At 44.0% G+C, this 144179-nt stretch overlaps 3 protein-coding genes across 4 annotated transcripts; all 3 read right to left on the bottom strand.

Annotated features, from left to right (window-relative positions):
- Positions 1 to 44130: 44130 nt before the first annotated feature.
- On the bottom strand, positions 44131 to 48406 carry RPS15A (ribosomal protein S15a). The gene is made up of 5 exons (XM_041462118.1): positions 48270 to 48406; positions 47143 to 47280; positions 46933 to 47012; positions 45407 to 45492; positions 44131 to 44266 (listed from the first exon to the last, which is right to left on the bottom strand). Exons 2-5 carry the CDS (start codon positions 47273 to 47275, stop codon positions 44173 to 44175), a joined length of 393 nt encoding a protein of 130 aa, XP_041318052.1. The 5' UTR covers positions 47276 to 47280; positions 48270 to 48406; the 3' UTR covers positions 44131 to 44172.
- Positions 48407 to 48878: 472 nt separating this feature from the next.
- ARL6IP1 (ADP ribosylation factor like GTPase 6 interacting protein 1) lies at positions 48879 to 55410 on the bottom strand. 2 transcript variants are annotated; one of them, XM_041462117.1, is made up of 6 exons: positions 55320 to 55410; positions 53602 to 53735; positions 51822 to 51938; positions 50905 to 51022; positions 50174 to 50258; positions 48879 to 49948 (listed from the first exon to the last, which is right to left on the bottom strand). In XM_041462117.1, exons 1-6 carry the CDS (start codon positions 55353 to 55355, stop codon positions 49830 to 49832), a joined length of 609 nt encoding a protein of 202 aa, XP_041318051.1. In that variant the 5' UTR covers positions 55356 to 55410; the 3' UTR covers positions 48879 to 49829. The 2 variants fall into 2 exon arrangements, with proteins under 2 accessions (XP_041318051.1, XP_041318050.1); XM_041462116.1 differs by having other exon boundaries at positions 51819 to 51938; positions 55320 to 55409.
- A 3296-nt stretch (positions 55411 to 58706) lies between these two features.
- SMG1 (SMG1 nonsense mediated mRNA decay associated PI3K related kinase) lies at positions 58707 to 117780 on the bottom strand. Its single transcript, XM_041462185.1, has 61 exons — positions 117476 to 117780; positions 108387 to 108550; positions 105118 to 105273; positions 102437 to 102573; positions 100173 to 100231; positions 99257 to 99470; positions 98376 to 98501; positions 98219 to 98291; positions 97434 to 97531; positions 95773 to 95946; positions 94579 to 94803; positions 94366 to 94467; positions 93661 to 93930; positions 92980 to 93110; positions 92236 to 92397; positions 91661 to 91779; positions 91148 to 91235; positions 90964 to 91065; positions 90304 to 90444; positions 89818 to 90017; positions 89378 to 89574; positions 88554 to 88721; positions 87622 to 87776; positions 87007 to 87152; positions 86135 to 86336; positions 85100 to 85209; positions 84563 to 84710; positions 84033 to 84192; positions 83279 to 83399; positions 82388 to 82636; positions 81821 to 82105; positions 80696 to 80840; positions 80285 to 80423; positions 79763 to 79993; positions 79487 to 79664; positions 78969 to 79155; positions 77833 to 78055; positions 76655 to 76901; positions 75851 to 76080; positions 75059 to 75307; positions 74565 to 74703; positions 74368 to 74477; positions 73552 to 73770; positions 72935 to 73125; positions 72160 to 72332; positions 71504 to 71783; positions 70520 to 70792; positions 70168 to 70402; positions 68463 to 68689; positions 67644 to 67794; positions 67362 to 67551; positions 66663 to 67132; positions 65535 to 65672; positions 64525 to 64677; positions 64016 to 64195; positions 63601 to 63828; positions 62961 to 63172; positions 62658 to 62764; positions 62151 to 62330; positions 61930 to 62036; positions 58707 to 61274 (listed from the first exon to the last, which is right to left on the bottom strand). Exons 1-61 carry the CDS (start codon positions 117562 to 117564, stop codon positions 61197 to 61199), a joined length of 10641 nt encoding a protein of 3546 aa, XP_041318119.1. The 5' UTR covers positions 117565 to 117780; the 3' UTR covers positions 58707 to 61196.
- Positions 117781 to 144179: the final 26399 nt, after the last annotated feature.

Genomic DNA, 144179 nt, shown 5'->3' with positions numbered 1-144179 from the left:
GAGAGCTGGAGCATGGGAAGATGAGCTGCTCAAACTTTGCTTGTCAAAAAATTCATATGAATTCAGACAGATTTTAGTTTGAGAGAGTTTTACATTTCCAGATTTTCCCTTTTATATTTATAGGTTCAACAATCCCAAAATGAAAAGAAAAAGAAGTCTTAGTTTAAATGAATGGGGGCTAGTAACCAAGAGAAGTGATGTTTCATTCACCTTTCATCATCCTCTGAGATTTGGGCTTTTTGGGAAAGACCAAAATGGGGAAAGAGTTGGAAAAATCAGCACTGATGAGTTCTGATTCACTTTGCTTGATCTACAAAAAAGAAAGCCAATGGGACAGCTTGATAGTCTTTCTATACATTAAACATCATTATTAAAGGATGATGAATTCTAGGTTATATCCTGCCCTAGTGGCTGAGGAAGCAGGAAGAAAGGATAAGAAATAAAAAGGGCTTTATTAGCAGCAAAGGCTCTTTTTGAATAGCAAGAAAAATATTTTCTTAAGGTAGTAGGGATTGAGATACACTGCCTTTGGATGTGCAAAAAATCCCCTCACTGCAGCTGTGGAGAGCAGTTAAACTGTGATATGTCATGGGAGCTGTGTGGGCTGACTTGATCCTTCCTCAGAGCAGCACCTTGGGCTAGAAAGTCTCTGGAGGCTCCTTCCAGCCTTTCACTCTCAGCTTCCTATGGGATACCCTGATGCAACATCAAGAGGAAACATTAATTCTGTCTTCCTGTGGCCAGAGTTACAGTGGTAAATATCTGACCAGGGAATTGAGAGGAAAACATCTTCATGCCAAATGAGACTGTGGATGACAAAGATGGCCTTTGGGCCAGGGCCTGGAAATGAGGGAACAATCACAGAAATGCTCACAGCAAATCCAGCTGTAACAGGCAGCCCACAGTCTGAGCAGAGGCAATATAGCTGTGAGGGACAGGATTTCAAGGGGAATTAGCACTGCCATGGAGAAAGGCACAGCATCTGCTTTGTGAAATGAAATCATCTCAAATGAGGTCACGGTTTCCACAGCCAGATTTTGGTGGTTACACAGATGCTTGCTTCCACTACTAGGAAAATGCTGGCTGAGAGGTAGACTGAGTGTTTCTAAAGCTAGGTCTCACTGTGCTGTCAATAAAATCAAAGTACTTCCAAGGGAGGAGAGCTAGCCCGGTGCAGCAGAGCAGTTCTGCTGCAAACAGGTTGATTTTGCTCTCCTGAGGCAGCAGGAGTTCCAGGCACTCGCTCCACTGTCCCTGCAGCAGCCCCTTCAGTGTGCCAGCACCTGGAAGCCCGGTGTCTCTCTCAGCACCCTGGTCACCCCAGGAGCTGCTGGCATTCTGTCCTGCTTCTCCCTCAGAAAAGGAGGGTGGATGTCTCTGCTTCTGTGCCTGATTGCTGAGAGCTGGCTGGATCTCACTGCTCCTCCTCATCACTGAGCTCCTCTTCCCTGCCCAAACCTGTCAGCTCTTGTAGGCTACTCCAGCTCTGATAAAGCAAACAGGAAGCAATCCCTCCCTCATACCAGGCAGCACAGTCACAGTCCTCCTAAACTAATTGCATCTTCTTTCAAAACTTCGGGATGAAAGAAATACTAATTAGTTCTTTTAGCATGACTACAGGGAGAGCTGGATGAGAGCCTGTGTTCTCCAAGGTGACTTGTGTGCTTAGATGTCCCCAGGTTGGGAAACACTACCAGCTCCAGTTCCAGGGAGCCAGGGGACCACATCCTTTGGGGTTAAATACAATAGGATGTGGGTCTGAATATCAGAGGCCATCTCAAAAGTGAGCACCCAAATGCAGAGTCGTGCTCAAGTCTGAGCAATCTAAGAACAAGTTGAGGAAGCCCTGGAAGTTGAGGCAGCCCTGCTGACAGGGCACAGTGCATCATCTGTGTGCAGAGGTACTAATCATGGCAGAGATCCAGCTTTGAAATGCTCACCTCAATGGAGCAGTAGAATGCAATTCCTCCTGAATGCACTCTATTCCCATTCAAAATGATGGCTAGGGCATATTTGCAGTGAAAGAGCACTTGTCCTTAGAGCACATGCTTTCAAAATGCTGAGAAGACTTAAATTCTGTGTCAGATGGCAGGTCTCAGGATGGGTGATCTGGCCCCAGGCCAGCACTGGGCACAGGATGGATCCCTCAGAGCCCACAGCAGAGCTCCCATGGCAGGGCAGCTGTGAACATTCCTGCCCTTTCTCCCTCACTGCATTTCTGCCCCTGCCACAGCCCAGCCCCTCGTCCTGGGCACAGCTGAGCCTCACTTGGCTGCCAGTGCCACACACAAAACCAACCAGCCCTTATCCAGCACTGATTTATGCCCAGTGTTCCCAGCTGGGGAGACCACACAAGGATATAACAGTACAGTGTCAGCTTGGTAGGATGCCCAGGAGTACTTGAGCATGGATTACACAAACCATGGCAAAAGAGAAACACACCCCCTTGCCAGGAAAGCACAGAAAATCAATAAAATAGGTCAGTTATGGCCAGTGCAGGGAAAAAAATTCTCAATTTTGCCCCATAGGCAGCTGCCTGGTGACATGACCACATCTCTTCCTCTCCATTCCCTGAGATCCCCAGGTACAAATACATCCTCTCAGCACCTTCAGTGCTCTGTTCCTCTCTGCCTTTCCATGCCATTCCTCTCTTGCCAGCTTTCAGGCTGACCCCACATCTCTTCAGTCTGGGGACAGTCCTGCTGTCACAGGGTCCAGCCAGCCTCACCTTCACTCCTGTGCCCAAACTGATGGGGCCACTCTGGACAGTCACTCCGGCCACAAAGAGAAGAGAATTGCATGCAGTGTTCCTTGCAATTCCTTTTCTTCTAATACCTGCCCGACTGCTCTGGCTTCCTTCAGACCATTCCCAACTCCCTGAGTCTGCTCAGACCACACTCTGGCTCCCTTCTCCTGCTGCCACCTCCACAATTTCTTCTGCCGCCTCACCTTTCCCCCTCTGCTGCAGCTGAGCAGCACAAGGGACACATAGCCCACCCAAGGGGTGTGCTGGTTTGGGAGAGAATAACCACAAAAAAATCCACCCAACCAGAACTGCAGAGGCAAGGTGGGCATACACAATGAGGAAAAGTGCAAAAAAAATGGCAGGAATGTTCAAATACTTCTTTGATGCAAAATGTGTGTGGAAAGGAAAGCATCTAGATTGAGCATTTGTGCATTGAGGAGGTGGTGGCTGTGGTTGAGGGAGGGTTACTTGCTCCAGAGGCCTCTCTGTAAGAGTTCCCACAGCTAAGATATAAATTCTCACAGCCTAATTTCCAGCAGTGCTCATCGCCTGTCACTGATTGAACAGCTTCAGGAAGAGCCCAGTCATACCCAGCAAACACCTGACTTTCAGAGAGCCTTTCCATCAGTTGTTTTGCAGACTGTGATTTGGATCCTTTTGAAGACTCAGAGAGCTAAAATTTGCACTGTCAGACAGGTGCAATTAGCCCCATCTGTTCCTGCAACTCATTTACTGGTTTGTGTAATTTCTAGTGCAAAACTGAGCTTGAGGGGGGAAAAGAAAAAGTTATTTCAGAAAATCATTGTTAGGAAATAGGATTTGCTGTTTCCACAGTCTTGAGTGATGGGACAGGGAAATCAAACATCACTGTGGAGTCAAACCTTACCCAGCAAGCAGCTTGGACAGTCCTTGCATGCATTGCCAGACCTTTGTTGAACATAAACCTGCATAAAACCCCAGGGCTGAGATTAAACCTGATGCACAGGATGCTGTTACTGCCCAGTAAGCTCTGCAGGGGCCAGGCTCGCTCTGCATTCTGTCCCCACAGCCCAGGACCAGCCCCAGACTCTTCCTGACCTCCCTGTCTGCTGGCAGCAAGCACTGAACTCTTACCTGTAATTCAGTAATTCAGTGCTGTAAGCTGGGCTAAAGAAAACTGAATTAATAGCAAACTCACGCTTTGGAAATTTGGATTGAATTCAGCCAGCACTTAATCAAAGAAGGAGAAGCACTGAAAGCCTGCTGGCCTTACTTTGTATTTTCAAGATTCATTACTGATATTGCATTGCACAGAAATTTTGTTCTTTTCTTTTTTGCAGCAAAAGCAAAAGGCTTAGATCATTTGAAAATAAAATTACTTATTCATTTCAAGCTGAATAAAACATCTGGGTTGGAATGATGTTGGGTTTCCTTTTACCTGCATTTCCCCCAGAATTAATTTTTTAAATGTTGTCCTTGTAAGAGGCAATAGCATGGTTTTGGCACCCACTGTCTTTCAAGGAACCTCAGGCTGTATTTAGGGTTTGAAGCCAGGAACAAAAATTTGTTTTACATTTACAAATGGATGCACAAAAGGCTGTTTGTGTACTACAGAAAATGACAGCTACCTCTGCTCTGCTACTGTGAGGAGTGAAAGGGGAGCTGCAGATCCATGAACAGCTTAGATCTACAAATATCTCAATTTGTTTTGGGAACCAAGTCATTTCCACAGATCCTTTCATCAACCTGCAAAGAATGGATCCTTCCACATCATCTTACTGGTATTAAAAACAATGGGCTATATTTCCATTATGACAAAAAACATTCCCAGCAAGTTTCACAGCTGTTCTAGGAAGGTTTTTATTCTCCTGCATCAAAGCACTTGGAGTATTATTTGAATTGTTATGATTAGGCCTGTCTTGGATACAGGTGCCCACACCTTTCTAAGATGGTGCAGTGATTGCAATGTTATGAAGAGGAATGGGATTATATTAGTCATCTCTATGATACACAATATTTTTGGAGGAATTGTGCCTAAAAAGGACAACCAATCCCTTCTTTGCAGGTGTATAAGGACACGAAGGAGTGGAGATGGAGCAGTACAGGATGAGTGTGGGGAGTGAAAAGCACAGAGACACCTCACACCTTCATTGTAACACCACACAGTTGATTTCTGGGTGGCCCAGGGGTGGGAGAGGTTCACACACCTTCCTAGCACTGATTCACATCAATTTTAGTGTTAAAGGGGACTAGAATGATTACTGATTTCTCCACCTTGCATGTGACAACATTTCCCCCAGGAAATCCTTCACCAGACACCATCTCAGCAAAGATGATCTTATTTTCAGGAAAAGCACCCAGTTTTAAGGACTACACATGAAAATAAATCCAGCACAATCCAATGTAAATTGCTCTGATAACTAATTCCCCTGGCACCACAAATGTGCACACATTTCTAGGCCTGACACATCCCTTCCTTCTCCACTGGTTTTGCAGTAACCGGGAGATGCTTGCACACCCTGCTCCGGTTCTGTGGCTGGCCAGGAGCAGAGTCACACACAAACACGAACGATGGAGGGTTCTCAGAGGGCTGGACACCCCCAGGCTCACCCCTGACAGAGGGCAAACCCAGCCCGTGGTTCTGTGCAGACACAAAAGCTGCAGTCCAGGAGTCTGTGCCTCTCCCTGCCAGGATCCTGCAGCCTCGCACTGCCGGGCAGGAAAGCTCAAAACTTTTCCATCTTGACAACAGCAGTGATTTACAGCAGCACGAAAGCTCTGTAGAGCAACTTAAAGCAAGGCCCCATTAGTTATCAGACAGAAGATAGGAATAATCAATTTTGCGCAGTCTGGACTGAAGTTCTGGAACTTTCCTTGGGTTCAGAAGAAACACAAAGGTGTTTGAGCATCATTTTTTAACCTATTGAAGAGAAGATTATCAAAAAAAAAAAAAACCTCATAGGAAAAAAAACCCACAGCTTGCCCTTCTGCTTGGCTTTCAGCATGCATAAACAAAATTTAAACAAATAGTGGTTGAGATAAGTGAAGATTGAGTTAAGAGTTTTGTGTTTCTCATGGGGCTACTTTTTGCCATGCTTCCTGCCATTAAGTAGGACCTTGCTCCTGAAACAATTCATGGTGAACAGCAAGATTATTCAGAGAAAAACTCTTTACACAAGAGGCTGTATCAGACTATAGGAAAAGTCAGGATTTGAATAAGAGGGTGCTTTAGGCAACTGGACTTCAGCTGTGCTGAACTATATCCTTGGACTCAGTGTGTCAGCTGCATATTGTCTCATTCTATCTTCAGTAGGTGAGCCAGAAACCATGGGAAGAAGCAGAATAAAGAAAACAATGAGAAGGAGACGAAAGAAAACAATGAGTGATGATGAGGGCTTTGAACAGGAAGAAGTTTGTTGTGGTTCTTAAATAAAATACTTTCACAGAAAGGTTTAACAAAATTTACCTATGTTGTAATACACTGCTAGATTAAAGGCTTAAGCACATTTGCAAAATGAAAATGAATCCTGTGTTTAATCATTCTATTATAAAATTCATTAATATTGCAACAGCTTTGAATTACACAATTACACAAATATTTTGCATTCTATGATTTGATTCAGTAATCTCATTTATTTCAGATTTTATTAGCTATTTACTTCAAATTGTTCAGTGAGATGCTCATTTGCTTTGCTTCATAATGGGAAGGATGATTTCTTCACCCTAACAGGAAGATCAGAACCAGCCCTGGTATCTCAGGGCTGCTCTGGAGACCAAGTCTCTTCTCCCTGGAGCATTGCTCCTCTCAGGGAAGTAAGTTAATCTCGTACCTTTTCCTAATTTTCTTGAAGTAGAGGAAATGGACTGAATAAACAACTGGTACTTTTTGCTGGTGGGACTCTCCCAGCTCCTCAAGGGCGTTGCTGCTCCTGTTCCCCACTGCTGCACCCACTGCTGTCCCACAGGTGACAATCCCTACCCTCTCCCCTGAGCATCTCCCCCACTTTTGATGATTTCTCCTCCCTGCACAGCACAGATGAGGAGCAGGGGACTGATGCAGGGATCTGCTGCTGAGAGCACAGAGCAGCACAGAACTGCTTGGACTGTTCTGCTGCTTGTGTGCAGGGTGGAGGAGGAGGATACCTCAAAGTTGGGGATTTCTTCAAAGCCTCAGAGGACTTTGGACTAACTGTGCAAAACTTAAAGACCATTTCCCTCCCCATCCTCCCCCAATACACAGGGATTAAACAATTTAGCTGATGATTTTAGGTTAACAGAACAGGTAAAAAAAAATACCAAAATGTAAGTCCCCATGGGCAGACCCCCGCAAACACAAGTACTCTTCCTGAGTACCTGACCTGGAAAGCAATTTGTTTTAACAATGAATTAAGTGGAAAGTATCATTTTATTATTTTATTTTATTATGTGGAAAGTATCATTTTAATTGTATTTGCAAAATGGTTCAATTCCCTTGTCACTGCTGAGGCATCTCCACTTTGGAGATGACTTCAGCATCTGGAGCCAAAGATCACAGGGTATAATCCTTCTCTGGCCTTAGTGAATCTGTAAACAGATAAGAAATGATCCCTGCAGCAGGTCAGCCTACACAGACAAGCACACACACACCCTCTTTCTCTGTTCTAAAGGTTCAGAGTATTTTGTTAGCTACAGGTAGGATTAAAGAAGAATTTAAGTCCCCCAAAGCCTTTCCCTAAATGTGAACATGTGATAAGACTTTGAGTTGAATCATCAAAAGCAGTGAAATTTGGGACTGAGAACAATAACAAAATCAGTACTGCAGATTCACATGAGCAATGATTCACATTATCAGCTCTTTCTAGGGGTTAAAAAATAGATATAGAAGGATTATTGCAGCCAGCCTTAGGCTTTGAAGGCCCACACAGACACATTTCCAAGGTAGAGGGCTTCATTCCAACTTGAAAGGCAGAGGGAGGAAAGTAAGAAAATAACAGGTGTGATGTTCTACTGCATTGAGAACTGAAAATCTGCTTTCCATATTCATTACAGAAGAATAAACCTGGAGTCACAACATTATATACCCACACAAAATTAATAAGATCTGCAATTTATACAAGAGTTTAAACCAAATTTTCAAGCCCCTGTAGGTATTTCTAATTCATAGTACTGATGTATTTCCCTAAAATAGTTGGGATGTGTACCTCATCCTCACACACACACACAGGCAGGTGGCATAGATGTGAACCAGAGTGTAAAGCTCCCTGTAGACTGCCCTGTCCTGTGAGCTGGGTGAGGGCTGACCCTGTTCTGGGTGCTGCAAACAGCCTGCAGGGCTCCCTCAGCTCAGCCTCCCACCCTGCAGGGAGCCCCTGCATCACCTGCCTGCTGCACAGCAATTCCAGGAGCTGCTGGGGGACAGGTGACCCAACCTGGGCTGCCTGGTGCCTGCAGACACAGCACCTTGCAGCAAAACCAGCAGCAAATGGACTCAGCTCAATCCCCCTCCCAAGGGAAATTAAAATCTCAGGGAAGGCTTGGAGAGACAGCAGTGCCTGTCAGTGATGTCTCAATTGTCATTAGTGGAAGGCTAAAGCACTGTGGAACTTCCCACCTCCCTTTTCCCTCGTTGGGGTGGTGTCCAAACCTGCTCCAGCACAGGCTTGTGGTGCACAAAGACGTGGTTCAGACACCAGCAGAGGACTCAACATTTCCTCACACCGAGAAAGCTTCAGCTGCCTGGGGGGCAGTTTTGTCTCTCCCCAGGAAGAAGGCTTACTTGGCCAGCTTGGCAGTCCACAAGAGCCTCTCTCAGGTTCAGAGTGAGGCACTGATGGGAAGGAAAAATTCCCAGTTGCAGATTTTCCCTGCTGCTGCCCATCTATGCTGATATTCTCCAAACAAAGGGCAGAACAGCCAGGGTGTGGACACCTCTGCTGCTTAAAATCTCCACTGACCTTGGGAGGTTCTTCCCTTCTCCCTGGTTCTCAGAACTGCAGGATGGATCAGGTGTGCTGCTTCAAGTGTCATCCCCTGTGAGCAAGCCCTGTCCCTTCAAATGACAATAATTTATAAATATGTAAGTGTGCAGCATTTATCTGGAACACTGGCAAACACAAACAATTGCTACAAGGTCACTCAGACAAGAATTTATAATACTTTACATCACCTCTTCTCTACTGGGTATCAGTAAAGAATGGCTCTTACTGCCTTTGCAGACCACTTTTAAATTGTTCAATTCTATAGTGTTTGTACACAGAGAATGGCATTTTGACTTATAAATTACACCAAGATCAGTAAGCCTCTATTTCTTGAAGTTAAAGTTTCATTTTTTCACTTGAAAAAACACAAAGTCACTTCAAGGCAGGGAACATCTTCATATTGTGTATATGGGAGCCCCAGTCCCTGTTTCAAGGGAGGGAAAAAGACCCAAATACATCCCTGGGCAGCTTCTCTGACAGTGATGCAGGGCCTTGCATTGGGTCTTTACATACACAAGAAGTGCTGGCTGTGGCTGAATGAGAATCGGGACAATTTTTTTCTCTCACTGAAACAAAGATGCAAAGTTGATGATGAATTGAAGCCTGCAAATTTGGTATCACTGCATCCCCAGCACACATCTGCTGGGTGTTTCCTCTGCCCTAACCCCTTTCCAGGCCCTGGTGCCATAGTGCCTGGGAAAGGGCGTGCAGGGAGACTAAATGGTCTGTTGAAAGTCATGCAGGACAGGTTTGAGCTCCAGACTCAGCCTGGTCAATCTCCCCTTCACTTAGCTGGGCTTTATTTAGCACCAGCCAGCCACTCTCAGCCAAAGGAGGCTCACAAAGACACAGAGCCAGGCATGCATGACAAGGAAATGACTGTGCAATGCAGGCAGGGGCTGGCACTGACAGACATTTCAACTACAAAACCAAAGCTAAATTAAAATTAAATCTCCTTTATTAAACTTCTAATTGTCGTGTGATGCTGTGTAATCATTTTTAAACCACTGGCACCTTTTTTTCATGTGACAAAAGTAGAGAAAAATATGGGCTGAATCCAAACCTTTGCTTGGCTTCATTATGTGCAATTCCTTTTTTAGCATTCTGAGCATTTAACCTTGAAAAATAGTGTTGTTTTGCTGCTGTGTTTTCTGATTGTTAGTCTCAAGGCATCTCGGTGGCATCTTTATAAATCTGCTGTAGCTGGTAAATATTTCTTGTGGTCCAGAGCTGAGGACTGAAAAACCCAGATCACTTTTAGCTGTCAGGCAATTAATGTAATCCAAAGGAAATGAAAGGTATGTGCAAGTGGGACTGCTTTTAATAACAAGGGTTCCTGACTCATGCTTCTAGGGGAACAAGGAAAAACATCAATAAAATAAAGCATAGACAGGGTGCTGGAAAAGATCTTGAGAGTCTGAATGCCATTTCATTGCAGATTATGTGACAACTAATATTGTGAGAGAAAAGACTATAAATGTATTTATTGATATCCTGTTGCAAGAAACAGCCATATTGTAGTTACACAGGGCTGCATCATCTCCCACCATCAGTTTCTAACTTTTCCTCTTTGGGCCATTCCTTTTTTTTTTAAGTAAAGCCAAGCACAGGAAAGAAGTATTTGTGTTTATAGATGCAATGCCAGTTCTGATGGCTGCTCTTAGCCAAAAGACAAGGGACAGAGGGGGCTGAGCTGGTGAGATACAGAGGTGGTAAGGCACAGGATCAATACACTTTGTGTATGAGCCAGGATCTGAAACAAGCTGCAGGCTCCTTGTGGGCACAGAGCTGCTGCTGCAATCTGGAGTGCAGTAGCAGGGATTTCAGCCTTCACCAAGTGGTGTGGCCACCAACAACCCCCCTGCAGGCACCAAGGCAGGAGGCAAGTGCTTGGCACTTCAAAACTCAAACCAAAGTTTAGGGATTTGGCAATCTAACAGCAATTCAGGGATTTGGCAATCTAACTAGCAGCCTTTTTTATTTGGTCAATAAACACTGCCAGTGCCACAGAGGACATGCAGAAGGAGTGAGTTCAAAAGCCTGGCTGGGGCAGGGTTGGAGGTGAGTAAAGCAAGGGACAGGTTTTGTGAGCTTCTCCAAGGTCCCCTGGCCCAGCTGGGGATGTTCCTGCTTTAGCAAAACAGGGACAAAACCTGGTGGGACGCAGGAGAGAATCTTCTAACCTCAACAGTCCTGAGCAGAGCTGGGAGAGCATCAGGACCTGTGGCTACCAGGACACAGCACCTCTTCTGTGGATTTTGCATGCACCTTCACCCCCCAGAGCCTGGACAATGTTTCCCTGCCCAGTTCTGCCCTAACCACTGTATAAGAAACCTCTGGAGCATCCCTGCAAGCCCAGAGCCACAGCATTCCCAGCTGCATCTCCTGAGTAGTTCAGCTTGTATCTAATCCTCCTTTCCTCCTCTGGAGTCAGAAAGAGCACTGTCTGTATTAAGATGGCAGGATCAGGCCCTTTTATGGTACTGCCAATGTAGAATAATTAAAGCCAGCTAAAAGAATAATTCCAGCAGATGAAAATTAACTCAGCCACATACGCAGATAAAAGCATCTCCTGTTATTTGAAGTGTCTGTGGAGCTGCACCTTTAAACACCATGGCAACCAATACCATTGCTGGGTTCTTTTTTAGATCTCATTTAAAATGTAGGAAAATTGATGCTTTATTCACTCTGGGTTTTCTTTTTTTTTTTTTTAATGAAAAAAAATTTATTCGGGTATGGTCCTGCTTTTAACAGCTAAATCTCTATTTCTTGTAACAGCTGTCCTCTCCCTTCTGCATGCAGCTTTTCCTTCTCTAGCTCCCTGCAGGCTGACCATTTAACCAGCACCAAACATTCCTCCCCAAGAACCCCTTATTGATCTGTTTTCTGCTCTTTACCATTTCCTTTCCCAGTTCCAAGGGCTGCACTAAAAGCACGTTTGTACATTTTCATCTTGGCACCTGATTCTCTCACAGCCCACAAATGCTTCGTGGTTTTAATCAACAAAACAATCACTCATTAGTGCTGTGTACTGGCTTGGAGCAGGCATTCCCAGGGCTGTGCCCCTGCACACACTGCAGACTGAGGGGGTGCCTTCCTTGGCACGATCCCACACAGCTCGTTTGGGGATTTGCTCTGCCTGGTTTGTGTGTGTGAGCTATGGTCAGCCATTCCCTTTGAAACACCACTGCAGGCAACAGCAAATAGACAGAAATCTGAATTTTTCTCCCAGAAGATCAAGCTTTAAGCACAGGAAGGCTGAAAAGAGGAATTGCTGTACGGGATTCACCAGCCAAGTCAAGCATTTGCTGACCAGTCCCAGACACCTTGGGAAAAGCTAATTATTAACAACCTGTCATGAGAGCAGACAAACTGCTTCTCCATCATACTCTGCTATCCCTGTCTGCACCACGGCTGCTCTGGAAGTGTCTACAAGGAGCAAAAGGTGCATGAGAACAGCCAAAAAACAGACCAAGCCTCTGGCTTGCGCAGACCCAGCCACAGGACAGCAGCAGCTCCAGCTGCCTCCAGGAGAGCCTGCAGAGGACACAGGAGCTCTCATTGGAAAGTTCTCATTCCAAAAAAGCTTCACCTGAGCCACCAGTAAAGTTTCCTTTACAGCCTGAAGGTCCCTTCCATCAGCCTTCAGGATGTTTTTGATACTGCAAGTTCCATCCCCTTTTTATCCTTCTGTATGTTGGCTGCAGTGCTGCTGCTCCAGAAGTTAACCCCGCTGTTTCCACTCCGCTTGCTGTCATTACCTAACTCTTCACATCCTGCTGAAAAGGCCAGAAGGCTGCTGCAGCACTAAAATATACCGGAGAGCAGTTTATACCAGAGAAAAATTTAAAAAAAAACCCTTAGGTCCAGCTACAAGCTACAACAGAGGCATCATACTTTTGAGTCAAACTGTTCATTAAATAAATTACTTATTCAAGAAATTTAGCCCTTCTTCAGCTCATTAACTGTCCCTCCAAAAAAAACAGACTAATTTTTACATGTTTTTCATTACTAACAGCTGCTTAATGTATTCAAGAGTGCAGACAACTCCCAAGGTGGATATAGAGAACCTAAATTTTTGGTGGCTGTTTGCTGCTCTGAGTTTACCTCTCTGTGTCAGTGGCTATTGGGTGTCAATTCTCCCAGCTGAATTGAATATTTCTGATCCATCCTAAAATCATTTTTGATTTTGATATTCTGATTCATCAGACCCACAGAAAGAGTTTGTCTTTTCTTGAAAAATTATCTGAATTAAACTTGGCAACAGAGGCGTCCATGAACAGTAAAATACCCAGCTGAATTGAATATTTCTGATCCATCCTAAAATCATTTTTGATTGTTCTTTATACATATTCTGATTCATCAGACCCACAGAAAGAGTTTGTCTTTTCTTGAAAAATTACCTAAATTAAACTTTGGCAACAGAGGTGTCCATGAACAGTAAAATGGAAGATGAACAAGAAAATAAGTTACAGCAGAGCTTATACAGACCTATTTTTTCCTCAAGAGAGTTTAAAAACTGCTGCATGCTCTGTTATTTGCACTTTTCTACTCACTTAACATAAAAGTAATGACATTTGCTGCTCAATTCTGCACACTCTGAGTTAAAGCAGCAATGGTCAGCTCTGAGCTTTCAGCTCAGGAGAATAAAGTCACTCTTTGCCACCCCAGGCAGAGTGACAGGAATTTTCAGGGATGCAGTTTGCACTTGCTGGGTTGTCTGTCCTGCTGCCTGCTAGCAGAGAATGCACCATTCCCACCCAGCTGGGAGTGTTGACACAGGTGCTGCTGCTGAGCTCAGGTACTGATAGAATATTTTCCCACCACTGCAAATATTTTCCAGGAAACACCACATTGGTGCAGTGGATACTTGTTCAGCCAGGATCAGAATATTGGGAAGAAAATTCAAATCAACACCACTTGGGAATTTCTCCTGCCTTCAGCTTCCAGGAAATCTGGTTCTGCTGCATGGCTGGAACAGGAGCCCAGCACCTCACACAGCTCCATTCTAAGACCAAGAAAGAGATCTGGGTGAGAGCTAAGGATTTGCTTTGAATGGTTGAATTGTTGAGATTTATTGCCAGTTATCAACAGGCTATTGGATTGGAGTGGGCCATGCTAAACACAGGGGCAGGAAAAACAACTTTATCTTTGCTGTTGGAGCAGACATGGCCAGTCAGACTGGGCTCACCTGGAAGCCCTCTGCCTCCTGATGGCACTGACATGGAGCTGAACCAACATTTTCCATTGCCATAACTCTCATCCACAGCACCAGCAGCATTTTTGCACTAACAGCTGGTTCCCCAGATGAGCTATTGCACCCATCTACCAGCAACATTTTAGATTTGTTTTTAGCAATTTTTTTTAATGCTGCTTGACTGAGTGACCTAAAACATGTCTGTGACTACGAAGTGTACACATGGATGCATTACTAGAAAAGATTCCAAGGAATTGAGGAAAATGAAATATTGTACTATAAGCCAAAATGCAATCTTCACAGAGCTTCTTATTAAAATCTGAGAAGCAGCCTTTGTGGTACTTTTCCTTCTACTGTTACAAGGAGAAGTGCCCAGGATAGCAAATTAACTCCCAGAGTCCTCCCCTTGGTTGTTTTTATCAAAAAAGATACATTGCATTTACATCTGTGGTGTTGTGTGCACTTATGAACACTTGGCCAAATTTAGCCCTGAAATAAATATGTCATTGCAACTAAAAATCATCAAGCCTGCCTGTCCAGAAAGGAATTTGTCCTTTTGTCCTTAAGGATACATTTTGTTAGAAGTTTTTGCCTTCGTGGAGCTGTCTTTGACCCCTACATGGGGGAAATAGGAAAAAAACCCCAAATCTTGCTGACCTCTGTATACAGCTGGCCAAACACTAAGATGTCTGATAGATCAATACCTGTTTACATTTAAACAAACCATGATATCCCCTGGATTTTCCTTCCTGAAGAGAAAATATTTTTTTACTAAAATAAACTTTTTCCTCCAAATTTATTTTTATTTTGTGGAAGCAGGAGCAAGGAGTTGCTTGGGCATTTAGTTTGAGGATTTCGCATTTGCAATTTACAGGAAAGTTCTACCCAATTAATTCCCATTACAAAAGCAGCACAAATGAATAAACAAAAGCCACAAAATTCGGTAAAACAGCCCTCACTTTGCTGATCCAATGTAACTTCCTATAAAACCCACACACTGTCTTGCATAGGTGAAAAAGATCAGCTTAAGTAAAGTCAGCTTCATTACAACTTGCTGACAGCTCTAATGTGCTGTACATATGCTTTGTAGCACAGAAACTCAAACACTGCTGGTGTGTCCACACTTCCATGGGCCACAGTAACACAAAGTCAATCATCCAGAACCACTTTTGCCACCATGAAAAAATCACATGAAGTTTCATTACAAAGATGTTTCCATGATAAATAATTGACAGCCACAGAACACAAAATATTCCATCCTTTGTGTACAGACTTAAGCCCTGCAGGTGCTCCAATGAATTTCACAACTGCACTTAAACTGAGTAGAAAAGTTCTCAGAGCCAATGAAGATTTGCATGCCCACAAAATATACATCAAGTGAGGTAAGACAGTGCTGAGATTTTACAGGGGCACAGTGGGATACATAAAATGCTCTCTGCTTTCCCCAGTCCCTGCTAATATCTACTTCCACAGTAACTCCTCTCTCTCAATGTTTCACAACATAAATGTGGTTTAAGGAATTTCCAAGATCTAAACGGCAAGAGGAAGTCTTGGACATGCCATCTAGGTCCCGTTTTGCCCTGCTGGCTCCATTATTTCTCCAGAAGAAGCTTATTCATCAATAAAAGACTTCATTATTGCCAAGGTGCCTCACCCAGGAGGTCCTTCCTAGGATGCTGGTGACACAGACTTGATGGCATCAGCAACAACAGAAAAAAGACATTTACTAATTTCTTTCTGGGCTCCAAAACAAGCAGCTTTGGCTGTCAGGAGTTCTGCATTAGACAGCTCCCAGCCTTCACATTCACACTGGGAAACAAGCCACCAGCACCTCCCAGGCTGGGCAGAGAGGGAAGGGGCAGCTCTGGGCAACCTCTGGAGACAAATCAGCTCCTGTGAAGAGCAGGATGAGGGCTGAGACATCCTCCTCACCCCCTGGAAGGGATGGCCTGGGTCTGATCCTGCCCAGCTCTTTGCACCAGGGTGGTCCGGTGCCTTGGTGCCCCCAGCATGTCAGGTAATTCACCTGCCTATTTCCCCATCTCCTGTTCTTTTTTCCTCCCCTTTTAAATCATTCTCTCAGCTTTCTGCTGCAGCATCCTCACAAACAGCCCTGAGGAAAGGATCTCTTTGCAATGGGATTTTCTGCCCTGACAGCTCACTATAAAGTTCCTCATCAGCCTGGCTCCATCGTGCCTGTGCCACTTCACATCACAGCTTAAACAATAGGAATAAATCAAGTAAATGAAAATATGCATCCTGAAGGCCTAATGCAAGCGATTTCATCCATTTTAAGAGTCACCAGCTATGATTTACCTTAGAACCTTGCTTCTACCTTGAGGGTGCCTCTGAAGTACCCTGTGACTAATGCCCCTATTTTTAGTTTTGTAGCAGAAGCCAAGGAGAAATTAAAGAAATAAAATGGAAAAAATAATGAGAGCTCATTTCAGCTTATAATGGTATTTTCTCAGGTGACTAAACATTCATTTGACTTTTGGTAGTGTTGAATTTGTTCTCCATTAGGGCAAATATGATTTGGAGGCAAGCTTGACCTCTGAAGTGTAGAGCTTTCCTTTATCTTTATTGCTGGCTCCAGTTATTTATCAGGTCAGTGTGCCTGCCCAGATTCCAGGAAAACAGAGCAAAGAAATGAAATTAGCACCAAAGACAAACACAGTTGGAGGAGCTGGCTGTTGACTCAATGAGCAATTTCTTTCAGACTGTCACTAGTCCCAATACAAGATGAGATTCCTGTCAGAGTCCAGTATCTGTCATCTAAAGATTCATTTCACTGAATGATGGGAATAAGGAAAAGCTTTTTTTTTTTTTTTTTTTTAAATAAAGTACTCTAATCTGGAAGCATTTACTATATGCTTCACATACACTTTCTCCTTTTTGCATGATCCTACAGCATTCAACTTCCACAGAAGTCTTTAGAAAAATCTAACAAACCCTAGGATACATATTTTTAGGAACTAAGATTGCTGTGAAAACCACATTTATTAATAAATTTCATGTAGAAGAAACAAATGTTCTTCTTGAAACACAAAGTCAGCTCATACTCTGAAGGTGGACAGCTTATTCTGTCTGTTCATCTGTGAAAAGAGGGACCTGTTTCAGATTCTCTGCGAGAAAATGTCAGATTTTTCTGATTCAGATCAAAATATTTCTGTATCTCCCCAGCAGAGAGGGGAGGGTTGGGAATTGGCTGCATTAAGGTTTAAATGTGCCACAGCTTTTCTCTCAGCCCTGCTCACACTCCCTTTGTCCCAGCCCTGCTCCAGGCTCCCAGGAAGCCTGAACCATCCACGGGGGATAAGAGATTTTTTCTAAGTAGAGCATTGCTAACTTATTTAGCAGAAAGTCATCCAGGACAAAGACCTTGCTCGAGCCTGTTTTGCTGAGAGTTTGTGTTATGAAGGGAGAGACTAAAGTGGGCTGGGAAGCTGTTAGTAATCCTGCCCTGTCCCTTGAGAAACACTGAGCCAGATTCAACAGGGCTGAGGAGCTCTGTGGTACAAGCAAAAATGGTTTCCAGTTGCAAGGAAAAGGGAAAAAAGAGCAGAGCCCAAGCTGGCTCTGTCAGTGGGAAGTGCTCCGTTTAGCAAATTCAGTTCTTAGAAATGCAAAATGCAAACTATAATGCTCCCTGTTGAATAAACAGCACAACTGGCTACGATTAGCCAGCCTATATGAAAAGTGACATTTTTTCCCAGGAATACCTCTTGTAAAATTAAGGATTTTTGGTGGTTATTTTTGCACAGACCACAACAGGAATTTCTGCACTAGTGAAAAGTGCCAAAAGCAGCTGCAGATAGTCAAATCCAATTTATTCCTCAGCATGAACAGAGCAGCAATGCAAGCCTCTGCAAACATGCTTGGAAAGCATCCTTGAAAGAGCCATTTCCAGAGGTGGCCAGGGAGTTGTGAGTCCCAGCTCCACGAACATCTGCCCCTCACTGGGTTCTGCCCACAAGGGTGTCAAGTGCAGCCTCTGCAGGGCACAGATGTGCTCACCAGGGAACAGGGGGAGGTTACTGCAGCTTTCACCTAAAATCTGGGAACAAATAAAGGGGGTTTTCCAGGCTCTATCCAAATCTGCATGAGGTGGTCTCATGCAAGGCAGGCACTGCTGGTGGACCAAGGACCCCAGCTGCCACCAGGGCAGCAGGGTGACAAGCTGCTCCTCACTCCCTGCCACCCTCACTCACCCAGGGGGAAGAAAAAGAGGGGCTTTGAGTGTGAAAGGGAGAAAATGAAGAATCATCTTCATTAACTGAGAGTAAACTGTGTAAGGAATGATTTCTGGGTAGCTGTGCTTCTCTCAGTACACATTTCTTACCTGCTGTTCAGGCTCACTGCTTCATTTAGATGTAGTGTTTTCCTCTTTTTTTTTTTTTTTTTTTGAGAAGATTCTTCCCTATCAAACTTCTAACTCCACTCTGCTCCATCCTCAGCAAATCCCAGACCTGACTTTTGAGCAGCAAAGGAAGGATGGCAGTGACTCTGTGGTGTGTCCCTGTGCATCAAACACAGCCAGCTGTGCTGCTGCTGAAAGGGTAACACAGAGCTGCCTGGGCAAAGGGCTGCCCACAGGAGCACAGGGGCTTTGTAATTAGTGCTGGAAGGATAAGGGGGATCAACCTGACTGCTGCACCAAGGGCCAATGCATGACAGATCTCTGCTTGAGTTTCCCAGTTAGATAGAAGAGAAATTAATTTTCTCAGAAACATCCTCTTTGGGATGACAGGAATGACCATAATGGCTGTTCCAGCCTCTTGTTCCAAAGCAGCGCAGCAGTCCACAGAGCAGTAAATGAGAAGCAGAGGGTGAGATACTCTGCTCCAAGGGCAGACTGTAAGAGATCAGGGCCTCAGCAAATCCTGCAACTGCAGTATTCACTTTTTTAATCCCTTTCACAGAACTGAGGATTCCTCCCATCAAGAATTCCTTTCTATGAAAACACTAATTTCTTGTCTTTTAAAAAAAATTACTCTGTGAAGGCAGCTATGCTGCTTTGGGTAGGATTTCAGCTTTTGATAGCTGCTCCTTCCACTTATTTAACAATGTAAATTATAGTCACAGTGCCATGTCTTCATTCCACCAGTCAAAGGATTTTGCCTCCCACAATGAATTAGAAAATGCACATTAGGAAAAAGCTGGCAGACAGATTATTGTGATTATCTTAACAGCAGGTATTTAAAGCTCATTGTCACTAAAGCTCCTTGCCAATGCCCAGATTCTTTGCCACAGTGGTAAGGTCTGTGCTGCTGGGACGTTGCCCTGACAGACATCACCTCCACTGGTGCTGCTCCTTGTTTGGACTCAGTGAGTGCAGCTCAGCAAGGCTGAAGCAGTGCCACGGTGACAGGGGCTGCTCACGGGGGGAGATGTGACCTGCCATCTGCTCATCCTCCACTTTATGGTCTTTAAATTGCACTGTAATAATTTCCTGGCTGTCATCCTGGAAGGAGATGCAAGCAGTGTGAGTTCAGTCAGCCAGCAAGGCGAGGTGAGCAGAGCTTTCAGGCATTAAAGAGGAGAATTATTCAAGCATCAGGTGCTGAAAGATTCTCTCATGCTATACATGGCTAAAATGAGAGGAAAGGAATTATCTTCTGGCCTCCAGCTTTCTCCTCAACATTTGCTCCCTTTGTACCACGTGAGGTGTTTCTGAAGAGGACACTCAGTGGACAGGGACTGCTCTGGATCCAGCTCAGGAAAAGCGCAATGACAGAGTGAAATTACTTGAAAAGGGTTGAAACAAACAACTTCCCATCACTCAGATATCTGGAGCTTTAAAACTCTGAAGTTGTAAAGGATATAACAAAGTACAAGGCAGTTAAGGGCCAGCTTTGCTCACAGGAATATCATCTTGCATCTGGGGTTTTGAATAAGAAAGCTGCACCCCAGGCACAGCCCCAGGTGTGACACAGTGGTCCCTGGGGCTGGGGAGGTTGAGCTGGACAGTGGCTGTGGCTGCTGAGTACAAACCCCAGGTCAGAAAGGCAGAGGGAAGGGCAGGACATGAAGGACCAGTGCAAAGCAAGAGGCAGAGGGTTTGCCTCCACAGAGGCTGCAGGGGATGCAGACAGGAGGAGCTCCCAGCAGGGCTCAGCATTCCCAGGGTGGGGGAATATGTCTGAAAGAGAAAACAGTGGTCAAAGACTGAACACAGAGAGACCAGGGTATGATTTTTGCCTTCTCTATTATTCTTCCTTATTGAACAGATTAACAGCAATTATGAAAGCTCAAATGCTAAAGGTCAAAATTTTAAAAAGAGGCAAGAATAAAAATTTAGCCAACTTCCAGGGAAACACAGTGTTAGTGTTATTAACAGTACAGACAAAGCAAACACTGGAGCAAAGCCCAAGGAAGCACAGGATGCTGGCATGAGAGTCAAATAATTTAGGTTTCCTTTAATTTTTTTAATTTCCTCTCCTCTCTGTGAAGGCAAACTGTCATATGTAAGGATGAGAACGTATTTTTGTTTGCTTTTTCAGAGAGAACAAGGTTTTTACAAGGTGTCTGTGCAGCAGAGGCTCAGCACAACTCCCTGCAGGCCCAGGAGCTGCTCCCAGGTGTGTATGTCCCCCAGGAAGCCTTGTCCTGGTGCATCCAGCACAGCTCTGTGTGTGCATCTGCCCCTGCAGCCACGGGCAGGGCTCAGCCCGAGCTCCCCTGGGGCTGCAGCACCTCACAGCAGCTCTGTGCTGTGCCCAGAGGCAGCCAGGTGACAGCAAAGTTGGGTTTTAGGGGGGAGGAAAGGAAGGTGAGAGCTGTGAGGCCACTGGTGTGCAGTTCTGGTCTGGGACTGGGTGTCCCCAGGTGCCATCTCCCACAGCATCCCCTCGTGCAGCTCCCCCAGCCAAGCAGGCACGAGGGCAGATGCTGGCACTTGATTCACTCCTGCCCAGGGAGACTTTCATCCCAGTCAAATTAAGAGAAATGCACAGGGAGAGCTCACAGGTTATTGCAGCTGGGATAGCTCTTTACCTTTCCTTGCCAGAAATGTCAACACAAACAGGGTGAGCTATGAACTCAGGAGAGTTGCTGGTATTTGCCAGCTGGCTCCATCAAACTTCATATGAGATGAGATAACAGACATGCCACACTGCCTCCCATCAGCCAGCTCCTGTCAGCCTCATCACAAGCAAAAATTATTGCTGTTTTTAAAAATTTATGTATTTATCTATTTGTTTCTTCCTCTTTGGGAATCTGTCCAAAGAAACTGAAAGCAATTCTCCCTTTTCCCAAGCTCCAGATTAAAAGAGATCAGAAGCACTTAAGAATCCAGTATGAGAGGGATTCAGACACTACAGCACAGGAATCACTTGTCTTGTGCCTGATGCACATTAAAAGTGTGAGGGGAAGGGAGGGTATCCTGCGAGAGATGCAAGTTAGTCTTTTCTGGAAGACGCAGAAGTGAGAGAGGATGGTCTGCAGCACAGAAACAAGGCAAGGTGGTTGTCTCCAAGTGCCTCAGGACTAAGTCCCTCTGGCAGGCTCAAGGGCATCAGGCCATGCCCTCAGGGACATGCTGCTTTGTTCCATGTCACCATCCTCTGGAGTCCTTGTCAGGACAGTTGAGCGTGCTCCCATGTTAATGGCCAAGTAGCTTGTGACAGAACCTGTTGTTTGAAATAATCCATTATTCCTGCATTCATTAATTTAGACACTTTAGCAGTAAAGGAAATTTACAGTGGGATGGAGCACGATATGTTTGTGCTTATATTTACAGAACATGCCATGGTGCGTTTTTGTCTACCCAATAAATCACACAAACTGCTGCTGTGTCTCATGTACTCCAATATAGTAAATGCAAAAGTCTCTTTTATATTCCTCAGCACAGAGGAGGATCTCACACTGGCTATGGAGATTGCTCCTAATGTCATTGAAAGTCAGCAGCCAAAAATCCCTGAAGTACTGAATGTCACTGGCAATATTATGGTACATGGGCAGATGAACAGGATGTCAAGCTCCATGTCTGCTCCAGAAGCTGGAAGAAAAGCACAGTGTGGAGAACAGAAGCCTGTGCAGGATGGTGGCTGTGCTGCAGAGGGATTCCTGGAGCTGCTCTCATGATAACTATTACACCACAAATCCTCATTTCACAGCAATGCTAGATAGCCTCATTTCCTAAGGGGTGATTCCTGGAAAACTGTCTCGTCAGCAGTGCAGAACTGGCTGCCCTGTAAAGCCACATTGCAGTTCTGAAGTCCTGCAGAGCCACTGGCACTCAGGACACGCCAGGCTCACCCAGAGAAGCCAGTGCAGCTCTCCACTCTACACGGCCTCCAGCTGTCCCCTGTCCCCTGGAAACACCTGTGACCTCCCCAGAAACCACAACTGAGAGGTCAGCTCTCCCTGCACAGAGCACTCCGGGGCACTGCCAGCCCGGGGAACGGGGGGCACTGCCAGCCCAGGACCCGGGGGCTCCCTCTCTGCCTGGGGAGCTGCCTGCAGCCCGCAGCATCCTCTCTGCCCGGGCAGAGGTGACAGCTCCCCGGGACCGGAGCCCTCCCCCGGGATCCCTGTCAAACACGGGCACACACCGGACGAAGGCGACAAAAGGCGCAGCTGTCACTTACGGCAGATTTGCCCGGAGAGAAGGCAGCTCCGAGCGCGGAGCCGCGTCCCCGCGCTGTCCCGGCACCAGCGGTGACAGTGCCATCTGCCGACACCCCGGGCAGAGGGACACGGCTCCCGGCTCGGCCTTCACGGCACAGGCACGGCTCGGGAGCAGGAATCTTTGGGGCTTCACCCATCGTTGCCCCTGTGTCACTGCAGGTTTAGCAGCGCAAGATGCGGCACGAATCAGTCAGCGAGGCTCTGCTGCGGGGACAGGCTGACAGACACAGCTGTGACCCCACGCCTTTGGAAGCATGATAATGTGAATACTCCTAGCTTATTTTAACAAACTAATTGTTGATGCCAGTGCAGCTGGTCCGGGAGCCGCACTAATCGAGCACAGCCAAGGTTTTGACAAAGCGAGCCCTGGGACACAAGCTACCGAGCGGGGTTGAAGGGGGGCAGAGCAGCAGAGAGGAGGAAAGCAGCAGCAGTGTGACTGCCAGCACTTCCATCCTCATCAGCACTGCTGAACGGCCCATCCTGAGCCAGGCAGGCTGTACTGGGGCCACATGCAACTCTGTGTGAGAAGAAGAGTGCTTTGTGAAAACAAAATTTAGAGTACAGCAGAGAAAATGGTCACACAAGCCTTCATACCAAGTTAGGCAACAAAACCTCCACAGGCAGAAAGCAACACAGTGCAATAAAGGAAAAAGTGGTGTCTCCTTTTTAAGATCCTGTGGTGTTTCCAAATCCCAGGAGTGAAGGAATGCAGATGGAGCTATGTGACAGCTGCCTGCAGGGAGCACGGAGGAGCTGGGGCTGCAGCAGTGGCAGAAAGGGCTGCCAGCACCACAGCACCGAGCCCAGCCCTTTCCAGCTGCTGGCTCAGCCGGTGACATTTGCTGTTAGGCTCCCATTCATTTTTTCAGCCCGTCTAATATTTACTATCTGGACAGGCTGGGTGGTGGCTTGGCATTCGAGCGCTCTGCCACACCAGCAGCGCCGGGCTGTGGCCAGGCTGTCCCGGCCTCCCAGCCCAAAGCTGCCTTGCTCCTCAGCTCCCAGCCACACAGCACCTCTCACTGGCTCTTTTCCCCTCCCTCACCAAAGAACATGTCCATATTTTTTTTCTTTCCACTGGTAATATTTGGGAGTTTTTAAATCATCTGTCACCAGAGACTAACCCCACCCTGCTAAAACCCCAGTGCATGAGCCCTCTCCACAGGCAGCACCTGCCCTCTGCAAATATCCACCTGAGGCAGGTTCTAAACACCACACCCTTCTCTTCTTTGGGCTCAGTCCCTCAAGTTAATCAAAACTCAGGTCACAACACAACATCTCAGTTTTAAAGCACAGATTAAAAGCAAGTTTTGTGCTACCTGCAGTTCATACTCATGGGGAACCCCAGTCCATATATTAGCCACTCAAGAAACTAAGAAATTATGAATTCCACTTGCACATCACGAACTGTTTGTGCTAGTCAGACTAGGAATTATTTAGGGAAGAAACTCACAATTTGTTGCAATGAATTTTTTGAGAATTTAGCAATCTACTCACAGGCCATTTACAGATAGAACAAAGGAGGAATTCATCCAACAACATAATTAATTGCAAATTAACTTCTCATGTGTAACAGAAGAACTTTCCACTGAGCTTCACCTCCTATGCAAAAGTTTCAGAACATTTTGCACACAGCAATGGAGCAGCACAATTACACTGTCAGAAAGGAGAAACTTGCTCTGTTATGGAAACTGAAAACAATAAACCAAAGCTAGGCACTAAAAAGTAGCCAAAATACCCAAGGTAAAGAGAAACTGGAAATTGTGACTTTCAGATAATGACAGCTCAAAAGATTTGTGGGGAAACATTTCTCATCCTGCAAGGGGAAGAAAAAAGAAAAAGAAGGCAAAAAAAAGACATTTCCCCTTCCATAGTTAATCACAAAAGTCAGGTCAAGACTTCAGGTTTTCACAGACAAACAAACAAACACGAACAAGCTTGAGGAGTGTCATCGACTGTCCTGAATGCTCTATTGCAGAATCAAGCAGATTTGCCAAACATGTTTTAAAAACAGAACTTTGAATCCTGTTTCTGCAGTTTCAGACAGTCCCCAGCAAAATCTGGTTTGGGAGACTTGCAGAAACCAGCACTTCTCTGTGACCTCCCTTTCTGAAAAACACTGAGCTCCTACTCCAATTCCAGAGAATTAGAACAGAACCACCCAGATGATAAAACTGAGCTGGGCTATGAGGGGGTGAGCATGGGCACAGCTCTCTGACCCTCTTGGGACAGGTGGGGACAGCAGCCCAGGTGGGGACAGCAGCCCAGGGAGCCCTGAATGGCAGGAGAGCCCCAGCTGTGCCCAGAGAGCAGCCAGCCCAGCCCTGCCCTGCCCAGCCCAACCAGCCCAGCCGAGCCGAGCCCAGCCCAGCCCAGCCCTGCCCTGCCCAGCCCAGCCCAGCCCTGCTGCCCACCCTGCAGAAGGTGCCAAGGCACCCTCAGGTCCCCTGCAGCCCCCCTGCTCAGCTCACCATGGCCAGGACAGCCCTGCACAGGCAGCATCCAGCCCAAGACACTTCTGCTGAGAAGTTAACCCCGGGAAAGGCTTTGCTTCTTGCAGAAGAGTGAGGTTAAGCATGAGTAGCTGTGTCTGTTCCTGGACTAGCCCAGACTGATGGCTGCATGTCACCAAGATCCAGAGCTCTGTCACAGAGTGTAGGTGACAGCAGCTGCTGGTTACAGCCACCAAAAATAGCCTTTACAACTCCAGCAAAGTCTCACACAAAGTGAGGGCTTAGAAACAGAGCTGAATCCCCTTTCCAAGAAATTCAGGTACAGCAACAGCTGTGCTCCCTATTACTGAAAACTGATTTCTCAGCTCTGTGCTGAGCACTCTGCCACTGGTAGTGACAGAACCCTGCCTCAGTGCATTCTGGTTTTTAGTTCTGATGGACACTTGGACGTGTCTGTTTTGCTTCCTTGAGGAAAGAGGTTTGTTTTCCTCTGGGTCACCAAGGTCTCCTCACCTTCTAATGTGAGAATGCCAGGGTGGTGCTGAGTAGCTCCACACAGAGAGGTGACAACACAGCACACGAGGAGCACAGCCAGAGGGGTTTCAGCCTTTGAAGTAACACCACCAGACAGCTCAACTTCATTCAGGCAACTGGCAGCAGTAAGGCCCAAAATGTGTATCAGTATCCTCTGCTTACACCAATCAAAATCTGAGACTTCTAGTGTCAGGCACAAGAGAGCTTGCATGGTAATGTACTTATCTAAGATGCATCCTTATATTTTACTTAACTTTCAAAAAGCTCAACTAGAATATCCTGTCAAAGGACAAAGCTAAGCTGGAATTTCAGAAGAGGCTGTTGAGTTGTTTTAATCATCTACTCCAGTTCTAAGTTCCTATTGTATAAATAACATGTATTTTAATCGTGTCACATAAATTAACTCCACATACAAAAGTGAAATCAAATACTTAATTAGGGTTTGTGTGATAGAAATATCCTCATCTAAATGAGCTCAAAGGGAAGCACTCTCAAGACTTGAAAATCATTTTCATTCTTTATCTCAGCACAGAGAGAACAGATTTGAGTTGAGGGAGGTTGGGGATGTGCTGCTCCAGCAGCTCAGGGTGTCCCCAGTGCTTTGCAGAAGCACTGAACCTTCTGGCCCTGGCTGCCCTGGGCTCATCTGCACCCACACTGCTCCTCTCCTGCTCCTCTCCTGCTCCTTGGCTGTGGCCAGCCTTCCCCAGCTCCTGCTGTGCTGAAACTGCTGCATCAGGCTCTGCTCCCACCACTGAGGTGCCCAAAGCCCTGCTGAGAAAGTTCTTTAATTTCCCCTCTCTCCTTGGCGGGTCGGGCATGCAGGGTTTGGGCTGTGGCCCCTGGGACACCCTGCAGCTTTGCCCCCAGGTGCAGCTGCCTGCATTCACAGCCATTCCTCCCCTCCCTGCCACAGTGTCAGGGCACATCACCTGAGAGACCCCAAGCCACCTGGTCATTAATAACACATCCTTTAGTCCTGGTCCCAGCAAAAGTCCCACACCATCTGCAGCCCTGAAAATACCCTGCAAAAGCTTTATCATCATCACCTGAATATTCCCAGCTCAGTGAGAAACCCAGTGTTCTTCCAAAAAGCCAGCACAGGATTTTCTTGGAAGAAAATAGGTGACATCAGTAGCCCAAGAACTTCCACAGATTTTTTTTTTTTAAACCCTTAGATTTCAGGACACTTCTGGCTCTCAAAACATCTGCCTTAGAAAGATGGTTTTGGAGGCTACTTAAAAGCAAAGCAAACTTCAATTGTCACACAATCAGCACAGCCAATTGAATTAGAGAAGCATATTTATGCACCTAACAAGTCTGAATCTGAATCTGCACCTAACAAGTTTGAACCTGCTGGGAGCAATTTGAAAAGACTAATGAGACTTTTCCCATCAGCAGACGGGTATATTCTCCTTTAAAGGTTTATGAGCATGTCATTTAGTTTCACTACAGCTTTTGCAAAATCATTAATGAACTTGTGAAAACAATTAGAGAGATAAAAGGCCAAGAAATTTATGTGTTAGCCTGAAACCTCTGATAATTCAGAGTAGGCTAAGCAGAGGAGAATGCACTTCTTTGAAGGCATCACACAGAAGATCCTGGTGGTTTATTCCTTTTAAAATTATCATTCCTAGTTTTGCTCTTGATAATATTTAAGTGGAAAAATATCTTTTTAGAAATTGATCCTGGAGACTCTGTTGCTTATTAAAACAAGAGGGACAGCAGAACAATCTCATTAGGGTGAACAGAAAGACATGACTGTCAGGCCATATAAAACACACCTCATTAATATCTGCATGAGCTGAATGGCAGAGCCATGAATGCTATAAAGACTGCATCTGCCTTTGATCTTTTGAAGCTACCTTTGAATAAGTCCCAACCAACTACAGATTGCAGAAGAAAAGCAAATGTTCAAAGGGAGAAAGGACCTAGAATCACAGACTCAGTGCCACAGCAGTCTTTTACTCTGAGCATGCATGGACTACTTCAGCAAATGAGCCCACCAAACGCTGCGACCAGTGAATACACTGAGCACTTTCCCTTGCTAAGGCATTTTCTTTTCTTTGCCAGGCTACAGGAACAGACATGGAGAAAGCCCTGTTCTGCTTGAGAACACCCCACTCTCCCTGTGAGCCACTCCAGCTCCCCAGGGATGTCTGTGCCCACCAGAGCCCTGGGCACCAGCACATCCCAGGCTGCCACCTGGGCCAGGGCTGGGGCTGGACAGCCCAGGGAGCTGTCACCAGCACAGCCCAGGACTGAGCTGCAGACCGGTGTCCAGCCCCCTCCAGCTGTCAAACTGCTCCCCTCCTTCCCCAGTGACTCCCAGCCCTCAGCCCATCTCCTGCAGCCCAGGCAGGACCTGCTCTTCAGCTCAGTGCCCGTGCTCCACCTGACAGCATAAACCTCTTATCTGTCTCCATTATTAAGGAATACCAATTAATTGTAGAGAGACTGCTCTGGGAACCAAAAAGAAAGTAATGACCAGCTTTCTAAAGTGACAAGCAAGCTACAATTTTTCTCTTCTGTGCATAAAAACTGTTGTATTCTCAGCCCTGTGCAACTGAGCCTGTGCCTTGGCATTCACCATCATTCCTGCAAGTGGTTTCTCTTCTTCACTAGCTCCTCTCAGATGTATAATTGCTAATTTAGAAAATGGAGGCTGCAAGCTTCACTCCTTCCCCTTTCCCTTGGAAACACCACAAGTTTGGCCAGTTATGTGGCAAAAAATATACCTAAATATAGGTCAAAAAACAACATCGATTCTGGGTGATTTACTGGTTAAGCTTGAAGATAAACTCCAGTAGAAACTTGCTGTCTCTGGGAAAGTCTGAAAATTGAATCCCTTCTCCTGTGCACATTAATGACCTGGAGCTGGGATCCCATAGTCTGTCTGTCTGAAAATTGAATCCCTTCTCCTGTGCACATTAATGACCTGGAGCTGGCAAATGGGATCCCATAGTCTGTCCCATCACAGCCTCAGGGCTTAGGTAATGTCTGAAAAGCCTCTGCTCCACAGGAAGGGGAGCGTTTCCATGTGGTTTCAGTGCTTAGGTGACTATGTCACTTGCAGAAATAGAGCTTGGCTGCCTCTGTTATGCCATCATTTATAAGTGGTTTAACCTACGTGCTGGGCTCTCTTTCCCAGTAGCCATGGACAATTCTGGTTTGGGTCCAGAGTCCCAAAGCTGGAGACAAGGACACGGAGCTCCTGGCTGGGAGTCATCTTGGAGCGAGAGAACGAGTACAAATGGCTCAGAGTCAACACACAGTGATAGAAAAAAGTAGATTTTACCATCCCCTCCACTCACACAAACTGGACTGCACTAAGCAGGATTGGTCCACAGCCCAGAAAAAGTACTGGAAATCTTGGCAATGACTCCAGGGATTTTAAATCACTTTAGTGGTGAGTGAGAAACTCTAGCTAGGATCTTCAGCCCCTAGGATCCACCTCTAGGAAGAGCTGCATTATATCTTCTGCTGCAACAATCAGCATCTTGCACAGACCACCCCTGTGCACCCCAGGTGACACTGCAGCCCCTGCTGCCACTCTGTAAATCTGCATGCTCCAATACTTGCTCCACTGCATCAGGATCCGGCCCAACCTCTATGTCTGGCGGGGAAATTTGCATTCAAAGGTTCTCCACACCAGTCATTTCTTCCTCTCTCAACATGCTCCAGTCTTCTAATTGCCTTGTTTGGATTCTCCTCTCATGCCTCAAATCTTCCTGATGGGAATAAAATACACAGTAGATGACAACTTTCAAGTAATTTTCATGTCACGTCTGATAGCTGTGGTAGGAAGGTTATCGATACTGTTATTAATTCTTTCATTTCAATTTCCCCTATACATTTCTGCCCCCAGCAAACCCTCAGTATAAAATGATTTCCTGAACTGTTTCCAGCCTGTTCCTGATGTTGCTCTTGGAATGATCTGGAGACAGATAATACAGCTGTCATTTCTCAAGGCTCCACTGCCATGCTTTGATAAAACCCAAATTGTGGTTTTGTATGGTGCCAGACTTTACAAGCCTATTAAGCTGTCTCTGCCAAGAGATGGTTTTCCCTTTACAAGTTCTGGGCTGACACAGGGTTTCCATGCTCTCCACAACATTTAACATCCCATCTCCACCCAATTGTCTGCCATTTTTTAACTTTTTTTTTAATTTGACTGCCACAATAGCAGCAGACTCAAATGAGAAGATCAGCACAGCCACAAGGAGTAATCACTTTGTTTGACCTCAAGCAGGGTGTCAAGGACAAATATTTGCATTTAAATGGGAAAATATAAGCTGTGTTAGGAAAAAAAAAAAAAAAGATACCCTGCCTTCTGGTTTGGATTTCTGTACCTTTACTTCCTGCTGAAAGGTCTCACATTCCCTCCTAAATCTCCCAAGTCCCTCCTAAATCTGAGAAATCAGAAGCTCTGCACATGGCCTGCACATCCAGACTGACTTTGTGCCCTGGTCCCATCCCACTTGGCCTGACTCAGGGCTGAGGGCCTTGGGCTTACCTGGGTCCTGCTGTGAAACAGCAATCTGAAGCCAAGGAGCATCCAGCAGGGCTGAGCTCCCACTGCCCTGGCTGAGCCAGTGGGAGCCTGGGCACCTCCAGGCCTGGAGCTCCTGAGCTTTTACACCCAGAGACAGATCCTGTCTGGGATTTTTAAGACTATGGACTGTGCTGTATAAAAAGCTATATGCAAGCACTAATGAGTGAAGCACATGACAGATTGCAGGTCCCTCCAGCCACGCCACCACCCTCGCCTTCCTTAGGACTCCCTCAGTGGGTGCGCTCTCTGGAAAAGGCTATGGTCCCAGACATGCTGGGCTTTGCTGTCTTTCCTCACAAAAGAGTCGTCTCCCAAAGGTCATATTCCAGCCAAAAGCCCCCCAAAATGACAGCCCAGCACAGAGAGGTGATGTCCTCTGCCAGCAGCACACAGCCTGTGAGCTGAGCACACCTGCAAGTCCGCCCCAGCTCTGCAGTGGAAGCAAAAGGCTGGCACAAGGGGAGGACAGACAGATACAGCCATCTGTGCCATCTGTTGCTAGACCACTTAGATCATCCCCAAAATGTGCACTGTGCATCAGGAACTGGCTCATTTTCCCAAGCACGTGGCAGTGTGGCTCTGGGGATGTGCTTCCCAAGTGGATTGCTGGGGCACCCGAGCAAAGTTTGTACTCAATAGCAAGACCATAACTGCCTTCAATGCAAGGGTCAGGCAACGCAGTTCACTTCAAATTCTTTGCCTCCAAGCTTTTTAAACACCTGGAAGAGCTAGCAAAAAGGAGGGACAATATTGCTTGTTCAACTGTGTTTCCATTCATTACACACACTTAAATCCAAGAGATTGCTCCAACCAGATAAGCAGCTGAGCCACATTCACACTTGCTCCTAAACCACTGACTTCCCGCTAACTGCTTTAGGATGGCAAGAACATCAGGTTAAGAAGCAGTAATTTTCCATCCTGAAGAGATGAGGTCATATCTGCCTGTTCTGCTTTAGATTTTCCAGAGCAGGAGCGAGCCGTTGCTTTTTATGCATTGCAGGCGCCTTTCAAGCGTACTGTAAGTTGTTTTCTAACGAGCTGGAACATCTTGCTTGATGACATCTCTGTTTAAATTGTTATTTTCCTCCAGCTGGGTCAGGGCTTTCTGACTGACACAATGAGAAAAGCACACACATTTTCCATGATTTATATATTGCAAAGGTTCGAGTGTCCACGCTGGCAGAGGCAGCGCTCTGGCATCCACCTTTCTTCCAACCAGTTGCTTCCCCTTTCTCCCTTCAGCTTCAGGAGAGCAGAGCCAGTCATGGTCCTTGCCCATGTGTCATTTTCCTGCCTGGCCCAGCAGGCAGCGTGGCAGGAGCAGCCCAGGCTGGCTCTGGGCAGCAGCAGCACGTGCACAGGTGCCCTGCACAAACGCGTCCCTGCGAGCAGCCACCAGCGTGTGACACAGCCAGGCTGCTGCCAGCTGCGCTCACCTGTCACCACTCTCAGATCCTCATCCAGCACTTGGCCAATTTGCAGTTATTTGCTTTTACAGTGTCTCTGGCTTGACAACAAACCCAGCCCTGCTGCAGCGTTTCACAAATAGCCATGCAGGGCTTTACCTCCAAAGGAAATTCCCACTGAGGCCGCTGCTTCCACTCCATTGCTCCTCCTGCACTGACACCAGGTGTCCACCCTCCCCAGCAGGCACAGAGCAGCAGATGTGTGCCAGAGCACATGGCACAGTTTGTTAGATCAAGGTTAGGAAAAGCAGTAATAAGCCTGTCTCATGGATAAACAGACCTGTTTAATTACAGGTATGCTCTGACAGGAAGAATTTGCCATTCAAGCTCTTCATGGCGCTCTCCCAAAAATAGATGAGGACCCCAAAAACATCAACAAACATATCCTCACATCACCCCTGCTGGGTGAAGCAAAATCCATTTTACAGAGAGGAACATGAATGGGGTGTGTGCCCACAGAAATCCATGTCACACAGAAACTACAGCCCCTCTGCTGCCACAGCAGCACAGCCCCTTGTTGGAAAGTGAGGCCCCCATCACAGCTGGGCAACTCATTTAAGCCATGTGTAACATTCTACCTAAAATGTCACACTGTCTTATTAAGTTCTTGCTGTTATGCTTGATTTATCAGCAGGAAAAAAAAAAACAGAATAGAGGTGATTCCTGCCTTCTTTCCACCTCCCTGGCCTGCCTTCAGGTTATTCAGTAATTTTTGCAGAATGCTAAATCCTATCTTTCTCAGCCATTCTCCTTAGAGAGATGGGTTCTTGCTTTACACTGGTTACACCAAAGATGGCAAAAAATATCAACTGCATGGTAAAGATGTCTCTGTCAAGTTGCACCAAGGGATCTTTAGGTTCAACATTAGGAAAAATCTCTTCAGTGAAAGTGAAGCATTGGAACAGGATGCCCACAAAAACGGTGCAGTCACCACCCCTGGAGTGATTTAAAAGATGTGTGGGAGATATGGTTTAGTGGTGGGCTTGGCAGTGCTGGGTTAATGATTGGACTCAATTATCTTAAAGATTCTGTCCAGCCTAAAAGATTCTCTTGCTCTAAAATTCTGTCCCAGCAAACTGCAGGAAAGTTCTGCCCCTTCAGGCACAAAGACTTGGGAGAAGACAGTGGAGCCACCATCACTCAAGCAATGTAAATTTTATCTGCTCTGCAATTCCCACTGTCCATCCCAGGCAGCCCAGAGCAAAATGTCACCCAGAAATGGAATATCTTGGAAAAGGGATAGCAACACAATTACATTAAACACCAAAAAAATCCTGCAGGGAATGTGCAGCCTGAGCAGGAGCAAGCCCTCCAGGAGCAGCAAGGCTCTGAAGGATGCACACAGAACAGCAAGGCACAGGTCAGTAAGAATTTGGTCTCCTCTCACCCTGACTTTGATGAGGTGCTCGAAAAAAAAAGGCAGAATTGGAATTTGAGTCTACTTGAAAGTCAAAGGACAGCTATAAGGTAGAGCAGTGCTTCAGCTGGTATTTAGGGGCTGGATTGTGCTCCCATTCTTAAATCATAGAGCAAAGAGCTGAACAAATGCACTGCCCGGACATCCTGCTCCTGGCCAGGATTATTTGGTGGCCACTGCCACCTCGTGGCACTGTCACCTGCAGAGGGGCCCCAGCCCAAGTAAAGCTCCTCCGCCCTGTCACTCAGCCATCGACAACAAGCTTCAAACAAAGGAGCTCTCTGCACTGCACCGTGGCATAGAAGCAAGAAGAGACCAGACTGTGTGGTTTCCCCAGCTGGAACACCCTTGCAAAACATCCTCTGCCTAATTCCAGGCCACGACTGTGTGGTTTTCCCCAGCTGGAACACCCTTGCAAAACATCCTCTGCCAGTTTATTCAATGCCTGTCCCTGTCAAGACATTTTTTACCAGCAGAACTGAGCAAAGCAGGTTCTGCTGCATTCAAAGCACACTTGTAACTAAGATTTTTTTACATGTGGTACAGTTGCCCTTTAAAAAAGGAAAATGTAACATTTACAAGAAGAATAAGGCCTGGAGAGGTGTGAAGTTTTCTGTCCTGATGCATGGCTGAGAAAACACCCCTCCTGTACCACTAGAGAATTTGTTCAGGGTGTACTGGGCAGCATCTCCTGCAGAGAAGGGGCTGCTGGCATCATCCCAGCTGTCCCTGCTGTCTCAGAAGTTCACTCAGCACATATTTGGTAGGAGCTGATGCAGAGCCCTGTTTTCATGGTCTACACACAGTCCTTTGGGCAAGAGTCACCACGGGTCAATCCAGGCAGCACCACAGCACAAAACATTTCCTCTAGGGGCAAATAAAACCTTTTCCAACCTTCCCCTCCACAACTCAACAACACAGTGAAGTTTTTGTGAAAATGGGGATGAAACATGCAAGTTACATCCTCGAGGATGTAACACCCACCTTCAGAGCCCCAGCAGAAGCCAGGCTGACCATGCCTTGGTTTTCCCTGCCAGGTTTATGGGAGGGTACACACAGAGCAGGCACCCCTGTGTGTGTGATAATGGAAATTATCACTTCCATCTGCCCAACCCCAGCTTTCCTGGGGAAATGGAAGCAGAAAAACCTTCTCTTGCTGCTGTGTGACCCCTGCCTACTGCCTGCAGTGACATTTACTCCTGTGGTCCCCTCTCACTGTAGGCTGATTCCCAAAGTCTTTTCATTTTGGTATGGAAACACTGGGAGAGTAATTTAAGCATCCAGAATCCAAACTCCCATTAAAACCCTGGCACACACAGGAGCACATACTGATATCCTAAGGAACTAGAGCCAATCTGAAGAACAATAGGCAATTTTCCTCTGTCTCCTGCTCCTTTTATGGCTCATAGTACCTGTCATAAGTAGCTACTAAAGAGCCCATACCACAGCATGGCAGAGAGGAGGGGGAAACCCAAAGTATACTACAAAACATTCTCCCTCAAATTCTGCCCATCAAAGGGAATTTAATCTCCAGCTGTCTAACATTTTAAAAATATCAAGTAAAATTGTGAGAGTAGACTGCAAAATGCTGGGCTTTGCCATTGTGCTCACTGCTGAGGGAAACATTTTTGATGGGGTGACCTTTGCATGGAGCTGTGCTCGTACTGAAATGCATTCTGCAGACCACGAAGAAAAGCTGCTCCTTTTGGCAGCTGAACTCAATACATAAGAACTATTTAAGAGAAGCTGCTTTACAAGCAGTGGGTGGCAGATGACAATTAGGTTTTTTCTTCTGTTATGGTACTGGGGGGTATGGGAAATTATCACCATTAGTCACAGTGTGCTTGATGCAACAACAAAGAAGGACCAGGCTCTCTCTGTTGCCTTTCCCATGTTTTATTTTCCCTGTGTATCTGCACACATTGCCTTTATTCCTCCCTACATGCACACACACACTCATTCTTCAGTCTGCTCCCAATTTCATCCCCCTTTGCTTTAATTCAACCCTAAATATGTTCCATATTTAACTAAGCTAAATGCAAATCTGACCAGCTTCCTGAGATGTTTGGAGCATTTTGCTTTGGTCCTTGAAGATCAGGATAAAAAAAGTTGAATCCGAGCAAGACAGGGATTAAAAGAGGATGAGGGGGGAAAGAGAAGTGCAGGGAAGAGAGGGGGCACAGCACAGATCCTCCAGCAGGACTCAGTTACAGGGACAGCAGGAGCTGGGACAGGGTACGGGGAGCTGGGAGAGTGGGAATGGGGGAGCAGGGACAGAGGGAATGGGGGAGCTCCAGCTGGGCAGGGCTGGGGGGTCCTGCCTGCAGCCCCTCAAAGCCTGGGTGGGCCAGGAGCTGTGCTGGGCCATCAGCCCATCCTCCTCAGGAGCAGTGAGGGCCCCAGATGTGCCTGGTCCTTCTGAGCCCACAGCTGGGCTCAGCTCCAGAACAGCCTGGGAAGGGCAAAGATCCCAAAGTCCCTGGGAGAGGGGCCCAGTGTCCCCTCAGCCATGGGCAGAAGTGGCCCAGGAGGGAACAGCAAACCCAAGAGCTTCTTGGCCACAGAAAGGCCATTTTCAAGGTTTTGGAAGCACCATCCCATGTGGGGATCCCCAGAGCATCACCTGCCTCTGTGAAGAGCTGCTCGTGCCTCTCCCCTGCCCCACCAGCTGAGCCTGGAAGCGCCAGTAAACAAGATTATCCTCCTGCAGCATCGTTTTCTCCACCCCGGGGGTTTATTGAGGTGCCACATGGATCTCCAACTCTGACTAAGCATCTTCCTCCTCCCTTCAGTCAGAGATGCCCTCCCCACCTCGCCAGCAGCACTCTGTGTTAGCCTTGCCCACCCTCCTTTCCCAGCACCACTGCTGGGTGCCCGTGCTCCAGAGCACTCAGACACCTTTGACAGTGAAAGCTGCTTCCCCAGCCACCTTTTACAGGTGAGAGCTGCTCCCAGCCACCTTTTACAGGTGAGAGCTGCTCCCCAGCCCCTTCCCCAGGTGAGAGCTGCTCCCCAGCCCCTTCCCCAGGTGAGAGCTGCTCCCCAGGCACCTCTCAGAGCCCCAGCAGTGGCAGTCCCTCCCTGCTCTGACCCCTTGCCCAGCCTGGCAGTGCCAGGAGCTCTCTCATATCCCTGCCCTGGCAGCCACAGCTGGGAGAGCAGACAGCCCTGCAGGGGAAAGCAGAGCAGGAAAGCAGTGTCCCCACGTTGTCACAGGTGAGCAGAGGCCCAGCAAGGTTCCCTGAGCTGCTCAGGCTGCCCGTGCTCTGCAGGGCACGCTGTCACTCAGCACAGAGCTCTCCCTCCCTGCCACCCTGCCAGCCCCTCTATGCCTCCCACACACCAAAGCCAACAGGACTGAGCCCTAGCAGACCCTCACAGCATCCCCAGGCTTGGGAAATAATCTCTGTCAGGGCAGTGCAACAGAGCAAGTGCTACTGAAAGTTGCTGCTGCCTCAGCGTTTTTATTTTCAATCAAAGAAGCTTTTTTTTTTTTTTTTTTTTTTTTTGTTAAATTTTTTTCCCCCTTTGGCATTTTCATTAAAAGACCAACAGGAAAAAAATCCTCAACAATCCCAGAGTGGAAGTTATAAGCAGCCTGACACCTGGTAATGTGATATTTCAAGCTCTGGTCTGGCACTTTTATGGTATTTCTGATCCAAGCACTCAATCAAGTGGTCTTAAAACAGAAAGTTTGTTACTCCCAGGTTTTTCATCTTACATTTCAGCAATGGAAGAATACAGTACAATAAGGCAGGGAAATACCTAGCAAGTAAATACTTTTACCACAGTATAATTATTCCCCTCCACAAAAAAGGCTTGTGAGATGGATCCTGAGACAGTGCTCAGCACTCACAGCCCACCTGAGAACACCTTGGCTGCTTCTTTGAAATGCCTCATGGCTTTTTTCAAGGGAAGGGGCTCTAGCAGTCCCTTTGTCTGTCCACCCTGCTGTCTTCCCTCCCCCAGGCAGCTGTGCAATCCACCAGACACCTTCATCAAAGCTGAAGCAGGACAGTAGAGGTCCAAGACTGTCCATATCCACACATTCTGACATTAAAATGTGTGCAGAAGAGAGGAGAAATTGCAACAAGACAAAGAGGATGAGCCACTGAACCCCTCACGTGCCAGATGTGTCTGGAAGCTCTCACGAGGAGCCTCGGGAGCTCTTCAAGCTCCTCTCCCTGTGCTGGCTGCAGTGTCTGCCCAGCAAAGCTTTCCCTCCCTCCTTGTTCCAGGGCCTTGGGAGGACACGGCAGCATGGTGTCTGGTGCCCTCACTGAGCTGCTCAGTGCTTTTCAAACCACTGCAGACCCTCCCTGCCTGGGGGTGAGAAATGCCAAACCCGGGGAAGGAGAAGGGGCAGGGCGCCAGCACCATCCCTGCAGAGCTGGCACAGACCAGCAGGACAAGGCTGAGGTGGGCAGGTCCCAGGAGCAGGAGGGAAGGAAACCTGCACATCCCAGCAGCCAGCCTGATCTCCATCCACCTGGCTCCTCAGGAGAAAGCCTTCACCCAGACCCCTCACACCTCAGCTCCTGGGAGATAAGCAGGAGGTTTCCACCCCAAGCCAGGCACAGTTCCAGAAAGGCTCCCTGCCAGGAGCCCAGGGGAGGCTGCAGGGGCTGCTCTGCCCTTGTGGGAGCCCTGCAGCACCCAAGGGAGCAGAGCACCACGGCCTGGGGGCACTGAGGGGGCACAGGAGCCAGCTGTGCTGCTCTGCTCTCTGTCCTGGTGCCACAGGCAGGGAAGGTTTCCCAAAGCTCAGGAAGGGAAGGTTTGCCCAAAGCCCAGGAAAGGAAAGGTTTGCCCAAAGCACAGGGAAGGAAGGTTTCCCAAAGCACAGGGAAGGAAGGTTTGCCCAAAGCACAGGGAAGGAAGGTTTCCCAAAGCACAGCCGTGCCTGGGCCCCTCTCCCACTGCCACAGCAGCTGGCACCACCCCAACACCAGTGCTAATTGCAGAGACAGCAGAATCATCTGCATTCTGCCCAAAACAAGCCATTGTTGTTTTTATGCACGCACACACAGACACAAGTAAAGAACCCTTCTCATTTCAAGCTGTGCTATTATGCTAACTACAGAGAAATAAATATGCCACACTGTAGCTAATAAGTGTCATTCACATCAGTATTTATTCCAAACATGTTTCCCCCATCACGTCTGTTCTGCCTGGAACTGCTCATCACTAAGGAGGAGACCTTTATTTCTAGTGATTTAAGCAGACAGGAGAGAGTTGGCAATTAAAGCACACTTTTGTACAGTTTAATTCTTTTTATTTCAGCTATCAGGGAGTGTTATGTGCTATCTCTGCATCTGTTTCTGGAGCCACCACCTACCAGCACTGGCTTTGCAATTCAGCAAATTTCAAGATGGGCTCTCTGGCCTGGGCCTGGGCATGGGGCTGACTCCTGCTGTGCCACGGGCTTGTGGCTCTGAGCCCCACGTCCTGCTCAACAGGACAGGGTCTCTTTCAGGAAAATGGGCTCAGAATCATTTTTGTCATGCTCAGATACCTTCCTGCACTCCAGCACTTCACTCTCATCCTGTGCCTGCATTGGGTGGTGGCTGCATGTGGCTGCTGTCCCAAGAACTGCCCCAGGAGCTGGCCCAGGAACTGCCCCAGGAGCTGTCCCAGCCCTCCCACAGCCACACTGGGAGCTGCCAGCAGCCCAGCACAGCTCCAGGCACCTCTGGCTCTTCCCTTCAGGGATTATTTCTCTGCTCATCAAAGGCTGGCGAGGACTCAATGTCATTCAATAAAAGTATTTCAGAGCTATAAATAGTCTCCTGATTTTTGCTTCCCTCCCAGAGCAAACACCTGCCTGCAGATGAACCCAGAGGTGCTGTGCACACATCTCCTCTTTCCCCTGATGTAACACTCACTGCACAAGGCTTCACATAAAACTCAACTCCTGCTACCTGGGCTGGACTAGGGTGTTAAACTGGAAATAGAACCCAGCCAGAAATCACCACCACTCATGGAAAACAAGCAAGGCTTTGGCTTTTGCCCAAGAGGGAGCGACCCATGAGCCCATCCTGAACAGACACAGGTCCCAGCACGAGCACCACGAGGTGTGCAGGCAGCTCTGACCCCACAGCCTGCCCCAGTGAGGTAAAAATGGTTTCAAACTTGAGCAGTGCAGATGCTTAACTGAGGGGCTAATGCTGGTGCCCTGAGGAAGGAATCCCAAGGACTGAAGGAGGGCCAGAGCTAATTACCTGCCCACACAGACACGGGGATCACGTGCTGAGGATCCTGTTATGCAAGAATATAGCTGGGCATGTCACTGCAGGTGAGGAGACAAGCATCCATGTGAATTGCAGAGGGGTAGGGAGAAAAAGAAAAAATAACCTTCAATTTCTCCTCTTTTTTTCATTCTTGTGGTTAAAGGCCTGATTTGTAAAGATACTGAAAACCTAAAGATGTTCCTGGACTTTGCTTTTTAAACTGGCACAAACAGCAGAGGACCCAACACAAAGTGAGCTCCATCCATGGAGCCAACAAGACTAAGACAGTGCCCAGAGGTGGGCTCAGCTGCAGCTTCTCTTTAACCTCATCCATCACCTACTTTTCCCCTACTCCACATATATTCCTTGCCCCTTCCTGGGGGCAGCTTTTCAGCTGGACCTTGCCTGGTCCAGCTGAAAGCAGAGTTAACTTGCATCAGTGGAAGACAACAAGAATGGTTGTGCCATGTTTCTTCCCCACAAATGAAGGGGCCAATCCCACTCTAATCTAATGGGGAGGTGAAGATGGAGGGGAGCTGCACATACACATTTCTATCCAGGATCACGTATCAAGCATTTCAGTACTTTTGTCTTTTTCATATTTTCTTACATTGAGGGAAGAGAGACATCTAGAGATGACAGGCAGGGGATTGCAAGCTCCTGGAGAAACAGTTTTCTGGAGAATGTGTAGCATGATTTGTTCACAGAGTGGGAACAATACATCAAGTGAATTAAATATGAAAAAAACCCAACCCTCAGTCATAAATTATAGAAGTCCAAGAAGAAACAGCAATGGATTACAGAGTGGCAGGAATGCTCTCCACTTCCATGGCCCTCACACAGAATTATCCCCAAGCTGTCCTGTCTGCCACTCTAATCTAATGGGGAGGTGAAGATGGAGGGGAGCTGCACATACACATTTCTATCCAGGATCACGTATCAAGCATTTCAGTACTTTTGTCTTTTTCATATTTTCTTACATTGAGGGAAGAGAGACATCTAGAGATGACAGGCAGGGGATTGCAAGCTCCTGGAGAAACAGTTTTCTGGAGAATGTGTAGCATGATTTGTTCACAGAGTGACAACAATACATCAAGTGAATTAAATATGAAAAAAACCCAACCCTCAGTCATAAATTATAGAAGTCCAAGAAGAAACAGCAATGGATTACAGAGTGGCAGGAATGCTCTCCACTTCCATGGCCTTCACACAGAATTATCCCAAATCTGTTAAAAAAGCAGTCTGAAAGCTGGGGAGGGAGGGGGTCACATACCTAGAGCACCTTGTCCAAAACCAAACAATGCCACAGGAATGCACACACAACAAAGTGCAGCACAGCAGATAAAAGCCTCAATAAAATGTAACCAAACTAGACTAGGAACTTGAATCCTGCCCCAGCACGAATGTACCAACAGCATCACTGTTCCCAACTCCATCACATGCTTGATCAGATGGGCTGTCCTGAGCACCAGGAAAATTACAGCCCATTACTGCATTAATAATACAAGAGCAGCACCTGAGCAGAGAAAACATCAGAGGCATGAACAAGAATGGAGGCCACCAGCCTCTGAAACCCCTGGACTTCACTAGAACAGTTCTCCAGACTAAACTGTGGTTAAATCCACCCAGATATTTTCTGAGAGATGGATACTTACATTAACTGGCAGTAAGACATAGCTTTGTCTTACATCTAAATTAGCTAAACAGCATTAGACAAAAGGATGAGGAGGAAAAGGTGCATTTCCAGTTAAGCCATTGTCACACACCAGGCTCCTTACCCTGCTGCTGTGTTTTGAAGATCTGCACTTATTCTCACCTCCAATATTACCTCCAATATTACCAGGCTCAAAGCATCAAAGACAGTAAAAACTCCCATTGTGGACCAGGGCACAGACATCAGGAAACTCCTCTCCTCACAGGGTCTCCCCCGTCTCCAGTGACTGCAGGTGGGATGCTGCCCTCTGCTGACACCTTCTCAGGCACCAGTAGAGACGTGCTTGGATCCACAGCAGGCACTTGGTTTGAACATCCTCATCCCCTTCTTTAGCCACGGCATAAGGAGCGATGGCACCCCAAACACTGATCTGACTGCAGAGGTGAGACTCGGCTGTACCTCACAGGGGCATCACCAACTCTCCCCCACCTACTTCATTTACTCATTTTCACAACTAAATTCAGCTCTGACCCACGCTGCCCCCGGGGCTGGACGGTGATGCTGACACGTGGCTGTGAGCAGCGAAGGGGCTGCAGGCAGGGCAGGGTGAGCTCCGGGCTGCTCCAGGGCAGCAGGCATGGAGAGGGCTCAGGACGGGAGTGCAGGGCACAGAGGTGACACCATCACCTTCAGTGTTAGACCACAGGGGACCCAGGACAGCCCCAGGGCAAAGCTGGTAACTCAGGGGCTTCCTCAGCGCACAGCCACCCCGCCAGCTTTCCCCCCAGGAAGGTCAGTCCCCTGTCCCTCAGGGGACCCCATCTCTGCTGCTCCCTCTGCCCCACAGGTACCAAACCCTTCTCTGAACTAACAGCTGCCCCTGGTACCTGTTGTAACCCACACTGCACTTCAGCTTTGTGCCATCTCCCCTCCCACCTCTATCCATCCTTTTCTTATCCAAAATGCTTTTATCTACAAACTGCTTGCCCAAGGCATATACATGCCCTCAGCCCACTAAACACCACTGAGGTTAAAAAAATTACACCACTTTCAGATTTTAAACATATCTGGGAGCAAAAATTCCTGAAAATTAATTTAAAGCTGTCATGTTGTCATGATCTCTCCTGTCAGCTCCCAAGCCCACCTTCCAAAGTTCATGGCTCTCAGCCAGCAGCAAAGCTCTCACCAGCGAGGTGCAAGCTCAGAGATCATGCCATGAACCCAAATCAGCCACATCAGCTTCCACATGTGGTAAGCCTGGATGCAGTTACTTTTGTAGATATCCTGTGGTAAAGGTGCTTCTTCTGCTGCTTCCTTTCCTCCAAGTCATTCTTGTTACATCAGAGCTCTAATTTCTATTTAATAAGTCTATAAAAGTTGCTGGGCTGGCTTGTGGAATAAATTTACAGTTCATTCCCAACTGATCTGTCAACTGAGAACATCAGAAATTATTACCTCAGGAGTCTCTGTGGGAGTAAAGGACACACAGCTAAGGTGGGTCAGAAAAACTACCATGTATGCCCTGCGTAAAACATTTAAAACACAACTGTCAAACTAGCAGGAAACTTGCCATAGTAAATTCATCTAAAGGAAGCTTTGAAACTGTCATTAGCCTTCTTCCACTAGGTATGAGAAACATGTTCTATTCTAGACTTGATAAAAATCAAGATTTTATGAAAAAGAATAGTGAATCTTGATACAAGCTTCAGGGTTACTCTGAGCAAGAAGTACAAAATCTCAGGTGTCAGTGCCTGGTACTGCAGAATGAAAACCACCAAGGATAGGGAAAACCCCAGCTGTCACTGAAGAGCTCCATTTGACAGCACAGGAGTTGAAACAGACTCTTGACTTTGTAAATACTCTAATTCAGTGTAGAGACCTGCAGCTAAGCAGATTTGTCTCCAGTCAAACTGAGAACCAGTGATGCCATCTGAACGATCTGAAGCTGTGTCCAATCCATCACAGCTGTGACCCAGCAGCTGGACCAGCTTTAGCCTGCGCCCCTGCTCTTCTCAGCCAGGCTCAAGCCAGGATGCTGGTGCCACCACATCTCCTGTAAGCACCTCCAGAGCTCTGCTGGCTCTCATGTTCCTTGGCAAGCACCTCATCAGTGACACTGCAGCATCTGTCCAGAGTAAAGACCTTTTGCTTAACAATATCACCTTCTCCTTTTCTCCACAAAGAGTAACAGTCTGAACCAAGTGAGGTTAGTTATACTGACCTCAGGCTGTGCCTGAAGAGCCCTTCCATGACAAGGTTTGTGGTAAGTATCACCTTCAAGGCAGGACACCTCCAGCCCAAGCAACGGTACATGGTGGGCATGGGAATGTATCACCAAGCAGGAAAACCTGGTTCCCAACTGTTTGTATCAGAATCACAAATTTCACCAGCTGGTTTAGAGCGTGTTGAAGCACTTGCTACATCTCCAAAGGCTCCCTCCTGGTAAGACTCCAAACCAAGTGAAACAAGGCAGGGCAGGTGTTGCTGGACAATGCAATCAGCCCAGCTTGCTGCCCATCCTCTGCCAAGCTGTACTGCTCCAGGTACTGCCTTGAAACACATCTGATTTCTCTGCATCAAGGACACTGTGCTGTCACGTGCCTGAAGAAAACACCAACTCATTCAATACTAAATATTCCCCACGTGTAGGCTCAGACAACCTTATTTCCTCACTCTGAAAATGTAAAGAAATCCCAAACAGCTGTTTCTTTGTGCCAACACATACGAGCTGCCTAGCAACTACTCTACCCAAAATTCTGGGGTTTCAAAACACTTTCAAAGTAGAAATTTGAAGGAAAAGAATTATTCACCTCCCAACCTCAGTTACTCCTTTCACTGTATGATGTGGAGCAAGTTTGTGACCTGAAATCAAAACTTCAACCCCTTTAATTATTCCAGAATCCCACATCCCACAACTTTTTTAACCATGAACAGGAAATACCTTCTGGCACGGCATCTTCTATTACTGAGGCAAAAGGTGAAACTCTAGAATCACACACAGGTAACTAACTGCAGACACATGTATTGAACACTGTGAGGTGAGCCCAAGCAGGAGAGCTGGGATTAGCATGAGTTTAGCATTAGAGCTCCCCTGCTGAGGCTCTCCTGCACAGTGACCCCAAAATGCCACTCCAGTGGTAATTTTTAGAAGCACATTATATCATTAAAGAAATAGAATTGTGACCAGGGATGGTGTGGAACCCAAACATCATTTGAAGTGAAGCTGGACCTCGAGCACTACTGAAGAGCTGTTACAAACACTGCCACAGGCAGTGTTCAAATTAAAATACCCACTGGAAACACCAGAGTCCATTTGAACAATTTATTAGTATCCTCTTTTTTTACAAGTTTTAGAAAAAGAATCCCAGGATTTTGCCTCCTGTGTGTTTTCGTCTCGCCTCCTCATGGTCCATGATGCCAGCTGAGGTTGTCAGTACAATATACCTGCCAAGAGAGAGCAAAAGTTCAGTTTATCTCCCTGTTCCTGGCTGCTGCAGAGCTGACAGCACCAACTTCCTCTGTGTCACAACAGCAAGGCCTGCTCCTGTAACAGGCCCAACGCAGTGGGACTGATTATCAACAGTGCAAAAGCAGCTCCTCTCACGAGCACAGCTCTGCAGCACACACAGGACACTGACACACTTCTGTTCCCCAACTATTTGCCTCTTTCCCTGCATGCTCCCACTGGGCAGTCCCTGTCCAGCTGCTGGACAGGTCTCTAGCAAGTCCACTTCTATCCTGCACAGATGCTGCTCCCCAGTGCAGGCAGAGGTGCCACAGCTGGGATGTGCCTCAGTGCTGAACGCTGCCTGGGGCAGGGCAGGATCTGCACCTGCAGCAGCTGCCACTGCCAACACCTGCACTACTAACACACCTCACCCAACAGCTCCCTGCCTGAGAACCTCCTGTCCCACCATTCTAAATACTCTTAAAACTCCCAATGACAACACAGAGTAGCTACACACCAGCTGAAGCAGGAGTTACTGCTGGAGCTTTAAGCACAGAAACAGCACAGAACTGTTAATCAATCCTTCCTTTGATGGGACAGACTGGCTGAGGCCCTGGAGACCCCTCCTGCTCTGCCATCCTGGTGCACTGGGAATTACAGCTCTCAATTCCACACACTTTGTGAAGACAAACTGAATATTATTAAGATTTCCTGTGTTGTGGAGGTTTGTTCAACAGAGGCTACAAGTCCCTCATCACTTAATATCTGATTAATTTGCACACAGTCTGGACATGTGAATTCAAGTGAATTCCACTGACCTGCTAACTTATATAACTTCTTCCCCATTTAAGAATGGTCATTCATAAAACCAAAACAAGTATGAGAAAAGTCCTATTCCACTAAACTGTGAAATGGTAAAACAAGGATTTTACCAAAGCCAAGCAGAAACAGATCCTTGCTTAGCAGTGCCCCTGTAAAACTGGTTTAAAAGGGCATTTATATGGAGGATGGATTTTTATACTGGAATTTAACTCCAGGCTGATCAGAGGAGAAGGTGCCAGGTGAGTCTAACTCAGGCAGTTTGTGAGTGTAACATTTTTACACACAACACTCATTTGACCCTCCCTCATACTCACCCAAACTGACGGGAAGGCAGCAGGTTGTTCTGCCACTTTTCCAAATCCTTCAGCTGCACATCAAATCTGGGACTGATTACACCACACTGTAAGAGAAGATTCCATTACAAACTGAAGAACTTTATGGATTTGCACATGTGTGATCCCAGCTCCCTGCCTGAAGGGTTTACCCAGTGCTGTCACACACACTCTGTTACCCACAGCACGAGTGGTGCTTCCTCCCTTGCTCCCACTGGGACCTCCACCCCCGTTCCTGCCTCAGCCTCAGCCTCATCCCTGCTCCTCACCTGAACAGCCCTGAACTGCTGCTGAGGCTACACCACCCACTGATGCCCACACCTGGGGAAGCACAACAGCAGGCTGTAACATCAGCAACATTCCTGGGATTGCTCAGGGATAGTCCACCTCTAACCATCACACACAGTTAGCACAAAAAAAAACCCCATGTAGATTTTAACCAGGAAGAAATTAACATGTAACTGGAATTTTCAAGGTAATTGTGTTACTGACCAAGACCCCAGCACCACCACCAGTCACCTCACTGGCTCCAATTATCTTAACAACTATCCAACACCAAACCAGAAGCACACCTTCCTGCACTGTGCACATTTTCCTGAAATAAACAACTGCTCTCTTATTGCAATGACTGAGAGAAACATTACATCTATTAGCCTGGAAGATCCACATCATCCTGGAGAGTTCAAGGAACACTACCCTCAAACCTGACCTTTTATTACACACACATAACACTGTAATTACTGTAACTACTACAGCAATTTGGGGGTGTCAGCATTATCTGCCTTACACACTCTGCAATTTTCAGATGGCACATTTATTCATGAGAACAGCCCCTAACATATTCTGACCAAGACATGTTTTTTATTTCTTTACTGAAGAGCCAACTCTCACTGGAAGAGCTTAGCTGTAAACAATGATGCACAGCAAATCCCACAGAACTACACAGCTCAGTAGTTTGAGACATAAGCATTGAAGAATTTCCAAAACACACACGAATGCCTCATATGCCCCAGGAACTTCACAGGCACCAATTAATGTAACATTCCACTTTTCCTCACTGCAAACAAAGCCCACCTGGCAGCAGGAGGAAGGTTTGTCTCCTCCACATCTGCAGCTACCAAACATCAACTGGAAACCAACCCAGCCCCTATCTCTTAAGACAAGTCTTCCAGACAGCTTAAATCAAGAAACTGGGAAAGCACTAGGTAGCCAGAAGGCCTTTGAACAGAGAGAAATACACAGCACGTGCAAGCAGACTTCCCTGAAAGCACATCTCACATAATCAGTTTAAAATAAATAATTAGTGATCCATACCACTTTGAATGCAGACAAATTAACCATCCTTTTAACTGATAACATCCCTGCTACTCTTATTTACATGGATTCAACAAATACCACCTCCTTTACAAGCAGTTCTTTTAGAAATGGAGCAGACAAACATAAAAAATTTTAAGAAGTCTTATTTAAACAGTTCCTTAGAGAAGAGAATTCAGGAAGACAAATCCTACCTTGTTGAGTCTGCCTGTGAGGTTGACAACAATCTTCCCAGCTCTGTGATCATCAATTATCTCGAATTCACCAATGTAACCTGCAGGAGACCAGCAGACAGAGACACGCTTAGCTACAATAACACAACTAATTAACTGTTGCACCAAACTACTTCAAGCACCTCGACTTCCATCTCTTACCCCACCGCGGGGAGCAGGGCCGGGACTTACCGTGCTTCATCATCACGGTGAGGAAGCGGACGATCACCTTGGAGCACGGCCGGATGAGCACCTGGCGCTTGCCTCGCTTCTCTGCATTGTTGATGCTTTTGAGAGCATCGGCCAGAACGTTCATCCGCACCATGGTGCCTGCAGGGAGGGCACAGTCACTGCACCGCCTCCTCGGCACAGAAACACCGAGCAGCGCTGCCGTCAGGGCTCCTTTTACATCTAAAAGAGCCAACACTGCCCGAAAGTTGCATTAAACCTTAAAAAGCACTCTCAAGCTAAAGCAGCGAACCGAGTCACACGCTCAGCTGTGATCAAGAGTCACCACTACCACAACACGTCAGGAAACCTGACACAGTTAAAAAACGTGGTTTTATCAAAGCACACACACGATTTCAAAGCCACCACCCAGACACCATGTCAGCAGTGTGACAGCTCCTCAGGTAAATCAGTTTGGCCTTAAAACCCAACTAACACCCAACTGCACAGCACCAATCCTGGGCAATAACTAGATCCTACGCGATATTAAATCAACAGGTGCTGCTCGGCTCACTGATCTGCAAAAAACCTGCAGGATGCACAGACACAACACTTCGCAAAGGAAAGCCGGCAGCAGCTCTCAGAGGCTCGCGGAAAGGAGCCCCGGAGCAGCCCCGGCACGGCAGGGATGACTTGGCACCGCCACCGCTCCGACAGAGCCCGGGCGCTGCCGGCACCGTCCCAGCGCTGTCCCTGTCCCTGGGCACATCCCGAGGCACACGAGGACTTTCACCACTGGGACACCAACACCGCGCCAGCCAACTCCCGCCCCGGCGAGCGCCGCCAGCCCCCGCGCCGGGGCCGCCTCCTCCCGGGCCCGACCGCGCCCGCTCCCCGCGCTCCGCTCCCTCCTCCCGGCCTCGCCGCACGATCCGCACGCCGCACAGTGCACCGGCTCCGCGGCTGCCCCGCGCCCTGCCCCGGCCCAGCCCCCCACAGCTCCGGCCCGGGCCCGGCCGCCGCCCCGGCTTCCCGCCGCGCACCGCTGAGGAGCGCGGGGCCACGGCCGGGCGCGGGCGGGGCGGGCGCGGGGCGCGGATGGCGCCGGGACGGGGCGGATGCTGCGCGCCCGCGGCTCCGGCCCCACTCACCGAGAGCGCGATGGCGGAAAAGGAAGAGCCCGGGCCGCGCGGGGTGATGGGAGGGCCATCGGCGGGAGGAGATATCGCGAGACTTCGCCCCTCAAGCCTGGCGCTCCCCATTGGCCGAGGCCGCGCGCCGCACTTCCGGAGCGACACCGCCGCCCGGCTACCATGGGAACGGGGACGCTTTGCTCGCGTAGGGCGAGCCACGAGGGACAAAAAGCTGCGCTCCGCCGGGCAGCGTGCGCAGCTGAGCCCCCGGCCCGGGACAGCGGAGCGGGGACACGGGGACAGCGCGACACGGGGACAGCGCGACACGGGGCTGCGGTGAGCACAGCCCCCGCTGATGCATGGGCTGTGTCTGCAGTGAGCTCGCACTCCGAAGGGACACAGGGCAGCGTGCTGTGACAGCAGACGGGCAGCACCTCAGCCGGTGTCAGCGCATGTTCCACTCTCGGGCACACAGCTGGGGACACCGCGCCGTGTCACCGCTCGGCTGCACACAGCCAGCATCTCCCCCACCGACAGGCTCTTCCTCAACCCTTCCCAGAGCCCCTGCTCCACTGAAAAATGCATTGACACCCTTCGCTGTACATTGACGAGGAGCAAGTCTTCAAGTAGTTTCTCTTTAGTCTGTATTTACCTACCCAACAGTTACAATAGACACTGAAGAGAGTTCATTTAAAACAGTAAACTTTTAAAACATTAACACAGGTTTTAGCTTTTTAAAGAAAAACAGTTCAGTTTTAAAAAAGGAGGGAGAGATCATAGAAAAGCACAAACAATTCAGGCTTATTTACAGAGTCAAACTCAGCATATTCAGAGTGATTTTGTATACAGACAAACATTCATAAAACCAAACGTGCTACAAGGCTCCATGACAACAGCAGTTTCCAGAACAATCAGCTCTTAAGGTTACACACACCTTCACTCATTTTCTACAGTCTCAGTGCAATGAGTTTACACTACAGCTAAATAACTGAACACAGATTTATATATTCCAGACCCCCACTGCACACATTCTCAGGTACATGCAGCCCAAAGAAGCAAACAGGTTCAGTGAGACAATGGAACCACCTTCTGCCCCCATTTTGGATGTGCACCCCCAGCCACGGCCATTCTCACTCTGCTAATTGTCCTCCTGCCACAAGGATCAGTAGTAACAAGCCTCCAAGAAGTATCAGCCTTCAGAACTGCCTCTCACACTTGCTGCAGCCACAATTAATGATCAGCAAATCTAACACAGTCACAGAAATACTATCAGGCATTACAGCTCTGCTGTTGGGGTAGTTATGCCCAGGGTCTGTTTGATGAAGACACTTAACAAGCTCCACACATCAAAGAAGAGGATGTCTCAGACAGGATCAGCTCCAGGCTGCAGAACCCTACTCAGCACAGCAAGAGACAAACCCACAGCAGCTGCTGGAATGACTTTTTCACTTCATCAGGGAGCCAATTAAAAAAAAAAAATGTCAGTGAGCAATACAACTTCTATTGTCTTAATTATACATTAATTCTCAAAACTGTTCCCAAGAAAACCTTCTACTAGAGTGAACAGCAGTTAAGCCTTCATTCATTTTTCTTTTCCTTGTGCTTGAGAAGTTTGTTGATCTCCCTTTTTGCCATTCCAATGTACTTTGTGATGATCCCATGTTGGTTTAGTCCAGGAAACAGTAACAAGAAGCTTACTAAAGAGGAGAAGGAGAAAAAAAATAATTAATACTCCCTTAAGAAGCTTCTGTCACCCTGCAATTCTTTGCTTCCCTTAAGCCCCATTAATTGCTTGAAAAGAGAAAAATATAACCCTGCAACAAAAACACCCCACCAACACTTAAACTCTACTTCTACCAGTCTCAATCCATTGCAGGCAGCTAACAAGAGAGTTCCTTGTGTTTTGCATATCCACAACTTACCAATAAGGTAGGTCAGAAAGAGGTTGTGAACTTGCTGTCCAATCCAGGCAACCACAGCAAGAGTGAAGACCATGGTCATGAAGTACTAGAAGTGAAAAGGGAAGAGTTAGCACAGACCTGCTGGAGATTCTCCCTTCCCTGCAGGGTTTGGCAGCACTTCAACATTTCAAACTCACGTGAAGCTTTCTGGCTCTTCCACACGTGATACCTACGCACAGGCATGTTAAAATTTAAATTACAGGATCTGTAATTGCCTATTCTCACTTATTTTCAGACCATCAGGTGGCCAGGGTGCATGTTCCTTTTTGCCCAGAATCCCTTAGTGCCAGACTGTGCCCCCCCAGTGCTGCACCCACAGCTGTTTTGGGACAGTGGCTCAGTAGCTCATGTACCAGCTGACACACTACTACAGACCCAGGTTTTTGGACAGTTTGTGTACATTGGAAACAGCTTGTTTCCAAAAATTTACCTATGCAGAGAAATCCAGTCTTCCTTGATCTAATTATCAAGGGTATGCTCCTAAACTACACAGAACTGCAAGTTTTTAAGTTTTGTATCTTCCACTCCAGGTCCGAATAAATGTGTAACCAGTATCAAGTCACAGCCTGAAGTGCCAGTTGTTGGTTTGGAATACCAGTTCATTCAGGCACATGCTTTGCCAAAATACTTCAGACAAAGCTCAATCACACAAAATCTTAAGACAACAGAGATTAATCCCTAGCACTCAGTACCATTTTAGGCTTTTCCTCCTTCAGAGTGAAGAGGCGCTTCCACCAGCCGACAATCCGGCGGCGAGCTTTCACCAAATTGCTGCAAATCTCATGAAATCTTTGCTGCTGTTCCGTGGTCCTTTAATAAAAGGGAGGGGAAAAAAAAAGCCAGAAATAAAAATTCAGTATTTGATTTAAACTTTTTAAAAATTCCCCATGGCATTTTTCCAGCAGTAAAAACGTACCCAGTGTTTATCCCAGCATTTGCTTTGCTTGGAAGCACTGCAAGGAAGTGCCCAGGTAATTTTCCTGTATGCTGACTGTTAATTAAATTGACTCCCTGACCTTAATCTGGGCAGTGTGATACACACAAATAATGCTTATCTACATAAGAACACTTATCCATTAGTCATCCTAAAGTAGATACACTAAAATTCACCTTTAATGCTGTTCAAATCAGGCTCTTCTTCAAGTTGCTGCTTCTATACAAGACTTGCCTTTTTCAAATCTGTTTCAATCACACTCATACTCTCTGCATTACTCTCTTTTCTATCACATTTACTACTGCTTTTTTCCAAACATACAATCAGTACTCTTCCACATAATTTTACTTTTCAGTATACATTATCCATTCATTACTAAAAACTAGTCTAGCAGGACTAATTAGCATGCTTAATGGAAAGTACAGAATGTGCCTACTTCTTAAAAAACAATCCGATTTTTCCAGAGGAAAAGGAACAATAAAGGTATGTTGTAGTAGTAGTTATCTTCCAGAAAAAGAAGAACATGTTGCTGCTGTCCTCACTTCATGTATTACAGAGATTGCTAACTTCTCACTACAATGACTCTACAAAGTAACTATTTGATATCCACAAATCCATTTTGATAAAGATCATAAATACACTCAATAAACTTTCAATTGAAGCTTTCCTCACCACTTATTAGAGCCAAAGATTCGAGGAGCAAGAGCAGGAACCAGGTAGTCAGCCAAACAGAGGAACATAACCAAACAGGAGACACCTGAGAGAACTGATGGGTCCAAATAGTAGATCATCCTGCAGAAAGAAAAGAAATTATTTCTGAGTGCTCCAATTGCTCAACACTAGACATGCTTGGTCACTCCTTCAGACTGGCTCAGAGCTTCCAGACATACTCTCCTGCCTAACCTCAAACAAAATTACAAAAAATGCCTTTTTTTCTTAATATACTAGATAAGAATATGCTACAAGCAAATAAGGCATAAAGTTCAGTAGAAGTAAAGCTTCATCATTATTATTCTCTCAGAAATAGAACAACAGTGAACTTAACACTGACTGAGGGATGAGGATGAGTGAGTGAACATATGAAATAACCAGGTAGAGTAAAAGCTCTTAATTTTGTTGCTCAAGTCACAGAACCCAGATCCACTAGAGGCTGTCATTTGCTCACTCTCTCCTGGCAGAGCCAGCCAAACCTGTTCTGGACAAGAGGCTGTCAATCTCCACTTCAAGCAGTGCTGCATTCTCCATATTCAGTCTGCCATCACTCAAACACAGCAGAAGGGCAACTGGATAAGAACCAGCTGATCTCCTAAGTGTCTGATAACACCAGCTGGGCCCTCTGCTATCCACCTGTACTTCACAGAACTTCCTGAAAACTGAAACAGTGGAAGCAAAGAAATGACCCAGTCCATGGTGGGGCTGTTCTGTGCATCTGCAGAGTGCTCCTGCAGGGCTATGTGTTCTGTTCATCTGCACAGTCACACTGTGCTGGGTGTTCAAGGTCATTCTGGTGAGTTCAGAACCTGAAGTAGTTCTGCATTTCCATAAAGTATTACTCAGCACAAGATCTTCCCTGCTGTAATCACAGAATTTATAACAGAATAACCTCAACTTCACAATTACTTCTTTTAAAAGTTACTTTTCAATTTCCATTTGATTTCCACCTTTGTCATCTCCCCTAAAAGCAAAAAATTTTATATTAACCAAAACACCAACCATCCCTGCCTCACCTGGTTCAACATTTTTTTTTGTAATTTCTCTCCTCACTGCAGGAACAGATACAGCTGGCAAACTGCAGAGCTGGCACAAACAGCTGTCTGTGCAAGGCAGTCAGGTCATCTTTACTACCACGTTACATAAAGGCACAACCAAATGCCTCCACCACCTCCAATCACACAGGCAACATCCTTCCACCTTGCTGACTGAAGTTACCTGCAATCTTCCCTTTTCTCCTTTCTCAAAAGACATGACAGAGAATATTAAAAACCCTAGTTGTGCAAAAAAGCCCCTGAACTTATCCTAAACCCACAGTAAAGAGGCAGAATAGGATACTGTGCCCTAGGGAAACAAGCTTTCTGTAAGGATACTGCTGGTGGGGGGGGGGGTTGACCAAAGGAGATCATGAGATCTGAGTAAGAAGCAGGGGACAAAGAATGAGGGCAGAACATGAATGCACCACTGAAGAACATTCAGCTGAGCACAGTAAACACCCCAGCAGTTACTGCTGGCAAACAGCTTTTGCAGAAACCATTCTGAGCAGGATGTGAATCATGTTACTTCCTGCTTTCGTTACTTCTGGTTTTAATTTCCAACAAAGTTCACACATTTTAAGAAAAAGAATCTAGAGTAAAAACCTTTCCATTAGACCTCTCCAGATGTCCTACTAATTTTCTTAATAGGTTTGGTACCAGCCATGAAGATGCAGTGATGTTGCAGGCTCCCTCCAGAAGGTACTCACAGGAAGGAAAAGGAAACAACACTCATCAGGGCCAGAGGAAACCAGGCTCGCTCCCAGCGAAGGACTTTATCCGTCATCAGAATCACTTCTCCCCATCCTTGCAACTGCTCTTCCAAGCTTGCAGTTTCAGCTGCCTACACAAAAAGAGAAGAAAACTCCTTTAACTAACCAGAGCATCAAATTAATTCCCACACTGAAGTAGCTAAAAAAAACCCCCTAGTGTAATAATTAAAGATCCCAGCCACAAATCTGAGTAATTAAATTAATAATAATATTGTGAGTTTTGTACTAACTTACGACATTGTAGCTGTGATGCCTTTAAATAGTCAAGATCCTAGCAGCATGTGTAGGCCAAACAATACCTCCTCCCAGATTTTGCCAAGGTGTTTTCCCCTAATCTCCCATTTACCATACCCTATCCCCCCAGAGTAGTAGAAAGTCAGGTTTTAAAAGCTCTCAAGTTTTCAGTGTCAATGACTGGAAAACTGTAATATGAGAACTGTTTAAAAATACATGTATTTTCCAAGACAAGCCTACCACATTAAATTGAAGCATTCTAGCTGCTGTCCAATGTCAGTTTATTATAAGGAACATGGATAAAGACTCAGAATCCACAGTAAGGTTATCCAACTGATCACATCTGGACAGCAAGTTTTCCCACAAGCTGCCCAAGACAGCCTTTCAACTCCACTTCCTTTGTGATTCCTGCATTCCTCCCTACACCTCTCCTGCAAGGAGGTCCCACCTGTGCTGCCATCAGCTTGCTAAGCAGTTCACCCGAGGTGTTCCACACTTAACAGAGCTTAACAGTCTCCCCTCAGTGGGAGACGGCATCTCAGAGATTACAAAACTCAGTAAACCATGAACAGAACCGACTGCTGCCCGAGCAGTAAGAGGTGAAAAGCCATGAAGACACGCACGTCTGCCGTGCAGAGGTAACAGAACAGGTTTCACTCTCAGCTATGCGCTACACTTAATTCCAATGAGAACTCCGACGCCACTAGAACAACACAGCTCGTGGGCTTTCTACAAACTCCGGAGCCTCCCTGGAAGCTCTGAGCAGCCGGAGCTGTTCCCTGTGCCCAGCCGGGGTGCGCAGCCCCGCAGCGCTCAAACGCCTCTGCCCCCTCACGGGATTTTACAGCGATTTTCCCATTCCCCACAGCAGCCGCTTACCAACTGAGGCATAACTATATATATATATATATGTATATATATATAGCCTTATGTTTATTTAACTACTCAAGCGTATCTCGGCACGTTCAGTTAAGCCGAATCACCCAACGCCTGCCGCTCCCCGGGATCGCTGCGGCGCTCGGTGCCGCAGCGGGAGGCTGCACACACACAAACAGACACGCACGGACACGAGCGCTCGGACAGACAGACTGACACAGACACAGTCCGGCTGACCGCCGCAGATCGCGTAACGCCAAGCGCTGCCGGGGGCTCCGGCCCGCGAGCAGCAGCGCAGCCGCCGCTCCCGCGCCCCGGGCCTGCACCCGCGGCAGCCGCGGCAGCCGCCCCACGCGCGGCCCCGAGCCCATCCCACACCGAACCCCCAGCGCCGAACCGCGTCACACAGCGCGGGGCCGAGCGGCCCCCGCCAGCCACCGCTGCGGGTAGGGTAGGGCAGAGCAGGGCAGAGCGGGCCTGGCTCCGCCGCCGCCCCCAGCAGGCCCGAGCGGCCGCCAGCCCTCGCCCGGCGCCGCCGCCCTCACCAGCTGGTAGACGCTGTTGTTGTCCCCCTCCGCCATCTTGCGCCGCTCCCCCAACGCCGGCCACGCCCTCCCTCTCCACGCCGCTCCGCCGCCTTTTATAGCCTCCGCTGGTCGCCTGAGCGCTGTGATTGGTCAGTCCCGGCTCCCCGCCGGCAGCCGGTTGGCTGCTGGGATTCGAACCGCGCGGGGCGTGCGCGCGCCCCCCTCGGCGCCGCAGTGCGGCTGAGGCGGCGCCGGGCCCGCGCGGGGAGCGGCGCTCGGCTCTGGGGAGGGCGGCACCCCCACCGAAAAGTCACGTTGGAAAAGAGTTCTGAGTCCAGCCTGCGAGCGAGCACCACTTTGTCAGCTGCGCCACGGCACTGAGTGACGCACATCGGATCTTTCCTTAAAACACCTCCAGGGATGGTGACTCTACCGTCACCTCTACCCTGTGCCGCCCGTTCCAATATCTAATCGCTCTGAACAAATTCTTCCTAATGTCCGACCTAAACCTCTCCAGGCTCAGCTTAAGACTGTGTCCCCTTGTCCTGTCCCTTGTTTCCTGGGAGTACAGCCGGCTCCAGCCCCCTTTGACCAGGTTCCTGAGGTGACCCTGAGCCTCCCTGTGTCCGCAGTGAACACCCCCGGCTCCCTCAGCTGCTGCTCCTCACGCCGCTGCCCTTCCCCAACTCGCTGCCCTGCTCTGAGCTCCCTGTGTCCCAAATAAAACCCCGGTTCCCTCAGCTGCTGCTCCTCACGCCGCGGCCCTTCCCCAGCTCCCTGCCCTGCCCTGAGCTCCCTGTGTCCCGGTTCCCTCGGCCGCTGCTCCTCACGCCGCGGCCCTTCCCCAGCCCCGTGCCCTGCTCTGAGCCCGCAGCAAAGCTCACACAAAAATTGATTTCATAAGTAAGTGATGATGCCAGCAATAATTTTGTTAGTCTTTTAAAAGAGCATGGAGCCATATGACCTCACAGCAACCTTCCAGTGTCTGAGGGGGCCTGCAAGGAGAGGGATTCTTCATCAGGAACTGTAGTGACAGGACAAGGAGTAAAGGGTACAAACTGAAGAGGGGGAATTTGGGTTAGATATTAGGAGGGAATTCTTTACTGAGAGTGGTGAGAACAGGCTTGCCCAGGGAGATTCAATGCTGGGAGATGCCCCTGCCCATGGTAGGAGTGTTGGGACTAGATGGTATTTAATGTCCATTCCAACCCCTCACCATCGTGTGGTTCTGTGATAGATTACAGTTTCCACAGATATTTGCAGTGCCCTGCAGCAACACTGCTCTGGCTATGAGATACCATCAGCCAGCTCCGGGTTTCATCCATTTATGTGATTCTCACCACAAAAAAACCCAAGCACTTACCAATGGAAAAGCAGGCACTGCCATCATCTCCAGCCAGTTTTTCAAACACCAGCTCTCCAGCCAGGTGCCCTTGCAGCTTTTCTCCATCCCAGAGGGCCCGTGGAGGTGCCTTTCCCTCCTGTTACGTGTTGCTCTGTACCTCAGAGGGGCAGAGGGCCAGGAGAGCGTTGCTGGGTGCCCTCAAGCCCAGAAATGCCAGAGAGGCCGTGGAGCACAGCACAGGGCAGGGCCCTCCACCTGCCCGCGCCTCCCTCGCTGAGCAGCCAGGCCAAGTGAGGCACCACGGCAAATTAAAAAATGTCTATTAAAAAAGGCATTCAGATTCCACTGTTAAATCTCAGCCACGGTGTAGGAGGCAGAGGGTCAGCAGCAGCTCAGTACCTCCTGCACCTTACCTGAGCTACACCCAGCCGTTCTGCTCGCCTCAATACCGGCACAGACCACGCTGCAGCGGCATCAATTCTGCCTGCACCAAGATTCTCTCTTAGCAGATGCACAGAAAATTAAATCCCCAAGCAGGCTTCAAAGCACCTTTGAAAGGGGCAATGCAACTGATCTGTGCACTTAGAACAGGCACACAAAGTTTACACGTCAAGCCTCCACCCTTCCAGCATACCTAATACACATTCATTATGCTATTAATAAAAAATTAGCCTGATGAATGGCAGAATTGCTCTAATCAGCTATGCATTTATGTACACAGCAGTAGTTTGTAGCTAATATCTGTAATTTCTGTGAAATTCTTTAGCTAAAGTGTTAACAGTATGCTCACAACTTCACTAAAGAAAAAATGCATTTTATAATTTGGGACTACATTAACAAACACACAGATGGCAGGTGTTTTTCAAATACTTTTCCTAGTCAAATTCTTTAATGCATAAAGTATGTGTGCTAATTTTAGGAAAAGCTTGAAAAAAAAAAAAAAAAAAAAAAAAAAAAAGAAAGCAAAGAAACCTTTGAAGTACTTGAGAGCACTAAAACAGAATGGCTAATGTACCAGGCACAGAACATATTGATGAATAATTGAAGTAAATTAACCTTAAAGACTACAGCACTTAGAAAGAGCTTCGATTTGGGGGACTTGGGTCTTTTGCAAACATTTGAAAAATTAGAAAAAACATTATTCTATTTAAATAGGATAATCCTTGAGGTCAAAACCAATTGTTGCAAAGCAAAACCAGACCACGAAGTCCCTAAAAAGTACAAAACTAAATTCTGTTAACTGTATAGATCTGCTGCATTTTCCATTTGTTGTATTGACTGTGCCATTATCCTACCAAAATAATCTAGGACACCACTAATGACTCCAGTTTAACACATCCCAGCAACCCATTTGGCAGAGCCATGCTCACATCCTGGCTTTCCAAAACGGGAGAGGAAGAGAGGCAAACAAGCAACTCGATTTTCAAAGGGCATCTCAACCATGAGCCTACAGAACTGTGAGGAGGTAACAAAACTGCTGAACATAGGTGAAATTTGGCTTTGAGAAATCATTTTATAGCATGAACCCTTTGTTAATATTTACTGTGGATAAGCAGCAGGCAAAAAATAGCCCTCAGCTGAACTGCTTGACTTCTATAGCTTCAGCTGGTTTGTATGTGTTTAGAGAGGTGATTCCAGACTGCATTATTCTAGGTGTGCCTCACTGCAGGGAAAATAAACACCAGTTCTACTGAAAATAAAGGAAGTGCCCTTATGTCTTTGTAAGAAGCATCTTTTAAGAGAATATAACAGTCTTATTTACTATGCAGAATGTGTGAGCAGAACCTGAATTTTAGGTTTCATCAAGACTGTACCAACCTCCCATACTGTCAACTTTTCCAAGAAAAATGTGTCAGCACACAAGCCAGCAGTGACAGTCCCACTAACTCCTGCATATCTGAGCTGTCTCCTTTGCATTAATTATGCAAATTTAAGTCTCTGGAGAATCCTGCTCTAATTTGGGGTTTGGTTTGTATTTGTTTGTATCAGGCACTTTATTCCTCCCTGTAATTTTCACAACCACACAGTGTTGCACAGAAGGAAATTAAAAACACATATTCTTTTTTTATTTTTTAAAACTTTATTAAATTACGCAGTAAGAACCCATCTCCACACAAGTGTTTCATTTCTGGATGGCAGAGGTATAATACATGAGCCACAGGTGAGTGCATTACCCCTCCCTTCCCCCCAGCTTCCAAGAAACAAAACAGCAGGTACAACACACTCCTGTCACTACACTTCTCCAACAGATTGTTCATAAGGTTATTTTTAACCGGAGAAAAAATGAAAAGGACCAACAGTGTCAAGTGTCCTGTTCTGCATGTGAATGTTCTTCACTGCAACATTCCAACAGCTTTTCCTGGACGTGCCGGCAGAGGGTCAGGAAGCAGAGGCAGTGGAATGCGTTTGCACGGGTACTGTTAGATGCAAAGCCTGTGACTTCCCTAGAGGTAATCAGGCAATCAGAGTGCAAGGAAGGCCATATGACTGTTGAAAACTGTTACACTTCAAAGTGCATGTCCACAAAAAGTTGGCAACAGAGGAGAAAGTGAATTCTAAGACCTACTGCGGAGGCAGAGCAGTCAGCATAGTGCAAATACTGAAAGGAACAGAAGTTTGCTGGCATTATCCAAAAATCACCAGCCAAGCTTCCTACTCAGATGAACTGCTGCAAACCCTTTCAATTAAATTAATTTTACACCAGTAGTGGGCTTGGCTCAAATATTTTAATACTTGGATTTTGACTGAAAAAATGCTGTATTGAAAGTGTGGTTTTACTCTGAAAAGTGACTAAAATGGCATTAAGGACCTTCCCACATTTTTCAGCAACTGTCCATAATGAATTCACCAAGTTTACAAAAGAGAAACTCTCTATACAGAGCTACAATGAATTTATCTGGGTTCAGAATGCCAGGGTGCATTAGCTATCAGCACCTTTACAGTTCTGCAGTTGTAGCTGAATTCTGTGGGATTTGTTTCTCTAAGAAAAGGAAGTTGCCTTTTCCTAAAGGTGTCCTGCTTAAATAATAAAACAAGAAGTCTTTCAGACAACCAGCAGACAAGCAGGACCTTGATCCAAGGAAGATGCCATTTTTAGTGAGACTTTTCTGACCATAATCACACTTTGAGAACTGATTAAAAAAAAAAAAAACCTTGGTGGAAGATTCCCTATGGATACATTACTGAACAGCCATCTATAGAAGAAATATGGCAAAGGAAAACTACTTTGCAGAAATCTTTACAGATCTAGTTGAACAAAAATTTGAGAGTCCTTCATTTCTTGGATTATATGTATACCCCTGCGAAGTGAAGCACTAGAATTTACAAGTGTGAACTAAAAGGATTAGGAAAATGAAGTAAAAAGCATATCACTCTACCTCCACCAGAACATCACTTTATTGTTATCTGTCATCAACAATGTAAAACTCTACTAGATACTCTATCCTGGTTTTTAAAAAGGTAAAGATTACATTGGATTAGCTACGTCGTACGAAAGAAACTACAGCAATCACAGTAGAATGAGATTGGAGGGACAATTTGAATTACAAAAAAGTGTACACTGCAAGCAGAGGGAAGTGCACATTAAATCAAATGCCTGTAGGAATCATTACTTTTAAATGCACAGTGACAATTTTGAGAAACTGTACATAATAGAATCACAAAAATGACTTTAAAATAACCAAAATTACATTTTGCATTTGACCATCCAACTCATAAGTAATCGTTGATGTTCTATATTTTCAGTGCTTTTGGAGAAATTGTTTACCAAACAGAATTTAAGTTGTTAATTTGACTAAACTGTGAAGTAGAAGGATTGAAATAAAAAGTATATTGGAAGTACGCCTAACCTACAAGAATAAGCCAAGAGGGGTGTATGCAAGGAGAGGCTGGGAGGGAGGAGTGAAAGGAAAGAGGAAAGGGAGAAGAGAACAAAGGCTTTTTCTTCTATCTCAGAAGTTCTTCCAATGCAGCGTGTATCTGATGTACAGCTCTTTGCTTTCAGTCCATTTCTGAAGTTTACATTTTGTAGCCTTTTCCCGTACTAACTGGTCAACTCAACCAGCACTGCTGCCACAGAACAAGAGGAACAAGGATCTGAATGCATCAAATCTGCCCTTGCTGTGATTTCTTCATGGCCCCATTTTTCTGTTTTTCTTTGAACAGGGTTCGGTGTTTCCTGAATTGTTCACAGGGTCAGGTGGAATTGAGTTCCAAATCACTCTGCCGTTTGTAGCATCCTGATTTCTTTCTGCAGCTGACCCCCAGACACGTTTGCAGTTCTTCCGTAGCAGAAAGACAAACCGTGTTGCTCAAGCGGTGAGCTTTCACCCTTGACCGTGGGGGTTGCAGACCATTGTGTTTAGCGTATCCCTGAGTGCAGCTATCCTGCAGGATTCACTTCCCAGTGCACCGAGATTTCCTAGGTTTCCTCAGATTAAGCCCCAGTATGCATCACCACCGACTGTGGTGCGGCTACGGATGCCTGAGGCCGAGTTGATTCTGGTGGATGTCTGACCTCGCTGAACCAGACCGAGCTGCTGTCTCCCTACTCATACCCAGGCAGTCCAACCTTCATACAGCTGAGCCAAGTTATCTAGATTAGTTGCTTCCTTAATCACAAAGTCAACCTATTAAAAAGGTCAAACAAGGAATCAAAAATAAGCTAGAATTTTGAAAATGTTTAAGTGATCTTAGAATTTACTGTTGAATGCCACCTGCAAATATTTCATTGAAAAAAATCTGAAATAACTGTAGACATAACTTTGTGCAGTCCACAAAAGAAACAGGAAGCTATACTGCAAAAAAAAAAATCACATTATCATCTCATTCACAGCTCCTATCTTGGAAGTAGCCACACCATTCTCAAATAGACACGGACAACTGTGTTCCCTGACTCCGTTGCCCAGAGACAGGAGTGTGTTATGTTAGTGAACACAGAAGTCCTGTCCCTTGGGCAGCTGTACAGATCTCGTGCTCTCCCGGGCTATCAGCTGCTGTGGAACAAATGCTAGCTTACTAACAGACAAAAGACAATTTTATCTGATTCATGGCTTTACATAAACGTCCCATATGAAAAACAAAATCATATGACCAACAAACCCACAGCAATACAGCAATACAAGGCAGCAGCAACCTTGATTTGCACTGCAGTAACTCCCACCCCCAAAGGAACCCCCACTCACAACAGGATTTCAGCCCTGAAGGCACACTTCAGCATACAGACCTGCTAATCAGTGTGTATTTAAAGCAAGCACCAGTACTGGAACTTCATTTTCAACTCACCTGTTCAGCCACAGACATTCTCCTGTTGGGATCCACATCTCGGCCCTCTAACTTGGCTTTGACCCGCTTCCACACGCTAACTGCGTAGGAATTCCTCTCCTGCACAGCTACAGGTACGAAATAGAGTTAGTGCAACTTGACACTCCTGCACAGAAACCCACTGAGGTATTTTTTTCTTGCTGTCAGTGGTAGGGTTGTTGGTTTTTAAGGTTTGTATTTACCTTTTCCTGTTTTAGGGTCCCTGGCTGTCTTTTTGGGACTACAAGCAACACTTTTGCCAGTTCCTGGGACTGTGTTTGGAGGAGTATCTGCTGATGTTGCAAGATTTTTCTGAATTAGCTTTCTTGCATTCTGTGACATCACCTCTGGCTGAGTTTTCTGCCCTGTATTGCTACGTACAGCTGTAAAGAAAGTTTAGAAGTGCTTAAAGTCTTCAAAATAATAGCATATCCTAGAGGCATGAAAAAGCACAATTAAATGCATATCAAACAGACCTATCAGTTTTTCAGAAAAAATGCATTTTTAATTTGCATTTTAAATTCTGCACCAGTTTTCAACCTTTCCATTTTCTAATTTCTTTCGCTTCATAAACAAGAAGTTTTATTCCACTGCTAAGAATTTATTTATATTATGCAAATTGTCTACATTTCAAAGTTCAGTAAGAGCTATGATCCCTTCTCTAATATCAATTCCTGATGGTTTAATGTTTGTACTTTTGTAAGAATTACCTGCAGCAAAGGTTGGCTGATATGTAGCAGCTGAAGTTGGGCTGGAGCATTCATTTGCTGTATCCGTGACTAAGGGTGATGCAAACCCCACCAGATTATTGTAGACACTGGGAAACATAATGGAGTTGGTAAATACTCATGCAACTACTTGACTTACTAAAAACCCAAAAATTAAATTAATTCAAATTTTGCAAGAGGATTTCTAAGAAAACCATCAAGTATGTGCCCCATGATGTGTTCCTGCTACATGTAAGCAGGTATGCAAAATGGCTTTTCTCACCTGAGATAAGGTAACTCTCTTACCTTTGGCTCTGTGTTTTAAGTTCTTTCAAGGTGGGAGTTATCTCCTGCAGCATTTCAACATGTTCCTGACTGCGGACTTGACCCATAACCTGAACTAATGTAAACAGAACTGTCTGAATATTATCTTGCCATGATTTATATTCACCCAGGAACTGCCTAACACTGTTCTCATAGGGAACATCTTCACCATCTGCCAAAGCCGCTTCTTCATCCTGTAACCAAGATGTGCAAAAAGGTCAACTGCTATATTTTGGCTAAGAGAATAAAGTGGAGATTTCCAAGCCCTTTCAGTCCTTCAGGTTGCCATCTGATTACAAATAACTATAATTTTCAGCAGTTACGTATGAAGAAATAAATTTTTAAATTATAAATTTTTTTACAGATTTAGAACCAAAAGGATTTATAAACAATGTTTCAACTGCCAAGAGAGAGAAAAGGTTCAGTTCAACCAATGCCTGCTAAGGCTAATGCTAGAAAGTTTTGTGAATTCTTAAACATGAACTTTATGTCTTGAACTCCATATGCATAAACATTTTACTGTTTCTAGATACTTTACAAAGCACATAGCTACAACCGTTATTTTTCTTAAACTGTACTGACACAGGTTTGAGGAATAAATTTAAAGATGTTTCAGGCATACCTTTGCCATAGCTTTCAGTAGATGCTTGACATCTCCAAGCTGTCTGTTATGACCCGTGAGCACAGTTTTAATACTATCCACCAGATTCTGAATTGTTTCACAAACTGTTTCTATTTGCTGTTCTCTTTCTGTTTGTACTGTTCTCTGTGTAGATATCTCCTGGCTCAACTGCTTGTGAGCTGAGTGAAGCCATTCAGAGCTGCCAATAGGATGTTCGAGACCAGTACCCTAAAAATAACAGAAACATTTCTTTATCTGTACCCAGAGATAAAATTCACTTGCTGTGTAGACAGCACTGCCAAGTGTTTAACTGACAGCATAAACTCTGCAGGCATACATAACACTGAGAATGGAAGACAAAGCTGAGAACTCCCTGCAGTGATTCTGAAGGTTTCATGCTTTGCCCCACGCTTACCACCCTCTGCAGCAGGCGGAGCTCCAGGTCAGACACGGAGCTGTTGAACTGCGAAGCAAAGGAGCACATCTGCTGACAGCGCTTGAGGAGCTCAAACAGCGCGGTATCGAGGTTCAGGGCTTCTGCTGTTCTGGTACGTAAACTCTCAAAATGGATGATATTACTGCAAAGGAAAGTGACCTGCAAGTCAAAGCAAGAGTGAGAAAAATTATTTCATTTCAACTGTCTATTAGACAAACTGTTTTTTTCATGTGCTTTGAAGTGAGGATTTTAAAAACACAGATACTGCTCTGTTACAGTAGCAGTATCATCCCAGGGTCATCCAACCCTGCAGCAATTCTCACAAAGATTATTCCTATTGCTTTCAAGTGGGATTCCCAGAAGTATTTGGTTATCTATGTTTGCTCTTTAGATGCAGAGCAGAAAAGTATCTTCTACATAAACCACAAGTAGGAAATGAAGAGTGAACACACTCATGGAATCAAGAGCACTGCACTTATCCATAGTACCTGGCTTGCTCTTTGACTTTCTTTCAGTACAAGGTTTCTTCTTTCAGCAATAGTGGCATCAAAATCTTGCAAGACTGGGGCCAGTGCAGGATTAGCACCTCCTGCCCATTTTAAACGCTGCTCAATACTTGCTTCAAGTGCTGCTAGTTTCTCCTGCATTGGGGAAGAAAAAAGCCCATATAGATAATTCATACTGACATACAGCATTCTAAGCCTGACTGTAAATAAATTGTGCATATATAACACATGCAGACACTTTTTTATGCCATATATGTAAAATACTGTGGCTTCTTAAATTAACAAATGTTAGTTTATGCTTCTTACAAGTTTATTTCCAGTACACATCACAACTGGATTTGATTGTTATATAAGTCTACCTGTCTAGACTTTAATTCACCAAAAAAAAAGCAAAAGTAATCAGATTTCTAGACTAAGAATTACATAATATCATATGAGTCCCTCCGTTATTTTGCAAATAATTCAAGAAATTATGATACACAGTACCTACGCAACTAAAAAAGGAAATTAAAATTCAGGAAGCTAAGCAGTATTTAACAAACAAATATTCTACATTACTGGCACCAAAGAAATCTAAAGTACTGAGCAAAGCCGCAGTACACAAACCTTAACACACAGAAGAATAAATTTGCCCATTTCTACAAAGGGAACTTTGACATTTAGCTATGAAAAATGATAATAAAGATGATCTAAGGCTCACAAACTTAAAGAAAAGGAGTATTAGCTGCCTTCAGAAAGAAAGGGACTTTCACAGATTTGTATTTTTCTTCAAAGACATTTACTGCTATTCCAAAGAACATTTTGGATGAGACAACAAAATCAAACAATATAACCGTATCCATCAGACGGACTGAAAGAGATCAATGACAATACCCCCACACTTGTGTAAGACAGCAGGCCAGATAACATAGTTTGAAGGTGGCAGATGATCTGCAGTTTGTGTTAGTCACATTTCAAGGTGCTGCTGAACAACCCTCCCCAAACACTCCTACCTGGACCGTTGCAATGGAAGCTTCAATCTGACTGAGCGCGTGAAGTTTCTTTTTCATGTTGGTTAAAATTGCAGAGCGAGGAGGAGGAGTGACAGAAATAGCCTGGGGGCGACTGATGAGGAGATCTTCATGCTGCCACTTTAAGAAAGCAACAGCAACACTTGATTCTCAATAATGCTCAGCACAAAATACTTTGCATCACAAACAGCAATTCCCATGCTCTGGTACCCTTTATAAGTAAGGGCACTTAAAAGGGTTGAGTGCCAGACAGCACCAGCACAGCTCAAAGTCCTAAATCATTCAAGAGCATTAAATTATACAAGTAGTTGTAAATGATGTTTTGCTGGCTTGGATGTTTATACAATTAATCAGGCCACTAACTTACTAGATGTGATTTACACACATCTTTTTAATCTAAAGGAAAAACCATCAATATTCAGAAACAATTCATTTGTGATACCTTAAAACCAAGATAATTTTGCTTATCAGTCTATGAAATGGTTTATTAACTGACCTGGAGAAAGCCTGTCCCTTATACAATTAAGATCACTGATAGTACAACACAACTTGATACCTGTGTAAAGGTACACAATGGTATTTATCTAAAGCCTCAGAAGAGCATTTTTCAGGAGTGATACTGCTGCTATTTGTATTTTTAATGAAGCAAAGAGTGGAGAGGAGACAGTCAATGCATTAAAACTTTGAAGAAAAGGTACAAAATAACATTCAGCACCTCATACCCACTGTTCTAAGCCATCTCCTCCCTTAAAGTCATAATCTGAGAAAAAGGGGGAGAACAGGACAGCATTGCTGGTAAGAAAGCCAGAGAATGACCTATTTTCTAAAAACCTACTTAATGGCTATAGAAAAAAATTACATGTATTGATTAAAAAAATCTATATGTTGCAGAATTTGCAAAAAATTAGCTAGTCTTCCAGAAAACCTAGCAGCAACACTGTTCCTTATATATTTACAGCATAATTGTAACCAAAATAACATATTAAGTCCATTAAAATACCTTTGAACTTATTCAACAAAATATCACGTTTGTTGTGCTCAGACACTGTAACTCAGGCTCATTTCTCCCAGAGCCAGTCTGGAAGTCCCCAGCCTGTGCTGGGCTCTCACCTGGAACATGGCAATGTGCAGCTGCACTCTCTGCAGGCTGGTCTTGCACGAGGAAATGCTGGTTTCCAGCCTGCGCACCAGGTCGTGCTTCTTCCAGGCCGTGTCGTAGGAGCTGGCCAGGACTGTGGCCCTGTTCATCACCAGCTGGGAGAACTTGCCAATCTGGATGTTGTGCTCCACAGCTTTCTTGCACAGGTCATCCACAGAAACTTTGCTTTCTGCTCCAAAGTCTTTAGCCTCTACCTGAGCTATGATATCGACACCCAGAGCGCTGATGAAACTGCACAAGGTCAGTCCCAAAGCTTGATTTGGAAGGCCAATTAAAAGCTGCCTCACAAAGTCTGCTGTAAAAGCCTTAATTGGCTTGGCCATTTGATCTTCACTAAAACAAGAGTTCCTGTAAAGGGCCTTCACATTGACAATTTGAACAGGTCCATTTACTGCATTCTGATCTTCAACTGAACTGATTCCTTTTAAAGGGAAAGAAATAGTACTTCTGTTATAAACAAAACACTTGATGCGTCCAGAAGAATAATATCCAAATTACAAACACAGCAAAAGCACAGGAATTCATTTTTAGTTTCTGCTTCCTTACCACATATCCAGGGTAAGTTACAGCAAAAGTGACCACTTTATGTTCTTCTGAACAGGATGAGAAGTGGAGAAAGGCATACTGAATATTTGACAACATTTATTTACCTGACAGTGTCTTAGAAAAGGTACCACAGAGCCTGAAAAATTCTTTAATTGTTTGCAGTCTCTTCAGAAAGAAGATTTCCTCCAGGACTTGCCGATTATTGTCATCATCAAAGAAGTTAACCTGGGTGCTGCGGGCTTCCCGAATTATGTCAATCTTACGCCAAGCAAGAGGTATCTCCATCTTGTTTAGCTGAGCAACGTAAAGGAAATGAATTAGTTTGGGGTTTTTTAAGGTTTCCTAATTCTGAGTCCAACAGTACTCCAAAAAGAACAAATCCATACCTTTTCAATCAATAAACCAAATGCAGTTTCTACTTGAGCAAACATTCCATCAAAAGCTACCAAAAGCATCTGACCAGCTGACATTTTAGGAGTTTCATCAACTGAACCATTTCTTGGCTGAATCAGTTCACCATACTGAGCATGAAGTACTCTTAACAGGAAAAGAAGAAAGAAAATTTACATGGTTTTGCTTAGTCCACAATAAACAGAATTTTCTTAAGCTGACTGATTCCACAGGTTCACTGTACCACTGATGGACCCACCACAACTGGCTCAAGGGAAACACCACTTGAAGATTTTGAATTGGTTTGTTGTGTACCAAGCACCTACCCAGAAATATACTGTCCCACATTACAAGATGCCAAGTCTTTGTTTGCTTGGTGTTTTGTCTCATTTTGCTTTTTTAATCAAGTTACTGACTCATTAAGCAAAAGCTGCTCATCAAACTCCTGATGAGGAGTGCCATGGTTACAAGTTCTCCCTTTCACAGGTTCCTCCCACAAACTAATGAACAAGTTCCTATTCTTAGCATCCTTTCACTTCAAACATAAAATCACAACTATGTATTTGGAAGAAGTTGACTACCAAAAGTCAGTTTTAAGCAGATGTAAGTGTAAATTGCCACAGCTCCATATTTCTGTGTATACATGTGGATAAACACACAAACGCACAGAGTGGAAACAAGAGCACACTGTATACCCTGCACTCTGCTGAAGGTATTCTTGGGCAAGAAAAGCCTGTACATCAAAAAAAAATTAGACAAATTAATGTTCTTCAGTCTTCACTCTCTCACACCTGAACTGAAAAAAGGTGATTTACCTTGCAACATCAATGTAATGAGTGTGTGTCTCCTCCTCTATACCCATAGCAGCATTTCTTAAGTAGGCTTGAAGAGATTCAACCAACGTTTGCAAAGGGACTCCATCAGTTGTTTGCTCTATAAGATTATCCAGTTCATGGAGCATACTTTCTAAAGTATACTCTCCCTTCATTAAGCACCTAAGTGCTTCAGGGAAAATGATCTGCCGGAAGTTTGAGTTCAATTCCTGTTGGGAAGTAAGTATGAAAAGGTAAGAACTCTTCCCCCTCAAAAAGTATCACACGCAACAACTTTTGTCATTTTAGTACTACACCACCATGCAGCAGACTTTATCTAAAATACAACATGATAGTGGTCAGCCAAGAGTCAGAAGTCTGCTCTTGGATTAACTTTGAAGAAATCAGGAAAACATTAAACCCTGTACAAAGCCAAAGCTTTGACATCTGTAGCAATGTAGTAACAACCATCTCCACAGCACCAGCAGCAATACCTGACAGCCATGCTCAGCAGAGGCTGGTGGGCACAGAGCTCATAATTTGTGAATTGGTTTCATCAAAGTCAGCTTTTCTTTTCCATTACATAACTATGAACAAACTAAATAATTTACTGAATTTATGATTTGCTAAACTGATTGGACTAGACAATTGAAAAGTAGCAGAAACTTGCCAGGTAGTGATAATTTTGCCACACAAATCAATTTAGGGAAGAAAAACAGTACCTTTAGTGGCACAGAGCAATTTCCCCCAAGCAGAATGCAGCAGAGGACTAAAGGCAGCTACAGAAAGAACCAACATGCTCTGTCTCCAAAAGGAGATGAAACACACCAAAAAGACTGGTTATCTTGACTGCCAAGTGAGCAGGAAGCTCAGTGAATACAATTTATCTAAGAGCTCACAGGGAGGACAACAATGTGTGGGTGAAAGATCCCCACTGCAATGCAGTGAAACTGCTGCCATGCACATTTCTGAAACAGTTCTGAAATGTTACAACTTCAAAGAGGGAAAAAAATAAAGTGATGAAAATCCAAATGCACTTATGGAGCTTTAGAGGAAAATATTTCTCAAATACAATACAATGGAACTAAAAGCCTCAAAAATCTGTTTAACCAGCCACAGTTTATAAAGTACATCAGTCTTCAGCAGATATTTCACTCAGACTGCCCTCCACGGGTTTTTTGTGTTTCATTAATGTGGAAACATTTCTGAACCACAAAATTATAAAGTCATTTCTCTCCTACCCAATATTGGAGACAGGGTCCTGTACAACAGATTTTCTGAGTTTATTTGAAACTATTTGATTCAGGTGAAAATAAGTTTAGCAGGAGCAGAAAACAGAAAGAACACAGTCTGAAGAGTTTGGAAGTTGATCTGGACGGCCAGCAACAGAACAGAAAAATGAAAAGGAGACATGAAACTGGTGTGCCTATAAAGCTGATACCAACGTCCTCCTCATGGTTACTTTCTTGACAGCAGTTTTTTGCAATTTGTCATGTATAGATCAAAACTGTTTCTTTTAACCAATAAAAATATAAATGACAGAAGCAAATGCCTGTTCAGCTCAACCAAATAAAGCAATGAGCAGCAAGACTTATGAAAAAACCTCAGCAGATCATAAACAAACATTTAGCCCATTAAGGAACAATCTATTCAGAATGACTTCGCTGAAGTCTTGAAGGATGTGGGAAAAGCAACATAAAAGAATCACCTGAAGTGAGATATATACTCCATTGGCTAAGTGAACAGCTTCTGATGCTTCCATGGGGTTTGGAATATCTAAGTCCTGGGGTACAAGATGGCACTGCTTCAACAGCTGCACAAGGCACGTGACATTCCCACTCATGCTGCAAAGCTCCTCCAGGAACCAGGCTCCATCTCTTGAAGTCAAATCAACCAGCTGCTCTCCAGCACTGGACGCTGCACCTTCCATCATCAGGTTTCGCCTAGATGAATTGAGACACTAAGACATGGTGCCTGCTGCCGCACTCCTCTCAGAATTCCATCACCGACTATTCCTGTCGTGTGGTCTCCACCAGGAACTTTCCCTGGAGAGAACTCACCTGGTCAGGGCACACAGGGCGGAGATGATGACGCTGGCCAAGCTGAGCGAGCCCTCCTCGCCGTTCTCGTGCAGGAACACTTTGATGCAGCGCTCGATCTCCTTGAGCTGCTCCTCGCACACGGGCACGGTGACGGCCTCCTGCTTGAGCCGCTCCACCTGCCGGATCAGCCGGCTGTTGATGTCGGCCGCGTAGCGCTGCAGCGTCATCTCCGTGGCCGTGACGAACTGGCACACGCTGGGCGGGGGCTGGGGCGCGTACTGCATCTCGTACCTGCCAAACACAAGGACAGCGACTACGTTTCCCCTTCTCACGTGGGAACAGATTGCTTTCTGCTCTGCAGGTAGGAAAAAACACTCCATGTTTGAACCATTCCTAAATCACCTACTCCTTCTTAACTCTAAACACCACAAGAGGTTGGTGACTCCCTAACAATGCTTTTATAGGGTCCTAAAATGCACCATATTCCACACCTATTTGCAAGGACGTAAGACAACTGTCCTTGAAGAAAAGAATGAATGGAAGATAAAAAGAAAGATTTGAGGAAATGCTCAAATATAATCTAGATATTTTAGGCCAAGCCATAACAATGTTGAAACAGCCTGACTTGAGAAGAAAAAAAACCCAGAAACTGCTGGAAAATCTACTAGATTAAAAAAAAACCTTTCCTTATTGATTTTTAAATACTAGAAGTTTCTAAAACTCAAAACATTACTACTCTGAAGGCACAAAGGTAAATTCTCCATTTGTTCATTACAGGACAATGTTACTCGATTTTCCTGTTGAAGTACACAAATTAACTTATGGAATGGGATTTTTTAAAGCAGTTTTTCATATTTACTCCAAACTTCTAGAATTACAACTTAATATTGGTTTCCTTTGTAATTAGAGAGGTCATTGCAAAAGTATTTATTTAAACTATAAAATTAGGGTAGTAGCTTGAAAACTACATTTTTTGAAAAAGTCATTATTCTGTCAACTTACTTCCTAAAGATATCCTGACAACGCTCTATTGTCATGTTGCAAATGAGCTCTTCCATCCAGGTTTTCCACTGCTCTATTCGGTGCTTCTGGAACACAGCTTTTGGATACTGCAGAGCTACTGTTGCATAGTTGTGCAATTGTTCCAGGCAACCACGTAACACAGATCTTCTCTGCTGCAGAAAATTACCAACTTCTCCTTCCAGCTGTTCACACTGGCTGATTAGATGTGCCTGGCCTGCATTTTGCAGAAATGCTGTTGCTGGGACATAACTTGGAGGACCTTTAAAGAAAGAAGGTTAAAAAGAAAGATATGTCTGAAGATGTGTTTTATACCATACAAATACTTAACATTGATACCTTCTCAAAAATATTTTTGTTTTATTTGAGATAAAGGAAGCATAGAGAATTCATATTGAGAATTTTGAGCACAAGGTAAGAGAATCTCATGCCCAGGTAGAATAAGACAAATTCCTTCAGACAGCTTGGCACTGAAACCTTGAAGTGCTCTAAATCACCTTTTGAAGAAGCTCCTTTCTTTTAACTTACTACAAACAGGTCATTGTCTTTAAGTTAGAGCATACTCATAATGCCTCCTGATATTAAACTCAAATTATTTTCAAACCATTAAAACCACCCCCAGAAATACTATTTTGTACCTAGGTCCATTTGTGTGCTAATTTCTTGGAGCAGACTTGCAAGTTGTGTTGCCTCTAAATTACTGAAGGCAGTTTGGTAATGGGTTATCCACTGCTCAAACTCATTCAGCTTCACCTGGATGGCTTCCTGGACAGCTCTTTGTTGAGATTGCAACTGTGTGTGCTCAGAGTACCTGAATTATTGAAGCCACAGAATCAAGTAAGTACTACAAGAAAGAAAATGCTTAACACTATAGAATACAGAACAATATTGAACAATGCAACTGTTAACCAGGAAATTAACATGTTCTCACCAATTACATTACACTAACAATGTTGCATTATTAATTAATTGTTTTCTTACAAAACAGTTAATGCCTGTGCCTATTCATGCAATTCTGAAATACTTGATAAATTTCAAATAGCCTTCAAAAATTACTTAAATAATTAGAAACTTAAAAGATTTTTGTGCTATTAATCAATAGCTCCCTTAAGTGGATTATAATGATCGGACACCACTTTCAGAACATTCCCTCTCTTGCCTTAAGGATCAAGCATGGAACTTGGACTAGTATGAGGTGCAGGACATAAATAAGGTTATTCAGTAGGAAAAGGTTTCAGTAGTTCTTCTGTAGTAGTTCTTCAGGTTTCAGTAGTTCTTCTTACCTCAAGAATAGCTTTTACCCAGCTATTCCCTCATATACAGATTTCTAACATTTAACCCATAAGTACATTGCTAAAACACCATCTGTATTGAACTGTGAGACTTCTGACAGAATTTCTGGCTCCTCTGTACCTGGCCTGAAGTGTGCGGGAGGGATGATCCACTCCTTCCGCACCTTCCAGAAATTCTATCTCTTCCAGTAGTTTTCCTTGCAATTTTTCTACATCTGTTAACTGCTCCTGCAGGTTCAGGTACTCTTCTAAACTACTGTCCAGCTTTGGCAGCACAGCAAGCATTTCATCTCTGTTCTTAAACCAGTTAACCTGTAATCAAGACACAGAAGTTACCGAGCTGCACTAAATCAAACTGGCAGCAGAAAGAAAGATATTGCAGAACTTAACCCTTCAACAATGCCATTCACCTAGCACTGCTTCCAGTGCTACAACTGCCAAATCTTAACAGACATTCTTTATTTAAACTGCTCTCTAAGCCTCTATTTTCATTCTCCTAGCCCAGATTCAGGAAAAACACTAAAATACGTTTTAGAATTAAGCATGCAGAAGCTAAAAATTAAATACTTGCAAGTTCAATATAAACACTTCACATAAACTCAATTTATCACGATAAAATTAATGAACTGTTGCTGATATACGGCCACACCTTCCCCCATTCCCAAAATGCAAATAAATAAAATGAAAGCACAGAGCCTACTTTGGACTAAAAATAGAAAATTATTGTAGTAAACTCACCTTTATCTCAGCCACCCTCGAGGAAAAGAGACTCCGTGTAATATCCCTTTCCATTTCCCTTTTGCTCTGTTTGTTTTCAGCCTGCTGGCCACCACCACCATAGACAGCCCCAGCAAATCCTGCCTCTCCTCCAGCTGTCCAGTCCACCAGTGGATCATAAACAAAAGCTTCCAGCAGCGTAAGCAAAGTCTCTCTCCCACGCCGCATAATATGAAGGACCTGCATCGTATTTTAAACAGACTCGTTCTGATTCTGTGTTATCCTTGTAGAACAGTGGAAACTTAAAGGCAAAATACTGTACTTGATTGGATACAGAAACCCATAATGTATCTCTAACTACTACAGAGACAGGGAGAACACTACAGTGGGTACAAACGCAGCTAAGCCTGGAGGAAGATCTAGCCTTCCACACAAACTCTATGCACAAGGCACTGACACTTAATGAGGAAAATCTCCCTTCCCCAAAGCATTTTTCTTTTTAAAAACATATGTCATGTTTATACAAGATGAGTCCCAAAGGAAGAGGGCAAGCAAAATATCTCAAAAAAAATTCAGGAAAAACATAACATTTTAATCTACAACTAAAAAAGTCCCCCTTTCACCCTAAATTTTAATTGTACCACTACCTGCATGTGCATTTATCAGACAATGTCATGTTTCTTAAATACCTACCACAGATACAGCTAAAGTAAGCCAAATTAAAGTCACAGCAGAAAGGTGAAGGCTCTATAAACCAGCAGCAGAATGTAGAATAGAAAAGTTCTAAGACAGTATTTGGCCAGTGATGGCCCTCAGTTTCCAAATCTCCAACCATACCTGTTCACAAGAAAGCCTGAACACCCCCTCCACTCCTGTCACTCCCAGTGCTGTTTCAATGTTGTGTGTCATCCGGAACGGGACCTTCTCTGGGACCCTAAGGCTCTTCCCTTTAAGATAAAAAATTAAGTTGTTTCTTTTAATTGCCAAGAAAGAAAACCTTTTATTTGAATAACATAGAGCATTTTTTAAATTACCTTTTTCAAAGCAAACATTATAATCTATGTGGACAACTTCTCCTGTAGTCATATCTATAAGAACATTATCCAGATGTCTGTCTCCAAGACCAATGATGTAGCCAACCATGGACATAACTGCAGTGGATCTTGCATACGACTTAAAAGAGAGTTTCAGGAAAAAATTATTTGTGGGAATCCTCTGCCAACACATTGGACTGACTACCATCTTAAAACATTATTTTAAGTGTAAGTGTAAAACAAATCAAGCCCAACTTATTTCAAGCAGTTTTCTATTTGACGTTTGTTGGTATCTTACAAGAGTTTTCATTTTTTTTAGACTTATCTGGTCTATACCCCTGTTTTAACTCAATGACACAACTGCCAACATTTCATCAGACTCACAGCAGCACCAGCTCTCCAAACTCACAGGCACCACACCTCAGGCATTTGATGCCCCTCATCCCATTAAAACCACAGCCTCTTCTATGTAAAATACAGCTGCTGTAACTCACCTGTGTAACTCTCCACCACTCATCCGGTGTGGTACATGATGACCAGAGCTCCTTAGCGAGGAGATTCGGGGGAGTTGCTTCCATCAGCTCTTCCAGAACAGCCCTCATGACATGCAAGGGCCAGTCACGACGTGACACGTCGAGACTAAGCCCCACTGCCTTTAAAGCAGGTCCAATTTTACTGTAGTAAAGTTCACTGGGTCTAGGAACTATTCCAGGGTTCTGAGGAGTCTGGTAAGAGTCCTGAGCCTAGAGGAAATAAAAATGGTATTTGATGTATTAGCACAGAAACATATCCCAAATTCAGTTTTGGTGAGAATTAAATATTAAATCAATGCTTTGACTCAGTGTGACTTCTTCAGCTCAGAGACTGCTTTCAAAATTCAGCATTTAAGGTCTAAATAGGCTGAAACAATGTGTTTTCAGTCTAATTCTACTGTCAAAGTAGATCTCATAAATATAACTACAAAAACTGTATTTAGAATGTAAACAAGATACGGAACTAAAATAATTTCAACCAAGGTTAATTCTATTTGTAAAAAACAGTTCTCTTGAATTATCATGCCAGAAGAGCATTTTTATGTCTCACACTGTAATTATATATAAATAAGAGAGATGCAATTTCATTGACTTCTGGTGAAGTCCCAAGACACATGAATACACAGAACCCTCCTGCATTATTATGAACAAAACACAATCCTTGTAAGACTACGTGACTTAGAATCACAAAGCAAATCAAAACAAGCATTTCTCTCCTGCCTTGTTCCACTTAGCACAGAACAGAGCCATTACCTTTTGTGCCTGCAGAGCAGCTTCCCGCTGCTGCCAGCGCTTGTAGAGCCCAAACAGAGGTGTGGCTCCATCCACCCACTGGATGAGGCCTGACCTTGTCCCCAGGGGTGTCACCGAGTAGTGCCTCGCGTGGAACCGCGGCGTCTCTTGCCGGTTGATCGTGGCAAACATGGTGTTCACAATGGATAAGAACTGCATGATTCTCTCATCTAGGTGCAAGTCTTCCAAACCTGCAAGAAATTTGTTTACAATTTAGCTTCTAGATAAAAAAAATTCTCCTAAAGCCCAAAATTTAGTATTTTTTTTAAACCTACTACATTTCAGACTACAAATATCTTTATAATATGTAGAGTAAGGATGAGTTGTTTGGCCTAAAGCAAAGTGTTTACATGGCATTTACCTACCAGTTTATGCCAGCTTGCTGTGTGAGCAATAGTTACAACATAACAAATAGGCCTTTCCCTTGCAGGAAAAATAAGTCTCTGAAATTCTCTTTTAGGGGCTACATTAAGCTTCTGGAAAACTGCATCTAACTAATCCTATCAATATGCAAGCAGAGCATTTCCTCTGATGAAAGCCTCGTAAAGAAGGGATTTGACTTAGTTTCACATGGCAAAATTCAGGCAAATAAAACTAGCGAAGTGAGAGGTAGGGAACAGAGCGAGCAAATGCTTCAAACTCCTCTTTGTCTCTATCATTCAGGCAAATAAAACTAGTGTTGCACCACACAATCTTCCTAACTTTAATACAGTCTAATTTATAATAAGAGACAATACCTGGTATGCAAAAAATTCTATTATTTACCTTTGAACAGGTAGGGATAGTTTTTCCCATCTGAACCCAGGAAAAGCAGCTTTTTAGGTTTGGTTTTGGTTGGCAGGATGGTGATGGTGCTGCCCACACTGTGGATGGTGACTGTGTCCCTGGTGGACACCTCTCCAGGCAGTGCTATTTCAGTGTTCATCATGGCAGCCAGCCAAGGACTGATTTCTTCAAGTCGTAAGAGGTAACTGGCCCGTTTCTGTGCTCTCTGCTGCAAGCTCAGCATTACCTATTCCAAGGAAATTTTTTTCTTTTAGGTTGACATTGACCTTAACAGTTAGCAGTAAGAACAAAAACATCATCAAACCGGACTTAATGGTGGTGATCCTTCAGAAAACACGTTTTTCCTAAACTCCTTTGCACCCTTGCCATGCTGTTAATCCAGAGACAGTTTAGGATGAAGATTACAAAAACTAAACATCTTCTATGCAGCAAATATACCCTGTGCAGTGACAAGAAGCAAAGTCACAACAAATCATGCTCCTCAAGAGGTTTGCTCCTGTATTTATAAATATCTGAGCTGTGGTTAAAGGCAGCAGCATTCAGCAACCTCCTGTTTATGTATCTCAATGCTTGTCTGCTCTGCAAAGCAGAAAAGGAAGTACAAGTAAAAAAGGTCTATTTGCATGTAAAACCTCTGTTCTGGTTTTAAAAACACCAGGCTGGCTCTGGATAGACAAGAGAATATTTAGTTTCTCTTCAGACCATAAACTAAAAGAAGATGACATAATTGACAAAGGATCTCTGGGAAGAGTTGATCATTTGAAGGTTGCTGCACAGCCCAAGGACTACACTTAGATAAACAGAATTAACTTGGTAAAACTTACATCAACTAAACTCAAATACCAGAGTTTCAGAAAGACAGTATTTAAAAGAAAGCCCTCTGCTCCCAAAGCTGACAGCATCCCACAGAGAAGCTGCAAGATTTGAAAAATGTAATTTCAATGGGTAGAAATGCAATAACAGACAATCAACAGGACTGGCTAGAGACAAAAATTATGGTGCTTTAGTGCCCAGTTTGCTTGTGCTGACTGCTAAGACAAAGTCTGAGGCTGCAATTTTGATATGGTAAGAGAACAGCAAGAGAAGGAGAGGGTCAAGCACATGGTGCAGCAAGAGCATCAAGTGTCTCTACAATGTACTCTTCTTGCATGCAATACCTCTTTAAATGGGAGCCAGCTGCTTCCAGGTTTAGCAGGATTCAAAGGATTCTTAAGTTTCTCTAGTGCATTTTCAATTGCATCTCCATAGTTATCCTGAAACCACTTCTCATGAGGAGTTTCTGCAGGAGCTGCAGTGATGCTCCTCACGTGTTCCAGAGCAAACACAATGGGCTTCATCAGAGCTGTGTGCTTTTCACGCATGATGGCTATTTTCTCCTCTCTGTTATAAAAAACACATAAAAACCTCTTCTTAATGCTATAAAACCAAGTTATTTCATAAAGACAGCATTAAACAACTGAGACATTGAAGACCTCACAAAAATTATTACTTCTCTAAAATGAGGTCTTGAGTTATGATTATATTAAAATGAAGAGTGTTTCATTCCACCTTGAAAAGTATTCCTCTGAACCACACTTTAAAAAAAACAACAAACATCTGAAATGCATTGTTCACCACCAGAAACCCTAATCAGAAGCTCTTAGCAGAAATCACTTCAAGCAATTGATTTCCTTTACTAAAGGACCTTTTTACTACTACTTATTGAGGATGCACCACACTATAAAGAAGGCGGCACATTCAGATCATTCTGTTCTCCCATTCCATGTCAGTCCTGACTACAGAATTCAAGAGGCATTCTGAAGTTTAGCCAGGTGCCCAGTGAATGGATCTGCTCTTCCACTACTCTGTTCACAGGAGAACCCAGGTGAGGGAAAAAGACTCGTTCAACACTGAAAACTAAAATCAGATTAAGACATTCTTGTTTGCTCCAAATATCTGCAATTACAGTGATGTCTAAATAGATTAAGCATGCTGAATGGTGTATACTCATTTCATCTGCTTTGGCAATAGAGAACTATAGGATCTCATCATCCACAATACAACACACATTGGATTCTAATATCTTATTACTAAAGAAATCACAACATGGATTCACAGATAGACTGTCTCTCTCATTTGACTGGAGAAATAGCTGTAGCATAAATTGTTCCTGAAATAAGGTCCAGGCTTACAAAGCAGCACCTGGGATAGTATGGATTCAGGAACAACACTACTGCTGGTTCATTTGACTGTTTACTTCCCCAGGAATAAACATTTGTTATGATTATCCCTGGTATTATGGAAACAGACATACTTCCGTAGAGTGTTGTTGTTTTGGACCCTCTTGACTTCATCTTCCAGCTGTTGAATCCGTCTGAGGACATACATGTGCTGCTGCAGGAGAACTCCCAACCAAAGCTCATCCCAGAGAACTGTGACTCTGCGCAGCTCAGCCACAAGCATCTGAACCTGGATAAAGCAAGATTCACTATTTAAAAGAACTAAAATTAAGATCTGTTTCAGTAGATGAACGAGTTGGAAAAAAGACATGGCAAACTTTCAGTAGGCCAACACCCAAGACAAATTACACATTTGTGGTTCAAGCACCCAAGCAACGGGGGGAAGGAGGGGATCAAAATCTGTGCTACTTATCTACTTTACAATCAGAGCGTAGGGCAGACTTAAACATCTTCAGTGACATCATCTAGTAAAAGACAGGGTCTCTTTTCCTCACACTTAAATAAAAACATTACCAAAGTGCAATGAACAGCTTTCTGCATTTAGAGAAAATGTCTCAAAATGAATTTTAACAGTTAAATAACATATGCTCACCTCTCCAAGGAGCAGTAGGTGTAGTTTCTAGCCCATGCTCCAGATACTGTCGAAGTTCTCCAGCATGTTTCACAAGCAATCGTAACAGTCTCAGGGTTGCCATCACAATTACATCATCAGTGCTTTGCTCAGAAGTGTTTCTTAAGTGCAGTCTGGGATCTTCTTCATCAAGTGGAACCTTGGAACATAGAAATAATCCTCTAAGTTAAGTATATAGCCCATATCCTCATTTAGAAGACTTCATAACTTGGCTTCTACATCAACATGAACACTAACCTGACCAGCATTGAGTTTGAGGAAAGTAAAGTATGCACTGCAGGACAGTTTATAGAGACTGAAGATTCTGTCTACAACTTTCCTCCAGACTTTAATTAATCCTTCTGTTGCATTTTCATCAAGATCTGAAAGCCAGGGACAACTTGTTAATAACTGACGCCATATCACATCCACCATATCATCTTCTTCATTGTCCTCATTTTCAGTGATTTGTAGAGTCATGTCTTCATCCTAAATGCAAATAAAGGGAAAGCAGATTTGATTAAGTCCTCCAACAATTTCCACAAGCAATCTTAGGTCCTAGGTCAGTTTCTGCCTAGCAGCTCATGCAACTGCATTACTTTATCACATTACCATAGTTCATCCAACAGGTAGGTTACCACACAGCTAACAGATGGTTTCTTGTACTGCCTGAATTTTAACTTTAAGACACTTACAAGAGTTAATGTGAACTGCAAGAAGAGGAAAATAAGGCTCATGCTGAAGCTGAACATTTTTCCAAACAAATAAATCTCCACTTACTTGAATCCCAGCTGGCCGGCACACTGCCTGCCCAAGAATGCCATAGATCTTCTCTTTATCCTCCTCTGCAATGTTGTCTGGAAGCAAGTTCTGAACCTCAGATTTCTCCCGGGGCAGCAGCCGAACACCTTCTCCCTGACTGTAACAGTTAATGAATGATTGATCCCCATTACAGGAGTATTTGTAGACCTACTGCAAGTCTATATATAAAACTTTTTGAAGGAAGCAATCATTTTTATCTCAGAATTAAGTTAGCTTTGTTTTACAGAGGCAATTAACTAGGAGCATATTCATTTCTCTGCTCACAGGAAACTTCGGACCACATACAACAGTAATCATAAATACACAGATAAGGTTTATCTTAAGAAAACCAGTTGTACTGTACAAATTCAAGCACTGGGCTGTATTTACCTGGCATTATCAACTACTTTGCGGCCCCATCTATAAGCCCAGCTAGCCAGGGCTGCCCAAGACTTGGCTACTTCAGGTGCCTGTACTGAAGACAAGTGATACAGCTGGCCCAAGATGAAGTCTGGTTCTCCAACTCCAATGTTTACTGTGATGGGAGAAACAAAGTAATATGTGTTACAGTGTAAAATCTACTTCTGCCTTCCTCAGCATAGACAATAACACTAAAAAATAATGGGTATACAGTATTTAGTAAAATTAATACCCAACAGTGCAGAATTTTCCAAAAAGCAATTATTTTTCAGTTCTGACACTGCTTTAAAATAAAGCCTAGTTTCCATGTGCCAGCAATCACTGCTGATACTCTACAACTCCTTCCTCTTTCACAGAGAGGTGGAACTGAGGCAAGGAACTCATGACCTCCAAAGGAGCACAGTGCTTCAGAGAGAAGACTGCTATGAAGTACCCAGGGCACTGTGGTTGTGTTTATCTGTGTATATATTTATTTTCTTCGCCATCAAGTCAGAAAGCACCTACTGTTTAGCATCCACCAACAGCTCTACAATAATTCTGATTCTGCATGAGAGGAATGAAGTTATTTATGAAATCCAAGTTTAAAGCAACAAAGAATTTATCTTAACATTTAAAGAAAAGTCTGCTGGAAATTAGGAATGAGAACACATTCTGCAGCAACAGCAGAAGTGTTCAGATTAATTACAGATTAAAGATAATGAAAAAACCTACAGTACTTTTCACACTTACGGGGGCCTTCATAACATAAATCCTGCCCATGTTTAAACCTGAAAGATCTAACTCAAACTTCAGCAAACACACACAGGACAATAACTGATATCCTCAATACAAAATAAACACATCCCAGTTTCATCCTCAGGCCATCATTACTTGAATGAGAAAAATGTGACAGAAATATAAAATATCAGTATTAAGGTGTTTGGGTTTTTTAACTGTGTATAACCTTTTACACAAAATACATGCCCTCGACACATGTATTAGGAAAACAAATGCATGAGTGATGGAGCACTTAGTCTTAATCAATACAACTGATGTTATCCTTCACTATATTTATCAGTAACTATTTTTTAAAAATATCAGTGAGAAGAAACGTACCTGTAGATTCACTTTCAATCCTAGGATATTCATCTTCCAGAGTATTAACAGCTGGCAGCTCAATCAAATTATATATGTTTTTAGACAAGGTAGACAGGCCAGTGTGATTCTGCTGCTGTTGAGCTCTATACACTTGTTTCAACTGTCCTGAGATCTCTTTCCATTCTGCTTGAATCCATTTAGCCAGTGTGAGAATAGATTTAGCAACTGCATATTCAGCTTTGGCAGATTTGCAGAAAGATATGGCACAAGAACTCAGCATTTCCATGGCATGTGTTGACTGACCTGCGTATCATGAAAAGCAGATCTTCAGTACACTGCTATTATTTAAAACAATTCTGAAATTCAGCACACTTAGATACAACTTGTAGCAATATATTTTTACACAGAAAATTCTCTTTTGAAGAATGAAAAGCATGAAAAAACTTGTGAAAACACCTTCAGACAGACAAGAGCTAATGGGATGAAATCAGTTCCTAGTGATACTGCCCTGTTGTGACTTCAAGGTGAGGGGAATTAGCCTGGTTATAAGGAAAAAAGCTTACGTCACTACAATATAACACTCACCTGCTGTGTATAACAACTTTGTTTTCTCAATCTCAAGTTCAGGACCCCATTTTTCATCAATCTGACCTGGTGCAGACAGTTTTTTAAAGTGCTGGACTAAGTCCTGTGCAGTGGTGGTTTTCCCCAGCTGAACCTCGCTGCACTGGGCGAGCAGTCGCGTCGCCAGGGCGATGTTTCCTCGCTTCCGTGCAAATTTCGCTGCTGTTAAGCCCAGTTCCATTAGATGGCTTTTAATTGGGACTGTTGGTTCTAAAGAAGGGAGCAAGACATTGTAAACAAAAGTATTAAACCACTGTCTGACACACAGAGAATTTCTGCCCAGTATACTGTGTACACGGGCATCAGTAAAAATTGCTTCAGAGATTTAGATGACTTCATTTCTGCCTAGAATATTTATATACCCCATCTCAAACAAAAATTATACCCACAGGTTATCTGCTGGGCAAACGATTTTTCTTCTACTATAATCATTCTTCTTAGATAATAAGTCTACTTATCCCCTGACAGAACTTTTTCTCTCATTACTTCTTATCATACTGCACATTTAAATGGCTTTCATGACTGTGTGTGAAGACCCATTACTTATAATGCTGAAATGTTCAAAAGTGAAAGCAGTTAAAGTATGAAGTGATGAACAAGTAAGGGGTCATTAGGAGAGGAGCATACAACTACTAAACACTTCAGAATGTTGTTCTTCTTTTTGGTACTATCTACATCACAGCACTAATCAAGACAATGGTTCGTAAAGCAAGACAGCTGAAGGAAAAAAACTTGGCTTTTAAAAAGTACTTGATCTAAAATACTAGAAAAAGACACAGCTGCTGCTTTCAGCAGACAACTTAAGTGCAAATTCTACATTTGCTTTTCACAACACCATGAGAGTTTACACACCTTTAAGCTTTTCCATCAGTTGATTCTGGTACACCGTGTACCTCAGGGCATGCATCCATGGCCTTACATCGTGCTGCTTACATGACCTCAAGGCTTCATTGAAGAGAGGTATAAGACAGTCCTGCAAGAGGCACAGAAGTTGAACAATTGTCATGAGAGAACTTTACTACAATGCATTCTCATTAATTAAAACCAAAGACCATTTTTAGAGCAAACATTCTTATTTATAATAGTAACCACACTGTATCATTAACTAAGAGAAATATGTTCTGTTAATTTCTAGAGGACAACACTAAGAACTGCTCAAAATCAAGCAGAATTGTCTTCTGAACAATGTGATTAGAAATGACATCTAGAACATTCATAGTGGTTGAAGTCTGACATTCAGTTTTTAATTGCTGAAGTTTTTTATTAAGAGTATTTTTAAGTTGCTTTGAAAGTAAATTAAGTGCATGTTACAATGCATTCAGAGAAGAAATACCAACACTTAAAAGGGACTATCAATAACATTTCGAAAATACTTTAAGTGTAATTGAAAGAAAGGTATATTTATAAATATAGAGGAAAGTCCAATTGAAATGTAAACTTATAAACACTTGGGTCAAGGCACATTAGAAAACTAAATTAGGTCTTTTTACAGTACGATTAACAGTCAAAAAATTAATGTATGTTTTATATTCAATGCTCCACAATATAGCATATTGACATAGCAAAGGACATTATCCCAATTTATGTTTTAAACACACAGAGTTACCTCTGATGTCAGCCTGTTGCATACAGTGTTTTCCAAAGCAGAAGAACAGTACAACTGAAGAGTGCTCAACACTGGTAAAGACTGAGACACGGTGAGCGTGGAAAGTCTCAACGGCCCAATAGCAATGCGGGATGTTTGCTTTAAGTACTTTATAAGATTTCTGAAAATAAAGGATCAGGACAGTCATTTTTCTTAGCTAGACTTTTAAGAGTAAATAGTGGTATCAAAATTACTGAAGAAAAAACAAAATCAGTGTCTTTAAAAAGGATGGTGAGAAAGTGTTGCAATATACAAGTTATGTTACAATACTTCATTATTAAGCTGACACACAGAAGTAATTTATCAACTCAAGTACTTTATAAACTGTATGAACTACAAGTTAAACATCATCTTATTTTTCCTCAGTAAGCTTATAACTCACAACAGCTGGAACTGCCATAGATGCTGAAGCTTTACACAAAGTTATGTTTAACAAACTAGAACAGGTTTTCACAGTGCATTACATCAATTCATAGCACATTTCAACTTACTCAGATATTGACTGCCACTTTTGCTCCTGTTCTATGTGGTTTACAGCTGTTGCCAGACATACTGAACTTCTCAAAAGCTGTACTTCAACTGCTTTTTGAAGTTCTCTTGGATCAGGACTTAGCATATTAGGAAGGAGCTTCTTCATGTCTACATGGAGATTAAACAAGTGAAACCAACTAGAACTGCCAAATTTTATCATGTTTCACCATCTGATAATGCATTTTTCACAGTAAGGAAGTTAGGAAAAAAAAATCCCTCTTTTTAAAAAAAAATGTATTTTATAGGTGTATGTATTCACAATAGAAATTAATCACAGATTATTTAAACAGTCACATTAACTCCAGAAAACACATTTGCATCAACATTTAGGATGACCACTGCCAATCATTTTGAAGCTTGATTCATAAGGGTTATGGTCAGTCCACTGAACACAGCAAATTGCATTCAGAAGTTTCAGTCTCTCATTTATACAGACAGATACACAAAGAAATATTTATTTTTGCATTTGAAGTAAATGTTAACTTATGCATTTATACCTATTTTTTCTTTGGATCCCCCTGCAAGTAAGTTGATATTTTCTCCTGGTAGTAATTCTAGTTGTTCAGTGCATTCAGTAAGTTGTCCAGACTCAAAGCTGCTCAAAGATCTGCAATTCAACATTTATAGTTTTATTTTCATATTTCTTACTTCAGTTGCCAAGTATATTACACAGCAAAAAGAAAAGACTCAAGAGTAACTCCAAATCCTACACAGCACTTATAATTAATTCTAAGCAAAAATCTCAGTTATCAGATACATCAATAAAAGACACTAGGTTGTGCACCAAATGAATGAATCCAGTACCAAAGGGAAAGAAGAGCCCCTCTCTCTGACAGAAGCAGTCACCTTTTCAGACCTGCAGATTTTATTTCACTGCTTCCTTCTGTGCTTTTATTTTCAAGTCAAGACATTTCAGTCAAAAGGATTTTACTATGTGTACCACAATCGTGCAGGAATGGAAAGCAATCAAGTTGTCAAATAAAAAGAAACTATCCTTAAACTCTGAAGGTCTACTCAATGTCACAAGTATTTTTTCATGAACCAGAAAAATATCAAAGGTCAGGAAATAAATGCACACGCTACAGCTCTGAATTTCATTCTAAAAAGAAACAAAACTAAAACTTCAGCAGCCAAGACCACTTCTTTCCTATACTTTTTCCATTAAATTAGTATATTAAGGTATTTTTAGGAACCACTGAAATACATTTTATTTAAGCTGTGCAAAAGGATTCATCTTCTGCTGAGTAAAGCAGGATAAATTTGGCATCTTTTTTTCTTCAATAAAAGATTTTTTTTCTTGAATACTAAGCAGCCTCAGCAGCCAAAAAGCTACAGTAACTATTTAGAATGTTATCTCTTCATCTGTAAATGCCATGGCCAAGTTTTCACCCTCCCAAGAACACACCTTTCTTCTTTGTATGCTTCTACTTAGAAACTGACATCCAGTTTTTTAAATCCATTACAACTTGAATATTTCAGTTGTAAAACAATGAACTCTAAGGTACTGTTGAATAAATGAATTCTACCCTTACTTTATGTAGTTAAAATCTGCTTTCAGATTGATTGAGGTATTACTATTGCTTTTCTTCAGTTCATGGACCATGTTTTGCCACTCCTGAACAGCAGCCCAGTCAGCAATGGAAATGTAACATTCGCATGCCTTGTTACCCAGGTAGTTTATCACTTCTGGTGAAGAGTCACTTGGCTTAGTCAGAACAGTTTTTCTAGTTTCTCCTGTGAAATGAAAAAATTTTATACAAACAAGCACTTAAATACATATTTTCAAACAGCAGTTCTATTACTCGAGCATTATTTCTATGTCTTTTGTCAAGAAAAACTCTTCATTTAAAAAAATGAAATAGTTACACAACCTTTACAGTATTATTCCACTGACACTTTTCCTAAGGAAAAAAAGAACCTTTTCAAAGAAGGTTTTGAAAAAACTTAGCTTATGTCTGTAAAGGAGTATCAAAACAGAAAAACAGAACAACTAAATTAGGAACAAAGGAGGTTCATCTTCAAAGATGAAACAGAATACTGCAACCAAGTCTTAGTAGTTAAAAACCTCTAAGTAACTAGTGCACTTATGATACAATTATGTCATAAACACTAAGGTTTAAGTTATGATGATCTAAAATAAACTACATTTAAATTAGTAAGTTACTAAATATTTTACCTATTATCTTTAGTTTCATTCAGCTAGACCTCAGTACTGCAAACACTTCTATCTACACATAATATTGGTATCAAGGGCATTAAGTGGTTCAGTTTAACTGCAGACAGAAACAGGTTTTCAGATTTCAGAGTCAGACACTAGCATGGCTGTGTCACCAAATGGTCTCATTTTATGCACACACATTTAAACATGCAGTTGTATTTCTCTTAAAAAGAAAACAACACTCACCATTCAAGGAATGCTTTGGGCTGGCATTGTTCACACTGTTTGAATTGGCCAACTTCAGAACAGTCTTGTCAAAGCCTGTTATACAGCAATCCACTCCAGTCATGGAGCAGAGGTGCTCCTGGTATTCTGCAGACGCTTTTTCAAACCTAAAACAGTTCAATATTTCAGTCAGCATCTTAAAGAACCAGGTTGGGTTTGGTTTTTTTTGTAAATAGACTAGATTTTTAGCATTATTTTACTCCAATACTCAAAAAGCTCGTATCACTTTCAGCAAAAGAAAGGGATTAAAATAGGATAAGAGTTTACTGGCGGAATTTCCAGGTTATAGCATTTGAAAAAAGCTTGTCCATGAAAGTTTCAACTTCAAATCAAGTAGAGACAGAAGGAAATAAATGAGTTTTATATTTGACTGTCACAATTTTAATCTGAACGAGTAGAGCTGAATACTGATTAAATACATATTACATCTCTGAAAAGATTCACTGAGTATAATTGACATGGAAATTCATCAGCAGCCTTGACTCGTGCCACAGTTTAAAAGAGTCAGAAGCAGAACTTTCCCTAGAAGGAAAAAACATCGACGTTTGCTGCATCCAATAATTTGCGAAAACTTACCGCCCTTCTGCTTGCTGAGCTACAGAATTGATCCAGGAGAGGCTCTTCCCAACTACAGCAGAAGACCAGACAGCAATACCCTGAATAGCTTCAGGACAGTGAAGCTCACATAATGCTTCTACCAGCATCATAATTGTCACTTCCAACTCATTTCCCTAAATGCAAACCAAAAGTGTTATTTAACAAAACTCATCTAATGCAAGAGGCACATGGCTGTGGGTGAGGACTCAAATGTGGAAACATTATTTCACTATAACATCTAAAAGTGTTCCTGATATCCATCCACTGCACTGCTTTTGGAATAGCAGGGGAGTGCAGGGAAGAGTTTGTGCTGTGAACCCACAGCCTGAACACCAATGGTCAGCAATCACTGTGTGGTGGTTTTGCACCTATATGAGAATTCGTAAAGGAGCACAAAGTAACGAAGAGCTATCAAATCACCTTTGGTAAAACATTTAAGCAAGTCAAGTCATGTACTGAAGAAACTATTCAACCCTTTCAAGAAGGCTTTAATTACTTTATCCACCCATCCCACCCCTGAACTTAGCTCCTAGTTAAAGAAAGGATACCCCCATGACACAGCCCTACTTCTCATACCCACAGGTAAGCAAACCACAAGTTTGGGATAGCCTCACACTAATGCAGCACCAGTTTCACAAGGTTTCCACCAAGTTAGAAATTGCTCAATTAAAACTGAATTAACTACAGCATTCATTCCTGTGTAGTATTTGACATGTGCTCAGTACATCCTAACCTCCAACCCACAGTATCAGAACCACAATGAAAACATACAAATTAAAAATGTGGCTTTAGATAACTCGTCCTTTTACATACCACTTGGTTTAGTAACTACTGATTGCCTTAGCTTAGTTCTTTTAGAATATCATAGTGAATATTCCTGCAATAGTCTCCATAGTTTGAAAAGAGAGTACCTGAGAGATACTATTATTAGTTTTCATTTCTGTGAGTAAATCAAATCCATGCCTGACTGTCACAGCAGGCTGGCCAGCCAGCAATCCAACTCTCATGATGGAAAGTCTAATCCGTGTCAGCCAATCCTGGCACGTCTGGCGATTGGTATAAAAGAACGTCCTGATAACCTGCAGAGACAGGAGAGAAGTTTCACAACATTCTTCTGCACAAACCAAAAACGCAGTTAAGTACTTAAGATTGATATCAAAGGCAGGAAGGTTTATTTTCTCCAGTCTCCAATTAATCTTTAAATTTATTAATGTAAATGGTCTGAAATCACATGTAGCATGCAACTGGCCAGGCACACTAGCAGGCCAAAAGTCTTAATATGAACTGACTATAAATCATGTATTACTGTCAATCAAAGTCTGCTAATTAACCAGCTTATTTCAACACTGAAGAATGTCTTGCACTTAGAAGTACACAACAGGGTACGTTGCTTATAAATAATTACTACGCTCCCCCAAAAGCAATTAAAGCTTTAAATAATTGTGTTACTTTATAATAGGCTGCTGACAATCTACAAATAAGTGACTGCTACAAATCAGAGGTACTACAGTCTTGCTGGATTTGTACCACTACGCAAGCTGGTATTCCAGAAACAAAGCCTGGTTTAACATGTTCTGCAGGAACACACCAAAGTTAAAGCCAGTTAACTTTTTTTAAGACTCTAAACTTCGAGAAGTTTTTCTGGAATTCCATGGCTAAGAACTGAACAATCCTGAAAACACTGCTCATTCACCAGACTGTTCCAAGCAACATAAGCACTGCAAGACAGACAAACCTTGGGTGGAGAGGTAAGGGCATTGGCACATCCTTCATATGCATTGTACATCAATTTTTCCAAGTTCTCCAAATACTGCAGAAGGAGAACAAGCCTGAGTTGGTTGCTGCTGTGTCCTTCATCATTGTCTGCAGTAGTCCACTGGCTGACATCTTGATCAGGGTTTAATGTGTGGGCTGCAAGGCTCCTAATAATACCTACACATTTTACCAAAACACGGGAAAAAACAGTTACCAAATGGTATTGTATTTAAGTGTGCAAAGGGATAGCACTGCTATCTCTCAAAATCTACCACAAGTTAACAGTAATTATGCAGCATCTTTAAAATCTATAAGCATTAAAAAATAAACCCATTGTGCCTCTTGCCTTAGACATGAACACCTTTGCTTCACAACATTACCAAAATATCTCATCAAAATAAAGTGTATTTTTTACTTTACCTTCAATTGTTTGAAATGTATCTTGGGCTCTCCCCAGAGGAGTTCGTAGCTTTGAGAGAACAGTGAACTGAGCTGCTTCCCAGACAGCCCATTGCCACAGCACAGCATCAGTCTTCAACAGGTTCCGGGGGATGGTTGGCTGATCTCTCTTATCTAGCCTTTGACAGCTATAGAATAACCTTTCTAACCAATTATCCTTCCTGAAAGAAAACATCAGTGCATTAACAAGTTTATACTGTACACACTTCATCTCCCTACTGTTCACAAACAAATCTCGCACAAAATTAACTTCCAAGCAGCAATGTATATAGGAAAATATGCCAAAAAGGGTGTAAGATGTTTATAAATACTTAAAAGTATAAAAAAGTTGGAAAGTAAAGCAACATAGATTGCAATGATAATTACAAATTTTAAACTAAATGCAACTTGGACTTGTTTACTATAAATTCAACATTCATAGATTTCAGTTCTACAAGGAGTTCTTACCCAGTTCGGTGCAGGTTTCCATACAAAATAAAACTAATGACATCAGAGAAATCCTGTGGGTGGAATGTGTTACTTGGAGCTTTGCTCATGTGACTTCTTATAGCCAAAGAAATTTCTTGTATTTCAGTGTGGGTACGGTTACTGCAGGAAGAGAGGGAAAACAACCCATGCTGTAATATACTTGAATAAACAAAAGAAAGTTGTGTAAGAGTTACACACTCACTGTATCTATACCTAACGAGTAGAAGTAATTACATGCTTTGGTATTAATACCAAGTGTTTCCAGAGTTCAGGTCTTCAAGACAAATTACAGGACATAATATTGTTGAAGCTCTGGATTACAGAGACCTTACAGATTTTCAGTGTTTGCTTCAAGAAGCGATGGACAGCTAATCAAGTGTATTAATTATTGTGTACTACCATACTGTTCTTAGACCAGTGAAAGCATAGGAGAGATAGCAAGACAGAGTCATAGAGGGTTGGGTGAGACCTTTAAGATCATCAAGCCCAACCATCAACCCAGAACTACCACTGTAAGCTCATGCTTTTTAATTTTGAACTAAGACAGCATTATGACAGTCCACTGGCATTATTTTTCAGGTTAATGTCTCTGAAGAAAGTAAACCGTTATTTACACTGAAGTTGGTCTGAGCAACTCACCTCAACACAACATCTAAACGAATTGACTTCAGAAGTTTTCCAAAAGCTTGTCTCACACGAGCACCACTATGGACAAGCTGAACACGACACACATCAACACACCTGCAACACCAAAAAGGAAAGAGGTGTTAATATCCCCATCATCAGCATAATTCACAAAACATACAGAACTCTGTGCAAGTACCTCTGTAAAAGGTCATCTGGAAGGGAGGAAGACAGGGCATGAAGGCTACTACATGCTTGAAGACAAATGTTCACATCTTCCAGAAGTGCTGAATTAAGGAGTAGAAAGGAGGAAAAAAAAAAGTTATTCTTGCTGGAATTAGGTAATTTCTGCACTACTCTGCATTTGCTCCTATATTATTTACAGATTTTGGTATTGAATACATCACAGAACTGTTCCTGTGCTTTTGATAAACGATTTGTGACTGCGAAATTGATCTACCAAAAATGTCAGTGATGTGTCGAATCTCTTAAGATTGCAATTCATTTTACAAAAATTAATTGTTTAAGTAACAGGCAGGGATCCACTTTAAAAAAATCATAAAAATAGTCTAAATTCTTGCACAATACAACCCTGAAGCATCCTTAAAGTAAATTAAACAAGTACAGTTGCTACTATCAGTGGGACAAGGCTATTTATGCACTTAATTTTGAAATGTAAAAGACAGTTAAGTAAAAATAGTCAGTATCTTACTGTTTGCTAAAAGTCCTTTGCAAAACTTATGAAAAGATGGGAGAGAAAATAACGGTGTATATGTTTCTGATTTCTTCATCAGAAGAGCCACTTCCAAAGCCCATGTTGTGAGTAGTTTCCTTCAAAAACCAAGAGTTTAGTCACTCTACACAGCTACAGAAAGGTATTTTCAAACTACTTCACATTGTTCATCGGTATATTCATAGCTCACACTTTCTAAACAAATTATTTCTTAACTTTAAAGATGTCCCCAGATTTCACAGCATTTTGGTAATACAGGATGGCAACTATTGCAAAAGGATAATTTCAGTGAGCAAACTCTTTCTTTCAGTGAAGTTTGATAGTTCTGCTTCTACTGGGTAGATCTCAGGATGGTTTAACTTCTCTAGTTTTCATATATAAAAACAAGCAGCTGCTTTTTTCCACAATTTCACTAACAGTGTATTAAAAAACCCAAACATTTGACAGGTTAAATTTACCCCAAGTTTTACAAATTCAAATTACACTGGTTTCTGAATTAATGTATTCTACTGGACAAAAAAAAAAATCCCAATTTAAAAGAATATTTTCCTTACCTGGTATCTTGAGTAAGGTTATCCTTCTTAAGCAGTAGCCCCAAAAGGTTCAGTATGATTGAGAAATGTTTTTTTGTTGCTGTAGTTACAGTACTTATAACTGCTCCATCAAACAGAGAGGGAGAGGAAGAACTGAGGCTACTGGATATGAAATGATCGTGCCTGAAAAGGCAAAGAAAATCAAACTGTAAAAGTACCCCAAGATTAGAGACACTTCCCTAAAGATTACAGGAGGAGGGAAAACAACAATCAGCAGCAAAAGTTAAATGAACACATAGACACACAAACCACACTGTCAAAACCCAAATATTTTGATCCCTAGCCTAAAAAAGAAAACAGTTAAAATTGTATATTCCCTTGCTTTAACAACAGTTTGTATTAATGAGGTCTAAAATGTATTTATATCTGTTGTTTACATCTGATTACCCCTCCCAGATCTCTCTGTAAGGAAAATAGTAAATAATCTTTCCTAAATTACTTTCAGTAAAGTTCTGCCTCAGTTATCTCTATTCAAACACAAGATTTCTAATCTGCCTTTGAATAAAAGGCCAACTTTAAGCCAGGATATGCTTTCCCGCTGAGACATTTTCCCTGCAATTAATGGAAGGAAAAACTAATTAAGGAAGTTTGGGCAAAAGCTTGATTGTAACAGTCTATTTCATTTCATCACTCCAACAATATATTCTATTCACATCAGTCCATCCTAGTGCTCTTAAAACACCACTGAATTACCAAACCTCATACCTGGAGCAGTGTGAGTACAGTGTGTAGAGCACTGCATACTGCACAGCAGGGAAGTGAACTGCTATGTCACCATGAACAATCATCAGGTTTTTACTCAGCAGTGCAAACACAGTCGGAGAAAGGGCCCACATCTATAAAACAATTGCAACACAAGCACAGAAACATAAAAAGTAGGATTTACTTTTAATTGTAATTTTCACACCAATTAATGTCTTTCCCCTTTTCCCCACAGGAAATAATTTAACTCTATTGTTTTCTGACTAACTATTTTCTTTCCAATTTTTTAGAAGTCTGTTAAAAGTAGTTAATGTTTTTATACGGAAAGATCTGGAAAGTGTTTTCATATGGCTAATATACTACCAAAGGACACTTTACAGCTGCTTTTATCTGTCTTGAGTTTCAAAAGCAATTACTATGATGATCTTAGCATTAAACCCTTAACCCTGATAAGATGCTCTTCCCTAGAAACTGCTTTTCATTATTCAACAGCTAGAGATACAGTCCACCCACTGTTTCCCCTAAGTTTTAACACTAGATGTTTTTCTAAAACTTAGGAAGCTCAGAGACAAATATGATCATTTCAGTTATACATATGTGCCCTACTGGTGTAATACATTAATTTTAAGTAATCAAGTATTTTTTATACCTATTGCATGAACTGTCTGTTGAGTTTTTACTCACCCCAATTAATGAGTTTTTAGCATTTCCAATAGTACTTAGAGCACTGAGGTCGAATATAACAACAAACTTGGCATTATCCACATTGGATATAAGCTTCTTGAAAGAGTCATGCTGGATTTCGGAACAGGCCTCAGGAAGATGTAAACTATGGAGCAGACTATTTAAAGCACAGGTCATTTCTCCTAGAATCAACCTGTAAGCAGTCTCCAGAACAGGAATGTTCTTCAGGCTCAATACAGCTTGGTATACAGCAAGGGCTGCTGCAACGACCTTGAGAACATAATGACAGCAATAACTTATTAAAACAAATCATAAAATACACTAATCAGCAACAAAGAATTTAAATCACTCTTCTTTATCTATGAATAGCTTAGTCTGATACAGATACCTATCTTCCTTTTTCTGCACCTCTTACAGAACCCACTAATTATTTTCTAGATAATCCACCTAACATGCTGAGTATCAAAGCCAGATGAACTAAGCACTTCTCTACCTGGAATGATGGCAAACTTACCAATTTTTTATCAAATCTAAATGCTAAAACAAAGAAGTAGCTACATCTGCCTTTTCAGAAGTTTCAGATATTCAGTTAGACTAAAAAATGTATTTAAGGTGAGCTTTACAGCTTAAGTTTTACAGCTTAATATATTCTAGGAAGTGCACAAAGGCTGCTGGAATACACCTGTAGAAGTTACTTACTCTTACCTCTTTCTCCTTATGATAACGAAGAACAAGTAGTTTAGACTCTGGTATAAATAATTTCTCTACAAATGATGATGGTAGTTTTGTATTTATTTGTTCAACAATCTGGGGATAAAAACCAAAATAAGTGACTTTACCTGAATTTTTACTAATTATTAAAGATTAATCAATATACTGTTTTTCTAGTCCCTCACAACAATAAAAACATGTACAAACCAGTGTCAACAGATTCAGGACCGAAATGACGTAGTCAGTGCCACAAGTCTGACAATTTTCCATTTGATCTAATCCATAGGTGATGACCATGTCACAGTGTATGGTCATACTGGGATCCAGGCTGCCAAGTAAAACCCCAACACACTCATTGGCAGCTGTGAGCACAGCTTCAGAAAAGAACACTTGGTTTGCTGCAGTCACACATCTCATTACTCTGTACAGAACCTGCAAAATTAAAAACACAACTGAGTTAAACTCCATTAAAGAGAGATGCTAATTAATTGTATTCACACCCATTTGATATCCTGTCCCATCACCTGCTCTGCAGCTTGTTCAATTCTATTCTGAAAAATGTCATCTTGACATTACACTTCAGAAGTGTAAGAAAAAACAAACTTTCAACTGCTTGGTTTCCAATTCAATTAGACACCTACAAAACCTAAGTTCATGATTCACAGTTCTGTTCAGTTCCAACTAAGGTCAACAGAACTGCCCTTGAAAAGACAGAGGAGTTTTCTTGAGCTTTGGTCAAAAGAATCCCCTGCAGATTAAGGCAGAAGTTACATAACTGTCTTGTCTTTAACTGGGAAATCCATACACTTATTTACCCAAGAAGTTGTGTCCCTCACAAAATTCTGCAAGGGCATGAATTCCAGCTGTGCAGGTCATCCAGCAACCACAAGACTTTGACTGCAGCTATTTTTATCTTATCTTCTCACGCATTTCAGAACTATATCAGCTACTTAGCGTGTTATATAATATTTATTCTGAGTTTACACCATCCTATACTATAGAGCTAGAAAAGTTTGCTATCAGATTTAATAGATAAAATTTCAACAGAAATAAAAGCCATCACATTTTATAAAATCAAACTCACATCTAGAATTCAAGTTTCTATAGTGGCATAGTTATCTGAATAAATAGTAACAAGGTTTCAAAGATAACAAGCAAACCCAGCCACATGAAGTTTAAATGTCTAAAAAAAATTAGTTTCTGATACAATTTCCATGTGCCACTATCACAATCTATACTTTAATAAAATTATTGTAGCATACTTCTTGAAAAAAAATAGATTTACTCAAAGCTGAGAATATACATATTCATGTAACGTTCGTAAAACCTAAATCAGCTCAGTCAATGGCATTGCTGTATGGTGACAAAAGAGGTGAGCAACAAAGCAAATGGAGTTCTTACATCAGTTACATAAGCTTCTGTAATTGGTGGTCCTCTGATGGGGCTGAAGCGCTCCCCAATGCTCCTCACCACGGTGCTGAACACCCGCAGAAGCGCAGCCAGTTTGGGCAGCGACACCGAGGGAGGAGGAATGTCCTCATCTACTGACTCCCCAGAAGCCACGTGGCTGAGGTCCTGCAGCACACAAGGTTTCTGTATCAGCACACATCATTAACTTACACGTGGGTAAAATATCAAAATGTAAGATTGAAAATACTTCATCTCTTTTCCAGATATTAAACTGTACAATCCAATTACAGATGTATTTATCCAGTATCTCTTAACTACACACACATATGAAGGTGGGATATAGGCACACAATGACAACGAGAAGTCACAGAGTTCAGCCACTGAAAAAAAGTACTCAGACTATATCTTGTAAATTCAAACTGAGGCTTATGAAGTTCCTGGTCTCTGGAGCACAATCGTCTGTATTGCTGCACTGTTACAACAGTTGTCTGCACGCTTTTACCTCTCTTCCAAGAAATTCCCATCCCCAAACTGGAGTGGAGATGTTTGACTGGCCATTCCCATCACACATGCAAACTATGTCGATCTGGAGACCAAGAGTTCACTAACAGACTACTCCATGCCAGCTGGCACCAGTGCCTGGGAACATTCCCAGAAGTGCTGATCTCATTAGTAGAGCTGTAGCCTTGCTCTACCCCACTGTGAGATAAGCACACTGGCTGGAAGCACCTCCTCCATGTTAGCACACGTTATCTTAAAACTCTTCCGTGACTAAGAATACACACATTGACCAGAGCAGCAGCCAGCTTGATAAGCAGTGATTTACTGCTCTGCCCTGTGAATCCTAAAGCTGCCCCAGCAAAGGCCCAGGTGTACAGAGAAGGACACTGGCCAAATTATTGATTCTGCTTTGAGTGACACAAATTATGCTTCAAGTACAATTTTACCTAAAGGACCTGCATATTAACATACACAATACAGTATAATTGACCTGTAACTACATATTCATATGAGCACATACCCTTAAAAGACAGCACTACCCCCCAACCCCAAAGCTCTTTCTTTAATGACAGCATCAGATAAACTCTATGCCCTAGCATAGTTAGCAAAGATTACAATGTCAAAATGAAGCACATAAAACGAATATAATCTCATTTTCCATCAGTTCCTGCTGCATTATTTCCTGCACAATGTAATCTACTGCTTTATTTAAAAAGACAGATTTATCATTACTCTTTTGAAGCATTAAGATTTCCTTTCTCTCCCCAACAGTTATTAGTTCTGAAACACTCTGAGGTTGGACAATTAAATAAAGCATCAAGGAAAAACCGTAAGCTGTCTTCACATCAGCTCTTGAAAAATAAAGGCATTCCTGTTTGGTCAATTGTTTATAGTTTTATTACAACACTATATTCTCAATCAACAGTGGCTGAAGGCCTGGTTGTAATACTAATTAAATAGTTCATGAGTATTTGTGCAGTTGGTCACTGTACATGACTGAATTATACTCTATAATTTGGTCCTCTCTTCCCCAGGAAAGCCATGTAATTTTATTTTCTACAAAAGTAATACAGCCATAAAAATCACAGCTGTGGGTTTATTAAGAAAAACATAACAGTTAACTCTGGTATACACCATAAAGTCTTGTTTACCTCAGCATAAGCTTCCATATCTTCCAAAAACTGACCCAAGAGTGTGGTAGAAAAAGTTAGATCAGCCACCCAAAAGGGCTCCAAGCTCTGCAGCCATCCTGTATAAAAACACCACACCAATTAATACAGAGTGACATGCAATCATTAAGTTTTAGTTGCATATTGCTGAGGGAAAAGTTGTTGAGCTAAGAGGTCATCTACATGAAAATACTAACAGTAGATGTTTTTAAAAGAAATACAAATTGTATCTCCCTCTTCTGTCCTTTTGCAAAAATTATTTTAAGGTTCAGTTCTGCCCACAGCAGTTAAACACCAAGGACAGAATCTAGACCTATAACACAAGAGGCACAATAAACTTGCTGTGAATAACTCCCAAGAAAACTGATAAAGCTATTGGAAAAACTCTCCCCATTTTTAAAATGCCAGTACAGTATCTTGATGAGAGATTTTCTAAAAGTGCATAGGGAAAAAACATATCCTTTCACAGAGGATACACTAAAGACCTATAAATTTATTAAAGCTTGTTACAAAATGGCACAAAACAATTGGTGTTTAAATGTACCCTGAATAAAGCATCCCATTTTTCCAGAATTAGCATAAAATGGAAAATGCAAATTTACTAAAAAGTTAGGAACAAAGTATCTTGTTATGTAGCCAGAAACTCAATTTGGTTTTATGTCAACTTCCATGTCAGAAGAACCAAACTGGTGTAAGTAAATTCCCCCAACATCTGCAAGTTAGAGCAGGCTGTGAGACCCTCCATGAGCTCCTCTGGCCAAACTTACCAGAGACCTGTTGTGTCAAAGAAGGTTTCTGAGTATGATCTATGTGCCATCCAACCAGTATGTCCACTGTGTCCTGGAAAGCAATTGTGAAAACAGAGTTACCCAATTTGCTGCACCAACATTTCTATTGTAGAAAGAAAGCACAAAGAAAGCTTACCCTAAAATTGGTGCTGAAAATGTGTGGGTAGCATCGAGACACCAAAAGGATGCACTTGACACACTTGCACAGTAACTCTGGTGTATCAACATTTTCTAGGATGGACTGCAGGCTGGTCATTACAAGCTGAAAAGCAAAGCAAAGCCATCAGATATTTCACATTAAAACATGAGAGAGACCACAATGTAACAAACTACTTTGATTCAATCAACAAAACTCTACTCCTGCAGGAACAAAATGTAAAAAGCATCACATACACTGCATGAAAATAATCACTTCAAGGGGGCATTTGCTTGATACATAGCAGAGCCAGGGAACACCTTTCTTTAGGTCTTTAGCCACAGAACAACTGTGTAGTTTTAAGTCCTATTTCTCCTGCCAAAGCTTTCTGGCTCTGTAAAGTAACTATTAAAGTGGAGCACAGACCTGGCCATAGCTGCTCTATATCCAAAATAAGAAACCCTAAAACTTGTACAAGGAGACCTCATCTTGTCTGCAGACATCCTAGTCCTTCTCAGATCTAACCACAATTCCAGTTAGAAATTGTAAATAGAAGGTGGACAAAACAATCAAAAGGTTGGGTTTTGTGTACCATTCCACATAAGTTCTCTTTCTGGTCTCAACAAGATTCTTCTTGGATCTGCCATAAATACTAGAAAGTTAGATCAAAATATGTATGATCCTACAAAGACTTGTCATTCTTTTCTAATTTAACCAGAATCAAAGAATCCCATTCAGTCAGAAAGTTCCCTCCCAGTTGTAATGATATTTACTTATTATGTCAATATAGCATTACTTACTGTTCATTCCAGTTTAAAAAGTTCATTCAAGCACTGCACTGAGAAAATCATTAATAATCATGTTTTAACTTGTAGTTTTACCTGCATTAAAGATGAAAATGCTTTCTTTTCTCCTACAGTCTCTAATGCTTTGTAGGTTGCACACAAATAAAGAAGTTTAACTTCATCTTTTGTGGATGAACTGAATTTGCTAAAAATCCATTTAAAGATCTTCTCAGCCTCGTAGCTCAGAGAAGCACAAAGAAGGCCAAGACAGCAAGCTCCTTCCTGTCTCAATTCCTGAAGCAATTTGCTACTGTATTTTTGGAGAGAAAAAAAGAAACTTGGGATCTTCAGCCATGACAGCAAAACAGAAGCATGAACAAAACTATGCATTTTCTAAAGCAAAAGAAAATATATGCATAAATTAAGCTGCTTCTCTCCTACTTATAGGCAGCAGTGGCGAAGTTAAGACAAAATTCTAAGAAATACTATTTCTATGGAGTAAAGCAACTTGAATAAAAGTATGCAAATGTGCTGTTTTACTAGCAACACACTATCCAATAGAAACAGTTCTTAACATGCAGCTGACTTTGAGAAATAACACTGACCTAAGCACCTAAAAGCCCCCACAAAACTCACTCCTCTACATACATTCTCAATTGGATGTAAATAAGTCAGCTTGTAAAAAAACTCATTTAATTTTGGAAGCTACACCACCACAGCATTGCACAGCTCCACCAGCTGACTGAACACACCTGAGACAGACTCCCCACTACCCAGAGCATCAAAGCCACACTCGTGCTTCACATTCTGTCCAAGGGAGGTGTACTCTAGACAGCCCAACAGTACTGTTGATACACCTAAGAGCCTTTACTCCCCCCCTAATTTCATTCTGTTCCTGCAAGGGGACACCCATGCAAAATTAGCACATTAATTTCTCTCAAACTTTTCCCTCTCTATTTCAAACCTAATGCTGACATTATTTTTCCCCTTTAGAGCATTTTTTTCAACTAACCTTTCATTGAGCACATCATGAATGGCAGTCAGGATATTATCCAGTTGTTTAACAAGTACCTGTAATATAAGATACATAAAAGGCATAAGCACAGTAATTGCCCAATACTGCCTCCACAATAGGTCCTGTTTACACTCACATTAAACACAACATTGCCAGTTCTCCTTGCCAAGAGAATGCCATTAAGCTTTCCATGGCCACTGCAGACTAGCATAAGCTATATTAAGCAACACTGCAATATTATCCTGGATGTTATATTTGATATTTATTTACAGTAGCCATGAAAATACTGGCAGCCTGCTATCAAGGTTTGTTCCAAGTTTAGTTCTTGCTGATAACATTACATCACCATGGAAGACTCATCACACAGCTCACGAGTAGCATCTACTAAAGACCAAATCTCTAATACTAATAAATCTATTCTATCACTGGAAAATTTAATGGAGCCCATAATATAATCTGAAGAATTAAAGGTTCTACTTAGGCAACCCTGCATTTTAGTGAAATCAGATACAATTTTGGAGATGAAGCATTATTGATGAACCAGTGCTTCTCAGTAAATATAACCAGAAAGACTTGTTTTCCTGTAAACCTCTGCCACACTAGTGATTTGACTGAAAAAAATCACACATTAGCTGCAACTGCGTAACATCTTAACAGGAAGTTTTCTTGACAAGTTAATAAGGCTTATTCTCTTTTCTTCAAAAAGACATTCTTCTTTAAAACAGTGGATGGTACCCAGTTTTCATTTTAAGTTTTGAGCAACATCGTGCTTTTGAGGGTGGAGGGACAGAGATCCACATGCTTGACCCCTCAGAACTCATAAGGGCATTTTGAAAATGTGCCTGGTACCTGCAAGACAGGCTAAAAAGGAAAAGACATCTCTATAATTTAGAAGCTGAAGAAGGACTCCATTAGATGACAAGTGACTACTGACTTCTACCACTTTACTCTGAACTCATATTTCAGCCCTGAAGATGAAAAGAACTCAGTTAAACTACACTAAGTAGTGTCAAGACCTGCAGGAACTACTGCTAGGTTAAACACTGTCTATCATGAAGTTTTGGCCTTGATATCACTTGACAACTTATTCCCGTTAGAGAGCTCAGAGAAGCTTCTAAGTAACAAACTTTTAATATTCTGACCACTAACAATGTCATTACAATGGCAATTTCAGTATATTCTGAGATACCAATAAACCTAAATAAAATGCAGTTACAAAATAAAATTTTTAAATGGGGAAAACATCATGGAGAACAATGGAAGTAACTAAAAATAACCAAAGAATAACTGTGGAAAGCATTTACTTCCTAAAGCCTTGTAGTAACAAGAGGAAAGCTGTAGTGTTAACTAGGCCTGCACAAGGGCTGCTTACACCTAGGTGCACAGACCAGAATATTCCCCATACCCAAGTCTCTCTTCCTTGTGCTCAAGGAAAAGAGCACAATTATCACTGGTTAATTAACATACAATGAAAAACAAAAAAAATTTCTCATTTATAAGGACAGATACAGATCCCACAGCTAAAGTATTAGAGCACTGCTTGCAAATGAGTGGCAGGATATTAAACCATCACTTCCTGCTTTTTCAGTACTTGGAGAACTCCTAAGCTTTCCAAAACAGTGGGGGAGATGTGTCAGACAATATGCTCTTTAATATTTCATTTCAAAATATGTAATATTAAAAATTTATACCCACAGTGGGATACTTCCCTTCCCATCCCCATCCCCTTAAAAAACACTTGAGGACATTAGAGACTTCAGCAAACCACCAGAACTCCTAAAGAGTAATGAAAACAAAGATTTACTTAGTTCTCTTCCCACATACAGAGATGTTTAGTTAGAAAGCCGAGTCGCTCTAAGATGAGCTGTTCACAAGAATAAATACCTGTGTATTTTTAATTTAAAATACAGAAACAGTTCTTGAACAAGACAACAACACTTTACTTCCCTTTCCCTCCACTTCCTTTCTGAGGGATCCAGAGGCTATTCCTAAGAGCAGTCAAAAAAAGCCACACACATGCCATGTCAAATCCTATAGTTCAGGCATTCAGCAGTTTAGTTTAAGGCAATACATCCTAATAAAACATTTCCTAAATTATGGAAACAAGACAGACAATCCAGGAATACACTCTCCTTCCTTGTGGAATGAAATTCTTCGTATACCACATAATCTTGCAGACATATCCCAATACCCAGATTTGAAAAAGACAGTTTTACAAAACAGGAAATACCCAATGCTACGGAAAAGGAAGAATTGCTGACCAGTTTGTTTTCTGGTTGCTGAATGAATTCTTTCAGTTGCTTTACAGTAGCCAGTCTTCGGTCTCTGTCGTCTTCCCGAGTAATCCTCCGAAGAAGATTTGACAGTCGAGACTCGTCAGAATAAGACAACGGTCGCTCTGGAAAAAGCAATTTTTTATTTTTTCCTACAGCATTTATCAACAGTACTCTATTGTCCAATATGTGTATGAGTGGAATCAATAAGTCATAACAGTCGTTTAAGAAAACAATTCAAAAGAACTCCTGATTGGTTTTAAACTTTCATGAAAAGAAAGTTAAATGTAAAATCCAATTTAGCTACCAAAATAGTTTATTTCTTCATGTGGACAGCCCAGTACCTGTGTTGAACTCATTCAGAACTAAGCAGAACTGTCTTACTTCTACACAAAATCCTGGACTTAGTTTCCTTCTACATAAATGGAATTTTTAAAAAATGGTGTAGGGTAAGATTAAACCAGACTTCTCTTAGAATAAGCAAAAATAATTCAACAAATAAAATTTTTAGAAAACCTTGTGGAAAAAACAAGCGGCTTCCTGAAGCAAAGAACCAGATTGAAGTTCAAGCAACTACAAAGAAAGAATATTTTCTCTCCAATAGGTAGCAGGGTTCTGCTTCAAACAGGAAAACAGATCTGCTCTTCATTTACTGAGGAACAAAAGCTCCCAGCATGAAGAGGGACCTGGCTGCTCACATCAGCAGATCATTATGGGGGAAAATGAAAACCTCCCTAAGACAACACTTCATTGAACTTGACCAACAGCATGAGATACCAGAGAAGGTCACAATGCAGCTCACCCGCCTCAGGGACAAATTACCTATGAATTCATACAAATAATTAATTGCCCTCATTTGAAAAAAGGAAACAAAATTTCTTTCAATAAGTTTAACATTAGATGTTTCATGGTGGTTCAAATCAGAGGATTCATGGAATATGATGAGGTATCCTTAGTCAACATGACTAATGAGAAAATCCAAGACAGCTACAGGGCTTTCTGCTCTACTCTGCTAGACATCAGTCATCTGATGTGACTAAAGCAGCTTTGTCTTTATTCACTTAATAGCTAATCTACATTGGCATTACTCCCCAAGAGTGTCAGCTAATTCTAAAGTCACAATTACAACTTTAAGAAAAAAACAGAAGCAAAAAACACTAACCAAGAACACGACTGAAGCTACACTAATCAAAGCACTAGTTAACAAATACCTGTGACATCCAATTTGTGAAAATTCAGCAAGGTCACAGCCACATGCTAACTCACAGAAGACTATTTTAAAAATTGGTTAATGAATATACTAACAAGAAAACATCAAAGAACTTAAAACCCAAAATCTTGTTGCAGCATAATCCCATTGTATTTTAAAGAAGATACAGAAAACCAAAATGACTTGCTGAAACCTACAACAATCAAAGACAGCCAAGTTCAAAAGGAGAAACTCTTGAAATCTGGCATTTCAAGGAGAGAAAACATACAAGTCACAGGCAGCAACTTCAGTATTCCAAAATTATATATCCTAACCTTTTAAGTATTAAAGACATGCTCACATACCCAGGAAAACAGTCTGAATTAACTACTATTTAGTACTGGCACAAAGTTTTTTTATTTGAAGAGTTTTCAATAAACATAAAAAGGCACCAAAAGGACTACATAATTTTAGACCAAGACACCAGAACAGGATTCTAAAGTCTGAGTTTAACCCATTCCTAAAATCACATTTTTGAAACAGTCATGTCACCACTTACACCTCAGCTCTTCCACCTGCAAAGCACTCTGAACATTCTTATTTCTCCTCTGACATACTAATTCTTGAGACGAAACAGCCTGTCCTCATGCTTATAATGTGCCTGGCACAAAGCAGCAGCTTTTACCAGTGGCTCAACTACTACTTATACTAAGTGATGCAATAAGTGACAGTGCTTAGTCATAAAGTTTCTATTTTCATTCAAAAAATGCTTAGAATAACTTTTTTGCCTTTTTTTTTTTTTAACTATGACTCAAACCTCAAATAGTGGGAAGAGTGAAGCCTTCTTCCTCAAAAACACAAGCCCAGCATTCCTGCACCCTCTTGAAACTCCAAATTTGTTCTTGCTGCATCTCCCAAGACCTTGCCCACATTCTTAGGATACTTCCAGCTCCTCCCTGGCCTCTATTCCTCATCAAGAGGGAGCAGGAGCAGTGGCAGGCTCAGGACGTGATCACTGCTTGAGCTGCAGCCCAGGGAGAACAGGGAAAGGCTGAGCTGCTCCCAACCATTGCTGCTCTTCCCACACTGGGGCTCATTAATTACCAACTTTTTACTCAGGCATCCATTTGCAACAAATCCAAAGCAAGTTCTCCTTCTCAGAGATGTCTCTGCCAAATCTGGCTAACCTAGGGTAACTCTAAGTAAGGGTTCAAAAGCCATCTAAAGGAAATTGAAAGAATAACACCCTAAGCCAGGTAGTTGAGAGACCTGCCAAACTATGGAGGAAGCCCCAGCACAAGGAACAGTAAAACAAGACAAAAAACGAGCAAAACGAGTTTCCATCAACACCATGTAATCATGTATCACAAAAAATAAAATCCATACAGACTGCATAACCACAGTGAACTTTTCATATTCCGAACACAAGAAATATTGCCAAAAGAGATATCCTCTTCCTGAAAATCAGCCATGTCCTTACCCTGTGATTTCCTCATGTCTTTTGTGGCTAAAGCACGATTCCCATGCGGAACACTGGTAAAATCAGGATTGGTCACATTGTTAACTCTCAGCTCTTGCCCCAACGACTTCCGACCATAAGTATTTTCCCCAGATCCTCCATTGACACTGTAGCCACCTGTGGACAAACCAATGTGACATTAAAACAGGCTCTCAGACCACATATTTACCAGGGTGGTGAGTGGTGAGTTATTCAATTCATATGCAAATTAGCAGCTCTATCTTCTACCACCTCCTTTAGCTTCTTCTTCACTTCCACATGCATCAAAGTTTTGTTATATCCTGTAAGTTTCCAGGCCACAGATTAAGAATCTCATCTGTTTTTTTGGGTTTTTTTGTACATGAAAAAAACACTATTGTCATAAAGTTTAATATCAATTTTGTTGCATTTAATATTTTCTTATTATTACTTTGACTTGAAAGGCTTTGTAAAATACAAGGTCAAACTGCTAGCACACATGGCTAGATATTTTCACTTACTTGCTCCTTTATGTACATGAAATCTCCATTCTGTTTTTACTATGAATCCACCACACAAGCTAAGTAAAATGGCCAAAAAAAAGAAAGTTTTTGAAAAGACAAATATGATCTGCCTGCACAGATTGAACAACTCTCCTTAAACATAAAGGTCAACATTTTCACTAATACTGGCATCATCCTCAATTAAGGAGTCTACATTCTACATTCTCCCACTTGATACATCCTTGATAACAATATAAAATGAAAACAAAAGCATCATTTTGAGTAATTCCATCATAAAGGTCAACATTTTCACTAATACTGGCATCATCCTCAATTAAGGAGTCTACATTCTACATTCTCCCACTTAAGATACGTCTTTGATAACAATATAAAATGAAAATAAAAGCATCATTTTGAGTAATTCCACTGATCTTACTCCTAGATCCACAAGAATAAACATACTCAAATGCTGAGACTGGAAATTCTCCAGCCTGCCCCACCACTTTGAGGGGCAGGTTCCTCCCCTCAATACTGCAGAGAAGTGAAACTGCTCCCTGGACCTGCCCAATCCTCCACTCAATGTACTGGAGCTCACCTCCAAGGAACATTTCTGAAGTGCCTTCCCTGCTCAAGACAGAGAAAAATCAACTAATAAAGTTAAACAAGAAAAAACATGCAAGACTTCTTTCAGAACAGATATTTCCACAAGTCCACCTGCTTCAATGTATAAAAGAAGGCCTGGGGAAAAGGAAAGGTGGCTCCCCATAAGTGGCTGCCTACTGAGACTAAAGGACTGATAAAAAAAGTGGAATTCAAACGTTCAGGTGAACCTGGACCTTAGTAGATGTAACAAATGTTTCTTTAAGGCAAAACATTTGATGAAAAGCAGATATTAACTAGCAGTATACATTTGTGCATTCCTATAACCATGGGGCTACCCCCTACCATTACAGAAAACCTTGTGCAAACTCATTTGTAATTGGTCAATTACAATGACAGTAAAGCTAGTTTATCTATGTAGATTTACAACATTATTTTTTACAGCTCAGTTTCTAAACAGAAACTAGCAAACATGCCACTTTCATATTATTTTGTCAGAACAAACCACACTGTCCTATGAAGAAAGTAAATTCTAACAGCAATTAATGAATGCATTTGAGCCTAACCATAAGAGTCACATCTTTGGAGGTTTTCAAACCTGAAAAACTTAAAAAAATTATCAATTTGTAAGTGATTATCATTATTAACACCAGAAAAAACTGGGAGAAGGTGAACAGGGGGCGTATGGAAGCCAGGACAGAAAATCTCAAATGAAAATTCCATGCTGGCAGACTCCAGCAGATGAATTGAAAAATCTTAGTAAACAAAGGAAATATTTTGCATCTTTAAGCTTACAAATTTCTCAAATAACAAAAATGAACTAGATACACCTGGAACTTGGTTTTATAGTTAGAATATCCTAATCACTTCTTTTCAAGTCACACCTGACCAAAACAGCATGAAGTGCTGAGCTAGCAGAGACATGCCCTGCAAGATACAGCACTGCAGGGAGAGCCAGCTACATTTTTCTTCTCAAATGGCACTTTCCCAGCAACTACACAAACTACCTTTCTGAATTTGTCCAAAACTTACTATGTCACTGCACTACCAGCACATTCTTTAAATATCAGCACCCTTCAAATGACAAGAACAACCTCCTATGCCAGTCTGTGTTAAACACAGTACAACATTCCACATTAGCAGACAGACAAATACACTCACCTCCTAAGCAGTTTCTCTACTGAAGTAAAACAAATCTTGAGGTTCTCAAACTATGCAGATAAACACGCTTCATGCTTTTGCCACCTACTAATACTACCTTCTACTTATAAAAAAATTAATTTGCATCCATCTGTAACTTCCCCTAAGATACAGCAATTATTTACAACCAGTTACAGGCCAGAGAAATGGGGGGAGTTCAAATGCTTTTTAGGTTCCTGAACAAAAACTCCCACACTACTATTCCTGTGAGATTTTCTCTTGACTCTGGCCTGCCTGAGGATTTACATAGTCAAAAAGTGACTCTGCAAGTAAGAAATCCTTCAACTTGAGATCTGTATTTGGCAATTAAAGAAAGAAAAAAAAATCTGAATGTAGATTTTTCATAATTACAGAGAAGATATTATTCTGACTGTTTAGTTATCTCCTAGAGATAGCAATTACATTCTTAAAAAAAAAAAAAAAAAAAAAACTAGTAAAAAATGTATGAATCACACATCACATGATTTACATGAAGTCAGACTGAGGTACATGAAAGTAGAAACTGCCATTAATGATAAGAATATAGATCTGACTACTAAACAAAGATTCCAGTTTGGTGCAGTGAAGCTACAACAGGCAACAGAGCAGTCTAGTAGCCTGTTTAATCCAATACCAGAAGTACTGGAGACTATTCAGGAAGAAATTACAGCCTGAAGACCAGACACATCCAGAATATTATTCTTCAGAAGAAACTACTTATTCTGTTAATGCATCAAGGATTCTCTTGCATTCTTCTTACACAACTGCACATTTTTCTCAGTATTCACAACAGCCACAACATTTCTTTGATCCCTGACAAATCTCCCAAAACAGCGATACTGTGGCAACAAGACAAATCAGTTCACTGCCTTTTTGGGAGGAGGGGGAAAAAAAAAAGCAAAACAAAACAAGAACTTCTCCACCATTTCAGTTTACTGCCTTTCCCTGATCATCCCCTCACAATCACACATGAAACAGCAATCTGTGTACCTTTTTCTTCATTCTGTATGTCAGTGTGGACTCTGATATCATCGTGTCTTTGCCGAGACACCACAGCTGAATTTGAGGGTTGTAATCCATAGGAGGCAGAACTGCCCCGATCTCTGGATGAAGAATATTTTAAATTGTCCTGGTCAGCTGATGCACTGTCAGTTCTACAAAGAGAAAAATATATTTTTTTTTATGTAGGGATATAACAGGAGTGGGATTCACATTCACTTATAAATGAAACATATTTAAATGACAATCCCAAATGTATTTCACTATGTCAAAAAAGTTGTTTGTCTAACCTGTTGCTTAAAAAGTGACCTTAAATTCACATTGGGACAGGAATTGACTAATTAACACAGCAACATGCAAAGGAAATGCATTCTAGTGTGGCAGTGCCTTTTCTTATGACCTTCTCAAGTCTCTTTCCAGTTGCACGTCTACACAAGGAAAACATTACTTCCCAGAAGAGACAAATAAAATAAAACCAGGTCCAGGTATGTATCACAGCTGGATGATACAGTGCCTTCCATTTGTGAAAGTCATCACTAATCTACAGATGAACATTTATGTAATATACCATGGGCCTTACTCAGCAACATAAACCCTCTTATTAGATGGAAGAATGTAACTGATGATCAGCAGAAAAATCACATATGAAGTTTTTACAAAATAAAAACTGCTAAGCAAGGAAGCAGGCTTTACTGTGAAAAAACTGAAAGGTAAATTAAGAGCTGTGATCCTAAGCATAAATGTCTGCAGATAAAAGGCAACTTGAAAAAAAATCTGCATTATGTTTAAACCACTCTCATATCAGAAAACTGATATAGACCAGACGAAACTTTTAAGAAAAAATAATAACATTATGAAAACAACTCTTCTCCATGGACACACTAAGTGGTTTAATTTTAAACATACAGGACTTTAATAATAAACATGTGTGCATGAGACTTCAGAACATAAACTCAACCAATCACTTTAAATGCACTCTTAGAAGCAATGATGGGGGGGTGACATGAAAACAAATAAAGCAATACCCATCCAATGGGAGAATCAGCAGAATTTCCAGTGTATTTGGAATCAGACTATTTAGATTATTTACAGCAAGCTTTCCCTACTCTAAAGATCTAGTATTTTTATTTAAAGTTTTGGATAGTTCATTGGATTATTTAACAAAAAAGCAGGACAGATCACTCCTGTAAATTAACTACAAGTTGTGTAAGGATAAACACTACATGTTCATAAAGAAAATTTCTTTCATTTTTCAAGACAACACTGTGATTAGAATTGGTAGAAAAATTCAGGAAAAAGGGAGCCAAATACATCTCAAGGCCAAAAGGGAAAAACACAAGTAAACTTTTTGATAGGCAGTTATTACTTAAGCAGTGCTAAAGGCTTCCTACTTTTCAATATAGCTCGGCCTCAGTACAACTGGAAGAGGAATACCATGACTACTGACACTTGCAAAACCAACTGGAATTAAAGACACATATTTTTTTCCTCCTGAGAATGCTAAAAGACATTATATTATCAGTTTGGAACAATAAGAAAACTGTGCTTTTTCCCTGTTCTCACAGTGCAAGTTGATGTTAGAATTGCTGGGCAGGAATTATTTCATTTTGCACTGTAAGCAAGTTCATTTTTAGACATACACAGCAAGACACTTTTCCTCACTCAGTATTCACTGTGCCATCACATCTACTGCTTTGGTGGGCACTTGCTTGGACTATTTAAAAAATAGGCTATGCTATTCTAGAGGAAAAGCCTTAGTAAAAGTTATTCATGACAGTTAACTGGAATTGTAAAAATCTTTCTACAATTGTTCCATTATCATTCACCTAAGCTATGCTGAACAGGAAAGTTCTGCACTTCACATGGTATGAACTTTAAATGTGACCAAATCATGTGCAAATTTCCAGACATACACAGAGACCCCAGATTTTTTCCCTGCCCTAAAACCTCCCAGTTCACTTTGAGCAATAATATTAGCCTTTCAATGAAACAGGCTGACAAATTTTCAGCTGGCAAATTTAAGTACTGATGGCTTCTTACATTTACCTTCCCAGAGGGCATCGCTTTTTTTAAGGCAATGTGCTGTAAACTGAATCATCTCTAATTGTCAACTATTAACACTGAAATTCCTACATCTGTAGAAAAGCTGATTAAATGTACAATTTTTAACACTGTTCTGTGCATCACTATCAACTGAAGGACTACACATGTTCTCAGCTAACCCCACTTCCCACAGGACAGCCTTTGAATGCTTTGTAAAATTTTCCATTGTGGTAAAATACATGAGCCTATTGTTTCCCCAGGAAAACCCACACACTCACTTCATTCTGGCTTCTGGAACAGCTAACTGCAAGCCAACCTGCTCACACCTTATCACCAACTAAAAGGTGAGTCCAATTTTAGAAGAAAATATGTAACTGTTCTCCTAGATATCAATTTAAGAGACAATAATGCCCACTGACAACACTGTTCCCACTACAATAAATGTGTAGCTTCAATAGGATAGAAACTCTTGGCTTTCTTTATGAGGCAGAGACAAAAATCATCCCAGAAAGATGCTGGTATTCTGTGACCCAGCTGACTGCTATGGCTCATATTGCTTGAAAAGAGGATTTCCAATGGGAAGGAGCTTGCAAGACAAGGCACAGCAGAAGCAGAGCCGAGGATCTGATGGACCTGTGCGTTTCCAGCTGCCCAGTGACACACACCACTTCCCAGTGGGAAGGGAACTCCTCAGCTCTACTGCAGGCTCCTGCAACACCACTCTGGGAACTTGTGGCATGGGCTTATGGAGACCTGGGGCTGTGACCCCAGCAGCTGTCACATCCGCTGTGCTCCAGACGCCTGGGTGACACAGGGCACCGCTGCGCACACTCACTGCATGCACAGGCAGACACACTCCATTTCCAATACCATTTCTGAAAGATACCGTTTTTCATGTCAGGAATGTGGTTATGATTTTGAAAGACAGCCCCTCACAACTCAAAGGCAGGCACTCTGTGTTCAGGTACTTGCCAAAGTCTTAAAAATAATTACTTCTTCTTCCTCCCTCCAACCATTCCACCAGGCAATGGGCAGACCTGTACTGCTGGTCACCTCAGCTCATGCCTGCATTTCAGGAGGGCACTGTTCAGCTCACATGGTGATAATTACACTTCAATTGCACCAAGCAGATGGCAGGTTACACGACAGACCTAATGCTCAACATTATCCCATGTAACAACAAATTTAAGTTACATACATTGACATTGCCACGCACCTAACAAACATGTATTGATAGCCTCAATGTACAATGTTAGCAACAGATAAGCAAAAGCAAAAATACAAATGCTATATTAGACAAAGTCAAAATGGGAAACTGCAAGGATGAACATGACTATGATTACGTTATACTGTAGCTTCCAAAGTTTATTTGGCGCTTTATGAGAGACTACACTGCATTACTTCTACCTGAAAGCTCACTGATGGAGACTAAGCAAACTACTTCAAGAGCTCACATGAGAGTCTTTATCTGCGTCTGATTCTGGTGGAAGATTACCCATCACCAGCAAGTGGCTGCAAACACTGTTTTAGCAGTATCATTTAAACAGAAGATACTGCATTCAGTTTTCTGCAGGGTCAGTTCAGGTTCAGTTTTCTACAGATTTTAAACCTGCCTTTGTCCAACAGAAAAGAAAATAGTTCACCCACCCAAATAAGCAGAATTAGCCACTACCGTGTCTTCTCTCTCCAAAAAGGCTGCTTATTTTTTTCCGCTGGCATACAAAACGAAACTTTTCAAAAATAAGTCTACTATCTCATTTCATCAAAAGTATGAATATGATTTGACTTACCAATTTGTCTGACTGAAGAGAGCATGGCTAAGAGCAACTAGTTTAACTTATCCAGAAAAAAAAAGAAAAATAGATCAAAAACGTATTGTTACTTTTGTTATATGGAAGCCTTAAGAATTTTTGCCCAAGAAACTTGCTACAATCTAGTGTATACTGTTCATTACGTGTAGCTTTTTCAGAACAACCCTGCCATATGGACATTATTTTGAGATAAAAGTCACTTAATTATTCTATTTGATTTTATTTCCAAGTACAGGACTTACATGAAAGATTTACTCCAAGGCAACTCTACTGTGTGAGCTCTATTATTGCTCAAGTCAGTTGATTTTGCTTGCTTACTTGCTCTACTTGCCAAGTTTATTTGAAGTAATGCAGATAAGATTCTTCATTACTGAAATTCTTTATCAATAAAATATTTAAAACTTTAGAGTCACTGTATTCACCCAAATTAACAGCTTCCCACCAAGTTTCTGACTGTTCTGCCACTGGCATGCAGAATTTCTTTTTGCCATGATCTTCTCATCACTTGGTCCACCCTGCCAAGCCAGAGCCTGGCTGAGCCCACCCCAAAACCTACTTTTGCTTCTTCTCCTGTGCTCAGAAAATACAAATGGCTGTGTTTTCTATTCGTGGAATAACTAAATAACTATCTTCCTACTGCAATTCTGCCATCTCCATTGCTGGACATCTACCTGCCATTACAGTAGCATTTTAAATCACTCTTGATTCTGTGCCACTCCCTTCTTACACAGTAGCTCACCAATTTCATTCTGTTCCACGATGGGCATTATTAGAAGGGAATAGCAGGGAAAGGTATTGCATATACACATCCTCTTCTTTTTCCAACAGACATTTTGGGGTACAGGATGTTGAACTAGCTAAACCCTTGGTCTGATTTAGTATGGTTGGTCTTGAATGGAATATGATCTGCACGCTAAGTTTCTTCTGCTTCCCACTGACACACTTCCAGCTTCTTTAATCTTTCTCACGTCTCATTCTCCTCTGTCTTCACATTAAAAACAAAAGCTTTTACATTACAAATTTCAGCTCCTCCATTTTACCAAAACCCAAAAAAAGCTCGGGAAGGTGTGAGATCAAAGAGTTATCATCATACTTAACACAAATGTGAAAGGAGATCAAGAATTATGGCTGCAGCTCCCAAACTGAATCCATTCCTGTTCAGCATCTCCCACATGCAGTCCACTGAATCTCTTCCCAAGGCTTCCACTGATGTTTTCACAATGGCACCTTACAACCTTACAACAACGCATCTCATTCTTTAAGCTGCCTTCAACATCCCTGACTACTTTTCTCTCTCCCTCCCTATCTCAGTCTTTGCTCTCCTCTCTCTCAGCTACCCCTGAAGGGACAGGACTCACATCCATTTTCACCCTACATGACTCTACACCCATTCTTAGGTAATCACAGCAACATCCTCAAACACCTCTATATTGCCAACTTGCAGGTCTCTCACCTGTGCAACCCACAGTTTCAGCCTACCTCTAACAAAGGTTTTACAGGTACTTTGTTGTACAAGCAAGCACAGAAGTAACAGAGTCTCTGTCTCAACTTTCCTTCAACAAGCACCTGTTATTATCACCTGCTTGTCATTCACTGCCTGGATGCAGCATTATGATCAGATAATTTCCACAGTGAGTGCTTGCTTTTTGTAGAAGACATGCCTCAGCCCTTCACAGCCACGTGCAAAGCACTGCTCTGAGCAGCACCTTCCCGGGCCATTTGATCTAATGGATTTCTTTGCTCCCTACCAATATCTCCCAACCTGTCTCAATTAAAGACAGGGTACTTACTTGTCCTCAGTTACAAACTTCCAGCCAATATGCTCTCCTGCTTAGGCCACAATCTACCTGGAAGCAGACCATATTTTACTGTCTTGTCTCATCGAGTCTAAACCCATGAGGACCAGGCAGTAACTTGGTTTGACAAGCACTGTGCTAACAGAAATTAGTAACTCGTAACACTGACTTATGCTGTAGGAGAAGGACACATGCCATTTTCATTATTTCAGTACTAAAACCTAATAGGACACTTCTGGAAAGTTGTTCAGATGTGAAAGATGTTGTTTTACACTTTTTCACATCCTCCCCTGCTAACCTACATTTATGAAAGGTGAGGGAGAGAGAGGTCCTGTTAATTAAAATCTTATCTTCCTTTTCACACTTTCACCTGAGAATGCCATGGTGCACCCTGCACTTGCTAACCTGCTACCCTGCACTCACACTCCTGCATTTCCCCCCAAAGAGCAGTACTACTTGTTTCACTACATAATTAGCCCTCAGCACTCTAACAAATGAACTCTGTTCACACACAAGGCCTGCACACTGAAATTATTTTATTTTTTGCCCTGAGACTTGTAACAGGGAAAATGCAGTGAGATCTACTAAACAATGAGAAAAGAAAGAAGCAAAGGTCTAGACAGCTGCAAAGATTAGGAGAAGGAGGAACAAGATCTTATCAAGCCTTCTCAAGAAACCCTTCACTGCTCTGTCACATCCATCCAACATCTGTCTACAAAGTTTTTGTGTTGCTATTAATTGAGTCTGGTACACAGCAGAGCACAAAGTAATAAGCCCTTATACATCAGGACAACTTCTTCCTCTGTAACAAACAGACAGCTCTATCTGCACACACACTGTTGGAAAACCAGTCCATGTGCATCTGATGTATGACTGCATACACACACACAAAAAAAAACTAATTTTCATTAAAAACTACTCTTCCTTAAAAAAAAACCTCTGCACTCCAACTTTCAGTTTCACACTCATTTCACCACAAGCCCCAGTGCTGATCAGCATTACTAAAAAGTGAGAGGAATCTGGATCTACTAATGAAAAATCAATCTAGTCACTTTCACACACACAAAAAAGTGCATTTGAAAACAATCCATCTGATGATACACCCATGGATCAGCAGTTCCTTTTTTTGCCTTTAGGAACCTGAAACAACTGCAATTACTACAGCTTTCAGTACTTGGGCCACTTCCTTCACCTCTTCCACACCCTGCAAGAAAGCATTTACCAGCAGCATCACCTGAAGTAAATGAAACAAACAGCCAGCAGAAAGGGGAAGGAAAGAATATGTGGGTATATTTGTGTTGTGGGGTTTGTCCAAGATTATATTTCATATTATGAAAGAAACACAGTCAGTTTTATATAACAGATCTCCTTTCAACCATGCATGTGAATCACTTTTAAAAATTAGTTAACACCAAATCAACAGCCTGATTTAATCTCTGCACTGTCCTTAAATTCATACTGTAGACTCAGGTTTCTCATCACCAATCTTTCTGAGGTGTAAAAAAATGGAGCACTGAACATAGATGAAAACATGCTGTGTTCGGGATTGTGTGAGTGTTTCTAATTCCTGGTATCAACCACCACAATAATAACAATTCAAAAGTAATATTTAAAGGAAATGATACAGCTAAATTCTGAGAAGTGTCAGGACCAGTGTAGAGGTGTTGGCTATTTCTTAGCAGAAGCTCTTGACCACACAGTGTGATGGAAACAGAACGAGGCCCTGTCCATGCTCAGGCTCCCTTAGGCTGCCACATTTTCTCTGGTGCTCTCAGAACTCTGGCTCTGCTGTGGCTTTGTGGACAATTATTTTAGCAGTCCAGGTCACACAGCTGGACTTGAGAGCTAAGGAGGCACCAGACTACAGGGAACACACCAGAGCCACACATGGAGGTAACTTCCTAAACCAGCCTTTTCACCAGGTAGAGCATTTTTGCAGCTACACTCTTTCACCCTTAACTCTACTGAACCCTCTGTAGGCAATAGTACACGGGATAAAATCAGCTTCCTAACCCTCATAAGATGTATTTCTTAGATTAAAAGCTAGAACTCATGACAAATTCATATATCCAACCAAAATGCATTTACAGAAGCCATCCACCACAAAGACACATCCAATTTCTTCCAGGTGGAAAGGTCACGAGTTAGGGCCCAGAATTACACACTGCAGCCCAGAACACTGAAGCAAAGAAGTAGGGAAGGAGTAAGAGATCAGTCTTCTTAATTCTCTCCCCAAAAAAATCTAGATGCTCTAAGAAAATGTCACCAATGAGGTTCATAAGTTCTTAAGTGAGGAAAAAACAGTAAGTTATGTGACCAAGTATTTCAATCACAGAAGAAATTAGAATTTAAATAACCATGCCCCATACATCATTAAGAATTGAACAGCCTCTAGCACTGGCCCTAGAGGCTGTGCTGTTAGCTGTTCAAGCAAAAGGAAAGCTTCTTTCACAGTAAATGTTGAAGTGACCTTCACATTCACCCAGTTTTTTCTAGTCCAAACTACATGAGACTGGGACCATCAGCTGTCAATACATTCCCAAGCATGTGCCACTCTGTTCTCTACTGGAAAGTTTGTAACTAGGGTCCCACGTTGTGTTAAACTTTCAAAAACACTAAAAAACCCTCAAATCCAAGTATTTTTTTAAAAACCTAAGAAACACCAAATTTATTTAGGATTTCTACAGGACAATTGTGACGCTGAAAACAGCAAGCCTGAGCAGTAGAGCAAATACACTGGCATGAGACAGATTAGAAAAATAATTAAGACCTGAAATACAATCTCTACAGCTAACTAAAGAAGTGAACAGATTTTGAATTTTACTAAAACGTGCCAGGTGTAAACACACCTAAAGCTTTACAACACATTTTAAGTAGGCTGGGGTGAGAGTTAATACAGATCAACTATTCTCCCCTGATTATTTAAAAAATAAAAAAATAAAGAAAAAAGCCAAAATAAACGTATGTAGTACGATGTTAACCCTCAAAAACTACGAGTACTCCTACAGCCTCAGTTCTTCCCTGGCGGTGTTCCAGCTGAAAAACAGGCTGAAAATACGGGACTCGAGCCCAGCCCCGTTCCCCCGCCACCGCAGCCCCCCGCCCGCCCCGCGGCCGCCAGGGAGGGACGCGCTGCCCGCAGCCACACACCGGCCACCGGCCGCACACGTTACAGGCCGCGGGAGCTCCGGGGGGAGCACGGCGTGCTCCCACCCCGCCGAGCGCTGACAGACCCGTCCCCGTCCCGCCTCCGGCAGACGCGGCCCCGTCCCGCCGCCTGGGCCCGCCCGCCCTCCCGCGCTAGGCCCGGCCGCCAGGAAGTGGCTCCGCCGCCGCCCCGCTCCCCCAGGCCCGGCGGTGGGGCCCGGCCGAGCCGCCCGCCCCGCTCCCGCAGCGCCGACCCCGCGCTCCCGGCCCCAGCCCTGCCCACCTGGGTTGCCAGTCATTCCAGCCCCGCGGGTGGTAGTGCTGCCTGCTGCCGGTGCCGCTCAGCCGAGACCCCGGGGCTCTGCGGCTCATTACCTTGCCCGAGACGGCATGGCCGGCCGGGCAGCGGCGCGGGACAGGGCGGAGGAGCAGCAGGAGCAGGAGGACGCGGGGGGAGAGGCGCGGGCGGCGGCTCCTCACTCGCGCTCCGCAGGCGGTGCTGCTGTCTCACAGCGCAGGGAGGGGACGCGGCCGCCGCGGCTGCTCCGGCTGCTGCCCGGGCGCGCAGCACGCCGGGATGGCGGACATGAGCCGCCCGCCCCTCCGCGGGGCACGCCGGGAGGGCGGGCACGGGGCGCGGGGGCGGCGGCTCCGCCTCCGGCAGCCGCGGGACGGGATCCCCGCCCGGGGGGTCCCCGCTGCTCTCCGCCCGCGCCTCCCCCGGGAGCGGCTGGGCGGCGGCGGCACCGCCCCGGGGGGTGAGAGGGGTGTCCGCCCCCGGCCCTGCGGGGAGTGGGTGACAGCCCCTCAGCTGCCAGGGGAGCCCGTGCGAGAGGGCAGCCAGGGCGTCCCAACGCCAACGGCGTGAAGGGATCGCGGAATCCCTGGGGTTGGAAAAGACCTCTGAGATCATCGAGTTCAGTCTCTCTGCGAACATCACCACGTCAGCTGTACCATGACACCGAGTGCCACGTCCAGTCTTTCCTTAAACACCTCGGGGGACGGTGACTCCCTCTGCAGCCCATTTCAGTGCCTAATCTTGTGAACTTCTTGTGAACTTCTCCCTAATACCCAACCGAAACCTTCACTGGGCACAGCTTAAGACGATGTCCAGCCATCTTGAGGATAAGAGTATCCCGGTCTCCGAGGGCATCCTGGCGCCTGAGAAGCCCCTGTGTGCCCGAGACACAGCGGGAGGCGGCGGCGCCCAGTCCCCAGCTGTGAGGGGAGCCAGGGGATCCCAGCCCCCGAGTCCTGAGGGGAGCCAGGGGATCCGAGTCTCTGAGTCCTGAGGGGAGCCAGGAGATCCCAGTCTCCGAGTCCTGAGGGGAGCCAGGGGATCCCAGCCCCCGGGTCCTGAGGGGAGCCAGGGGATCCCAGACCCCGAGTCCTGAGGGGAGCCAGGGGATCCCAGCCCCCGAGTGCTGAGGGGAGCCAGGGGACCCCAGCCCCCGAGTGCTGAGGGGAGCCAGGAGATCCCAGCCCCCGGGTCCTGAGGGGAGCCAGGGGATCCCAGCCCCCGAATGATGAGGGGAGCCAGGGGACCCCAGCCCCCGAATGCTGAGGGGAGCCAGGGGATCCCAGCCCCCGGGTCCTGAGGGGACCCTTGGCGCCCGGCGCTGCGGGGCCGAAGTTTCCAAGGCGTGAGGGGAGCCTGGGGCCCTCGAGCCCCGGGAGCAGCCGGGGCTGACCGGACCTGAGCGGGGCTGGAGGACGGACCCTGCCGTGCTGCCATCCCCCCTTCCCTCTGCGCGGGTCTGCCTGTGCTGCCCCACGCCTCGCTGGAGTCTGCAGGGAGCTGTGTCCCTCCGGATGGAGCAGATCCCCATCCCCACGCTTCTCCCATCAGGGCACGTCGCCCGTGCCTGAGTGGCAGGGAGTCTGATGTTCAGCAGCCACCAGCAGAAAGCTGACCAGGTCCACATTAAACACTAACTGAACCCCTAAGGTTTCCCCATCTTCCCCACAGGAACCTTCTAAAATGCATTTCAAAAGTAAATTTTGACACAAAAGTGTCCTTCTAAGCCCGGATACATTTCCATGTATCTCCATGGTTATCCGTGCTGTCCTCCAAAGCTATCTTCGCAGTTTCAGGAAGGGCATTTGGTGCCCACTGTTGGCAAAGCCTGTCTGTTACCTGGAAGGCAGACAATTCTGAGGAGAGAAAAAAGGTCGCCTCCATTTGGTAGATATTCTAAGAACATTTCCCCAAAAAAAGGTGTCTACACTGTCTCTGGCATATTTTTATTTTTCCTGAAAGGTCTGGAAACTTACATTAGCTGATTCGTCAAGTCCAATTCCTGACAGCAGACTATTCCTCTTTATGAAAAATCATAATAACTTGGTCAGATATTCAGCAAAGAGGCATGAGTAGATCAAAATATTTTTTTTAAATTACAGTATCCAAGGCTTGAGACCACTGCAAGACCTGAGGAGACTTCTGAAATTGTCCTGTGCCTATTTCCATATTAGAAATCCTTGTAATATGCCAGGGTTCTGTTGGAGTCTTCACTCAGACAGATGGCATCCTGCCGCCTCCCTTGGACTCTGCTGGGCAGCCCTCATCCTGCTGATACATTCCTATTGCCTTGCGCTCAGTTAGCAATGCCTGGAAGACATAGCGATCTCAAAATCAATTTCAGGACAAAAAGAAAAAAAATTGTATCACAAGGCTTCACCACAATAAAATGCCACTTCCATGCAACGACCCCTGCCCATCAGTCTGAGTTTTGACTGACATACATTTGTGTATCTTAAGAGAATTAGCTTTGCAAAACCAATCAATTCCATGAGCCATGACAGATTTTTTCCCCGTCCTTTATAATTGAGACGGACATCCAGAATAACACAATATACCACAAAATTATTTTCTGTAAGTATAGCAACAATACCTGCTGCAAATTGGCTGACCCTTCCCAATTAAGTCAAGCAGATCCTCTGCCCCAGTGATGCAGCAAGTGATTCTTTCAGTTTCATTATTGAATAGCATCCCAGTGGTAACAATCATGAATCACTCAAGGGAAAAGGTAATGGTAGAAATGTATTTTTAACTACACTTCCAATTAATTTACGAAGGAGAGGCAAGAAAGCAACATGGATACTATGACCAACGACTGCCTATATCTGCCAAGAGTTTAAGAACCACTGATTTAATGTTCAGTAGAGTAAAATTTGTATCAGAAATCCTGTATTCTAGTGGTGAATTTGCTGCAGTCTGTGTGGTCTAATGCAGATCCCTCTTCAAAGTGCAGTTGTCTCCATTTGTAAAATGGATCAGTGATGTTCAGCTTTCTAAACTGCTTCTGTGCACAGCCTTAACACTGTAAAATATTATAAAGCTACCAAAATAAAATATATTCTAGATTTGTTCCTACAAAGATGATTATATTGTGAAATTTGATTGGTATTGAAGATACTAGTTTAAAAGCTCGTCAAGATTTGTGAGATAGAGTAATAATTATTCCTACAGCATTTTCTCAGTAGCAGATTTCAATCAGCCAAAGATGATAAGGCCATTCAGATATCACACTAGGAATTAAGAAACCCAGGGAAGCTGAGGCCAGGATTTTCAAAACTGCCTTCTAAATTTCAATCCTCAAGTTTGGAACTTGGATACTGAGTAGCCAGCACAGACATCAGTTGGAGCTGTACATTCTGAAGTCTTGCTAAAAAATAAAGTGTTTAAATATGGACTCTCTCAAAATAGAAATATATGTACTTAAAAGACCTGCCTTAAATTCCAGAAAGAGTCGATGACACTTGTGGAGATACGTGCCGTGTCTCACTCCTGGGTGTACGCTCAGTCCACTCCATCAAACTGCCCACATCCATCCTAATGCACAGCTCTGGAGTGACAGACACTGAACCACACTTTTCCTGCTTTGTAATTCATGCTAATGATTTCTCAATTTAATATATCAAAGAAAGCTGCATTAATCTGAGTGTTATTTTTAGTTGGAATGAAGTGCAGATTGTATATATTTAATGTGCTGAAATAGGGTGGTAAGCACCATATTGCGTCTTTTACCCCTCGCTAATTTATTTCCTTACTAAGCAGTATGTCTGGAGAAACCAGCATGTGCTGAGGATTGCAAGTCACTCCTAGCCCTTGGCTCCCTCTGATCCATAATAAAGCTACAGATTGAGAGAAAAACAATCACCAGCCATGAGAGGGAAGAGATGCTATTTCCTCTTGTGGAAATAGGACAGAAGCCAAGGAGCAAAACAGTATTTAACTAGAGCAGGGAAGTACCAGTCGCCAAGATCCTGTAATCTGTGTATTTCAGATAAATGCCTCTTAAAAATCAGAAAAGATTTTTAGAGGAGTTACTCCCTATACCTGCCAATTCTACTGTTTTGATGGCAGAATCCAGTTTCTATCAATAACCAACCAAATTTTCAGTTGAATGGCCCCACAGACTACTCTGGGCATAGCAGTCTCAGAGCACATGTGATGTGTGGCCAGTCTGTGCAGGCACTGAGAGCACAGGGTGTCCAGAACACGCTGTACTGGCAGCTCAGGCACAGCCCCAGGCGTGCACAGGAGCTCCCCCAGGACTCCCACGGTGCTCTTCATTAAAAACCTGTGCAGGTACAAGGATCCACAGAGTTCTCTGCCCAGCAGGGACTCTGTCCATCAGCAACACATGCTACAGCCCCTATTGAGGCCTACCTTGTCTCATCCCAAACTAGAATTTTTCCTTATCCTATGAGTTCTATTGATACAGAAATCCAACGTACAAATAATTCTAATAACAACGCATCTTGAACCATTAGTTCATCATCAGTTTTGAGTTGAAAATCATTTTAGTGTAAAAAAGTCAATCTTTTGTTTTGGAATTCCAATTTTAATATCAACAAACATCAACTTTTAGTTTCTTTTATTTGTATAAAATACTAGGGAAACATTGTTTTATTTTTTCTGAGTATTTATAAAGCCACTTTGAATTTAAGTGGGATACCACATGCAACCATCTGCTCCATTTCCTCAAGGTCTTTTAGAGGATATCTTTTCCTGAACAGCATTCCTCTACAACAGAGCAACAAATATAAGACATTAAATTTCTTAGAACTTACTCTCCTGAATTTCCCTATGATTATTACATCTTTAAGACATTTTATATCTCCTAAGTGAGATGTACATCTTCTAGCATGATGTACAGTATGTAAGGAAATATCTGAGTTCCTGTAACAGCCATCATCCTGTCATAGATTTATTACATGGACTACATTAGTCCTTGTTTGTGTGTATAATCTGTTTCTTCATATTCTGTTTATTAACAGTATGTTTTTCTATTTATTAAGTGTATACTTCCTTAAATGTTCTAGATATTATTGCATATTGCCAGCAACAGTCATGCATAACATCCAAATTGAGCACTTCCATTTAAGTGACAGGTTTCTAAACAAGTAGTTGTTGCAGTAATTTTGACCTGACAAATGCATAACTTAAACCAGTTTCAGGTCTTTAAAACTTTAGGTCCTGAAAGTGCAAGGAAAAATAGTAGGAGAGTAATTTTTTTTGTTGTTGATACAAGCAGACATATTATAAATAGTAGGAGAGTAATTTTTTTTTTTTTTTGTTGATACAAGCAGACATATTACATATATTAAATTTCAACCAGGGTAAAAATGTTGAGATAACCCAGAGTGGTAGTGTCCATGCTGGTTTCAGGAGAGTGGGAACTGCAGCAATCCTTATTTTTTTTTTTGGAATCCACACAGAGCTCCTTAGAGGAAAGTCATAGTCTGCCTGCAGTGTGTAACATATGAAATTGACAGCATGGTAACAACTCAGTTACAAAAATTTTTCAGCGTCTCTGAAAATCAAACTTCGTGGAACAGCGGAATGTCTGATGTGTAGACAGCACTGGCTGAGAATCAAGTGTGCTTTTACTCACAGCAACTGCAAGGTGCTCCACGAGCAGCAGCTCCCTCTCCTCTGCTCAGCGAGACAGTGCCGTCCTGCTCGAGATTTCTGTCACCTGCAAGCCAAGTGTGCCTGCACATCCATTCCTGGTGCTGCAGGAGCTGGCTGTTCAGGCGGCTGCGGGGAGATTTGTGCTGCTTGCATTATTCCTGAGAGCCTGGGCAGAAGCCTGAGAAGCACTGCATGTGCAAGAGGGAAAAGCTGAATCGGGGCTCACGAGCAATTGCACATTATGAAATGCTGCACAGTGGTGGAGCAGAGCTGGCGTGTGCTGTACTGCACTGCAGAGAAAGGCAGAGTTGCAGCAAGAAGCAGTTATCTCTCACCGTGGATGCCAATAGTACAAGACTATTGTACTGTGAAGCCCTTTTGAAAAATTAATGGTGTACTTGATGCTTCACCTTTCTGGTGAATCTGAGAATTTCCACCTGTTAAAATAACTGCTCTCGCACATAAATTTTCATGCTCTGCAGACCCAAGTTTACGTCATGTTTGTTGAAAGGATAATTTGAAAGAGGCTGCCAGGAAAGTATCAAGCCTTTAGGTGTAATAAGCCCAGGGAAATTTGTTTGAATGGTGTAATGAATCCAACTTGTTAATTTAGATCTGTTTGGTGCTTATGTTGATAGTGGAGAGCTATGAAAATGAAAAAAAAATTGGTCTAAAAGGTGCAGTACAAATAGAAGAGAAACATACAGTAAACTCACCCAAGGTATTTATCCTTTAATCTTCTTCGACTTTAATTGCTTTTTCTAGGCTTATTTTCCTACCTGTTTTTTTAATATGTTCCAGATCTCAACATTATCAAGCCCTTATCTCTCCATCTTTCCTTGAAGCTTCTGGAAAAGACTTTGATGAGATCAGTAAAGATGTCACTTGAGTCATACTTAGTGAGACAGCTCGATAACCAGCCTTTATGAGAAAAAACATAGTATCAGAGCATGAAAGAGACAAGCCACGAGTCCAGAAAGAAAGATTTAAGCAGCAGGTCCTTATCTCTCAGAGTTCAGTGCTCTGACCCAGACAGTGTTCTGTGGGACTAATTTTATGTGTGATGTACAACCAAATTTTCTGTCAGTTTTGCACACATTTCTCAAGCACCACTCATGTTTTATCATAACCTTTCTAGGACATTTTTGTGGAAACTCACAAGCTGAGGTGTCCAACCACAAAGCTGGCAATGGGACCAAAACTAATTCCTAGAGGGCCCATGGCTCCTCTGCTGGCCAAGGGACCATGTAAACTCTGCTTTCACACAAAACCAGGTAAAAAGACAAAATCTTTCACATCTCTGGATGTTTGCATGATAAGGTGCTAACAAGGTGGGAAAACATTCATCAGCAGAAAACAAATTGTGTTGGATAGACTTGTGGCATGTGGATAAAATCGGGGTAAACACAGGGAGCAACAGCAGCTTCTCTGGTTCTTCTGCAAGCAGGGCGCTGCAGAGGACGGGCATCCTTGTGACAGCGGTCACTGGCACTATCTAGAGCAAACCCAGGAGGGTTCAAAGTCTCCACAAGGGGAATTGAGGCCCCAGGCACTGCTTGGTTGAAATCTCACCTGCACAGTTTTTACTGCATGTTACTTTGTGAGAAAGGCTGTGCCCATGTCTGAATAATGACACAATTCAATCTGAATCAAAGGAGGATAAATTGCCTTTTACTGCCAGATACATGCAGTGCAAAGACTCAGTATTCCTTTGAGCCTATGAAAAGCTTGGTGTGGGAGAGCTGTCTAGCATTATGTAAAAGGGAATCTGATTTCCCAAATAACATACACGCATTGTAACCAGCAAATCATCTTCCCATAGTGCCCTGTATAAATCACTACAATTTGCAGCTTCTCTAACAACAGCCTTACAACCACAGCTTCCTTCAAAAGCAGCTTTGACTTATCTCCAGGCCAGGGTGAAAAAATAGCATATGGCTTTGTGCATAAAAAGCACATATTATTCCCAGTCAACCTGATTTCTTACCTTTTCTCAGATTTTCAAGTTTTGCTTTTTTCAGCCTTCGTAAAGTTCTTTTAATAAAATGTGTGCATGTTTACAGAGAAAACTGCAAGGATTTACTCAGAAATAAGCAAAAGAAAGACAGCAGATCTCATTAAGCCCTATTGACGTGTTCTTTCAAATTTTTATTTTGTCATACTCTTTAGTCCCCAGTACTTGTGATTGCTCACATAAAAATATGTTATTCTATAAACCGCTATATATCTTAAAGCTTTCTAGGCAGAAATTACATTTTTTCTATGTTTAGAATAGTCAGGCCTTGATCAGGTTGGCATCTTGAAGGATAACATAACATAATATTGTCTAATAATTCTGCTATAGAAGAGAGCTTCATCATCTGAAGCAGAATGAGGCCTTAAGCAGAGCACATCTCTCTCCTTCTCTTTCTCATTGTCTTCCTAGAGCACATTTATTCTACACTTTTTCCCAGTTCCCTGTAGCACCATCATCCTTCTTACCCACAGCTTGTGCAGCCAATGCACACGGAGCATTACAACCCTGTTACCAAACACCATCAGCCTTTCATTCAGCTAGAAATGTTACATAAACTTACTGTTTTCTTTCACATAATTCCTTTAAATTCTTATTTGAGATATTAATTATGTTGTTTTCAACATATGGTTTGCAATTATTTGGTTCTTTCAGTTTCTTGAACTTGTTGTTCCACAGTCTTACAGATATGGCAATCCTTCAGAATGAATAAAATTAACCTTGCAGTAATCACTAAAGCACAAAGATAGTGCTTCATCATGGTGCTTTTTCTTGTTATTTCTGTTCACTGAATATAAAAACAGTCGATGTTTTGTTGTCTCAGCTCATTCATTCAGATGTTTTTGTAAAACACTGACACTAGAAGCTGCCCTGCATTCATTCCATGTCTGATGTGCCATTAGTTAAACACCTACTCTCCAGATAAATGGAATTTAGCTCCAAGCGTGCAGACCCAAACCACCAACCCCTTAATGACATGTTTGCAAATCCATAAATCCTGGCTGTAAGCTTTCATCAACACACAGCTGAAGAGCAAGTCAAGCCTTTAAACACCCAGAAGAAAGCCCATGATGAGACAAAAAAAGTGCTTCTGAGAAATGTAGCCGTAAGAACCAGAGCTGCACGTGGAATTGCTGCTTGGGCATAGCTAACCCCATGAAATGCAATCCTGTGTGGTGTGTACATACATACATTTCTATGGATACTAACTGGATCCAGATAATCAACTTCCTTCAGATCTGGGATCTAAGTTGAAAACAACAAATCTAAGTTTGAGTGAAATAATATCCTTTACCTTTTGAACTTCACTAGATTAAAAATGGCACTGAAGCAAATTACGAAGCAGCCCATCACTGCTGAGAGACACTGAAATGAACTGCTCAGGGTAGATTTCTAATGCATTTCCCTCCTCTTTTCCTTCTGCACTGCCTGTGGGTGTGCTGGCTCTGTAACGCAGAGGGGGATTTTGGGGTGCACATCCTATACCAGCCCAGCTCTGGGTTGTGCTGAGCCAGCCCCAGCACATGGAAACAGCCCAATACACACCAGGGAGATGCAGATCAGCATTTTAAAGCAATTTCATGTGCAGCCAACTGATGCTATAAATCAGTGAACAGAGAATGATTTGCATAAGTGACAGGGTATGTGTGAATCCTTTGGGTTTCCCAAACCACACTTCCTTAGAAATCATGTGCCTTAGTAAAATATGTAAATTTGTGCATTTTTGTTAAATGACTGAAATGATTAATTACTTCCTTTTATTTATTTATTTATTTTCTATTAGCTGGGTTCAGCTGTTCCTAGTACCTGTTGAATATTTATGACCCTGTGTAGCACTAAAGTGGAGACTTGGAGGGTGTCTGTCTACTTCTGGGTACAGACAGACTCTGAGTTACCCAGGGAAGGTAACAGAGTCACTGTCCCCATCTCAGGGCCCTGCTATGGCCCTTCTGCCCCAGTAGCCGAATGAGTCTGTGTGCTCCTGCGGTACTGCAGGGCACAGACTGACATATTAATGCAAACTGGAATTGAGGATTATGCTAATATGTCAGTTTGTGCACTGGGGGAGGAAACAGGGCAGGGAGCTGGGAACCACAGCCACAGTTGCCATCTCAGTCTCACCACAGAGCTGTAATTCCCACCTTGAACATGGGATTTGATTATTTTATAGGCTGCCCTATTTATTTTTGCATGCTCACTTGCATCAGCTTCAGAAGGGATCTTTCAATGGTATTAAGTCCCTGTGGGACCATTTTGCCAGGATCCTTCTCCCTTGTGTCTCAGAAGGAAGATGTTCTGGTGTTTTCAAACCCACTGCTGCAGGCCCTTCAGCCAGCAGTGACTGCTTTCCTGTGCACAGCTGTTGTAAATCCCAGGTGATAACTTCTCTTATGTCTTGCTTTTCTCATTACAGCCTACAATTCTGTGCTGGCCAAAGTGGTTTGAATGCACACACTTGGGCTCCTCCAGGCTGCTGGTGCCACTTCTACTGCTGGGCTGCTGCTGTCTCCAGTGCAGCTGTGCCACAGCTCCCTGGGAGCCAAAGTGCCGCTGTGTGACTGTCACAAACTCCGGTGCTGTCCTGAGGGGGTGCAGCCCATCTGCAGCAGCAGGAGGCTGCCAAACCCAGCCACAGATCCTCCCTCTCACTGCTTCCCTGTCCCCTGCCAGCCCTGCTGCACTGTTCCCTCCCTCCTGCCCTGCAGCAGAGGCCAGCAGAGCGCTTCTGTTTCCCTCTCCTTTGCACTGTTAGAGTTAGGCATTTTTCTTGGTTTCGCCTCGGTTCAGTACCCAGCAGAATGCCAGCCGGAGACCTGGAGAATGAGAGGGGTTTGGACTTGGAGAGCCATACCAAGTAGCCAGGGCAAGAATTTGGCTCCCTCCCACACACAAGGCTTGTCTCAGCTTCCAAACCATCCCCACTGAAGACACCTTTGTGTAGCCCTACCCTTGGAGCCATGCCGTGTCAGCTCATGAGGGCTCAGCACAAACAGTCCCTGGCATAGCCAGGCTGGACATGCAGGTGAGCAGCCAAAAATTAAACAGCACTCCTTGTTCTGAGGAATGAGTTATGAAATACATATTCCTCGTGGGGCACTGGGGAGTTGCTAAATGAGTTTGTGATAGTCTCCATAGCAATGGAAAAGCATACTAAGAGGAGAAACCACAGAGAAGATGTATGCCAGAGATATGTCTCCTTGACAACAACCCAGGCATGGGACTGAGAGAGCTGTCTGGAGGAGCTAAAGCTGGATCCTCATGTCCTTCTCTCTGAAGTGACTCAGGACATCAGAAGGAGCTGCTCTTAATAAAAGCAACAAGCACCAAGACAAGAACAAATTAAACCACTAACACAGATTTACATGAGTTAGAAATATATGTCTGGGTATATCAGTTCCTTTACATACCTATATGAATCATGTATGAATTTTATATATTCATATGCTGTGAAGTCAAGTATTCAAAAGTTATCAGTTTTACTCAAGGCCATGCAGCTGTCTCCAGTTCTCCTGTCTCTTTGCCTTTCAAGATATTCTCTAATAACACAATCAAGGAGATTTTTCTTGTAGGACCCATGCCTTGTTCAGCACAGTGGGCAGATGATGCTCACTGAATTGTTGAGTCAATATTTTGTCTTTTCCTTGTTCTTCAATAGCTTGCCTCAGGCCTTCTTTATTTCATGCAGTGCAAACATACTCACAAAGACAGAATACATTCCCTCATTACAGTTTCTGCAGCAGTTATTATAGCAACCAAGTTGAATGCTACCAAACTGGAATAATGCTAAAAATATCAGCAAAAACCCCCAAAAACCTGCAACCACAAGGGCAAAACCCAGGAGACATCAAGTCAAAACTTCTCCTGCTGTGCCACTCACCAGCATGCCTGCAGCCAACAAATCCAGCTGTTACTTTTGCTCTCATGTCTCTTTCTACTTGCCCAGATTTTGATACATTACTCCAGCCTGGGACTACGGAAGACTCCCCTCACATCTTGCTGAGTGCTGAGTCCCTTCAGGGAGAGCCCGAGATGGCTGTGTGTTCTGTAGGGGAACTACAATACTTGGGGGATCTAAAAAATATTCTTAATAAGTAATACCCAAACAAGCAGGTCATCATTCAGTTTAGTGCTGGGTTCTCCCAGTGAACTTTGGCTCTCGTAACAGATATTGCTCCACAGACTTGGAAATGTCATTTTGAAACAAAGTGTAGGGCCCTGTTTTCTTTTTCAGTCAGGTGCTGAATATTAAGCAAAGTCCATACCATGGTTTATTGACTGAATGGTGAAGGTAAAGCACGGTATTTCCAGGCAGAGTATTGCAACGCAGGAAGTTCTGTCACTTTAAATTAAATTAAAATAATAGCTGAGTTGGTAGAGGTATTATTGAAATGAAATCCTATTGTTTCCCTCATCTTGCTTATAATTAAATGAAGTAATTGCTCTTGGATTGTTTAGGTGATTTAAAATTAATTTCATTGTTATCCTACTGCATTTATTAGCTGACAGATGCAAATCTCCCAGGACCATTGAATAGCTCTGTTCCTCCTCTCTCCCTCCTTGCTGACTCTTCCCTTCCTTGGAGTTTGCAATATCCCCTGGAAACCAGGAAAAGCCCATGAATTCTCCTGCAGCAATGTCAGCAGAGAGGACTTTACAGTTTGCTGCCAGCAGTCAGCTTTAATAAAAGTAAAGAAAGAAAAGGAAGGAAAAGGGAAACTACAGTGAGTACCTGGGGCTCAGCAGGCTCTAGTCCTGAAGTGCCAGCTTCCCCAGACAGGGGAGCTGAGGAGCCTTCCCTTCCTTGCAGGTCAGCTGCTGCTCAATCCTGGCAGGTCCTTCTGGACCACAGTTTTGCCCATGAGAGGGAAAGGGCCACCAAGGCACAAGGATGAATTTGCTGGGAACTGGGTTCATCCTACCCATGTAGTTGCTGGGACAGAATAAAGTACAAGCACATTGACTTTGGGCTCATCCAGCACATTTTCTGCTAGCAGTCAGCATTATTACTCCCTGTGGTCTTTCTGAGCATGTTTTTCATTTTCTACACAAAACAGAGGATTTTTATTGTACTTAGCCCAAAGCTGCACACACTGCCCTACTCCCTGAGGAAGTTTTTCTTCCAGAGACCATGATGTCATCAGTGACTTGGACCTGGCTACTCTGGACACTGTGTGCAGACACTTGTGTGCCAAGTGAAAAAGAACAATGGCAAAATATCTCCAAGGCTGCCAGCGAGACAGGCCATGGTGCAAGGTGCCTGCCTGGGAAGCCAATTAAATCCACAGTGCTTGAAGAGAGCTCAGAACACTTGGGGTGAGAGCACAGCCCCATGCACGGGTCAGAAAACACAACACATCTTAAAAACCAGGGGATATTTCCTTAATGCCTTTTATCCATGTGGGCAAAGCTGACAGTCTTCAGATGTCCAGACCTGCTGTGGGGTGCCAGGGATGAGCTTCTGAGAGCTCCCTCTGATAGGAGGAGGATCAGACACTCAGATCTTGTCAGAGCTCACCCGAGTGCCTTCCTTTGGACACACTGCAAAATCACATGCCCTTACAGAACTGTTTTTGTAAAGCACAATGCCAACTCTCCCACCTTCTTTTAATCTAGACCTTTCCACACTGTGTTTTTTCATCTCCCCTTCTTTCTCCTCACACCTCTCCTTTTCCTCTCTCACCCAGGTATTGTACCCTGGTTTTGTTCCCAGGTGTGGTCCATGACCCTGCAGGTCACATACATCAGGCAGATGCATCCCTACAAACACCTCCAGCCACTGAAAGACACAGACTTTCCCAGCAGCCTGGGAGAGCTTGCCACAGGCCAGCAGGGTCAGCTGCTGGCTGCCACCCTCAGATACTATTACAGACCAAGATGGTGAGCTCCAACCTGGATTTAGGGTTTTTTAGACATCAGGAAGCTCAGATGAGGCTGTCAGCCCCCTCAGATCATGTGGACCAGATCCCAGCACCTCTCAGGGTGTTGGGGTCCCTCGGGTCCTCTCTCCTGGCTACAGCTTCTGCAGGAGCCAGTGTGAAGGGGCTCCCTCCTGCCATGCCCGTGCAATTCTGGCTGTCAGCAGCAGATGGCCAAATATTACCACACATACATAACATTTACATCCAAAAGGGCATATAATTGGGTAGAAATCGCCTTTCCTTGCCAGCATTTATTTATAAAATGGCATATGTACACTTGGCATTTACCTTTCTATATGCAACATTACTAAATGTGTGACAAATGGTGACACTCATTTCCTTTCCCACTCCTGACATGCTTGCCAAAGCAAAGAGCCTTAAGCAAACACGTAGTAGGACAAAACCTTGTCCTAAACCACATAAACCTTATATCTTATTTCAAATTTATTTTACAGGATAGAAAAAGCCCCCAAGGCCTGGACCCAGCTGCAGCAAAGCCCAGGTCAGCAGCAGCTGGCAGCAGGTGGCAGAGCCAGAGGCATCTGGAATTTGGATGCAGAAAGTGTTTCATTAAACACGCCAAAAGACCCAGCGAGGACTTGGGCTGGCAAACACACAGGTTCATGGTTTTAGCTGTTTTGAAGGAGAGCACACAAAGCTGTTCTCAGTGTCTCACAGGGGCAGAGGGAGGGGCTTTACCTGCACTCTTTAGCATTGCACAATGTCTGAAAATAATCGATAGGGGCACAAGCGCTAATGTGACAAACAGGAGCCAAAAGGCAAGGAATTACCTTTGCAGCACCACCCCGGGGCATGTCTGCGCAGACAGTCGGGCACACACTGGGTGGGTTCGGCCAGTACACGTGCCACACACTGAAAACAAGGCTGCGTTTGCAGAGGATTGGGAGCACAGACACCTCAGCACTGGATTCTCCATCATCTCCTGGGGACGATGGCAAAAACACACACCTGTGTTTGACTGCCTTGGACAGAACTCTCCACTCCTCGGTGCTGCTGTCTGCCCGATCCACCTTTCCCAGGGTTGTTTGGAAAACCTGCTTAGTAGCTGGCTCCACATCCTTTAATGTACATCAGTTAGAAAGGACAAAGTGAGAAGGAAAAGTTCCATCACTTGAGCATGCTTTAAAGGAATGATTTTCCTGAAATGCTGAGTTTCCAGTAGCTCAGAAATTGCCTTTTAATCTTAAAGTGACTAAAGGTTACTCCAAGATGCCAACCATAACAAAACCAAACCACTTTTTTGTGTACTACTTGTGTAGCACTGGATTTTATGTTTTCTCAGAGCTTTGAGCTCTGTGCTAGCTTGCCAGCAAGCTGGGTAGTAGCACGAGCTACTGGAAAGGTCCTTGGTGTCACCGTCAACTGCAGAAAATGCATGACTGCCCCATTCTCACACCCTACTTAATTTTTGGCTGACATTTACCAGCAGTGGCAGCCTATAACTCTCTAGAAGAAAGAATGTAGGATGGCTTTCTAAAAATGCATGATCTGGGGACCAGGCTGGCAAATAAGGCTGAATTGTTATTTGATTTCTGCCTTTTATGCTAAATCAGTAGGACTACAGGTATGCACAGAGGGCTTTCATACTGAATGAGTGCTCACACCTCTTATCCCTCCCCACAGCAGCATAACTTACTCCAGACTAAACAGGGTGTGATATTCAGTGATCATTTCCCTTGAGCAGAAATCCAGCCTCTGGTTTGGAAGCTGTTGAACTCCTCCTGGCAACCTCTGACACACAGCAGAAACCCTCTCCTGCCTTCAGTGTTCCAGCCCCAGTGCCTGACAGAGACCTTCTGTCTCACCAGCAGCATCCTCCTGAAATAGCATCTGTTCTTGCAATAACCATCCCTCCCTGATAAGACAGTGGGTTATCAAGGAGCTTCTAGACCTCCAGTCTCTCCCTCAGCTGCCCAGATCAAACAGTTTCCTATCCAAGAGCCCTCCCTGCACACCCTTGCTGCCTTCCTCTTCCCAGAGCCTCCTTTGCCTGTGCTCAAAGCCCTGTGGCTCTGCATCACCACTCTCCAGCTTGGACACACTCCTCACATGTCTGGTCACGCATGATGAGGGGTGCGAGGGCAGGAACAGAAGCTGCAGCATCTCCTGGAGGGTCTTGGGCAGACAGGAATAGGATGTGCCCCAAAATGCACAGACAGCCTCAGCCTAATTTTTCAGGTTTGTCAAATTATGGGACATGCTTACAATTTTGCACCAGCTTGGGCTCCTGCCATTTTGGAAACCAGGCCCTAAAAGTCCTGTGTGTGTGTTGTATTTGTACCTGCAGTGACTAATTTCAGTATTTTCTTGCTTTGAAAGGAGCCTGTCAGGGCATGGAGACGTAAAACAAATCTTTCTTTAGCTTAATGTATTTACAGACTTATCTGTAGCTCAGAATCTGATTTGATCAAACTGAGCAGATATAGTTTAAGTACCAGAGTTTTGAATGAGAGAAAATAACTGCTTATGTCTTCTGAGAGCCTTAATTCTGAGGGTATCACTGACTTTACAACAAACATAATTCCCCTCTCAGACACCAGCAATCCCGGTAGGCAGCTTTAGACACATGCAATTCTACATTACGTCAGAGAAAGCAGATCATCTGAAAGTAAAACAGCTCACCAAAGAGTAAACAAAGCGTTCTGCCAAGGTTTATTGCGCCGCGTTTCCTTGGCTGTGAATTCGGGACTTGCACAGGGGCGTGTTTTGAGCCCAAGCCCCTTTTTCTGATGTCTGTTCCCAAACAGAGCAAACCCAGCGGGAAGGAAGGGTCTGCTTGCCGGAGGGGTGAGTGCGGGGCAGGGGATGCAGGAACCCCCGGGGGCTGTCACTACAGGGGACACCAGCGCCGGGGCAGAACCGCGGGCAGGGCTGCGAGCCGGGCTCGCTGTGGCCGGAGGAACCCGCACGGAAACCTCTGCACGTGTGCGTTCATCATCCCATCCATCCCCAGCGCGGGGCTGCTAAGCAACTAGAGCCGGCGAGGAGGCACTTTAAATAGAGATAATGCTAAAAATAGTCCCCAGCAGGCGAGACAGCCCAGCAGCCGTGCCCGGTGACGTCAAGCTCTTATTGCTGCCCTCTGTGCCCAAAAACGCCTTTGGTGGCCGAGAGCTGCCCCCGAGCTCCCCAGGGACCGGCACTGGGCAGGGAGCAGCCCTGGGCAGAGAGCAGAGATGGGCAGGGAGCAGCCCTGGGCAGGGAGCAGAGATGGGCAGGGAGCAGAGCTGCTGGCAGTCCCTGACACACGATGCCCTGTGCCCAGCCCCAGCCTGTGCCCCAAACTGGGCTCTTCCCTGCCCAGGTTGGATCCGTACCTAGCGCAGGAAGGAATGGAAAGAAGCCCCTGGGCAAATCTAGTGTTAGAAGGAGTAATTTGATTAAACTGACAAAATCACACACGCCATTGGAAATGACAAGTGACATCTACAAACACGAGGCAGAGCACACACCTCCCTCTGTCTCTTCAGTCTGTTGTTCCTAGCAGCTGAAATCACTTTTGTACCTCATCTGTACCAAACCCAGCTTGACTCTCCTCATGCAGGGATGGCAGAGAACATAAACCAAAACACAGGGAAAGGTGTCCATGTACTTTATGCAGCAGTGTTTGAAGCTCTAGGTGTAGAAGAGAGAGAAATGGCAGGAAGGAGCCCTGTGTTTTACCTGTTTGGTAAAAGCACATTGCCCTCATCACAAGGGGACAGCCTTCTCTCCACCAGCTTTGGCACCAGTCCTGCCCAAAGTGAGCCACTACACCTTTTTCGGGGAGGCACAGTGCAAAACCACTCCAGTGAACTGATCCAGTGCAAGAATCACCCCACTTTGTCCACTTCTCCTCTCTTTTGGCAGCAAGGTATTTCTTGAGCACGCGCTTCCTCCATGACTGCAGCCCCTCTCCAGCACCCTTTACCACATCAGGGAAATTGTCAGGGTGGAAAGACCCCCAGCTCCCTTTCCCCAGGGGTATTTTGGCCCAGGTCTGCTCTCTCGGAGCACCATGCTGGGCACCCCGGGTTCCAGCAGGGCTGAGGTGGGATGGAGGGAGTGTGCTCCTGTCAAGAGCTGTGGCAGGAAGGGTTGGTTAGTCACAGACATTGAGCAACAGCCTCTTTCACCTCGTTGCGACACCAACTGCAGGAACAGGAAAGTCCAGGCAGGTGCCACCCCACATTTAAGGATTACTTTGAATAATGAATGCATCCCAGAGATGTGTTTAATTCATTGAAATACCACTTTCTTTTAAAGCAGTGGCCCAAAATCCTGGGTAAGTTGTATCCACAGTTGCATGAGTACAAAATCAGAAGCAAGAGTCAGCTGCTTCAAACCAGCAAAGGAGCACACAGCAATGAGCAGGGCCTGGTGACACCCACACAGGGATGCCCCTGGAAACTGGGACATGCTTAATTCAGTGTTTTTGGTAACCCAGGCAAGTACCTACCACACATTCTCCTGCCTCATGTCTTTTTCTAAAAAAGCAGTACAAAGCCCTAGGCGCCAGCCTTGCAAACTGGCCCCACACCACTTCCCTTGGAGGGATTTGGGATGGTGTTACTTCTTCTCCCCTTAAGGTGCTGTTATGACCCCAGGGTGCAGCTCTTAGGGCAGGTGATGTTTGCACCTGCAGCCACCACACATGATGTGGATCATCAGCACCCTTGGTCACCCAGGAGAAGCCCCAGAGGAAGGCAGCAAGGTCTGATGGGCAGGTGGCTCCCAGCTGGCACGGGACCGTTTGTTCTTTCCAGGCTCTTCCAGCACACAAAAACATACTCAAATGAGAAAGGGCAGAGCTAGAAAGCAAATTTTGATGTTCATTGTAGAGAAAATGGCCTCTCTGCAGCTGGGCCATAAATTTCCCAGTGAGTGTAAAGGAGACGTGGGTGCACATGCCTTCCAAATACCAATGTCATTTTCAGTGGGAGTAAAACCTCATTGATCTTTAACATGCAGCAGTTAATTTCAATGCCTTTTGTACATCAACACTACTAGTGAAACAAACACCAGATTTTACTAAAATGAGTAAGTGTCAACATATTGGTGAGTCACACACATCAGTTGCAGACTCTGAATTACCCAGAAGCTTTCTTCTTCAGCACTTTTTATCCAGTAATGATAGAAATATCCCAGCTGGAAATCCTGGTGCATCCCCAGTCTTTCTTGTTCTTGCCCTGAAGCTGAGGTTTCAGCATGTTTGGAAAGAGATTTCCAAGTGGGAAATACCATATGTGTCAGCCACACATATGCAGCATTGGAAACCTCAAGGCAGCAGCTGCCACTAAACCTTCCTACAAACCCAAATGGAGAGGGTTCAGCCAAAATGGGAGGTCTGTAAACATTTTGGAGCAGGTTTGTTGTGATCATTCCTGACCATCTCTGCCATTCAAGCACACTGAGACCTTGCTGGGAAAGTGGATCTGCCTGGGACCCTGGGATGCCCTGCCTGTGGTTGCAGACTGCCACCACAGCTTCACTTATATTTGCTGCTGCTCTTTACAGCTTACTTTGAATGAATCATCAAAAAAAAAGCTGAGGGTTTGATACCTCACAGCTGTGAAGTATAAAGAAAGACCTTTAGAGATATCTTGCACCATAAATGTATTTGTCTGGGCTGGTCTATATCTAAGTGATAAATGAAGACACTTGAAAGAGCTTCTTAATCTTTGAAAAGCAAACCAAAGCAAATAATCCTTTCTAGTTTTATTATACCATCCATCCAATTTCCTTTGCTCTGCTTCCAAGAGCATTGGTGGCAGATGGGCAGCCTACAACTTCCAGCCTGGCTGGGTTTGCTGGTGGGGTTCATTGCAGGGTGAAGGCACTGGAACCACTGAGCAATCATCCCCACTGTGCTGGCCTCAGCCTTCACCAGGGCTGCAAGCCTTCTTCCTCAAGGCCGACTTCTGACAAAATCTTGTATCAAACCAGAAAATCCAGACTGACTTTAATGTATATAAATATCTCAAAGACAGGTACCAAGAGGATGGTGCCAGATCCTTCAGTGGTGCCCAGTAACAGGACAAGGAGCAGTGGCCTGCTGCTGAAACAAGAAGTTTCACCTCAATGTAAGGAAGAACTTCTTTACACTGAGGATGGCAGAGCACCAGAACAGGCTGCCCAGAGAGGCTGTGGAGTCTCCCTCTACAGAGACCTTCAACACCCCTCTGGATACACTCCTGTGTGACCTGTTCCAGGTGACCCTGCCTTGACAGGGGCATTGGACTGGATGATCTCCAGAGATCCCTTCCAACCCTAACTATTCCATGATTCTACTAGGTACAGCTCCACAAGCCACCCCTTATCTCCTGGGGAACCTTCTTGCAGAGTTCTGGTGATTCTCACAAGTCCCAGGCATCCACACCAGTCTACAGCCACCCACAGCTCTGTGAGGACCCAAACCAGCTGACAAAAAAGACCTACCACCATCACAGCCCCACAGTGAGGTGGGAGGATGTTACAGAATCGAGAGCCTGTTGCTATGCTTCATTTTCCCTCTGGGCTCCACCATGAAGCCTCTTCAATAATGGCTTTATGGCTCCATCAATCTTATTTAAACTTCAGTACAAATAAATTGCAGCACATTCAGAGTCCCATCACAGTGCTCTGACTCACCCAGTCCCAGCAGACATTGTATATTAAATTAGTTTTGGAATGTATTCAAAAGCAATTGTTGCAGCTTCTTCAGCTAACTCTCCATGCTGCATGTGAGGGGAAAGCAGAGCAGGATGTCAACCCCAGTCCCCTTGGGCTGGGTTATGGGGTTTGACATGGCACTGAATTCCTCCCCTTGTTCCCAGCTGCAGCAAGGGGTTCCTGCTGTCCTGCTGGGGACAGTTTCCACCGTGGTTCCCCATGGGGTGCAGGGACACAGCCTGTCTCACCATGCACCACAGCACGTGCAGGAATGTCTGCTCTGGCACCCAAAGCACCTCCTCCTTCTTCGTGGGGAGGACTCTTCTTGCTCCAGCATGAAGTCCCTCTCACAGGAGATAGTTCTCCATTAACTTCTCCAGTGAGAATGTTAATGTGAGTCCCCCACAGGCTGCAGTCCTTCAGGAGCTGCCTGCTCCAGTGTGGGCTCCCTGCAGGTCACAAGTCCTGCCAGCAAAGCTGCTCCAGCCTGGGCTCCTCTCTCCACAGGTCCTGGCAGGAGCCTGCTCCAGCCTGGCTTTCCCGTGGGGTCACAGCCTCCTTTGGGCACCCCTCTGCCAGACGTAAAGAGAGAGACTGGGAGTTGTGGTCCCAATCTATCACAGTGTCTCCTTCAGAAAACCAAAGGTGTATTCTTAAAATAATTCAGTATTATCCAAGACATATGGTCCTTCATGACTGAAAGAAGTTAAGGACTGAATTCCTTTCTAAAGGGTCCCGTCCTTGAGATGTAATTCAGGGGCCTGTTGGATGCAAACTACAACAAAAAGACAAGAAAAAAAACCCAAACAAACAACAACAACAACAACAATAAAATCAAAAACCCAACACCCATTCCTAAAGCAAACCCCTCCCAAACCACAGAAAAACCCAACCAACCAAAAAACCCCAAACTGTGATGTTTTCTCCTCCTTTGCTTCCCTGCAGCAGCAAGGAGCAAGGCTGCACGCAGAGTCACCCCAGGGGCTGGGGGTGGTTGTGTCCCTGTGTCCCACAGAGCCCGGAGAATCCATGACCTGAAACCTGGGCAGCATCACAACAGCACAGGGGGAAGCAGAAATGCCAAGTACGCTTCCAAGGAGAAAAAACAAAAAAACAAACAAACAAACAAACAAAAAAAAAACCCAAAAACAAAACACCAAAAAACAGTGTGCTTAAACTGAATTACTTTTTCACTCACTGGTTGGCAAGATAATGATCTGACACAGCTAATTAGCAAATTCCTGAGGCTGTTGTAACCCTCAGACCAGAAGCATACCAAACTCTTTGTTAATTCAGCTGCTCTGTCTCCTCTGCCCCCTCTTATTGTGTACCCTTATCTCCTCTGAGAAACAAACGGGAAACACCTCCCTGTTTAACTGCCTGTGCTCTGGAGCGCTTTCCAATCAGTGGACATCAGCATCAGCTTTAGATGCAGAAATCCAATTAATCTAATCTGCCTGCTGGTTGATTGATATCCGAGGGGTTGGTGTTCAAGGGAGAGTGCCTGGGAGAGCGGCCAGCCAGGCTGAAGTGTTGACAGCAGTGATTGTGCAGGCTCGGGCACTCCCCACCCCCCGGCTCTGGGAGGAAGCAGCAGCTCTCAGCTCCGCTCCTTTAGCTTCAGCCGCATTTCCATTCCAAAGCGAGAGGCTGCGGGTCTGTGCCGATAAGGACTTCCAAGGCAAAAGGGCATCTCTACTGACCTTGAAAAGCGACTGAAATATTTACCTCTGTAGCAAACTGAACTCGCCCTTCCCAGGTCCTGCCAGCAGGTCTCAGATTTTCTGGTTTGCTGGTGTGAGGGGCCATACCTGTACCTGCAAGGACCTTGGGTCAGCTCCAGCCATGGACTGACCTTTCCCTAAGCTGTGCTGGTCAAGCCTGGGAAATGACAAGTACTGGGGCATTTCTGCTGCCTTTCTAAATCGTATCAAGCTGCTCAGCAAAAGGTGCTCTGTGACATCGATGTCCTGCAGCTTTCCTGGATAAATCCAGGTATTCCCCAGTCACTGGCCATGTGTGTGCTCAGATGTGGAAGAGAGGGCTTGTACAGTGCCTGCAGCCCTGGCACTGCCCCAGGATGCCCACTCCATCCTGCCAAGCACTGTCTTGATCCTCCTGCCAGGAGGTTTTGGGGTGGGCAGTGGTGGTGCCTCCTACCTACAGGGCCATGGGGAGCCTTGAGCACTCATCACGGAATTGTAGAATATTTTGGGTCAGAAAAAACCTTTAACACTATGTAACCCAACTGTTAATCCAGCACTGCCAAGTTCACCACTGAACCCCGTTCCTAAGTGCCACCTACATGCCACCTGCATGCCGTCTACATGTCTTTACAATATCTCCATGGACGGGGACTCCACCTTCAGATGAGGAAGGGATATGACCCCACCAGCCTTGACCAGCTCTGTGCAAGAGAGTGCATGCAGGGTGTTCCAGTCATGGATCTGGAGATGTGCCAGGAGGTGTCTTGAATTCGGATGGGCCAGGGCACTACGGTGCCACACTCCCCTCTCCTCACCCCATTTCCCAGCTCCCTGAGGCAGGCACTCAGCTACACGGGCCCAAAGGGTGCTGGCACAGCTCAGCTGGGCCTGACCCTGCTGCACCTGCACCCTCACTGAGCTGGGGTGGGGAGGGGAAGGGCTGGCTCTGCATCCAGGGATGCTCTGGCAGCGCTGTGGTGGCACAGGGGTGGCCAGAGTGCAGGTGGTGCAGGGCAGGCTCAAAGCAGACCTGGCTTTCCTTCCTCTTGCAGGGTTCTGGTATCACTATCACAGCAGTTCCACAACACCCAGACCCACAGGGGCTGCCTCTGTGGGACTGGCAAGGCAGGAGCACTGCATCTCCCATCTCACAGCTCCTCTTCCACAGCATCCAGTCGGAATATTCCACAGCCTTCCATCCCAGCACAGCGGCAGGGCACTGCTTCTTTTGCTATTGAAAATAAAACGTAGGGTGTCTGTCTCCTGAAGCCGTGTTTGCATGGAGTGATGATGGTTTTGGTGCTGGGGGTGGCTGGGGTCAGTCCTGCTCCAGGCAGAGCAGAGAAAGCCGCAGGTTTTGGCAGCCTGCGCGCCGGGGCGCTGCGAGCACCGAGCACCGCGGCAGCTGACGCCGTCTGCCGGGATGACTCACTGCTGTTGATTTGGGCAGAGGCAAGAAAAACAGCCTGAATTGCACCAATTTAACATTCTTATTCTCAGCGATGGGCTATTAGCTCAGAGCAGATCCCCGTCCCATGCTCCCCACCACCTCTCTTCAGTACAGCATCATTGAAATTTATTTTTCAATATCAGAAAAGTGATTTATTAAGAGCCTTATATTTGGGAAACCAGCTTACATCACTACCAGAGACATCACATACAAATGGATCACATCTGCATCAACAAAACACCTGGCACACTTTGACTTGATAATCTCCTGAAGCAATTTTTTTTTTTCTTTTTTTTTTTTTTTTCCTATGGCTGCTCAAACATTGGCTTTATGACCATGGGAAGGATAGGAGGAACCTGTAGAGCACATGCTCATGATAGCTGGTCAGGATGACTGTCACTGGGCTGTTATCCCAAAAGCATTCATCCCAAAAGAGAGTTTTACTCAGGGTGAACCCCCAGGAGGAATTTCAACCCTGCTGCAGCTGCAGCCAAGCCACTGGTGAAGCTGCACCAGGTGCCAGTGGTGGGTGCTTCCCCAGCAGAGAAGGGATCACACAGCACAAACCAGCCCCAGGGGGTTCAGAACATGCCACTGCAGTGTGGGAGGCAGCTCAGTTCCAGCCTGGTGTGGGAAGTGAGCTGTCAGGTTGCATTTCCTACATCCAGCCTCAGCAGCCACGACTACTCACTTATATTTTTCCAGTAATTTCCATTTTCTCTTTTCCTTTTCAAAGGACCACAGATGAGCTATATGGTCTCACACAAATGAAAAAGAAGGACTGTCATTCCAACAAATAACCCCTACAGCTGCTGGTACCCTGGAGCTGTCAGAGCATAATCTGTTTTGAAAGAAATCACACTGGTGGATTTTGTGGGGATGGAGGGATGGATTGAGTCATGCTTAGCTCTGGATGGGGCTGGGGCTCACCAGAGAGGGATCAGATATTTTACTTTCTGAAGTTCATTTCTGAAACCTGTTGTGCCTGGTGGTAGTAGTTACCATTCAATCCTGGGCCACACACAGAATAAACACTGTATACAAAATAGAATGCTCACTTGTTTGCTGCTTGTAAGCTCCGTTTTTATGCCCAGGAAAGGGCTGATTACGTGGCTCCAGATATTGCAGCGTGCCCCTGAAGTGAACAAGTGGGTCTGAGACTTTCCATTTCAGTAAATAATTTTCAAAATCACAGAAAATCTTTATCTATGTTGGCTTGAAACACTGAAAAGCCACTTGAGTATGTTATTTGGAAGAAAGGGCTGCTGGTGTCCCACTACACGGTGTGGTCTCCTGGATGCTCAGCTTGGGCTGTCAGGAGCCACCACAGGGACACCTCAGGCAGCGCTCAGAGCTCTCCCCTCGCACCCAGGGTCACTCCACAGGGTAAAGGGAGCAGCGGTAAAAACACAGAGAGCGGAAGAGTAGTGCCTGAGAGACCTTTCCCTGCAGCGGGGGCCGAGCTGCGCCTCCCGATGTGCAGAGCCGAGAGAGGGCAGCACGCTCTCACGGATGTGGAACGCTCCCGGCCGGCGGGGACGCGCGGCTCCGGCGGCGGGGCACCTCGGAGCGACACGGCCGGGGTGGCTGTCGCGGGGCTGCAGCGGTGGCCGCGTGGGGCAGGGACGGGGCCTCTGCTTCGTGCAGCCGCCGGTGCAGCCCCCGGTGCAGTCCCCGGCGCAGCTCCCGGTGCAGCCCCCGGTGCAGTCCCCGCTGCAGCTCCCGGTGTAGCCCCCGGTGCAGCCCCCGGTGCAGCTCCCGATGCAGCTCCCGATGCAGTCCCCGGTGCAGCTCCCGGTGCAGCCCCCGGTGCAGTCCCCGGCGCAGCCCCCGGTGCAGTCCCCGGTGCAGCTCCCGGTGCAGTCCCCGGTGCAGCTCCCGGTGCAGCTCCCGGTGTAGCCCCCGGTGCAGTCCCCGGTGCAGCTCCCGGTGCAGCCCCCGGTGCAGCTCCCGGTGCAGCTCCCGGTGTAGCCCCCGGTGCAGTCCCCGGTGCAGCCCCCGGCGCAGCCCCCGGTCCCCGCGGAGCAGTGGCACCCACGAGCACACGGCAGGATGAGGTGTGCGGGCACCTCATCCATGGATGACACTGTCATCCCGTCCGGCCCTGAGCGGGTGATGGGCTGGGCATCCAGGCGTTTGCCGGGTGTCAGTGACCTGTTCTTCATCTTCTGAGGGTTGTTTGGGGGAGGAAAAAAAAATATTTAACAGCATCCTTGGTCAAATTGTGCATCTGGAATGAGTCCCCTGTCCCTCGCACAGGGCAGCTGCCAGTGCCCCCAGTGCACACCAACTTGTTTGAGGGCACCATCAGAGCTCCAGCAGAGAAACTTGGAGAAAAACCTCAGTCTTAGTGTTTGCCTTTCCCAAAATAATAAATCCATCACATGACTGCTTTAATTTGTTTTTCCCCCCTACTCTATCCCTGTTTCTTGCCTGGCTCTGCTCTTTGGGGTGCATCCCCAGGAGCCTGCCGTGCTCCAGCATGGCTCGCTTCCCATGGGACCCCACCAGGCTGCCACTGCCTTCAGTCCCAGCTTCGTAAACAGAAGAACCTGAAGTTTGCTTTTGGATGCAAGGCTGTGCTCTACAATCCCTGTGAAAACAGACGGAACTAAGGGAGCAAAGAGCTGCAGGTAAATTCAGGCGGCAGAGCGGCTCGCAGGAGGACAGGCGCGGGGTGGCAGTGGAGCCTGCCATGGTGACACGGTGCCTGTCCCCAGGGAAGCCGCTGGGTACCGAGAAGCCCATCGGTGACAGAGCACAGCGGCTCTCCAGGAGCTCCCTGCGTTAGGATAATCTCATCTGCGGTGCATTAAGGTCCAAGTCGGGGCTGAGCATTTCCAGCGCCCCGGGGCCCATCTGGCAGGTCTGGAAAGCTCCAGCGGGGGAGGTGCCAGCAGGATTGGCTCTGCGATCTTTGTGCCACGTACTCCGAGTCCAACCCAGCTCTTCGGGGTTACCTTCCCAGCCTGATCACAGCCCCAGGGCACTGCTGCCCGCCCCATCCTCAGCCCAAACAGCTGTGTATCGTGGATAACAGCGAGATCCTGGCGGGAGAGGATTGCAGCAGTGGGAGCCGTGATTCATCCCCCGGGGCCTATAGCTCATACAACACATGGCAATGCCTTCTCAGAAACTGGGGATGCAAAGGGGGACACACAGCACGTGCCGAACCAGGGAGGGTGGCAAGAGGCTCTCTTGGTAACACAGCTGGCACGTGGCTGCAGATGGGCTCCCAAATCCCTCTGTGCCTGGAGGAGCCCAGGAAGGCGATGGTGGCTGTCCTACATCCCAGCATCCCCCTCCACTGACCCAGCTGTGTGAGCTG

Source organism: Pyrgilauda ruficollis, unplaced genomic scaffold (assembly GCF_017590135.1).
Source record: "Pyrgilauda ruficollis isolate IOZ18807 unplaced genomic scaffold, ASM1759013v1 scaffold16, whole genome shotgun sequence".
NCBI lineage: Eukaryota > Metazoa > Chordata > Aves > Passeriformes > Passeridae > Pyrgilauda > Pyrgilauda ruficollis.
The sequence above is the reverse complement of the archived record's forward strand: the minus strand, read 5'-3'. Positions and strand labels throughout refer to the sequence as shown.

Coding starts and splice junctions, on each gene's coding strand:
- RPS15A (XM_041462118.1), bottom strand. CDS start 47,275: ATGGTGCGGATGAACGTTCTGGCCGATGCTCTCAAAAGCATCAACAAT. Junction 47,013..47,142: donor CACCGTGATGATGAAGCACG/GTAAGTCCCGGC, acceptor GGTCTCCTGCAG/GTTACATTGGTGAATTCGAG. Junction 45,493..46,932: donor TCACAGGCAGACTCAACAAG/GTAGGATTTGTC, acceptor CTTCTCTTACAG/TGTGGTGTAATCAGTCCCAG.
- ARL6IP1 (XM_041462116.1), bottom strand. CDS start 55,355: ATGGCGGAGGGGGACAACAACAGCGTCTACCAGCTG. Junction 51,023..51,818: donor ATCTTTGGCTCTAATAAGTG/GTGAGGAAAGCT, acceptor CTTTTATTAAAG/GACCACGGAACAGCAGCAAA. Junction 50,259..50,904: donor AGGAGGAAAAGCCTAAAATG/GTACTGAGTGCT, acceptor TTTCACTTCTAG/TACTTCATGACCATGGTCTT.
- SMG1 (XM_041462185.1), bottom strand. CDS start 117,564: ATGAGCCGCAGAGCCCCGGGGTCTCGGCTGAGCGGCACCGGCAGCAGG. Junction 108,551..117,475: donor TGGAATGACTGGCAACCCAG/GTGGGCAGGGCT, acceptor TTCTCTTTGTAG/AACTGACAGTGCATCAGCTG. Junction 74,704..75,058: donor AGTGGTGGAGAGTTACACAG/GTGAGTTACAGC, acceptor CTCTCTTTTAAG/TCGTATGCAAGATCCACTGC.